General features: G+C 41.8%; 4 protein-coding genes across 13 annotated transcripts in view; 1 reads left to right on the top strand and 3 right to left on the bottom strand.

The window, feature by feature from the left end:
• The window catches only part of MKRN2 (makorin ring finger protein 2), a 14,702-nt gene extending 12,626 nt beyond the window's left edge, over positions 1-2,076 (bottom strand). Inside the window, exons 1-2 of the mRNA XM_028718937.2 lie at positions 1,904-2,076; positions 1-21 (exon numbers count right to left, since the gene is read on the bottom strand). The exon at positions 1-21 is cut by the window's left edge and continues 108 nt beyond it. Of these exons, the coding sequence (XP_028574770.2) occupies positions 1-21; positions 1,904-1,932 (50 nt within the window). The 5' untranslated portion in view covers positions 1,933-2,076. The remainder of the gene's footprint in view (positions 22-1,903) is intronic.
• A 169-nt stretch (positions 2,077-2,245) lies between these two features.
• Positions 2,246-9,736, top strand: MKRN2OS (MKRN2 opposite strand). Its single transcript, XM_028718939.2, has 4 exons — positions 2,246-4,096; positions 6,006-6,055; positions 6,725-6,887; positions 9,235-9,736. Exons 1-4 carry the CDS (start codon positions 3,786-3,788, stop codon positions 9,455-9,457), a joined length of 747 nt encoding a protein of 248 aa, XP_028574772.2. The 5' UTR covers positions 2,246-3,785; the 3' UTR covers positions 9,458-9,736.
• A 1,151-nt stretch (positions 9,737-10,887) lies between these two features.
• On the bottom strand, positions 10,888-24,789 carry TSEN2 (tRNA splicing endonuclease subunit 2). 8 transcript variants are annotated; one of them, XM_028718913.2, is made up of 13 exons: positions 24,384-24,515; positions 23,132-23,234; positions 22,615-22,836; positions 21,820-21,901; positions 21,079-21,115; positions 19,676-20,123; positions 19,140-19,217; positions 18,081-18,131; positions 16,573-16,711; positions 14,704-14,740; positions 14,104-14,215; positions 12,574-12,663; positions 10,888-10,998 (listed from the first exon to the last, which is right to left on the bottom strand). In XM_028718913.2, the coding sequence occupies exons 3-13, from the start codon at positions 22,801-22,803 to the stop codon at positions 10,939-10,941; spliced, it is 1,323 nt and encodes a 440-aa protein (XP_028574746.2). In that variant the 5' UTR covers positions 22,804-22,836; positions 23,132-23,234; positions 24,384-24,515; the 3' UTR covers positions 10,888-10,938. The 8 variants fall into 8 exon arrangements, with proteins under 8 accessions (XP_028574746.2, XP_028574749.2, XP_028574747.2 ...); XM_028718916.2 differs by lacking the exons at positions 23,132-23,234; positions 24,384-24,515 and adding an exon at positions 24,696-24,789; XM_028718914.2 differs by lacking the exon at positions 23,132-23,234 and having other exon boundaries at positions 24,384-24,518.
• A 34,237-nt stretch (positions 24,790-59,026) lies between these two features.
• PPARG (peroxisome proliferator activated receptor gamma) lies at positions 59,027-120,914 on the bottom strand. 3 transcript variants are annotated; one of them, XM_028718911.2, is made up of 8 exons: positions 120,617-120,779; positions 119,355-119,461; positions 82,777-83,007; positions 81,887-82,056; positions 80,747-80,885; positions 74,268-74,467; positions 67,488-67,938; positions 59,027-59,604 (listed from the first exon to the last, which is right to left on the bottom strand). In XM_028718911.2, the coding sequence occupies exons 3-8, from the start codon at positions 82,997-82,999 to the stop codon at positions 59,357-59,359; spliced, it is 1,431 nt and encodes a 476-aa protein (XP_028574744.1). In that variant the 5' UTR covers positions 83,000-83,007; positions 119,355-119,461; positions 120,617-120,779; the 3' UTR covers positions 59,027-59,356. The 3 variants fall into 3 exon arrangements, with proteins under 3 accessions (XP_028574744.1, XP_028574743.1, XP_028574745.1); XM_028718910.2 differs by lacking the exons at positions 119,355-119,461; positions 120,617-120,779 and adding an exon at positions 120,788-120,914; XM_028718912.2 differs by lacking the exon at positions 119,355-119,461 and having other exon boundaries at positions 120,617-120,745.
• Positions 120,915-144,179: the final 23,265 nt, after the last annotated feature.

Raw genomic sequence — 144,179 nt, 5'->3', positions numbered from 1 at the left:
CATACCCCTTGCATAAAATACCTGCAGCGACAAAGAGAAAATACCAACAGATGACAGGCATTTAAACTATTTCTTGATGTTGTTCAGACATGACCAAAAAATCAACCACCAAGCATTATGCATCAACTATTACATGCACCATAATGTGAAACCAGGAAAAGTGAGACAGAAATTAGAGCACAATTTCAAAAATGAAACGAACTTAGTAAAAGAGTAAGTGAACAAGAGACATAGGCAACCTCGGCCCTCCAGATGTTTTGGGACTACAACTCCCATGATCCCTAGCTAACAGGACCAGTGGTCAGGGATGATGGAAATTGGTAGTCCCAAAACATCTGGAGGGCCGAGGTTGCCTATGCCTAATTTAGGGCTTTTTAAGTTAGAAAAAAAGGCAAGAGGGCAGAACCTCGGATGTGTATTGATTTTTACTGATTTGGGGGGCAGCTGCTCCCCTGCCTCCCCCTTGGCTACACCCGTGGGGGGCCACAGGAAGGAAAGAAGGTCGGGAAGGGGGCCACGGTCAGAAAACGTTTGGGAAACACAGGACAAGAGCATATAACACCAATCCTGGCATAACTCTACTGGCTGCCAATTAGTTTCCAGGCCCAATTCAAAGCGCTGCTTTTGACATATAAAGCCTTAAATGACTCAAGACTGCAATACTTTGAGGACTGCCTCTCCCTATATGAACCAACCTAAGACCCTTCTTTGTGTGTCTCCTTCACAAGAGGTCTGGAAAATGGCAACAGGAGAACGGGCATCGTTTGTGGAGTGCTCTCTCCAGGGAGGTTCACCTGGCACCATCATTATATAGCTTTAGGCACCAGGCAAAAATTTTCTTCTGTAACAAGGCCTTTGACCTTTAACTATCTGTGGCCTATTAGAAGTCGGATGGGATGTTTTTAAAACACTTCTTTTTCCTCTTGGTTTTAATGTATCTTTGGATTGCCCTGGGCGATATAAAGCAACTGACTAAATAAATAGCAGAAAATGAACTTGACAGAATATGTTCTTTTAAAAGGATTACTTAAAAAAAATAATCACCAATAATTTTCTCTCTCTATTTGGGTAATACTAGAAACTGGGACATCCCATGAAGATGAATCATAGGAGATTCAGGACATACAAAATCTGGAAATGCTTCTTTTCAGAACATAGCTAAACTATGAAATGCCCTGCCACATAACATGGTGAGGACCAGCAATCAGGGTCATGAAGGTCAGCATCCCAGGCAGCATTCCTCTGAATATCAGTTGCCGGAATTCAAAGGTGAGGATTGCGCTGTTGTGCTCCTATTATGGCTACGTGTCCGCTTGCGCACTGTTGAGAACGAGATGCTGGACCAGAAAGGGCCACAGTTCTGATCCAACAGGGCTGCTCTTGGGTTCCTCCTCTCGCACAACTAAGTTTCTGTTTCTCTTCCCTACTGGGGCGAACTTCAAAAGCAAGCTAAACAAGGAGACACACACAGGCGCGTGCGGAGGCGAGCTAGGTAGGGATGGGGGGGGCAGGATCACAGAGGTTGCCTCGTCCTCTCCCCCCAAGGAGGCCAGATCCCAAAGGGCCTCCTATACACCTAGTGGCTTCTAGGCCCACGAGGGTCCCCTTGCAGGGCTTTGGGACCAACGGAGCTGCAGGCGGGAGGCGGGAGCGGGGTGTGTCCGCCTGTCACCAGGGAAATGGAACAAAGGTAGGAAGCAGAAGCAGCGGCGCCCGCCTCTCCTTCCCGTTCCGTTGGGTGGGGGAGGGGGCTCTCGGGAGTTTAACGGGCCAGAGGCGGGAGGGAGGAGGGCGGGAGCCCGGCCGCCTCTCGACCCCTCCCCGGCGAGGGGCGGGGCGTGCCCGCGCGCCGTAGGGCGGCGGGTGGGGGAGGGGAGAGGTCGCAGTGCTCGGCGGCTCTGACCTGCAGGTCACGTCCTTAGTGCTGCTCATGTCTCCTCCGGCTCAGCTCCCGCTTCGGCGTCCCCTCCCGGCGCAGCTCCTCGCATTTTGGTTCCGCTGAGCCCTGAGGAGCTTAAGGCGGCGGGCGAAGGGAGGAGGTGGAGGAGCTGTTTGGGAGCCCTGCCAAAGCTACCCGGCCTCTTCTTGCAGGAACTGGTTTCCGGTCGGAAGGCATTAGGGGAGGCACGCGCGGCCGGATGCTTTTGGCTGTGGCGGAAATGGAGGGCGGCGGCGGCGGCCATGGAGACTTGCCGTAACTCCTTGCCAGCCTGTGGGGCTAGAGCGGCCGCGCGCCTGAAGCGCCAACGCGAGAGCGAGGCGGCGCGCCCTCTAGCGGCGCCTCTGAACAAGACAGTCGTTCTCAATCTACGGTGGCGCCGAATCTTTTGGGAGCTGCACATCGCCCTATCTAGCAAGGAGGGCGGGAAGCGTCACAAACACCAGGAATCATAGAATCGTAGAATTCGCAGGGGTCACGAGGGTCATCTAGTCCAATCCCCTGCAATGCAGAAATATTTTGCCAACGTAGGACTCAAACCCATGACCCTTAGATTAAGAGTCTTATGCTCTGATAACTGAGAGACAATATATTTCCTTCTTTTGCTTTCTTGTCTCCCGAAATATAGATGCAATGTGCAAGGCTAAGTAGATTTAATCAGAAGTAAGTCCATTCTCTACTTAGTGTGCTTAGGGTTGCAGTCCTTCTTGGAAGTAATTTTCTAGACGCAATATTCAGAAAGAATTTAAGCGCTCTTCAGCAGAATGGCCAACTTGCCACGACACACCACCTTTGCAGCATCTGCACTACAGACTTTCAAACGTTGGTGTTGAAATATATACAACAAAAAATTAATCAGTTTGAGTCGTGTGATTCAATTTGAGTCTACTAGACCCCAAAATTTTAAGCTACATGGACTGAAGTCACTTATGGTGCCTGTCTGGGATTAGGGCCCCTGATATTTAACCTTTCTTAGTTTCATAGTAATCTGCTCCAGGGTTTCGTAGAGCAGAGTCCAATTCCTCACAAGAACTTTACACAGCAGGCAGGCAGATCACATGGAGAGAGAAACCTTGCTTCCTGCAGCTAGTAAGATGGATTCCTGGGTGGTCCTTTAGCTCTGATTACTGCCTTGGTTCTTGTTTGGAGCTGCTTTCAGTTATATTAGAATGTGGTCAGTAAGAACAGCTTTACAGTGGTACTTCAGGTTAAGAACTTAATTCATTCTGGAGGTCTGTTCTTAACCTGAAACTGTTCTTAACCTGAGACACCACTTTAGCTAATGGGGCTCCTGCTGCCACTGTGCCACTGCTGCGCAATTTCTGTTCTCACCCTGAAGCAAAGTTCTTAACCTGAGGTACTATTTCTGGGTTAGCGGAGTCTGTAACCTGAAGCGTCTGTAACCCAAGGTACCACTGTATTATGCTGCTGGGTTTGCCTGACAGCTATGCTAGCGGAGAAGCAGGTGCAAGCCCCAAACTTCCAAGTCACAGTTTTCTTTCTGTGCAAAAGAGAAATTACAGGGGCCTTTCTGTTTAACATCAGTTAACATAGCTTTGGGGTTTCGGTTTTATATGCAGAGAAACAGAAGGCTAGCCACTAGCAGGAACTGAGCCAATATTGACCACGTGAGTGGACAAATTACAGCTACCATACTGTGTGAATCTACAGCAGAATAACTTCATCATGATATGAAAAAACAAATACTGGCTCTTTAAGGGAATGTCCACCTGCAAACCCTCCCTCCCTCCCTGCCCCCTTCTCTGCTTCCTTCTCTTAGAGGAGTAATTGGCTCTCTGATCTGTCATTCTCACCTGCACAGCTAACAAATCCCACCCACTTTCCCATGCCCATTTCAGTGATTAAGCTCTGCCTTTCACCCATAAGCCTGTGCCAGGTAGAAGCCCAGCTGCATTTGCACAAGGAGGAGGCAGAAATCATGCAGCCTTTGGACTCGGAGAGAGGCTTAATCAAAATCAGCCACTGTAAGAGAGACATCTTTGGTTCCTTTGTGCCCAGGCATTGTCCCCTGTGTGGGCAGAGCCTGTTCTACAGGAAACTGGAAGAAGCACCTGTCACTATCCCCAGCCCATTTGTTAATGGGCACAGAGAAAGATGTTCTTTTTTACTTAAACCTACTACAGGAACCTTTCTGAGGTAGGATTTTCTGCTCAACAATGCTATGTTTAGTATTTATGTTCATTTTGCTTGATTGTGTGCTCAGAAAGAAGACATATGAAAGCTACCTTACGATGGATTAGATCAGTCCATCTGCCGCAGTCCACTGATGGGTAGCAATGTTTTCCCAAGATCGGGGGCTAAATTCTCTCTCATCCTTGCAATGTGGCAGCAGGATTAGAGGTGCCAAGGAATGAGCAGTGTGCAGTGCAGAATGCTGCAGCATGATGACTGATAGGAGTGAGATTTTGCCAGCATGATGGTACCATTGCTCAAAGATCTGTATTGGTTGTCAGTTTGTCACTGGGTTCTGCAATTCAAGGCCTTAAGAGCTTGGGACCAGTTTACTTAAGGGATTGGCTTGCCCTACATGTGCCAATTTGACTGCTTTGATCTGGGGAACTTGCACTTTTACAAGTGCCATATAATGTCTGCTCTGCCTTTGCGAGGAGTTGATCATTTAGTTTGGCAGCACCCTCACTATATTTCAGACATGCACTGAAAAAGTTTTTATTTTAGCAAGCCTACCCGGACCTATGATTTAGTTACCTGTATTTGTTTTAGAAGTTCTATGGTTTTCATCTGTGTCTTAATAATTATTATTTCGTGTATGTTTCTTCATAGTGGATTTCGGTACAATTTTATTATGTACACTGCTTAGAGAGTTCTTGGATTAAATGGTTTGTAAAACTTTAAAAATGAAATAAATATGGCACCTTCTGCAGACAAACCATGTGGTCTTATTCTAAGCTCTGGTGTAGAAATGAGTAAATTCTGCATAATTTACTAAAGTGAGTCAAAATCTGTTTTGAAACAAAATTGACAGGTCAGGAGGTCTAATTTAGTGATCAACTGTAAACGGCTTTGAGATTTTTTCTTATAAAGCGGTATAGAAATGAAAACAAACAAACAAACAACAACACCACCACACCACCTTTATAGAGTTACAAATCCCACGATCAGTTTAGAGCAGCGTTTCTCAGTCTTAGGTCTCCAGCTGTTTTTTAACTACAACTCCCATCATCTCTAGCTAGCAGGACCAGTGGTCTGGGATGATGGGAACTGTAGTCCCAAAACAGCTAGAGACCAGAGTTTGGGAAACACTGATTTAGAGCAAGGGTAGGGAACCTCTTGTGCTTCAGGGCAGATTTGGGCCAACGGGAGTCCTGCTTCAATATATGAGGCCATTCCTTGCAAACCACACCCAACTATCCCACATCTGTGGTCATATTTGGTGCCATGGGACAGGTACCCACATAGCTGCAAAGAAACAATGGGGAGCTTAAAGGTTCCCCATGCTTGGTTTAGAGGAATTATAAAATCTGCAGAACGTGGGGTACAACCTGATGAAAAGTATTGATCAATTACCGGTAATTGCATGAGTTTTAGCTAAGTAATGTGCAGCTTTGTCACACTGGCCACGTGACCCGGAAGTGTCTCCGGACAGCGCTGGCCCCTGGCCTCTTAAGTGAGATGGGTGCACAACCCCAGAGTCTGTCAAGACTGGCCCGTACGGGCAGGGGTACCTTTACCTTTACCTTTAATGTATCAATAGCATTTGCATCAGGATGAAAATAATTCCCGAAATAAACTCGTTATTGTTGTTGATACCTCTTCTAATATGATGCTAACCACCTGCAGTTTATATAAGTGCTTTTTTGTATGTATATCATGTATAATTTGCTGCCAGATTGAGGCAGCCTTTTACTCATTTAGAAGTTTAATTAATTAAATGGAACAGTAATTACATTTGATAAGATTGTAGTCAGTCTTTTCAGGGCAGAGAGAGGGAACAGGACATTTCTCTATATTGCAAAAATATAGCATTTCCCTCCCCAATAACTGGATTGTTTTCTAACATGAAAAGATATTAAATGTCTTCTTTCAGAGGGTATGATGGAAGTTCTGATCTCCATGTTGGAATAACCAATACTAGTGGTAAGAGACATTTGTAATTCACTTTCTAAATTAAGATTCTCTATGTGAAACATAAATGTCTTTGGACTCATTTCCTTCTCTCAGGTTGCTCATCCTTTGCCTATTGCCTACAATGTCTCCCCCTTCAACCTCCTGGCATTCTGGCCCTTGATTTCTCTTCCTTTTCCAAGATTTCAGGCTCCTTACAGTATGTGAACTGCAACCCTTCTACCCCCAATCCCCTTTTTGCTAAGTCTACATAACCATTTTTCCTGGGGAAAGTTTGCATATGTGATTGCCTGTAGCTAGAGCTCTTTTCAGTTGGGCCTAGGGATGTAAGAAGGCATAATTTTTTGTTCCACTTGTATTGGTTTTATGCGGCACTGCTTCCATTACACCACCATTTGTCTTCTGCCAAAAATGTTACTTGTCTTGCTTTCTGCTGTGGCAAAATTACACAATTTAGGTAATTAATTATGCCATTACATTGAGATTCATAGGACTACATACTCAGGGTTCATATAACCAACATTTTTAGAACTACTGTTCAGATGAGCCTGTAAAAGAAATGGGAATGATGTTGCAAGTAACAGCAATTAACAGAATGCAATGAATTATACTATTGGTCAACATGTCATAACTAATCCTTGCATTTTGCATTTCTGATTTGTCCGGTTGCTGTGTATTTAGGTTTAGTGTATAATTACAACGAAACTGGAGTTAACATAGCTGAGCATGGATGGGAACAATGTGTAAGTGTTCATCTAGTCCAGCCTGACATGTATGGCCTGCTTAACCAATGGGATACATACCTAGAACAATTCTCTGCAGCAGAAATCTGGCTTCCACACAGGTAAGAAGCTCAATAGACAAATGTGACTATGGCAGCTAAACTAGACATCCTTTGTTTTGGAACTCTGCCTAGGTGGTAACTCAGAGAAGGATCTGATATAGTCATTTGGAGAAATGGTTTTAGACAAAATTACTCTGAGGCCTCTTTCTTCATTAACCCTTTAACTATTTCTGTATATTTTGGGTTTAATTGAGAGATTCTGATAGTATGTATTGTATGAACAATACTAGAAGGGAGAGGTGACTCGAGACATTGCAAGCAGTTCCATGTAACTTTGTAGTGTTATGGTTTTGCAGAATAAATTATCACTGGACTCCATCCTATTCTCAGTTAACGCTCATCTGTGCAATCAAATATATTGTTGCTGGCTTTAACTTCTGTTCAAAGTTGTCAGATGTGTTTCATAAGGAACAGGAATTGATTGGAATGTATACGACCGTTTGATACACTGATCAAGAGGGAACGGGATGTAAGCATGTACAGAATTGCACTACTGTTGGAAGACGAACAAACAAAACCAAAATTGAATACAGGCAGGTTTTGCTGCTTTCATTATTTATGTCAGCCTCTCTCAATCAGGTGCTCTCCAGCTGCATTAACCACCACTCCCATCAGCCGCAGTCAGCATAGGCAATTGGCAGAAATGATAGGAGTTGTAGTCCAAAATTTCCAGAGAGTACCAGAAGGCTAATCTAAGCCTTAACAACATTTCAGTGTCCATATTCACTGATCCAATGATTATTAGGATTGATTTCTCCTGAAGTACATTCCAAATAGTCCCTCGAGTACAACCTATGGTTTCAGGGTGGAAAACAAAACATATTATGTTTGCTTTTCAAGTACTTCTAGCGATAGGAACGTCATTCCAATAAAGGCTTTAGTCAAGCTATTTTTCTGCGACCCAGCATAATATATACAGTGATGATTACAAGTACCAAAAAGGGCCAACAAATGTTAAAGACCTGATGATCACTTACAAGTTCTGGAATTTTGAAAAAATTAATGTAAACGTAGACTATATTCTCTCTTACTTTAATTGAACAAGAGCTGTGTGCAGGTTTCAAGTAATCCAAGAAGGGATTCATTGGCATCCCCAAGCTATGGAAAAGTTACAGGCAAAGACACTACTCTGAAAATTACAGCACTCTTTTTGCTAAGAGTGTGTGACATAAGAAATGCTGGTGGTGAGAGCATGTGTCTACCATGAGATTTGTAATTTTACTGCAGTTCGGTAAGGAAAGAAAGACATAAATCTTATTTTTTTTATTTTTAAAAAACCATTTTGTTCTGGATCTAAACAGGCAGTCATAAAATTTGCGGTTGAGGCCATCATCTGTTTTTGTTTTAAGCCAAGCCCACCCAGTAGTGTGTCGCCTAAGAATAGGCTGCAAAAGCACTCAGAGCCACTCCATCCTTTTAAGAAACCTAAACTTGTATCTCATAAAAATTAGCTCAATACATACTTTGAATTTTAGAGAAATAGGTTTTCAAAGTGAGAAACTTACAAAAAAAAAAAATCATACAAGGATGACATTCCCTGGCTTTTTTGTTTTTTTGTTTTTGTATTTTGACTAATTTTAATGAATCAGCACTGTTCTAATAATAATGAGGAACACATTGCAAAGTTAACCTGACTACAGAGTTCCTCAGTTACACTTCAGTTAGCATATGCAAACCACATCCTTACAGCTCCATATGCCATATATGCTTGTTTTGTTACCCACTGGAGACTCACAGGACAAGTAGAATCTCGGGCACACGGCAATATGCAAAAAGAGATTAAATGCTATTGCTAAATTCAGCTTTCCAAGAAGAGAAAAATGTAAAGGTGGTAAGAACTGCATCCAAGATAAATTTATGGGTGAACCAAATATAACTGAAGGAAAATTAAGCCTCATACTGAAAGTTAGAACTTTAAATAGAAGGCAGAAGTTTCCACTTGTGTAGTGTTTTTTTTAAAAATATGAGGGCAGTGTGATGTAACTCACATGGCACATATGACATTAAAGTTTTGTCTAGGTGGTGGTGGTGGTGGGGGGAGGAGGTGATATTAGCATCAGCATCTTTCCATCATTTCCATGTGTAACTTTGTATAGACAGAATGAATGTGACTAACCTCAGCAAACATAAGACACTAACCAATGGTGGCTTTGCTCCACCACATCCCCAAGTTCCACCGTTTAAAAAATCCTTCCATAAATGATGTTCTGCTGGTGCATGTTTCCATTGGTCAAGGATTGCTCTGGCATAATGGCCTGCCTGCACCATCATCATAAGCTAATAAAATGTTTAATAGTCATGTATCACATTGGTTTCTTATGCTCATTTCTTCTTCTCCCATTAATAGGTATGAAGAACATCTCCATAACTGTTACACCTATGCACTAACATTTATTAACTGTGTGCTTAGCGCCCAAAAGAAGCAGCAAATGAATAAAAGTGAATTTACAGAGAGATTTGTGATTCCACGAACAAAGAAAGCTTCCAAGTATATCACCATCTACAAGGAAATATGCAAAAATGGCTTCTATGCGGTTGACCTGCCTGCTCAGGAGGGCACTGCCATTTGAATTTAAATTGAGGGAACTGTATAGCAATGGAAGTAAAATCCTTATGTTAAGGCACTTCTATTTCTTGTTCCTTTCATCTCAGAAGAAAACATGAAGCTGGGACTGCAACACATGTATTAAATCATGCTGCACGTTTACTCAGAAGGCGGTCCCACAGAGATTGAGGATTAATCTCAAGTATCCATAAGACTATGGAACCTTGAGGCTGTTCCAATAAACTTCTACTTTTCTAAACAATGACATTTGGAAGAATGAAATAAAATAAAGACATTATCTGCATTCTTGCATGTTCTGATTTTTTTTTTAATTTTTTTTTTTTGCATATTGCAAGTAACCTTCAAAATCATTAACCTAACAGAAAAGGCTTCCTTTCATTTGCACATTTACTCTATAGCAATGTTAGTTTACAAAGAATGGTAGGTAGAAAACTGAAAACATCCTAGGTGTGTTTCTGATTCGAAACAAACACGGCTTTACTCGTGCTACAGTCCTATGTGGAGTAAGCCCCACTGAACTCACTGGGATTTACCTCTGAGTAAACAGGCATTTAATCTTTTTTTTTACCCACAGGGTGGTGCTGTGGGTAAAAGCCTCAGCGCCTAGGGCTTGCCGATCGAAAGGTCGGTGGTTCGAATCCCCGCGGCCGGGGTGCGCTCCCGTTGCTCGGTCCCAGCGCCTGCCAACCTAGCAGTTCGAAAGCACCCCCGGGTGCAAGTAGATAAATAGGGACCGCTTACTAGTGGGAAGGTAAACGGCGTTTCCGTGTGCAGCTCTGGCTCGCCAGAGCAGCGATGTCACGCTGGCCACGTGACCCGGAAGTGTCTCCGGACAGCGCTGGCCCCCGGCCTCTTGAGTGAGATGGGCGCACAACCCTAGAGACTGTCAAGACTGGCCCGTACGGGCAGGGGTACCTTTACCTTTACCTTTAAACAGGCATTCCTCTAAGCCGTTCTGAACATTATTGATCTGCATTCTACAAACACCTCTTGCTTCCAAAGTAATTATAACTATGTACCAGGAGTGGCAGGGGTGGAGCAGCTGTAGCTCTACAGATATTGCTGGTCCCCAACACCATGGCCAATAGTCAGCTGTAGTCCAGCAACCTCTGGAGAGCTATAACTTGCCCATCCCTGAGCTAAAGTTTGGTTCATTACCTGTAGCACAATGGCTAAAGTTCACAGAAATATCAAGGCAAGGTGGACCAAGAACACAAATTTCATGTTCTCCATGGACAAAATAGATGATGAAGAAGAAGAATCTTAATCTTAATCTTACATAAAATGTACTGAAGATAGAGGTAAAAACTTAACTACAGAAAATACATTTTGGGGGTTCAGAGAATATCTGTCAGTATCCATCTAGGTTTTAATTTAAAAACAAAAACTGTGTGTGTGTGTAATGCAACATGCACAGATAACGCTACAAGAGTAAACATTTGACATTTTATTTAGTTTGTCGTCATGTTGCCGCAGTCCATTTTATCACAGCTCTTCTTGTTCACTGCGCTCATGGGATGAGACCCAACGGTTTAGAATCAATTCCTAAAAAAAAGTCATTGATTATTGACAACTAGAAAGGTATAAATGGAAAAAAAAAAGTTTGATCTTGTCCCTAGTTAACCCAGTATGATTTAACTGTAGCAGAAGTGCCCTTTTGGCTTCCCACTGGGATAAGGCAGCAGCTCATCAACGTACAGTGGTGCCTCGCAAGACGAAATTAATCAATTCCGCGAGTCTCTTTGTCTTGCGGTTTTTTCGTCTTGCGAAGCACGGCTATTAGCGGCTTAGCGGCTATTAACGGCTTAGCGGCTATTAACGGCTTAGCGGCTTTAAGAAAAAGGAAACAAACTCGCAAGAACTCGCAAGACGTTTCATCTTGCGAAGCAAGCCCATAGGGAAATTCGTCTTGCGGAACGACTCAAAAAACGGAAAACCCTTTCGTCTAGCGAGTTTTTCATCTTGCGAGGCATTCGTCTTGTGGGGCACCACTGTACATGCATGTCCACCACAGTAGCACCCCCAGTCCCATTCACCTTGTTTGTCCTTATCCCTCAATCACTCACACACAACCAATGGAAAAACAAATAACTTTGGTCTCTATTGTTCTGACACATTTCTAACCCTAACTCAAGAAAGGAGATTCTGACTAAATACCAGGAAGACCTTGTGGCGGTAAGAGCTGTTCCATAGTGGAACTGACTCCCTCGGAAGGTGGTGGCCTCACGGGTGGTTGTTAAGCAGGGGCTGGATGGCTATCCGTCATGGAGATTCCTGCATTGCAGCTGTTTGGACTAGAGGACACTTGGGATCCCTCCTAAAGAGGTGTATTATGTGGCATAGCGGGCTGATGTTCAAGATTCAGGAGCTCGAAGTTCCCTTGAGAGTGTCGGATTAGAAACTTCAAATCTTAGGCATTATGTTGTACTGTTTTCTAGGATTTCTAGGACCACACTAGAGCATTACTTCTTATTACAGTGGTACCTCAGGTTACATACGCTTCAGGTTACAGACTCTGCTAACCCAGAAATAGTGCTTCAGGTTAAGAACTTTGCTTCAGGATGAGAACAGAAATTGTGCTCCGGCGGCACGGTGGCAGCAGGAGGCTCCATTAGCTAAAGTGGTGCTTCAGGTTAAGAACAGTTTCAGGTTAAGAATGGACCTCCGGAACGAATTAAGTACTTAACCCGAGGTACCACTGTACTACTTTTTCAAGAGTAATTCACCTGCTATTGAAATGGCATAGAAAGCATATCAATGTAACTAGATGCCTCATTGCTCCTGTAACATCTATAGGAAGGAGCCTCATAAGTTAGGCAAATGATGTATCTCATTCTGCTCTTTTGAGATATATAAATTAGCCTGAATTGCTCAACAATTACTCTAACAATTCAGGCACAAGCAAAAATATTTTTACTGCATTCCCAGCTATTAAGCCTAGGTTCTCAAATCAGATTGCCATGTGTAGTATACCCAGCTCTAGTTACTACTGAATTAGGAAAGGTTCAAATACTATTACAAAATAAATTATTAAAATATTATCTACATTCTATCCAGAGAACTGAATACCTTGAGGCAGTCAGTGCCTTCAGAGAACAAATCAGAGCAGGACTTGCATACCTGAACTTTAATTCTTTTGAGACATTCTGGTGACAACATTTCTTTTGCAGTCATATCAGATGGCTGAATCAAATAGCAGAACATGAGTTCCTGGTGGTTAAAAAAAAATCCATTAAAAAATGTACGAAATTCATGTAGTGTAAGATTTGCTCTTTACATCTGTAGTGGTAATAAGGCAAAAAGTGTGCTTTGATGAAAATAACACTGAATGTGGATCAAGGAGATCTGGGTTCAAATTGTTATCCAACCACAATCACATTGGGTGTGGTCTGCAATTGGATGGTTATGTACAGGTCACTTGCTTGCTCCCCGATTCTAAGACCAGGGTTCCTTTGTGGAAAGCTTCAGTGGTCACAATTTGTATTCCTACCTATGGCAATTCTTCTTGCTGTATTGGGGGAAGCTCCAAAGAGCCTCAAACTCAAGTTTGTGAAGTGAAATTTCACAAAAAATTGCAGCGATGAGAGACCTGTCTGTGTATGTATGTGCAACTCTAATCAGAAGTACTAGGCATAAGTACTTTATCTCCAGTTCTTATTACTCTGTTGCATGTTTCCAGAAAAGTACCCTTCCCAGTGTGTCTAATGGGGGTTATATCCATTTAAAGAATGCTGTGCAGGACAAAATAAAATAAGTGTGTTCTAGATAGGTTACTAAATGTGTAAGGTTTCAGATAAAAAGTTGAAAACTGATAAGCAAGTATTCCAACACATCCCAGCTACTAGATAAGTGTTAAAATGGAAATTTGAATGTGCTTGACTTGAAATATTTAAAGTACTCCCCCGTAAGCTAGAAATTTGAAATTGAGTATGTATGTACACTAACCCTGCAATCTTACTTCCACTCTCTACTTGGAAATGTCCCATTATGTTTTTTCGGCCTTACTTTGAGATAAGTGCACATAGGGCTTAAGACACCCTGATTACTGGAACTGGGCGTTTCTTCTCTCTTCCCTGAAACTTGGGAAGTTCCCTGAACTGTCTCTTATCAGTGGCTAGCACTGAATAAGAAAAGGAGCAGATGCCCAGAATGTAGGAGTTCCCCATACAAATACAGTCATACCTTGGTCTTGGAACAGCTTAGTTCTCGAATGTTTTGGCTCCCAAACGCTGCAAACCTGGAAGTGACTGTTCCGGTTTGCGAACTATTTTTGGAAACTGAACGTCTGACGGGGCTTCCGGGGCTTCTGATTGGCTGCAGGAGCTTCCTGCAGCCAATCAGAAGCTGCACTTTGGTTTCCAAACATTTTGGTAGTTGAACGGACTTCCAGAACCGATTCCTTTCGACTTCCAAGGTACGACTATACTTGAAGCGGCTTCAGTGACACTAAGAAACACAGCTGAACCCAGGATAGGTCACACACATGGAGGATCAATCAAATCAATTGATCAGTATCTCATTTATCTTATTTATGGCTATAATTGACAACTTCACATTATCTCTTTTTGTGCCCCCACTGTAGCACCTTTCCTTCGCTCCACAATGCTTTTCCTTGTAGCTTTGAAATGCTTAGTTGAGTCTATGTGTTACCTTGGAAACATTTGCTGTAGTCCTGTTCAGCCCAGACAAAGACTTCCAGCTGAAAGGTCTGTGTGGTGACCCTTCAAAGTCACTGTTAACTAATTCCACAATGACAGAGTAACTGGAAGACAAAGCAAAGTGAAACTTTTTTAGGATGATGGGGTGAAACTGGCATTTAAAAACTAGGTACAGTCCACTAGTCCTCAGCTAAAATTTACTTAAGAGCTGAAGCTTCACTTTAGCAGAGTGAACAAAAAGAGCAACAAGTGTGTTTCTCATACTTTTAAAGTGTACCATTTAGCAAAAGATACAGCCACCTTGCAGGCTATTTTGTCTAGCCCTCCATCCAGTTACCCAAACTCAAAGCTGCTTTCCAGAGTCACTCTGTTAGATATCTTATGAGTCCACTAAGGAAAACTTGTACTCAAACTTGCTTTGTACCCCAGAGTGCTTATTAAAAATGTCAATCTCCTGTCCCTTCCGAATGCAATCATGTTTCCTTCAGTACTAATGATGCAAGAATTAAGCATAACATTTAAGCATATATGTCTGTCTGTCTGTCTGTCTGTCTGTCTGTCTGTCTGTAATATCCAAATCTGAATGCTATACCTGGCATGGTAAAAAGGAGGACCTTTTCGATACAACACTGCAATGGGAAGAAAAGAAACAAAACAAGCGCTTACTAGAAATAATCATACTTTCTTCATTTTGAATCATATTAATGTAGGCTTTCCCATTACTCAGCTTTGAAAATCTAAACCATAATATAATAGGATCAGGGTGGTTTGTTTTTATTCTAACCGCAGTTGGGAGCTGAAGCTGCTCACAATAAACAAAAGTCCTAATCAGGTAACTGGGAATAAAGATATTTTAACTACTTGTACAGTGCCACCTTCAGGGGGAAAAACCCCACACATGTCACTCCAAGTCAACTAGCAAACATAACACATAAGGATCTAAAAACAGCCACAGAGTGATCTATTCCAAGAGAGATGGGTTAAATCCAGCCTCCGGCTGCTCCCTTGCTTGCCAATAATCTTACCAAGGTTGCACCTGCTCCTAGATGAGGTTCTCAGTCTAGGAAAACACATGCAGAGGAGGTCACAGCTGCATGCACAGCATTTGGGGACGTAATGTGCAGAGCTATTTACTCAAGAGAGCTGCCAATGGTCCTGGGAACCAAAGCAGACTGGCTCCACTCAGAAGACTGAATGGGGACCAAGAGGAATCTGGAGCAGTAACTAATGCAGCACAGTTGATGCTGCCAAGGGATTACCATAGTAATTAACAGCAAGTTGGTCCCCCAGACTAAAAGAGAAGTGAAACATTCTTTTATTGGGAAAACTAATTGCTTAAAATGTTGCATTCTTTTATCATCATTTGTGTTCAGAGAGGGACGGTGATGTCATTAATCTTCTTGCATGCTCAGACAAGCCAATACCTTGCTGGGTCTGTTCCTCTTAGAAAGGAGGGGGTGAGGGTAGGTTATGGGAGGTAAATCCCCACCAGGACTTGCCCAGGTAAATGGCTGGGGTCTCACTCCCCATGCTCATAGGCCTGAAGGGCAACTGGAAGAGATGAACTGAGGAAAGACTGTAAAGAGCTCTGTATATTAAATGTGCTCCACAAGCACAATAAACACCCCCAGGAGATTACCAGACTCTTTCTTGCCTATGGTAAAAAGCTTTTCCCTCCTACAGATGACAGCAGGCCATCAATTAAACATTTCTTTCAAAAAATACTGCTGTGTGCACATCTATTATTCAAACGAGGCAACAGAGAATGGGAACACCAAGACATTAGCGCTCAAGATTCAAGGAAGCTACAGTCAAATGAATGGGGAGCACATCTGCACAAACGAACCAGACAATGAGCAATAGCCTATTTCAGTTGGGGAGCAGGCTGACAAAAAATAACTTTCTGCACTGTGAGACGATTAGCTGAGCCAATCCCCCACCCCACAAAGCTCCACCAGCTTTCATCATTGCAATATCCATTTCATCACACAGTTCCAGTGTGTGGCCTCTCTTATGTTCTGCAATCTGCACTAACCATATTTGGTCCAGTGGTCTTTGTTCTCAAATAATGGGGGAAATGATATCACAAAGGCTATCTATGGGTCGGTCTGGGTGATAGCAATCTAGTGATCATGTGGAGGGGGAATGCAAAAGTACCTGCCCACCCCTCTTTCCAGCACACTTTCTTGCTTCTGCCCATCACTATGAGGATGGCACAGATGAATTATAGCCTGCATATCTAACATCAAACCATGCAGGTCAAAATTGGTCCCCAGGTCTTACCTGGGAATTGACTGCACCATCCCCTACTTAATGGCCTGTGCTTGCAGGCCATGCGTTGGAAAATCTGTCCTTGTGGAAATGGGAGGGGACAGTGCATCACCACATAAAAAGGACTGGATCCGCATTGTGTGCACCAGCCTCTACTGCAAACTATAATCAATGAAAGGAAAATACTCACAGAGGTCAGTCCCATATTTCAGACCAACTTTAGGGACCCATCCTTTACTACGGAAGTAGTGATATGCCATGTATGTAGCCTTAAATTTGGGTTGTGCTTCGCTAAAAACTTCCCATAGCTTCAGAATAGATAAAGGTGCCTAAAAACACAACCAGATGCTTTCCTATAATTACAGTGTACAAAAGCAACCTACTATTATTGGCAGCTAAGTCAACAATCTTAGCCACTTCTAGAGCAGCGTATTTTATCTTTTATTCAAGTTGGGAGAAGGCACAAAGAGGACAGAAGCCAAATGTGAAGTTTGTCATGCAAGTCTAAGCATAAATGCCATCTAGCTTTTGAACTGCGGTGTAGCTAAAGCTATTAAAAATAGGTTCCAGGGCATCTAGTCTAGGGAACTCAGCAGTCAGAAATGGAACACCAAATGGTATACTCAACTACACAACGCAGAAAAAGTTTAGGATAAAGCTTTATTCTCATCGCATTATACAAAATCCTGAGCTCTGTTATACCCATTTAAGCCCCCTAAAATGAATGGAACTTACAATCCAATGCTATGCATGTTCACTGGGAATTAAAACCCACAGAGTTCAAAGGCCATACGCAACTAATGCAGAATTGTAACCAAAGACTGTCTACGTTTATGCAGAGAACATAAGATTATATGAGAAGGAAAAATTACCCATGGTGCAAGTTGCCTTGGAAACTATTACAAAGTGTTTGTTGTTTTATGGTAACAAGCAACACACGCAACAGGTTAACTCACACACAGCTTACTACTACAGGCTAAAGGCACCCAATTGGATCTAGCCACCAATTGGATCTAGCCAGGACTCCCAACTTTTACTGCCAAGGAATCCACCAGGTACTTTGTCTCCCCTATGGCATATCTAACTAAACTTGAAGTCCCTAAACACTGAAGGGCTTTTACCCTGGCTCGATGTCATGCTGTCATTGAAGGTCGATACAGGAAGATTAACTACCTGGGAGACAATGTCCCTGTGACTCGGGACAAATAGAAACGGTGGAGCATGTCCTTCTCCAATAATGTCTCTATTACAGAGACATTCGTATTAGCCTGATTTCCCCACTACTTCATAAGTACCCAGGGTGCACAGGGCAATTCTATACCTCCCTGCTGCTCTCAGATACCAATCTTGCTACAACACACAGTGTTGCTAGATTCTGCACAGCAGTGCTCAAAATTCATCGGAGGATGACCTGTGCCACAAACCAGATTTAAGGAACGTATCAGAGTGCTCCATGAATTAATAGTTAAAGTCTTTTATAAATCAGCCTTTTACGCTCTTCCACACCCGTCCAATCCTCCTATCCCTTCTTTTAGCTTCTTTTAAATTCCTATAGACTTTTATATTAACCTTCTCTTTTAATACCTTTTAGCTTTCCAAAATGCTTTTCTGATTTCAAATGACTGTATCCCACCCTTTTATGCTGGTCTATGACCGTAATAAAGATTTGTATTGTATTGACTAAAGGCACCATCTTACCTCATTGTAATAAATACTTAAACATCCCAGAGCATAGACCAAGAAAAAGGCCTAAAAAACAAACAGTAGTTAGAATTATTTTGTGTATGTTATATACATTATTACAGAGTACTGGCACCGACATGTTTTGCATAGTAACGGTAGGGAAGTGGAAAGGGAAGTGGGAAAAGTCAAACAATGCATTTGCTCACACAACCATACTTTTCATCAAATAATAGGAGCTAAGTTCTCATCAGTACAAACAGGACTGCTGAATCCTCAAATAATAATAAAGCCCTCCCATTTACACCCAAGGTTGCAGTCATTTACATGCTTGCTTCTGAGCAAACAAACAAAAGATTTTGCTGCAATCCATCTACCCAATGAGCACAATCCTTCAAGAGTTTATCCTAAGTAAATTCCACTGAAAACAGAGGAACTGAGTAAGAGCAACAAGATTATTCAGGATCTTTTGAGAGAGGGAAAACCCTTCACTAGAATATGACTTTCATTCTTCGTGTTGTCAATTCTAGCAACAGAAGGGAAAAGAGCTTAGCCTTGGGATGGAAGCAGTCCTTAAAAGAAAGAAAAATCACCACCAGGAAGTGTGTACGTTAGTGCTAGGTAAGAGGAGTGGACTGCTGCAGAAAGGGGGGGGGGATATGGCAGGGAACAAGTTCCCCAAAATGAAAGAAGAGGTACAAATGATCATTTGTGCAGTGAGGAGGGACTTGGGCAGTGACGTCCTAAGGACCACAAAGGAATGCCTGGGACTCTGGAGGAGTCAAAAAGGAGCTGCAACAGCCATAGCAGCTATCACAGTTTATCAGAATTATGAGCCATATTCAATATGAATCCAACTGGAAGCAAGTGGTGGGCAGTATCATGTGGCTGCTCTAGTGACCAGTAGTACAAATGCACCTGGAAAGGCCAATCATGTCAGAATTCTGCAAGACTGAATTTATAATTTTTCCTCTTCCAAAATTTACCCACACTTTCTTAAAAACAAAAACCATGCAAATACCAAAGTTATATATTTACACTAGCAAATTACTAAGTATGACAGTCTTCCAAACTTACCTCTTCAAGACTGAGTTGCAAATATTCTAAGATCCTAAACGGATTCCTTCTGCACACTAACCTTTCTTTTTTGACTAACTGCAAGAAAAGTAGCAAACCAGTTACAAAGACGCAGCAATAACTCTAAGCTATTTATCTAGCTAAGAGCCTGCCAGCAAGATACTTCGTATTCCTTTTCTCCCATAAAATCTCCTTCTGACATGCCTAGTAATTTTCTCTCTCTGTGCCATGGGCAGGAGAACAATGTGCCATGGGCAGGAGAACCTTAGAACTGAAATTCCAAGATTCACAACTTGCTTGTTAAACTGACTTGCCTTTACTGCATAAATGCCATAATGGCTTTCAAATGACACTTTGCTGATGCAGATCAGCTGAGTGATTTCTTTCAGCAGAAAGGGATAAATGATTATGCCTAATGCCTTTGTCAGATATATGTTGCTGAAAAGGCAAAATGTTATTTTAATAATTTGTTAACAAAAGTTGCCCCTCCAAAAACAGCAATGGGCTAAATTGTGACCTTATGTGTGATTTCTTACCTCTTTTTTCAGACATAAATTTGATTCTTCTTCTTCTTCCTCTTCTTGAACTAACACAAACTCATTATTATAGTCTTGATTAATACAATCTTCTGGCTTGCAGCTGCGATGCACACTGACTGGACACAGTTTTGCCAAGTGTCTTTCAGCTAAAGCTTTAGATCCTGTTACATCTGATTCATTAGAGTCATTCTTGGCTAGTGGGTCCAAAAATGGATCACCTTCCAGGCCAGCTACTTTATCCCCATTTGTTTCAGAAGAAGTCACTACATGCTTTGACTCATCCTCAGCCGTCTCCATCTTGATGGTCTCCTCAGCCTCACTATTTTGCTCAACTTCTCTCAGATTAACGGGCTGCGTATAATTCAGAATGGCTGCATCAACTGTGAAGTCATCCAGTCCTTGCTCCCGCATGAGGCTTTTAGCCCATTCTACATGACGCTGGTACCTGGAATAAAAAAGGAAACACAGAAGATTTGAAGTAGCCAGCTTCTTAACTATATCTCAAATTTATTTGTTTGCTTTGCAGGCAAGATTATTTATTTATTTTTAACTTTGCCTCCCATTTCTCACTTTCGGAATACTAGTACTTAAATCAGGGGTTGCCAATCTTTCCAAGGCCTGCGGACACACTTGCAAATGGGAGAAACTGTTTTTAGCACCACATAAGACGTCCTGCAACCAAGCACACACCAAGACCTTTTCTGTTGGCTACACAATAATGATTCTTTTGTGCTTAATTTCAGCAGGGGGAGGGGCCCCTACATGTGCCAGAAAAGCCCCCTGCAGACCCATGTGCACCCTCAAGCACCACATTAGCCACCCCTAACAAACTTCAATTTCACTATTGATTATTATTATTATTATAATTATTAAGTTTGTATACTGCCCTATGGCCATAGATCCCAGGGCAGTTCACAGCACAAAGTTACAATATAGAAAACACAAAGTACAATGGTACCTCGGGTTACAGACGCTTCAGGTTACATACTCTGCTAACCCAGAAATAGTACCTCGGGTTAAGAACTTTGCTTCAGGATAAGAACAGAAATTGTGCGGCGGCGGCGGGAGGCCCCATTAGCTAAAGTGGTACCTCAGGTTAAGAACAGTTTCAGGTTAAGAACAGACCTCCAGAACAAATTAAGTTCTTAACCTGAGGTACCACTGTACATAACAAAAATAGGAACAAAAACAAACCAATAACGCCTCCTCCCTTCCACAACAGATTTAAAAAGGCACCGGATGTCAATCAGCCAAAGGCTTGGTTAAAGGGGAACATCTTCGCCTGGCACCCAAAGGTGTATAATGAAGGCGCTAGTTGAACCTCCCTGGTACCAAGGAACTGCAGTTCAAGATTCAGACACAGCAAAAAAAAAAAAAAAGGGGGGGGGAGCTGCACTTACTTTTTCGATGAGATTATCGGCATGTTTAACCCGACATCTGCAATAAAAGCAGAATTGTTAGCTATTGATTCTGCACAAATATTCAAAGTATTGGAAAGTTAACACACAGGGCAACCCAGACCCCGGCTGGGAGCAGCCAAGTGGAGTGGATCAGCAGATCTACCTCCACGTTCAAAGTCCTGCCACTTTCTGGGCAGAAGGCTGAAAGGAGACTTCCCCTTTTTTTGTGCGGCAGCTCCAGGCTGGCATAGACAAGGGAACAAAGAATGGGACGCCTCAGGGAATCCATGCAATTTTGGATCTAAAGCTGTTAGCCCTGGTAGCTTTCCATTCACTAGGGTGGAACTTGGGTAGCCGTTGTGGCACAGCCTCGCTCCCTGCCCCATCAGCAGCGCTTATCTCCACTAGTGGAAGTGATGGAGAGACATCTATGGGCCATTTTTTCTCCCCTGTTCCCCCTACCTCCCCAAGCTATCTATGTGGAAAGGGGGATAGCATTGTACTGACAGTTTGGATTTTGCTTCAAGTAATGCATTCATACTAAGATACCTGCAGAAAAATATATCTGTCTTCCTGGCCACCCTCTCTGCATAAGAGGAATCCAAACAACATTTGCTGCAATATTGTGTCTGCAAATGCTGTTTTCCAGGCCCTTAAGCGTTTAAGGACCAAAAATTGAGCCAATCAAGAGAGTTCATTATGCACACTTTATGCCTTTAATTCAGTTTCAGACTAGCTTACCTTGCCACTTAGCAACCAACATAGGATCTGAAATATTGTATTCCGGCCGACTTCTGGAAAGAATACCTTTCCCAAAAAATCCCTAGAAAAATGAAACATCTGTGTTACCAACAGTTCCACAGTTGTGCATTTGATATTCTTTGCGTTATTGATCACACACACTGTCGTATCTTTTTAAACTAGAAAGCTTCCAGCATGTATGAAAGTCAGTCAATAAACACAAGCTCTCAGAGAGCAGTTACTCTGGTGCTGAAGACAAGTTATCTTCTATGTAATGTGGAGAAAGTGGATTAGGAAAAGGTTTTCTCCTTCTCTCATAACACTTGTGGACTTCCAATGAAGCTGAGCGTTGGAAGATTCAGGACAGGCAAAATAAATATGCATATAGTGCTTAAAAGCTATTGAATTCATTCCCACAAAATGTATTGAGGGCCACCAGCAGGGATGGCTTTAAAAGAGAAGCACACACTAGCGAGTTTCTATGAAACACACAATCCACCACAGTATAGTGCTCATGAATATAAACCTTATTTTGCTGTTGATGCCTTCTCAACCATTCCATATAGAAATACAGGACCCATGTGATTATTTGACTGATTTGCCCCTCCCCACCTCACGCCTTCACACACACACACACACACACACACACACACACAGTATTTTAACTAGATTGACAATTATTTGGTTTGGAATATTAATTACATTTTTAAAAATCCATTGTGTTGGCAACCAAGGTGAATCTTTTCAATGTCAGAAGTGTCGTGCATTAGACAGATAAACAAAAGTCAAGAATACCATACTATATAGGTGTTCTATATCTTCAGGATTCTTCACAATTACATTGTTATTTATAATTTCAGCCTGGCATATTTGGAAATCTCTTCCGTGAATTCCCTCTCCGGTGGAAGAAATAGGAAACGGAGAGTTATATGATTCATATACTCTTCTCTTCCTTCTTGGGGGATGGAAAATTGCTTCTGCCATTTTGTATTATCCTTCTACTTTAACAACAGTCATCTAAGGACAAAGAACAGAAAGGGAAGAAAAACTTGTGAAATATTTTTTAAAGTCAGACACTTATTAGGTATGCTTGATGAACCATTAAAGTAACATTCTTTCCCTTGAATTGGTCAGAACAATTGATTTCAGTGGCATAAAAGCCGGACACCAACTCAAACTCTTTCTGGAAATATATATACTCGTGCCTTGATTCTCAAATATACACAGTAACTCATGGGATTCACGGTCTTAATATTCCTGCAGAAACAGCCTCTTCCCATCTGTTATTCCAGATTAACGCAAGACAACTTACTGGGGTTACTTCTTGGTGAGCAGTGAGGCCTTGTAAACTATTCACCTTGGGTTACACAGGCCAAAAAGGCTTAACACACTGGAAGACTCTAAGAGCTGGAATACTGAAAGGGTAGAATATGACGGTAGTATTTTATCAGGAACTCAAAGCTCTAAAACCAAACAAAATTACAACACACATATTCGGGAAAGACTCTGGGAGTGTTTGCACTCTCTTCTGTACCAAGTGTCTTAACTCATTTTCTTGAGCTTTCTTTATGTATTCATTTAGTTGTTTTTACACTGAAAAATATTTTTCGCCACGGGGTACCTTGATAGTTCTTCTCAACAGGGACTGGCAGTCCCCAAAAGTGGTGGTAGTTTAAGCTCCAACTCCTGCCTTGCCTTTACCCACACCCACAAAAAGATGTTATCATACAAAGAGAGCTTTTGCGTAAAGTACATTTTGGCATGCTGCATAAAGAATTACTGTCTTCCATTATTTTCCCTTCCCTGAATAATTAGCTGGAGACACACTTCTTTGGGTGCCAGTGCCTCCACCATCACCAATTGGGGCATGACCGACCTGCCTTTTTTGTGGTGGTGCCTTTATATCATTATTATTAATAATAAATTATATAATTCTCTCCCAATATAGACCCACTCCACTGAAATTTTTAGAGATGCTGAAGACTTATCTGGCTCTGCCATATTTCTGAGATTGGCCAACTCTGGGTTGTTATTGTGCTAATTTAGTTCCAAAACTGTGCAGAAATTTAAAATATGTTATTTGTTCTCTTGATGGTTTCAGTTACCTTGTAAGTCACCCAGAGAGGCTTTTTTAAAGTGGGAAAGTGGCAGGCATGCTGAGCACACGCTCTGCAAAATAATGCCTCCTCTAAAGTATACGATAAAAATTACAAGCAAAGAAAGCAGTGGCCCCTTTGGACTTGGGGTGGGGAGAGAGAGAAAAAGAGGACACAGAAGGATCCCAGGATGTTTGCGTGGACAAAAGGCAAAGAGGGACACTGTACACTAGGGACACCCTCCTCGGTACAAGCACACCCAACGAGAGGGCTCTGGAAGCGGGAGGGTTTGTGCAGAAGGGACCCTGTGGGTCATCTACTCCAACCCCCTGCAATGCACAGCCAAGCCCCAGTTCTGCCTAAGAGACACATGGGAGGGAGAAAAAGCTCTTGACAGCTCCCGGCACAAAGCTCGCAGTTAACTGGCTGGCTCTTCTTCCCTCTTGCAAAGAAGGTTAACCAAAGCACCTCTCTGGCCACTAGCAGCGAACTGAACCCGAGCAGCGGAAAGGATGCAAGCGGCTCTTCCCCCGCCGCACATGCAGAAAGGACTCCTCCGCCTCGGAAGGAGGAAAGGCCTCTTGCTTCCAAAGAGGGAAAAATAAAACGAAGCGTGTCATGTAACCATCACTTCCGGTTCTTACTCGCGTCCTCCATATGTGAAGCAAGAGTAGAAGAGGTGCAGCCTTAAATTCAGACTTTAAAGTAAAATGGCCATCAGCATGCTTATCTGCTCACTGAGTGAGTCTCTCTCTTTAGCTGTTTCTCCCAAAGTCCTACCCTAGCAAGGAAGCCTCTAACGTTCAGGGTGTCGTTCTTCGGTTCTTGCACTAATCCCCGCTATCGTTTCCCCGCATATGGCAGACTCTCCACGCTGCGATTGAGAACCGGAGGTCTATATGTAGGAACGTCGTAACGTTGGCTCGTTGCGCTGCGGCAATAGGACGAATCGAAAACTACGCAGCCAATCGGCAACGCGTAAAGAGGGCGGGGGTGGGGGAAAGAAAACGCATGCGCTCTGTAATCTTTCTACCTTGGTGCTGGGAATATTGTTAAGAAGTCGGAACTCCTCCCCCTGCCCCAGTCGGAAGTTGATTCCCAAGCGCTTGGGTGGGGGGCACCCTGGAAAGGGCCACCCGCTTGGTGCCTGAAGACTGTAGGCTGCAACCCCAGCGCCTATTCACCTGAGAATAAGCCCCCATTGAAGAGAGTGGGGTTTGCGCCTGAGAATTGTGGGATTCTGTTGCAGATTATTCCAAAGTGACCCAGACTGTGCCAATCCTGGACACGTCTGCTATGTGGGCTTTGCTCCCGCATGAATGTAGATAGGATAGCGCAGGGGTCAGCAAAGTTTTTCATCAGGGGGCCGGTCCACTGTTCCCCAGACCTTGTGGGGGGCCGGACTGTATTTTGGAAAAAATAATGAACAAATTCCCATGCCCCACAAATAACCCAGAGATGCATTTTAAATAAAAGCACACATTCTACTCATGTAAAAACACGCTGACTCCTGGACTGTCCGTGGGCTGGATTTTGAAGGCGATTGGGCTGGATCTGGCCCCTGGGCCTTAGGTTGCCTACCCATGGGGTAGCGTGTCTGCTCTTAAGTACTGGGTGTAAAAGAACGACAGCATCAGCGTTCATGCTCCTCTTCTCTCCCGGCTTCCTCTTGTTCCGTGGCAGAAGTGGCAGACCTTATTTTTGAAAGGTGGCAGCTAAGTTTAAGAATCCTCCATTTCCCAAAGGAGTTCCCTCTTCTTTCTCCACATCAACCTGTTCAACCATGTCGGTTAAGGAACGATGTGCAGTGTAGGGCAAAATGGGTGCTGGTTGAAAGGTATTTGAAAAACAAAACCAGCACTTCTTACATTTGCTTGTTGGAGGAATCTGCTTTTCGGCATAGGCCACTTTGTAGATTCTTGGGCAACTGACAAGCCTTATGAGGAGCGCTTGAAGGAGCTAGGTATGTTTAGCCTGGAGAAGAGGAGAGTGAGAGGAGATATGATAGCCACCTTCAAATATCTTAAGGGCTGTCAGACAGAAGAGGGAGCATGCTTGTTTTCTCCTGCTCTGGAGGGTAGGACTTGAACCAATGGCTTCAAGTTACAAGAAAGGAGAATCCAACTAAACATCCGGAAAAACTTTCTGAAACTAAGAGCTGTTCAGCAGTGGAACAGACTCCCACGAGACGTGGTGGACTCTCCTTCCTTGGAGATTTTAAAGCAGAGGTTGGATTGTCATCTGTCATGGATGCTTTAGCTGAGATTCCTGCATTGCAGGAGGTTGGACTAGATGACCATTGAGGTCCCTTCCAACTCTCAAGATTCTATGACAAGATAGGACTTTCCTACTGTATGTAGTATTACTGCTTGATAAACTTAATCTTATATATATATTTAAAGTAACATTTTATTGATTTTCCAAAAATAACAAAAATAAAAACAAGAACAATACAAAAGCAAAACAAATTGACTTCCCTCTAATCCCTTCCTTGGTTCTATTATTTATCAACATACTGCATGTCTGTTGTTAAATTTTAACCTATTAAAATCCCTGTTATCCATTCCTAACAAAATTACAAGTAATCTTAAAACCCTGCTAATGTGTACATTGCTTCTATAAATATGCAATAAACATCTTCCATTCTTCCTTAAATTAGTTGTCGTCTCTTTCTCTTAGTTTCATAGTCAATTCCGCTTGATAAACTTTCTTATCCCCCTGCTCCGACCATAGAGATCTAGATATTGTTGATGATATGTAACTCCACTATCCCTACCATTTTAAAGCTAATTTTTGAGGGGACCTTTATTTTTTATTTTTTAAATAGCATATCTGGTCACATCCACACCACATATTTAAAGCACCCAACTTCCCCAAAATAATCATGGGAACTGTATTGTTGGGATGGAATAGGCTGCATGCCCGAGGCCCTTCTAATTCCTGGATCCAACAAAGATTCAATCGCTCGAATAGTCTGACAAACTTCTTAGTAATGGCTCATGTGCTTAAGATAGCAAAGGAAGTGGCTATGTGCCAGAAAGCAAATGGTTGGATCCCACTCCCTTAACTGTCTGTTGGTTAGAAGTACAAAAACCAGAGTTGTGTGTGAGAGCTAGAAGCAGGCTGGGCAGCTGAGAGCCACAACCATGCCTGATTTCTGCTGTAATCCAAGATTTGGGTTTAGGAGAAACACAACCTTCTTGGAATGTTAATGTTGTGAGTCCCTCTACCATAGGCTCAGGTTGTATATAGGTGTAAATAAACCATATATCCTAAAGATCACAGTCTCCACTGTCCCTCATTCAAAGGAAACCGAACCCTGGATCATTGACTGGAACTCCTAGAATCTTGCACTGCTTGGAGATTGGGATGACATGCAACAGTAATTTACCGGTACCTCTCACAGAGCTTCAGTTCCTAGCATCTCTAATAAACTACAGTTCCCAGGATTATTTGGGAGGTAAGCCATGTGCTTTAAATGTGTGATGTGAATATGACCTGCATCACTCTAAAACCCTGAAAAAAAGCAGTTATACTTACCACTTTGGCAATTCATGAATCTGTGAAACTGAAAAAAGCAAAGGCTTTCAAAATGGGACATTTTCAGCATATATGTTTTTACCCCTTCCTCACAGGTGGGGGAGGAGAGGGGAAAAGAAACGAGGACATGGCTTTTCTCTCTCTAACCCTGAGGTATTTTTTTTCAGCTGTACTAATAACAACTAGCTATTTTCAGAGAATGGGATAATCATTCTGAATAGGTGTCAGGATTGCTGTCCTACAGGTCAGAGCTACCCTTCTCCCTATTGTTGAAATGCCTTGGGAAATGAAAAGCTGGAGTTGTTTTAGATACAGTAAGTTTAGCAATCTAATCTGATTTTGTAAGCGCTAAAATGTTAAGTGCCCATTTGTTGCTGGAAATAGACATGTGTCAACAAATTCAGTTTAGGCTGACAGCAGTTCACTGACCTCTATGCCATGAGTTTGCTTCCTTCCAAAGTAATAAAAGCCATTGTCAAGGGTAATTACATTCCCCTGCAGAACTGTCAATGGCAGAAGGCATAAAATATGAATTTACTTATCCAGGTCAGATTTGACAATAGTTTAACTTCCCTATAGTTTTATTGCAGTGGGCTATAGAAATATGTGCACTGAATTGGACTGAGAATGAGAATAGGTTGTTTTTAACTGAAACAGAGTGGACAAAACATGTCAACAACTACATGTCTAAATAGCTTATGGGAACGAAAATGTTTTAAGCAGGTGCCAAAAACAGTACAGCAAAGGAGCATGGCTAATGTCAATAGGCAGGGAGTTCCAAAGATTCTATACCTTATGTATAGTTTATATGCCAAAATATCTCACCCCATAACTCTACAGAGTCCTCAGGAAGGCTTATAACATTGCACAATAATTTCAACAGTCACAAAAACAAACTCTAAAAAATTAGAATAATAATTTGAGCAGCAAATAAAATGGCCTCAATTATTGAAATTTAATCTGGTTCACTGTCTCCTCCCCCAAAATTTCTGATGGAATAAAGAAGTTTTATCAGTTTCCTAAAAGCAGTGTTGGAGCTGGTCTACCAGGCATCCCTGGAACAGAGTTCCTACGATCACCTGGAGCAAAGTTGTCAAGGGCTTTAATGGTTAAAACCAGCACTTTAAATTATGCCTACAACTGAACCGGGAGCTGCTGTTGTTATTTCAGCACAGCCTTGTCCTGTGATTGGTTAGCTGCTGCTAATAAATGGGTGTCTGCATTTGGCATTGAATCTCTCTTTGCATATCTCTGAGATAAGTATTAAAAATAATAATTCTGCAGCATTAATCTGTTTCGCAGGCGGTTCTTAAATGGTACAGTACTTTCTGTCCTTCAAGCAATGCTATAATAACCACCACACCCTGCTTATCCACTGAGCCAATGAGGAAAATACGTTGTCAATACGTTGCATGTTGAAAGAAGACTGCAATAATAGGTGGAGCCACTAGATGTCCACATTTTAGCAAATTTTGTTAGAAGGCTCTGAATTAAGACTGCATTTTCCTGCAGAGCCGTTCCAACGTTTTATAGCCTGTTGAAAATGTCAACACAAGGTGAGGCACGCCAAGTTATTTATTAATGAATGGCATTAAATATCACACAAAACTCCAGGAATAGCCTCAATCTGATTACACTTGTAAAACCAGCAACATCAAAGGAATGTTTGATTCTTGGGACAGGTCCACACTAGACTTTAACTGCAGGCCAGTGTCATTTTGAAGTCATGTACCCAACCTGCTGTGTCTCAGTTGTGACACCCTTCTGCTGCCTGGTATAATCCTCACTTGGAACATATGGAAGGTGGTTAATAGCAGCGTAGCCCATTGTTATGATGCCACAAATTGCAGCACAGTGAGGAGGGGGAAAGGTCCTCGTTTGCACTTTCTCATTGCAGAAATATGGGAATCTGACATTGTCACTTTTGCCCTTGATCCTTTTCTTCTTTCCAACCTCTTGAAAAGGACAGGCGTTCAGAATTTATGACCAATTGATATGTAATTAAGGTACCCCTGCCCGTACGGGCCAGTCTTGCCAGACTCTAGGGTTGTGCGCCCATCTCACTCAAGAGGTCGGGGGCCAGCGCTGTCCGGAGACACTTCCGGGTCACGTGGCCAGCGTGACATCGCTGCTCTGGCGAGCCAGAGCCGCACACGGAAACGCCGTTTACCTTCCCGCTTGTAAGCGGTCCCTATTTATCTACTTGCACCCGGGGGTGCTTTCGAACTGCTAGGTTGGCAGGCGCTGGGACCGAGCAACGGGAGCGCACCCCGCCGCGGGGATTCGAACCACCGACCTTTCGATCGGCAAGCCATAGGCGCTGAGGCATTTACCCACAGTAGCCCCCAAAAGTTGTGTGCCTAACCATCTCCACTCATTTCATTAAAAAAAGGTGCAAGGAAGCCATTATTTGCGGCAATTTTAGACAAATGGACAGTAATGCAGTCCCCACTTGGTGATTGATACATGCCAGAATCTCCGACTGCATTACCGTTAGCTGCATGGGCTGGAGGTTGCAAATTTGGCAAGACTGAGAAACCTGAAATACATAGCACTGGGTTTTCTAAAAGGCTGCATGATATCTAAATATGCCCTTAGAGCTCACCCATTTGCAGAAGGTTGCCTCCAGACAGCCATTATTTTGTGAAAGGGATTCAATCACATACTGAAAAATGTAGGTTTATGCAATTAACGTGGATTAAAGGGTAGGAAAGCCATGGGAAAATGCACTAAAAAGTGTGGCTTAAATGACTGAAGACCTACAACCACCAAACAAGCAAATCAGGATAGCATACGTACCTCCCCATAAACAAATGAGAATGAATGTTCAATAAAGACTAGACATTGCCTAACTTCCATGCAATGTTTGAGCAAGAAAATCAGGGTGAATTCTCAGTAAGCAAGTCTGGAGGAGCCCTGACAGCTGTATTTGATAAATACCCTTGAGCAGATTTTTCACCAACTCTACGATTCTGTAAAATCTATGAAACTAGAAGAATGGTTCATTTGCTTTAGAACAGGCCCAAAACTTCACAGAAATATTTTCAGTAAGACGACGAGATTCCTGTTACCTTAGCTCTGAACCAAACCTGGTGAATGGGCTAGAACTGAAACATTTAGCAGTTAGGATGGAGACTTACGGTACTTGAGAGGCAATAAAGGATCAGAATAGAATAAAAGTTGATTTAAGAAATGGCAATATAAATTTCTGGCGTCAGTTCAGCATTGGCAGAAAAGCTCTTCAAGTTGCATTCCTTTTACCTCAGAATAAAACTGGCCTCTGGTCTTTTCTTTTCTGCAGGAATTTTAAAAACAATGCATGGACCTGATTCAGCAAGGTACAGCAATCAAATAAATGTTTTAATGGGCCTTTCTTTTAATAGATCCATTGTCTACAGTGTTATGAATCTGGCACATGCTTAAGATTCATGTTGACCTGGTGCCTGTTTATTGTCTGAAATGTACAAAAAATTAAGAGGCTTCCCAAATTATGATCCTTCACTCTCCCAAAGATGGGATAATGCCCTAAATCATCACATTCTTAAATGGAACGAAAGCAAAAAACCCCTAATTTTCTGCCAAACACATGTTGTCTTTACTTCAAACAAAAATAAACTAAAAAACATCCTCTTGAGAAACTTTAATATTTTCTTTCCGTTTTTTTTTCATAACAGGAAAAGGTTTGCTGTTCCTTTGTTAAATTTGACATACCAGCAGCTTAATATTCCCTTTTTTATTATTTTAACCGTAAAATGCTGCACGCCAAGGCCTATACTAGGAAGTGATCTGTTTATTTAAAATACATTTATGAGCAAGCAAATGCAAACAACTGTTTCTCATAAACTAGTAAGCCACTCGTCCCTTATTCCTGAGCACTCTGGTTTCACATTCTTCCCTGACAATTTTCATTTCTTGGTTCATCAATTATTTTTCTCTAGTCTGCTTCCTCTTCATTTCCAAACTGTAATCTCTCTAATTTCCAATTGTCTTTTTAAAGCCTCCCTAAAATGCAAATTCAAATACACCTCATTCACGTCAAGAAGGTTCAACATCTACTCAGATTTTAAGCTAACACTTCTTTGAAAGTTCACATAACTTGCCATTTAAATAAGCATCAAAGTCATTCCTAAGACACAAAAGCAAGTAGTTCTTCACAAGAATCATTTCGTGGTGGCGAAAAATATATTCAGTTTTAAGTGACTAAGTGTCCTTTACAATAGCAGTACTTCCTTATTTTCCTAGTAAGCCATAGAACGTTGCCTCCATGTTTTGCTTTCTAACTTTCTTTATAAATGTATGATTGACTAACATTTTTTAAAATGAAAGCTAAGAGCCTGGGCCTCCTGCTTAGGGGTGGGGAAGTGGAAGGAGAAGGGAATAAATGTGAAGATGAACTCATTCAGTATTCTACCCCCCAAATGAACTCAATTCAGCTTTAGTACATCTGGCAATTAATAATTGATTTCACATGTAGTTCAGAGGTTTTGAACTAGTTCAGTGAACTTTATTCAGTTAATTCCAAGAGCAGTGAGTGACTGGCTTCTCATCATTACTTATGGGGCGAGATGTTTTTCCTGTGGATGGAGAAGCCTTAAAACTGGGAAACTCCTGCTACATTATTTCCAATGCAATCCCTTCAATGGCAACCACATGTTCTGTGGGAATGATACAAACCCAGGAACTTTGTGCCTTTATTCCTGGGAAGGAAGCTCTGATTCTGGAGAACTCACAAACGTTGGAATTAAGTTAGCAGTATAATGACTATGTATAAAGGAAAATGTTATAGTAGCAGAAGGGACTCTCTGGAGTCAATGGGAAGATGTGATACCAATGCTGTTTTTCTGGGGGTACTCAAGGGTACCAGTTCTGGCACCTCCCCCCCGTTAATAGTGTGGCACTTACAGTAACAACTTTGTGGTACGGGCACCTTTTTTTTCTATATATAAAAAAGCACTAAATAGGACCTATAGAAATAAAAAGAAATTTCTTTCAGGCCAAAGTCTCATGATAAAAGAAAGCATTAAGCTTATTTTTACCCCTCTTCGGATTGATGGCTGGCAAAGAAATTCCTTCTACAAATGCAGGAAAGCAAAATAAAGACAGACAGGGAGTGTAGGTGGCAGAAACTGAATGTTGCCACTCTTGCCAGAGCAGTTCATCATATTAAGACACATATTGTGCTACTGAATTGATTAACTGCCTGATTAGTCATGAGGTATCGTTAAGATCTCTATTCTGAATTAGCCGCATTGTTCCTGTGGGTGTTCCTTTTTGTATTGATACAAATACAGTTTGACAAACTGGGAATAGATGTAGAAGAGGTGGAACCTATTTCTGTTTTGGATGCTCCATCCCCACTTCCACCTGACTGAATGACCCTGAGATCTTCTGAGGAAGAGTGGTATATAAATCTAATAAAAAAATATTATTATTTTTTAAAAAAACCATCTTAAAATTAGTTGAAAGCAAATGACAACCAAGAGAACAGGGTGGATCCTAAACATATATATTTCAGGTGCCAAAGGGCAGGGTGAATAGGTTTGTTTTCAATGTATGACATAAACTGCATAATGATACCTCTGTGGGGAGGGAGTTCATTATCAACACCATAATCACCACTATTTAAACTCCACCCTTCATCTCATGAGTGCCGAGGATGGCTGACAATAAAAATACAGGATTAAAAACAAAAGTAGAACATACAACATACAATGATAATCAATATGACATTGTATAAACCGTGATACTCCTGCTGTGCTCCACAGACAAGCCGAAACAAATAGGTCTTAAGACGCTGTCTGAATGAATGTTGTTACAGGCCACCCCAATCACTGCCAAGCGGTGGCAATATTTACCAGGGGTCCTGGCACTTAACCAGGGTTTGTGTTTCTTTGGGAAAAATAAGGCCTAGCAGACACGAGTACCTTCAAGAAATACAGTCCATCTGCACATATTTACACCTGAGTTTTATGAAAGGAGAGTTCACAGTATTTGCATCTCAAGAAGTGCAGGAATGGATTCAGAGGCATCTTCTCTCTGTTGCAGCCTGCTCCAGCCAGTCAATATGTCTGCTGCCTTCCAATCCCTGCATGGACTTTTGCCTACCTCCTTCTCCTCTTCCTTCCTAGCAGCCTTTGCAGAAAAACAACTCCTTCCTTTCTGCTTCCCCACCACCCTGTAACCTCCATTTCAAAAGCCTCCTGCACCCCCTTTTCCTATTACCCTGGCAACTTCTCCCTCTGTGCCTGGCAGAGCCTTCTTCCTGGTTGATGACTTTCACTGAGGGGCTAATGGCTGGCCATCAATGCCATTGCTTCTTCAACAATCCACCCCCAGCGAGTCATCACCAGGGCTGGCTCCATGAGGAAGTTAGCTAATTCATGCATGTATGGAGGTCTGCCTCTCAGAAAAAAACTCATAACAATATTGTGTGGTGGGGGGGACAATCTGATATCTGCAGAGAGGGAGTTTCAAACCTGGGGGTAGCCACTGAGGAGGCCCTGTCTATATTACAAACTGGGTCTCCTCTGCAGATGGCAAAACATGGGTTGGGTGGTGCCTAACAACAACAACAACAACAACAACATTATTATTATTATTTATACCCCGCCCATCTGGCTGGGTTTCTCCACCCACTCTGGGCGGCTTACAGCATATATTAAAGCATTAAAAGAAAGAAGAAGAAGAAGCCATGAAGGGTCAGTGGCTATATCATGTAATGTATGTATTGTGTAAACACCCTTCTTGAGTTTTGGATGCAACTTCATCCCTCGTTGGCCCTGCTTGCTGGCTTTCTCTGGCCTTTTGCCTGGCAGGAATGTGTTTTTGAATGGTGATAGTTTCTTGCTTGCCTAAGTGGAGGTGGATGTGTAGAAATCTCTGGCTTTTGCCTAGCAGGAATATTGCCTATTATACAATGGTAAGAGTCACATCCATTGCTGTGCCTCACTTATACTTCTCCCCCTGCCTGCCATGGGCATGAAGTGCACAGAAGGGTATCAGGTCGTTGTGCTGAAAAAGGCTCCACACCCCTGCTTTAGAGTGCTGCTGAAAGCAGGTAATGTCCACAACAGCATTAAGAAGTGAGGAGGAGGAGGAGATAGGATTTTCTTTGCCCAAAAAGCTTGACCTGAAAGTATCACTCTGAAATCTCAGGTTTTGGTGAAGTTATCGTCCAGCTCTTTAGCCAGCAATACTTTGGGAATACAGTAATCCGATAACTGACCAAGTAAGGATGGGGGGTGGAATCCCATTATACAGAAGATTGCAAAGTTCATGTCTGTTAATATTTGGTTAGAGAGGGCAACCTTAAATAGCCCCTTACCTAACCATCTGACTGTGATGTTTGTCAAATGCCCTGTTGCAACACGTGCGAATGGCATGGCTATCACATGATAACCTGATGTCAACAATGCATATTAGTAGGCAAAAGAAGGACTGGCAGCTAATAAAACTTCTTGCTGTAAGTTTTGAGACAGATTGAATCAGCTTTTGCAATTAGGCGCGTGATTCCCTTGAGTCAACATTATATAGTGAATCAATTACTGCCCTCCGTCTGAGTTCTGGTTGGATTTCTCAGAATACCAAAGAGCTTGGGGGTGTTATGTAAGGTCACTAGCCTCTCGCTGATATCTTTTCATAAGGCCACTACATGTCTGACACCCTCTCAGTTTGCTATTTATAGGCAGCCTGGCAGAGCAGCAGACAGAGACTGGGGCAAGTTTAATGGCACCTGGAACACAAGCCACTCAGATGTCCTCATTTTTTGGCTTAGCTGCCATCCATCTCAATGGGGCTGCTTCAGGGGAAGCTCTTACAGTGGATTCTCTGCTTGGATACTTTCCTGTAGTCTGCCACTGATTCACTGTGTGACTTTGGCCAAAGTCACTACACTTCAGCAACTTAGGGGCTCAACTGCACATAACAGATGCAAATAGGCCTGGCCGACTTATGAGGCAGGGTGAGGCGCCTGTCTTGGGCTTCTGCTGCCCATCCTGCGTCCTTCCCCACCAGCAGAGAAGCAGTGCCAGCAGTGGCATTGGTTTCCGGCGAGTTCTTGCAAGATCTCACTGGAAGTCAGTACTGCTGCCGGTGCTTTGCGGGCAGTAACACGCAACACAGGTAAGAGAGGTACAACGCTACTGTTGGGGCAGCAGCTAGGGGGCAGCAGTGGGGTGGGGAGCGGCATGCTGCTATTTCACTTTGAGTGGTGAAATGGAACATGCCACCCCTGGATGTGAATATGAACACAGGAAGAGCCATCTGGTACAATATACCATTGTGGCTATCCAAATGCCCAGAGGAAGCCCACAACCAGGATAGTTGTGCATGTTTTTATGTTTTTCTAATGTATATATGAAATAGAGAATAAAGGTTATTATGTTACACACACAGACACACACACACACATACATGCACTTATTTTAAATCTTACAGTAACATCTTAACTTTGTTTAGGGAATGTATTCAATTTTCTAGTGAGCTATGGTTGATTTAAAAAACGACCAACTGGAGTAGAAAAAGCTAAGGAGCAAGCGTAGGCTTGCCATATGTCCTCTTTTTTCAGGACATGTCTTTCATGGGTATGTAAAATGAGTCTCATCATAGCAACCCAAAGTTAAAAGTAAGGTAAAGGTAAAGGGACCCCTGACCATTAGGTCCAGTCGTGGCCAACTCTGGGGTTGTGGCGCTCATCTCGCTTTACTGGCCAAGGGAGCCAGCGTACAGCTTCTGGGTCATGTGGCCAGCATGACTAAGCCGCTTCTGGCGAACCAGAGCAGCACATGAAAATGCCGTTTACTTTCCCGCCGGAGTGGTACCTATTTATCTACTTGCACTTTGACATGCTTTTGAACTGCTAGGTTGGCAGGAGCAGGGACCGAGCAACGGGAGCTCACCCCATTGCGGGGATTCGAACTGCCGACCTTCTGATCGGCAAGTCCTAGGCTCTGTGGTCTAACCCACAGCGCCACCCGCGTCCCTTAAAAAGTTAAAAGTAGAACTTGGCAAATGTGTCCTCTGTTTTGCTCTTCAAAATATGGCAGCCCTAAAGAGGGGTTCTTGAAACACCTTTCTACTCAGAAAGCACTGAGGATGCTGAACGTGTTGCTCCTACTATAGATGATATAAAGTGTAAGACAGAAGTTTCACAAACTGGAGATATTTGTGGAAAACACACAGAGGAAAAAGAGGATGTCAAGAACTCAATAGAAGACACTCAATAGAAGACACTCAATAGAAGACACTCAATAGAAGACACTCCTTGCCACCCAGGCCACCTGATCCTAGAGTGACAGCAATGGATCAAGAAGTACACCCAAAGTACATGTAACCCCATCAAGAGCAGGCAGCCTTCCATCCATCCCATAGAGGGAACTGCCCACTAACAGTACCTCAGCCTTATCTGGATGGAGCTTCAGTTTGTTGGCTCTCACCCAGTCCCTTACTGAGGCAAGACACCAGTCCAGCACATCCACTGCCTCACCTGCAGATGTGAAGGAGAAGTAGAGCGGTGTGCCATCAGTAGACTGCTGACAAGACACTCCATGATCCCACTTAATGGTTTCATGGGGGAGTACAATTGAACCTTGAGGAATCTCGCATTGAAGGCTCCACAGAGCCTTCACCCTCTGCTCCACAGAGCATCCCCGTTTGGAAATGGCCATGCAAGTAGGGCTGGAATCGTCACAAAGCAGTGCCACCCACCCACAACTCAGCGAGCCGCTCTAGAAGGATACCATGGACGGTGGTATCAAAAGCCACTGAGAGGTCAAGGTAAATTAACAGGGACACATTTCGCCTCTCTCTCTTCCAACAGAGGCCATCCTATAGGGTGACTAAAATAGTTTCTATGCCAAAAGCGTGCCTTTTATAGGGAGAAACACGGGGGCTGAGAAAGAAGCAATTCGCACAAGGCCAGTCTACAATTTTTTAAAAACGTAGTTAATGTTAAACTATTGGGCATATGGATGGGGAAAATTTCTATTCAGTTCCTTTTAAAAGGCAAACCTACTGAACTCATACTTTCTGAAACAATATGCAGGCTGAAACAGCCATCTTTTTGCACTTTTCAGAATTTTGCAATGCAGTTCTCCAACCAAGTCATGTTTACAAAAATCCATATGCTTAGTTAAGCTATGCATAAAAATGAGTGAAAATAACATAAAAATGCATTATATTAGGCAAATTGCTTTGCAGAAATGTGTATTTTAGAAGACATTCACAGTAAAATGCTGAATGAGGATTTTTTTGGGGGGAAATCCACAAACTGATGTGGAAATCTTGCATACTAAATTTAAGATTGGAAAAAATGAGAAACTAAGAGAAACTGAAATTGACGGATAGACCCATCCTTGGTTGGGGGACAGAAGGACATATGATGCAGCTATATTTTTGAAGCTAAGCAGGCATATGCAGGCAATCTCCTACCGAGTAGATCCCAATGCACCTTTTGCCCTCCCGTTTCATTGTATATGGCGTCCCCAAGATATCTTCTCATTAGAATTAATTTGCCCATACATTGTGGTCACATCATGGCATTGAAAGTACAAATATTTTTATGGATTTTACAACCTTCTTTTGCCCCATGGGCAATCTTTGGATTTCATTGGCATTTGGAAAAATGTCATAATCATGTGGTCTCTTGGAAAAACAACATGCTTCTTGGTACGTGATGAGCATTATCGGAATGTTCTTGGAAAATTTCTCCCCACCCACCCCCAACGTCCATGTTTTTTTACTTTAAATACCCACCCACAGGGAAACAAAATGATCATTAGCCCACACATTGGAATGCACAGGGTGCAACAATTTGGAACGAAGCCTTTGGAAATAACAGGAGAGGGAATTAAGCAGCGAACCAGCCTTCATGAATCATATGCTAACAACAATGAGAGACACCGCATACAGAGGACATGAAAAAGTCACGTTGTGACTGGCAGTAAGGCAGATGGCTTTATTTGTTCAAAAATAAATGCATCTGCTAACATTAGCCATAGATGGCTACTGACCTCTACATGTCTTGGCTAAACATCGTGGCAATGAAAACTTGGCAGATGCTCATTGAAGAAAATGCCACACAGACGCCATTTAACACCTCATGACTTTGGGTGGCAGGCAAAATAAATACATCCATGGTATTAATTCAAATGTAATATATTTAACAGTGTGATCCCATATGTATCTGCTCAGAAGTAAGCCCCATTTACTTACTCCCAGTGGGACTTACTCCCAGGTAAGCAAACTCTACCAGCTCTGTTTCCCCACTGTTAAACGCTAAAGATACAGTCATATAGAGACATACACAATCCAACACAGTTTTAGTTGTTTTTATTACCATTGGGTTTTATAAACAGGATTAATGTTATACAAATAAGTATACCAAGTTTTCTCATGAATAAGAAAATCCAACACAGTTAATTGTTCTTAAGCCTATTAAAACAAGTGGATGAAAATTCCCGGGGAGTTGGGACTCCTTATCTTCTGCACACTTGCTTTAAAGAGATACCTGCATAATCTGTCACTGGTGGGCCAAGGCCAGTATACTCACTGGCCCACAAGTTGACAGACCAAGTGGAAAAGACCACTGTTCATACTGATTACAGCTGTGTCACTGTTTCAAGGTGAATGTCAATACCAGCTAGAACCCAGAACTAGTCAAGGCAATTTAGACTCCAGCTCAAAATTTCCTTCTAGATAATGCCACAAGTGTTTATTCTGAACCACAAAAATTCAAGGAAAGGGCAGTTGTTTAGTCTTTTCTTTGCTATCTCACACCAATGTATAATAACTTCCCTAACAGTACTCCACTAACCAAGGATAGAAAATAACTTGGACAACTGAATATGATATAAGGGAATCCATCATTTATCACTTCAGCAATGTACGCATGAAATAGTATTTGCAGAAGTAGCTCAAGGGAAGGTAGTTGATGAAGGCATAACAAACCAAGTCTGTGGCCGTGTTGTATCACTCCAAATGCCAAAACAAGAGGAGCTACTAATCTCACGCTACTAAAAACACGCATGTAACTCTATGCTATTGTTGATCTTTATTTGCTATAATTTTAAAACACTTTGCCTACTTTATGAGATTTTTTTTGTTGCAGCTGTTGGACAACACTTGCACCCCTGACACATATCTCAACAAAGCCAAGGTGATGCATTGCCCACTTTGAACAAATGGAAATAACAAATTGAGTGAAAATGGCCCCCCACCTACCCAGGAAACTGGGGTGGTTGTTTTTTTGCAGAGGAACAATTTTCAGCAATTTTTTGTGGGGAAGTGAAATTCTTCAAGCGATTCACGGGTGGTAGCAGCTTTTCTTGTTGAACGTTTCTGTGTGTGTACCACTGTAGGCATTGCTCTTCTTAAGCTTCCATTGAGTTTAACTGAGCTGGCACAGGACCTTTGCTCCTAAGATTCTGTACTAAACTAAAAAAACAAGAGCATTCATAGCGGAATCAATCTTCCCCAACAGTAAGCTCCCAAGGGGGACATGTAGGCATTCCTATCACAAGAAAAGAGGCAGCCTCAGTCATGTGCTTATTTATTTCCTTAAAATCTGAAAAGCACCCAGACATGTGATAAATTATGAAGCGTGATGTTGCCACAACACCCGATTTCAAAACATAGGGATACTGACTTGGCACTTGGATGAAGCTCTGTTGCTGACTGCATTTAAGATGGTGAGGTTGTTTGCTGCAAAAGAGTCCAAAACATCTGCCATAATCTTGTTTAATTGGGATTGGCACAAAGGGAACAATCCTTTTGGTGATAGCTCAGAAGTCTCCTGCATTGTATATGTGAAGTTACATCTGTTCGGTTGTGAAATGGGAGGCTATCATACCCCAGATGGAGTAAGACAGGCATGGCCAAACTTGGCCCTCCAGATGTTTTGGGACTACAATTCCCATCATCCCTGACCACTGGTTCTGTTAGCTAGGGATGATGAGAGTTGTAGTCCCAAAACATCTGGAGGGCCAAGTTTGGCCATGCCTGGAGTAAGAGCTAAATACCTGAGGGTACTTTCTCTAGGGATAATATCGTCCATTGTGTGCGAAAAGTAGGCACACATGGGGGCAGCCAGATTTCCTGCCAGCACATACACTTCCCCATTTCTAGACTGGTGTTTTAAAATTTCCCAGACCTATGACAAGCTGATGAGGCAACACCAAACAAAGTGGAAAAGGATTATTCACCCGGACTTGCCTTTTTAGAGACACCCTGTGTTGCACCAGGTTGGCTAGACTAGGTTGTGAACTTCTGATGAAAACAGTTTTCTCTAGCGGTTGCGCTTCTTTTCCTGCTCTACAGTATTCTAAATTGATGGTGCCTGACGGGCATTAAATCTCATTGCATAGATATTGAAACAAGAGCTTCGTGATACATATTTAATCCAGTAGATGAGTGAGATGAGAGAAGTGACTATCTATTGCATCCTCCCCCAGCCTGATGCCCTCCAAGTGATTTGGACTATAACTCTCATCAGCCCCAGTCTGGTTGGGGAAAGCTGATCTTCTGTGTACTGTGTGTTTGTCTCTGACAGGCGCATCCTATTAATTTATTTCTGCTTTTGATCTGATATACAGAGGGCATCAAGTATCCAGTCTTTCTCACTTCTTTACACATCTTCCATTCACTCTGACTGCCGCACAGCTAGAACTGGAGTTATATTAAATGATTTGGCTGCAACATTGTTCTTCAGATAGTTGCACTCAGATGGGCATTGTTTGCTCAAACAGCAGATTATTCATTTTCCCCTATTGTGAAAGGTTTTTTGAAAGGTGCCAAAAACGACCTCCTCAGTATAATGATGCAATAAATCACGCACAACATGATTGTGAACTATTGCTTCTACTTATGTCTCCTTTGTGAAACCACAAGGGAGCTAATTTAGCAATGGTATAAAATAGGCACAGATCCCACTGGCTTCAGTATAATACAGACCTATCCCTTGTACCAGTTTCTATTTTGCCCTAAAATGGATTCATCTCTTGCTGGGCTGTGAGGTATCAGTATTTTAAATGAAGCTGCAACTAATGCAGTATGTACAAATTTATACCAGTTAAGTACTGTAGGTGTGACTTCCTGATCTATATATTAATGCCCAAACTGACATTTGCATCCGTCAATTCAGACATGATGGTGTGAATGTTTTCTTTTCCTATATGGAGATGGACTTTGCATAGGAAAAGTGTCATGTGTGAAGCAGCCTTCAGAGGACACCAGACCATTCACTATAATTTAAATATTGTGCTCACTAACATTTCCAATCCAGCGCTAAACAGCCTCCTAAGAGCTGACTTCAGAGTTTACATTTTCTGAATTCCCCTTTCTTTTGTCTGAACTAGAGTACTAATCAGATATTGCTGTACTGTACATATGAAGTTCTTTTGCTGACATGACTTCCATTTTGTTATGGTCTTGTGGCGAAGTGGTATTTTCATCACTCTGGCAGGGTCTGAAGTGTCCTCATTCTGCTTACTGTTAGTCCCTCTGGTGTTTTGTCTAGATGACCAATCCTGCACAAGGAAGGAAGCCAAAGAATGTTGCTAATTCAGCTGCTGCTCTTAAGTTTTGCCATATCCTAAAAATTAGTTCCTGCAGAACATCTGAGAGCTGCTTGGGGCAAGTGAGGAAATGTGTTTTAAGAATTTAGCAAGAGCTACTTACAACACCTCATCATTCAAGTAATGGAATAACATCAATTGCTGGGTACAAAATCTATGGCAGAATAGCGAAGTAATCAACAAGATTCAATGTCTGAGCTGACTCAAGCTTTTAGATAGAGATGAAGAGACAAAATGGATGGATTCAAACAACTTTAGTCTCAAAGAAAAATAACAAAACCAACAAATATCTTTGTGGCACCTTGAAGACTAACTAACATGATGACATTAGCTTTTGTAGAGTAGAGTCCGATGAAGTCTCTGGTCCGCAAGACCAAATTGGTTAGTTCTGAAGGTGCCACAAGGTTACTTGTTTTTGTTGCTGCAGACTACCACAACTACTACTTGGTAAATAGAAAGACAGAAAGATAAAAGAGAAGAGACAGTCACGTGTTTGGATTATGAGTCTCATACACCATTCAGACGTGTTGTCTTATTAGATAAGCAGCTGAAATTCCTTGGCTTCATACTCTGAACAAGATCCATTTCCCCCCTGTAAGATCCCTGTAATTCCTGCCTCGTATCACGTTAAAAGTACATATTGTCACACACAAAAGCAGGCAAAGAACACAAGAAATCCCAAAGTAAAAACATTTCTGATTTGGTTGGGGCTTTTGAAGAAGGTTCAGAATATTAAGAACGACTATTTTGCTTGAGAATGTTCCTTTCAGAGGGGACTGTAGTGTATCCTCTACTGATGTGAGTATGGAGGAGACCTTTCTGTTTGAAGTGACCTTTCAGCTTGCTTGCCCTAAGACTAAGAAGCAGCAGGACCAAGGTAACTTCAAGAACCTTCTTGATTCTGGAACAGCAGAAACACACAGAGAGAAACCTATCAGGTTGAATTATACAAAGTAACAACTAGGTACGGTGGATAAATTCAGTTTGGTTCACATTTTAATACAAACAAACTGAATACACACTTACGGGTGCAACATGAACAAAAAGACAGTTATCCCTCAAAATTCACACTTCAACCAGAAAATGTGCATGAAGTGCAAGGCTTCCCAAACTGAGGTCCGGGGTCCATCAGTTGCCCGTGAGCTTCATTCAAATGGTACGTGGCCTGTTTGTAAAAACTACATTTAGCATTCATGCAGCAACTAGTATAGCACATGCCAATTGCTACAATGGGCAGGTAAGTTATTAAGTGGCCCCAGTGGCGTAGCGTGGGGGGTGCAGGGGGGGCGGCCACACCGGGCGCAACATCTGGGGGTTAGGGTTAGGGGGCACAAATCCACGGGTTAGGGGGCGCAAATCCACGGGTTAGGGGGCACAAATTACTTGCCTTGCCCCGGGTGCTGACAACCCACGCTACGCCACTGAGTGGCCCACCAAGACCCTGAGCAATTTTCAAGTGGCGAGGGTGTGTGTGCTTTAGGAACCTTGAGCACCTTGGAAGAACGATGGGATATAAATATAAGATGTAAATAATAAAAAATAAAAATAGCTTGCCTGATCCAGCCAGTCATTCCTCACCTAGCAGCGACCATTAGTCACCTCACATTTGTACGTATATAGGAAGAAAGGCAGGTTCTAACTGGAGTAAATGAAAGAATGAAGAAGCAAGCAGTTTTTTCTGTGCAGACGTTCATTCCTTTTAAGCCATTTTGAGAGATTGAGATCATTAACAACAGCCCTGAAAACAGGATGCAGAAATTAAACCTCTATAGTAAAGCTGAACCACTCCATAAGTAAGTTTTCTTTCCTGTTATACTTCTATTTTTCCTCTGTGCTGCACATTCACCCATTGCATCTGGACTGCTTTAATTCTGACATTAATTCCTGAAATACCTAAAGGATGTGTCGTATGGAATATACATTGTGGGAAATGTTACTAATACATATTTTTTTTAAAAATCATTTTCTCTCCCCCCCCCCTTAATTTCTCCTGCTGTACAACAACAGATAGAGAACAACATGTCCTCAGTAATTCTTGGGAACAGAGGACCCTCTGCAGTGGAGTTGTATTTGTGTTTCAGCCTACCAAGAAAGATAGACAAAATTATACAATCATCTGGTTTCAAAAATGCTTTCGAAACACTGCAGATATTTCTGTGGTATTCACTGGATTCAGACTATACCAGCCACTGTTGAGCTGCTCTGCTCATCACAGGGATGCAACAATTTAAGAGGAAAAAAATCAAAATAATTTCTGTGAGTGCAGCAAGGGAAATATTTAAATCAGACCTTGCGGCAGCAGAGGCTGATCTGTTAGGGCAAATGGAGCCATGCCCCAACAACCACAGCCTGTCCTCGGCCAGCTTCTACCTACCCACCTTCTTGCTAAGAACGAAGCCCTTGTAAAACTCACCATTGCCTCTGGCTCCCTCTACTGTTGGTCTTCCTGCCCTACCAGTCCCAATTGGTACCAGCTGCCACTGCTATGGGGGGTGGTGGTGGCTGGGGGGCGGGGAAGAAGTAGAGCACCTGAAAGTGAAGTCGCTTCCTGTTCTAAATCTGCAATCTAGCATCGATTTGGCTGCTACTGCCCTTCATTGATTAAGCAGCAATGAATTAACACACATTTAAATAATCTTTTTGTGTGGGTGGTGGAGGTTTTGCTGAAGTGGAGCACCTTCTTGCATTTGCATATTGAATCAGGCTACTGATTTTTACTGATCCCCGCTACCCACTAAGCCCCAACCAATAGGCATCTTCACTGAGTTGCTACTGTTTGTGCATCGGTGGTGGGGTCCCCGCTTTGCGTGAACAGAAGTAATCCTCACTTGTGCAAAAGCATTTTTGGATACAAGCCAATGTGGTAGCAGTATGGATAGGAGCGTTCCAAATAATTCAGGTAGCCAACCCTGGTACCTCCTTTGCTAAATGTGTAATTAAAACCTGTTCTCTTTCCCTCGCAGAAATCACAGCAGAAAGCATGTTAACACGTCCCTTAAAACACAATGGAATGTTAAGCTGTTTTGAGGTTTGCTGGTTTAAATTATAGCGTTCCAGCTGGTGAAGTGTGGGGAAAAAGAGGACTCCAGCAACACAATATACTTTCTTCAGACTGGGTGTGTAAAATACAGTGTTTACCCGAAATTTGGATGGCAACTAATATTGAACAGGGCATGTTGTTATCATGATTTAAGACAATGATAGCCATATGTCCTAAATGCGAAGAATCCGCACACAGATTGCATCTGTTTAGCGACAAGCACTGACCATTTGACTCATTTGTAACCTGGGACCGATTATATTTCTTTCTCTTGGCGTTTTATTGAAAAGGGAAACAAATGGCTATGAGATAATTTCCCCAGAAAATCTGCAGGGCACTTTGGAACTTTGCTGTTCTGTTCTCAGGCATCTTTCGATGTGAATGGTTTCATTTCTTTAAAAGCTCACTTTAGCATGCCCGCCGGGTGGCATGCAGAAAGTTCATTTGGGTGAGCATGTTGTTACTGTGTGGAAAAAATACCTTGCTATTAGCAGTCCTCTTAAAGTTCATAATTACAAGGAGCCCAATTAGTTTAAACATTCTTAGAAGGAGGAGAGTCATGGACACCAATCGCAACTTAGCAAATGCCATAAGGGTGATTTGTAAGCCTGTAGTAGAGGAACTGTAGGCAAGCCTAGGTGGATCTGAAGCCTTGAGGGAAAAGGAATTATACAGCCCTTGTACTTTCCATGACAAAGCACAGGGAAGCTTCCCAAATCAATAAAGTCTGTAAAGGGCCTTTTTAGCTTACGACGAGGCCAAAAATCCTTCTTCCCCAAAACCCCAGTGTTAAATGCAAGTAAGATATGCTGTTACAACTGTAAAAGAAGCATATAATTTACATTTAATACTGATGCTTTGGGGAGGGAAATTTAGAGAATTAGGACTTGCATCACACACACACACACAGACACACACACCATTGTTTTCAACACAAAATTCTAACCCTCCACCACACTACAAAGATGGTGTGAGGAGATGGGGCTTTTTCTAATAGGAAAAACCAGGAACAGTAGATTATCTAGAGTATTTAAAACATGTTTAATGCTTCAGTTCTGAAAACTGAGCACAAGCATATGGGAGTTCCGTTCTTTGTTGTTGTACAAGGAAAGCAAACACAACATACTTGACACTCAGATTCAGCTACATTAGGAAAGAAACAATGCTTTGAATGTGCTATAAACATGCAGCACCAGATGGCGCCAGAGAGCAGAAAAAAAATAATACACAATTTTCCATAGGGTTCTTTTTCTTTTGTTCTAACGATCCTATTTCTGACTTATTTATAGTGTTTTCTCCCCTGTGTGTAGATCCATCCCAGGAGTGGGCAAACCAGAGGCCTGTAGGGACCGTATTCAAAGCATGGGACCTCCCAACCTGGCCTGCAACATCCCCGTCTTCTCCTGCCGTACTGCGCTGGAGTCAAAAACAATAACATTTTTTTAAAAAATGAGTCAAGTTATGCTAGAATAAAATGAAAGGCTACAATTAGTCATATTTTTTAAAATAGCAGATAATTTGCAGCCTTGATACACAGTGTTAAATCCAAGTGGGGTCCTAATTTAGAGGACTTTTCCTGAGTTTCCCCCACCTTAAACTCTAAATATATGTACAATCAACCACATGCCTAATCCAGTGGATAAAATGGGTATGCATAGGCAAAGGGTGGTAGGTGAGTGCTGGAGCAAATGCTTTGCCCGCAAAAGGTACCAGACATTTTGCTAATGGCTGCTTAACCCTTCTATAGTGAGCAGCAGTTGTGGCCCTCTGCAACTCCTCCTCAGCCCTGTGGAGCCTCACCATTTTTCCGCGACCGCAGTTTGAATCGGCCAATCTGCGGTGGCGGGGGGGGGGGGAGGAGGGGCTTGAGGAGCAGACCTGAGGGGCGCAGTCTTCCCTCAGGTCCACTCCCTGGGCATAAAAGTAGGCCGGGGCTGCCCTAAGCAGATGACATTTTGCTAATGTAGCTGAGCAGAAGGAAACTGTTCAAGTAAAGGGACTTTCATGGTGGGGGCTTTCCCATTGTGACGGGCCAGAACTGAGCCTGAGCTGTTAGCATCTTTGCTAAGTAGATGTTTTAGGGGAAGAAATAACATTTGGAAGATTAGTTCTTGAATGCCCCCTCCCCCCGCCAAATCAGAGACAGATTCAAAACAGCAAAGCAGACATTTTCCAGTTCAATTTCTGCAGACCAGATTTTATATGGTTGCGGTCCCACACTGAAAATATATGACACTCTTGCTGTTGGGGACTGGATGGAACTCCCTAGTTCATGTTAGCAGAGTCAAGCAGTTGGAGTCCAGAGACAAATCCTGATAACACTTTACTGAGAAAAACTCGACAGGACACAGCGTATAATTTGAAGAGAATGGCCTTCTAAATAGCAGGGAGAGACATACGAACAAACATACTTACCCTCAGAACTACACAGGCAACCAGAGCATGTGAGCATCATACTACTCTGCCTGGTTGGTAAGCAACACCTCCACACACTCCTTGGCAGTGGCAGACTTTGGGCTCTCAAATTATAGTGCCGCCCTATACAACACTAAAATTCAGTGTCCCTCCTGCTTCTCGTGCTCCGTCCTACAGCATTGTTGTGGTGCCCCCTGCAGCATGGCACCCAGTACAGGTGAACCGGTTGTGCTTCCCGAAAACCCCTCTGCTCTTGGGTAGTTAACACTGGGAGCAGAATTAACCCTTAAAATACACACACAATGCAAGAGCCCTTTGCTGCTCCATATAACACAACAGGGACAAGAAGGTTAGAGAAAGCCTGAGGGATTGGTATTCAGATCTTTGCCTGGTCTGCTTCCCTTGGTTCAGCAGTTCTGGTTTCTCTCTTGCCGTATAGCAGAAAACCGAGCAGAGAGTTGGCTGCCAGCCAGCAGATGTATATTCAAGACTGATAGCAGAACTATTCCCAAGTACTACTTGCTGAGAAATAAATATAGGATTCTGAAAAAGAATAATGAATCTGCATTTCTTAAAACATTGGTTTAAAAGCCAACCAAACTGTTTCATAGTCACTGAAGTAAGATAAAATACTGTGCGTTTAGTGTCCTCCACGGTAAAATGATTCGAAATCCTGTGGAACTCATATTATCCAAGCCTCATAAATCTAAGGATCGATTCACCTCACCCTTGCAACATGTTAGAAAGTGGACTGAAGCAATCACAGTAGTCCTTCTTCTCAGGCTGGATGAGTGCAAGTGTCCATACTCTTGCAAACGCATGGAATTAATGTTCATGAGATGCACTTCTGGTGGGCTAGACCTGGCCTTCTGGCTTGGCTAGATTTCACCTATGGCCTTTTCTGAAGGCCCACTCCAGTGTAATTCCTGCATAAACAGCATTTCTGTTTATCTTATCCTTTATCTGAATCATGCGGAATGCAAAAATTGTACCTGGAGGATTAGAAGAGAAGAAGAAGAATTTGGATTTGATATCCCGCTTTATCACTACCCGAAGGAGCCTCAAAGCGGCTAACAATCTCCTTTCCCTTCCTCCCCCACAACAAACACTCTGTGAGGTGAGTAGGGCTGAGAAACTTCGAAGAAGTGTGACTAGCCCAAGGTCACCCAGCAGCTGCATGTGGAGGAGCGGGGAAGCAAACTCAGTTCACCAGATTACAAGTCTACTGCTCTTAACCACTACACCATGCTGGTGTAGTGGCACCTTCTCTCCTGAACTTCTTCTCCAACCATGAATAAAAGTGAACTGAAGAGATCCCTGCCTGTCCATGTCTATATCTGAATTTTTGGTGGTGTCTTAGAGAGTGTAGGTGTAAATTATTGGATTATGTAAGGATTCTCAGTGGTGTTCAAACTTGCCCATTATATGGATGTGACATTTTAAAGTGGTAACAGCACTGTTACATGGTTATATTTGGCACATGAAGCTAAGAGACTAGGTTTACTTCATCCATACATATCTGTTTGGACTTGTGTTCAATTCTCTTAAACCACCAAAGAAGAAAATTGTTTGGCTCTTTTCTATTATACACTGGTGTTTATCATATATAAGCATTTGTTTGTTAGTGACTTTCTTTCATTTTCATGCCTCTAGGTATTTGTTTTGAGTTTTACATGGTTGTAAAAATTTATTTAGTTGTACAGTATTTGAGATGTCTTTTCTCTATCCATATTTTATTTCCCAACTTGTTTGCTGTTGTTTTGGCTTTTGAGGTTGGATTACATCCATCTCTCTCTGTTTCTTCACAGGATCCTCTTGATCTTGTAAATTCAATGCCACATTCTAGAGGAGAATTGGGGAGAACCAGGGGACGGATCAAGGAGGACAGGCAGAAGCCTGGGAGACCCAATTCCAAACTCCCTGTGGTACAATCTGGCATGGGTGGAATGCCATATTTTTTGAACTGGCCGTTGGATGAATGAAGCTACACTGTCAATTTGCCTGCAAAGACTTTCTGTAACCTTCCCACCATCTCTTGCTCCCCACCCCCCAAGTGCATGGCGTTTTTGGCCTGCATATATGTGATTTCCGACCCACCCCTTCTCAAAACATTTCCACAGCAAAATGCAGATTCATTTGTTATAGTTAAGGCTGCATTTTTGTTCGGCCTGTTTGGCAGGCTTCCTCTGCGCTTTCTGGCAGGCAATGGCCAGCTGAGATTTAGCACTAACAAATGGAGGATCTGCTGACACAACAGAATGGCTTTAATAATCTCTGCAGCGAGCGGGACAAGATACTCCGAAGTGCTGCCAGCTCTTCCCATCGCAAGAGCCAATGGGGCTGCGGCTTCCCCTTTCCCTCCCCTGCCTCTGGAGAATGCTGCTCTCTCGCTCTCTTGAAGTTTCCACTGACCAGAGAGCTCTCTTGGGTAGCTGGGTTTAATGCAATGAGCTAGAGATGGCCAAGCATGGTAGGAAAAAGTACCCAACGCCATTCAAGGAAGACAGCGTCAATGTAAACGGAACTCCAAAGAAAGTTCTATAAAATATGGATCCACAGTACACAACATACATTTAAATCACGTTTCTTCTGCTCACCCAAGAATCCTGGGAACTGTAGATTTGCTCTGGGAGGGGTAGACTACAGTTCCCAGCACTGTCTGGGGGGAAGAGTTGTGTTATAAATGTATGGTGTGTATGCAGCCAAAGACTGTGCTCTTTATCCTTACAGCTCTCTCTCTCTCATTATATATAACTGGGCTGGAAATGTTCCACATGTCTTTCTTAAATGTTGACACTGAAGGCATCGGCTGACAATTTAAACTAATATAATCTACACCATACATTTAAAGCATCTTTTTGCTACTTTAACAGCCACAACTTTCCATAAGGAATTCTGGAAACAGTAGAATGCTGAGCGACGCCTCATAGAGCTATAATTCCCAGCACCTTTAACAAACTACAGTCCTCACAATTCTTTGAGAGTAGCCCTGACAGTTAAAGTAGCATAATGCTGTTTTAAATTTATGGCATCAATGATTTAAGACTCCTTATGTTGTCTTGGACCAACAAGGCTAAAAGACCCTCAACATTCAGTCTTCAGTTACCATTTCCTGTCAGAGCAAGGAATTCTGCTTGCACAATGGGGACTAGCTGAATGTTGGAAGCAAAAGAAAGGATTTATACACTCCTACAAGATGTAGTGATGGCCACCAACGTGGATGACTGTAAAAGAGGTTTAGACAAATCCACAAAGGGTATGGCTATCAATGACGACTAGCCATGATGACTGCATACTACGGGACTTCCAGAAAAGGGGTATCCAGCAATGAGGCTGCAAGAAAACTAAACGGGGAACCAGGTCTGGGTTAGGGCAGCACTCTGCAATCCTTTGTCACAGGTGTTACATTGTGCCAGCAGAACAGACCCCATGCCTGATCCTACCATTGTTGCTGGTTAAGCACTACGTAAGAGAATGAGGTAAAACAGCCCCCAGCTTTGCAAATCTGTCCCCGGGAAACATGGCAGCGGCAGCCTCAGCAGCCCAGAGCCATTCTGGTAGTGCAGTTGGCTCTGGCTGGCTTCAGGAGCTGCTCGCTGCCCGCTGCCGTGGCGCCCGCCATTTTTCCTGCACCACGGCAGCGAGCAGCCCTCCTGAAGCCAGCCAGAGGCAACTTCACCACCAGGCTGGCCCCTCCTGGGCAATGACCGCTTGCCCATGACTCCTGAGCCTCCCCTGATCTGTCAAAACACAGCAGGAAGGGGGAAGGAGATTGGGGAAGGCTCGGGAGTCACAGGCATGAGGTGCGCCGTTGCCCAAAAACTGCCCATTTATGTTTCACAGGGTGCGAAAGAAGGGTTTTGCACCTTTATACAATAGCATTTGTGCTTGGGCCCAGGGTCTTTTGCCTCACTATCCCCACTACTCACTCCCTGTTGCTACCCAGCTTCAAGAAAAAGAAAAGTGTCCCCGGATTCATTGAAAAAAAATCTGGTAACCATTCTTTAAAACCCTCAAGCATCAAATAAAGCAATGAATAAGTGTCCATGTCACTGATCCTGCCCTCTCCACAACCCCACACAAACCCTACACAATGTAAATTACACAAATCATTATCCAAACTTTTTAATTAAAATAATAATTGCTTGGAAGTTCCTCAGAGGAATAGACTTCCTTTATATAATTTCATACTGAAATGAATTACTTCAGGCACCCCCTTTGGTCTTATGACAAGAGTCATTTTTAGTTCAATTTTCCATTGTTTTAAACCAAAGGCCTCCCACCATTTTGCCTGTAGCTTCATGGTTTCCTCACTCAACCTTCCTGCTTCTCTTAACTTTCCTTATTAGTTGGGGAGGGGAACACTTGGCCTGCTCTACAGAGGACATTCTTCTATTTGAAAGGCTGTCCATCTCTTCCAAGTGCTCTGTCAGATTAATGAGTCACAAGGAAGGAGAGTGTGAGAGGGCCTTGAAGCTGGACAACAGACTGAGGAGGCTTTCAGACTTCCTCACCACAGCGAGAAGAACTCTATTTCTATTATATTATAGTTCCATTCAAATTATGGTAATTATTTCTAAATGTGGATCTATTCACATAAATTAGCATGTGCACATTTTAAGAAAAAGCACATTTGTTACAGTTATGTTCTCATGCCTTGTAACAGGCAAATTGTCTTGTCTTCTCACAGGTTTGTTGTTTAGGTATGAGCTGAGTTAATGGCAAATGAAGCTTTGTCCTGCCCTCCTTTTTCTTTTCTTTTTTGGGAGCATACATAGAGTAGAAGCTAACTTCTCCAGCCAGGCCATATCTTTGAGACAGTTCTCCAAGAGCTGGCCTCCTGGGTCAAAGCTGTTTCTCTTTAAGGGACCCCGTACTAGATATTGAATTGGGAATGAATAGATACTTTACACTCATGACGATGAATCGCACGAGGTCTCCCTGCACTCTCTGAATGGTGCTTGGATGCCCTCCCTGCACATTCCCTGTGCTCCCTCTTCAGCAAGGCTTTTCTTTTAAACTCTTCCCACTGTGACTTCACTTCAGAAGTTGCATCTAATCTATGTTGACATATGAATATGCATTGACTTATTACTATCGGGACTGGATGTTCTCTGTCTCCTCTTGCAAAAGCTGGCTCTTGTGCCAGGGAATTCCCAGTGCTTTATGTTATAATTACTTACAGTATATTTATATTCATCTGCTTTGATAATACTCCTTCGCTAAGGCTGGGTTGCAGAGGGGAATGGCAACCATGGCACTGGCCTTGGGCGGCCAGGATGGCCACGCTACAGCAATCATCATGGGCAGCTAGACTGGTGACTGGCAGTGGCCGCCGAGACCATATAACACCAGTCTTGAAAGACCTACATTGGCTCCCAGTATGTTTCCGAGCACAATTCAAAGTGTTGGTGCTGACCTTGAAAGCCCTAAATGGCCCCGGCCCAGTATACCTGAAGGTGCGTCTCCACCCCCATCGTTCAACCCAAACACTGAGGACCAGTGAGAACTGAGGTTACAGGGAACGAGGCAGAGGGTCTTCTCGGTAGTGATGTCTGCCCTGTGAAATGCCCTCCCATCAGATGTCAAGGAAATAAACAACTATCTGACTTTTAGAAGACATCTGAAGGCAGCCCGGTTTAAGGAAGTTTTTAATGTTTGATGTTTTATTGTGTTTTAAATATTCTGTTGGGAGCCGCCCAGAGTGGGTGGGGAAACCCAGCCAGATGGGCGTGGTATAAATAAATAAATATTTATTATTATTATTATTATTATTATTAAAGCTCCAGACAGCTGCCAGTTCCTTCCTACTGCCCTTAAAAATCAAATGCAAATGGTGACGTTTCAGAGTGCTCTTACTTTAAGGAGTAAGGAGAAGGGCCTTAACGAAATGACTGATCATCTGCTTTGCATGCAGAAGGACCCAGGTTCTCTCTCCAGAATCTTCAGGTAGGACCAGGAGGGAACCCTGCCTGAACTCAGTGTAGTCAGTACTGCAGGAGATGGACCATTGGTCGGACTCAGTGTATGGCAGTTTTCTCTGTCCCTATGTTATTTATCTTTTTTCTTCTTCCAACTTCCCTTTGCTACCTCGTTCCCCCTCCTTTGTGTTGTTTACCCCTTTAAACATCTGTTGTTAATTGTGTGCAGGGTAGGTGCCAGACGTCTTAAAGCACAAACTGTTATGCCAGGGAGCTGCACAATACCCCAGGGGCTTATACCCAACATGCTGGTGGCTCTTCCAGTTGAGGGGGAAAGGCTACAGACGATTTCCCTCCAGGGGCGATGACAATGGTGACTCTGCTATGGTAGCTACGGCATTTTCCAATCCATATTTCAGCCACACCTCATATAATCCTATCCCATCGCGCCACACCTGTCGTATGTCCAGAAAACCACTTACAAAATGAGAGGCATGTTATCCTGCGGGCATAGTGAAGTCCTGCTCACGAAGAATTGGCTCCATGATTTTCTGTTCACATGTAAGACAAGTTCTCCTGAAAAATGTAGGACCCAGACAAGCAGCTATTTACGAACGCTCACCTAAGTAGTTATTAACATGGAAAGCAGCCATGATTTTGCAACAGTGTTTTGGAACACCTAGCATTTGCACAGTATAATGTAAAGCTATAAAATTTCCATGTGCGTGGTCTGAATCCATTGCCACATCTTGATTTCATGCATCTTAGGACAACATATGCACCACATGTATTTGGCTCTGTCTTGCAAGGCATTTCATTTTCAGAAAAGCTTTCTTGTTGTTCAGCTCCCTATCAGAAGTACTCTCTCTGATCACTGTTTTTATAGAGAACCAGGGAAATCAAGGACGTATATATTATATATTCTGCTGTCCTGCAAGTCAGAGTGTGAAGAACAAATTCCACGCTGAATGGTTGTTTTGGTCTATTTTACAGATAATTGATATGTAATAACAAGCAAGAGGTTATATAGAACGGCAAAAAGAGACAGATGTGCATGACCCTCCAGGAAGCCAAAACAAAATGTGATGGATTTCCATGTTAATGAGGTCACTGTTAACTTTGGGTTGTGCTATTATGACTTTGCTCAATTTAATCTGATCCTTTTAACATCTTGTCTTGTTCCAATGTTATGACTTACGTCAAACAAATACGTTTCAGTTAAATTCTGTTTATATCACTAGTGAAGTGAACTTGCTAATAGGGATAGGAAAATCATTCCATCTCTGTTGCTCTTCGTTGCTCATTTTTGCAGTCTTTAATTCGGTCCTTCACATTTCCACATCAGGTTGCATTTTTTTTAAAAAAAAAAGTCATGAAAATGCACCAGCATTTTATTGTGCATTTCCCAGTATATAAATGTTGCCATGCAATTTTGCTTAACACAATGCATTTTTGTATGACATTTTCACCCTTTTCATGCACGCTTTACCCTGGTATATGCTTTTTTTTTTTTTTACACATTACCTACCTCGTAGGTTTGCCTTTAAATGTGAACTGAATTGAATTTCTTCTCCTTCCCTATCAGCTGCTGCCTGTCAGAATCAGTGCTAATGTGAACTGAATGGTGGTTTAGACAAAACCCACAGTGATGAACTGACTCAAACATTAGGGAAAGGGCTGTAACTCCGCGGCAGAGCAAATGATTTGCTTGCACAAGATCCCTGGTTCAGGCTCCAACATCTCTAGGGGAAAGCTTTGGGTTTCCCTTGCCTGAAACCAAGGAGAGCGGATGGTCTGAGTATAAGTTCCTACGCCAACTCAAAATCATGGGATAAGTTCAAAAATTCTGGAATCGCCAAGATAAAATATATCTTTGGTTTTTGATGTTTTGAGACATGCTGTCAGTCACCATCTTTTTAGCAGACTAGATGGTTCTTTTAAACATGGGTTGCCAACATGGGGAAGAGGCGACACTGATTTGTATCTCTCTGAAGGGAGCCTATGGGCCTACTTCTGATATGGGCCTTAGTATGGTGTGCTGTGCTTCATACCACCCACCTCAGAAAATTAGAGGCAAAACCAAAGTTAGAGGCTTTTGGAGTTGCTAATTTTCACACCCTTTGTGTGTGTGTGTGGGGGGGGAACTAGGGAGTAAAATAAATACATTGTGCTAACTTGGTTTATGGCAGATTTGCCAAAAAGGGTGACTGTCATGCACAGATAGATTGCCAAGCCTTCCTTCCGCAACAGGCTGAGGGAAGGGGCATTACCCCATAATGTCATTCATATAAAAACACACAAGGCAATAAATAACACCATGTGAAATAATTTTAGAGGAAAATAAAAAGTGTACAGTACTTTCCCTCAATGTATGTTCTGGGTTTACTATTGCAACATGGTGGGCACAAGCTAAAGTTCTTTTTAAACACACACACACACACACACACACACACACACACACACACACGTACGCCAATTAATTGCAAGTTATAAAATGTTTTTGGTTGTGCTCATGATCAAAAAGCAGCCTGTGATTTACGACTTGGAACATTTTCACCAAAGCCCGAGAGGTTATGAAAATAACACAACCCGCTTATAAATTGACATGAACAAGATTTCTCATATATTTATACTCAAACCAAAATTATGATAATAATTCACATGGAAAACATTAAGAGCTTCAGAAAAATGCTTTCAGTTCCCTGCTGTGGTTATTGGGTCCAATGAAGTACGCAGCAATGGTCTACTGTCAAACTCTTCTGTTTTTCCCATTCAAACATTGATAGATCTCTTAAAACCTCGTATTGTTTTGTAGTCATTAGTCCACAGATTTGATGACATGTTGAGGTAGTTCAAGGGCATGTCAAAGATGAACCCCAAAATGGATTGGACCCAAAGGACTGAAAGCCACCTAGGTGTTCTGAAATGTGCAGTTCCCAGTGGGGAAGGGAAAAACGTCTTCTTTTTAAAAAAATCTAACCTCCCTGCAAAACGGACAGAAAACCACAAAGGTAACCCTTGGACCCTGCTTCCCAGCAGGTCATGATATGGGTGGTTAAACAGCTCTTGATTCCACCACCACAAGACCCAGTTTGCATTGCACCCTCAATATGGCAAATTGGTGTGTTTTTAACGCATGAAGCTGTCTCAGATCCAGCATACCCTTTCCCACCATATACTTTGCATATATGTATTAGAACTTTTCTAATTTATACAAAGCCTGTAACATCCTCAAATTGTGGCCACCTGTTGAGATAAGGATATTCCCCAGCAAACCTAATAATGGTATTATGCTTTCACATTGGAGGGTCACCCTTCACTGATCCTCTCACTTGTGTTACGTTGAAATTTCTCCTGCATCTCCCCTCCCAGGATTGTTCATCAATTAATGAGAAAGGTAATTGCACTCAAAAATTATCAGAGGGAGAAAATCCTTTTTTTGGTGAGAAGAATCTCAGGAGGCGTGTGCAGGGTATTTGTTGCACTCACCTTATTTTGAGGCGGCCAAGGGGTGTTTATGAGAAGAAGTGTCCTTCCTTTCATTCTACAAATCATCTCACTAGTGGTCTGCGTTCTGCAGCCTTCCTGACTGTCTGTGCTTCAGTAAAAACCCACGGGGCCTCTTGGAAGACCAGGAAGCACAGGCAACCAGGAAAGAAAACTGGGAAACTTTACTGGAAAGGAAAGCAGACACACCACCCTCAGCAACCTTGTCACAATAAGGTGAGCTCAAAACTCAGCGCTCACTGAAATTGTACAAAAATTGTAAGGTGTTCTGTGAATGCAGCAGAAAAAAGAAGCCTCTTTTGCAAGGGAAGAAAACTCTTCAAAAATTGGAAGACAGATTTTAGCACAGCACTACCTCCGACTCTTTTCATCATTCATAACAAGCAGAGACAAGAAATAGATAAATATCAGTGCGATCTGATGATGATGTTGATGACCATGGAATACTAGGCAAGTTGTGTGAACCGCCCTGAGACCTCCAGGTATAGGGCAGTATATACATTCAATAAATAATAAAAATAATAATAGGCAATTCCACCACTTTTTGCCATGCATAATTCGTAACCACAAGAATCATGCTGCCAAACCCAACTCATTGCTAGTGCAAACAGGCTCATCCCCATGCTTGCAGATGTCCAAGAGACAGGAGCCAAAAACATTTCTTAAGATTTCAAGCATTGCATCTTGGTGAAATCAATATCACAGGGATATGGTGAGGCATTCTGGTTCGTTCACATATATAGCTAGATCAGTTTCCTGACATGGGCTGCACATTGTAGCAAATTTCCAGTGTACATCTTCCCCAATCCGGATTGGGATTGCAGTGGTGTGTGCCCCAGTCCAGACCAACCCCCGTATGCTACTGGGAAAAGCTTGTATTTAAGGGCATGCTACATGATCCATCAACATCATTTTTAGTTTGGAGCCATAGTGTTCAGCTATAGGAGTTGCTATAGTGGCTCATGCGTTTGATGGAAACAGTTATACAAAACATACCCCTGAAGGATTATTCCAAAACATGTTGCTCCCCCCACAGAAAATCCTTTCTTCAGGAACCTGGATCTCCTTCCTCCCCCCACTTCCATCTACCTCCCTGCATTGTACATGGGATCTACTGGGACACAGAGAGGGTACAGCCTGCAGTCCTGCAAAATGCAAGGCTGGTAGGGAAATCTTCCAAACCAAATCATTTCTAATCAGGAGAAGGGCAGGTGAACGGGAAGAGAGGGAACACTGTTACTTCCAATATTTCAGGGTTAGTTCGGCTCTCTAAACTCCTAGTTGCCTGTTCTCTCTTACAAAGCAGAATAAAGAGCATTTGGAGTTGGAAATGTCACAACCTATTTCCACTGCAGAACTACCCCTCTGCTTTAACAGTCAGAAAGTATTGAGCATTCTCCTGTCCCAACTTGCTGCTCAGTAAATACTGTGTGTGCCTGGCCTGAATTGTGTAGCCGGGAATGTATATAATCTGCTCTTGTAAAAATCAGTTCACTTGAGGGCAAGCACATGAAGTAATCCCACTGCCAGTTTTGCCAAGATCAAAAGGACTATGCATGCTGATGCTACCATCCCACACAGTGTTTTGGAAGCTCAGGAGCAATTTGGGGAGCAAATATAATAATGCGGTCTGCTGGTCCTGTGCAAACTTCTGCAGAGTTCAGGAGTGGGCTGATTGCCTTGCAAGTCAATGGCTGGAATCTGCATACAATAATCAACAGCATTCATCTGAGGATAAAGGGATGTAACACCCAGGGATGTACTGTGAGTCCTCAGTTCCTGGATCTTCATGTATTATTATATGCAGATATATTAATGCCTAGTATAATTGCAGTGAAACAAGATTGGCTTTGGGCTTCCTTTAAAACCTGCTAATGTCAAAGGCATGTTTGACAAAACTGTATCTGGGTCCCTTGCACCTCCTTTCAGTGAATTTAAAAACTGATAAAAAAAAAAGAAACCAGGCCTGAGAAATCAAATTTGAGGCTTCTGGGACAATGCTGTAACCCATAACTGTTGTTTGCATATCACTTCATAAAATATGCAGAGAGCTTTCCCTAGCAAAATTATATATATATATATGGGAAATGTGAAAATTGCACTGCACAGCTAACCAACTTCAATGATATTTTTTTAATCAGATTGAACAAGCAATTATGGTTTATAAAATAAGACAGATAAAAAAATTAATCTGGAAAATACTGCCAACAATTTAATGATATAATATATATATATATATATACATTTTAATATTAAAAGTAAATTGTAAATGTGTCTTTATAAACAATAGGCATAAAATAGATCTATAATAGTAAAAGCTCTGCCTCTCTTTTTAAAATGCTTTTTCTTCACAGTAATTTCTTAAGTATGTAATATTTTCCCCTCTCAAAGAAGTAGTGCAATTTGAACAACGTACATCATGTCAATGGATTAGAAATTCTGCATCCCTTAATACAAGTCTTTGTAAATCTCTTGTAGGAGTGGATGAAGGCTCATATCTGTCTCCGTTTTCTTTATAATTTGCAACAGCTGCACATGTTCTGTTACAATCTGTCTGAGGTCTGTCATTTTCTGCAGCAATTTTGCAAACAGCTGTGATGACTCTGGGTGATTCAGCTTCAACTGGAGTTCTAAAGCTTGCAGCAAATTGTCTTGGATATCTTCAATGGGCTTCACATTTATTAATCCAGGGCGATCTAAGAGGGGAACAAAACAGCAGGGGGGGGGCGTTAATCAGAAAAACAGACAAAACCCCACATATTTGTACAGCATTTCAAGCACATTATCACTGAAGTATTCAGATTTCTATTACATCTCAGCTGGGATTTTTGTAGGTTTTGATTTTCACAGGAAATAGCATGAGGCTGAACGAGGAGATATCCTCCATCTGAGAAATGTTACTGAAATCTGCTCTGAAGGTCGGTGGTTAAAAAATCTCCTAGCACTGAGATGAAGAGTCCTGGGGATGCTTCCCCCTGTTACTTTATCTGGAAGTGACATAGTTCATATACTCAGGTGATGTTGCTGCCAAACTGTTGCCTTCTGGCGTTTTTCCTGTCTTTCCCAAGACTTAGGCTTGTGGTGGCTTTCAGTACAATTGCAATACTAGGCTTGCATGTGTGGCTTGGCAATGTCCTATTAAGGCAGCTGGTTGCAGGAATCATTTATGACGCACTTCGCAACATGGTTGGCACACTTCTTGCACTGACTTGCCTGACTGCGCTCATGGAGACCTTTCAAAATAATAATAATAATAATAATAATAATAATAATAATAATAATAATAATTTTATTATTTATATCCTGCCCATCTAGCTGGGTTTACTCTGGGCGGCTTACAGCACATATAAAAAAACCATAAAACACCAGACATAAAAAATTTCCCGATGCAGGGCTGCCTTCACACAGGTCAGCTGTTTGAAAGATGGGCACCTCCACCTACCTGCCAAACAGCTTTTAGGCAGGGATTTAACCTGCCTTTGCTCTTAGCACAGTCACCACATTCTGTGCCCCAATTTGGTGCCTCCCAATTAATTTTTTCAACAGGTAGCACTTGCCATTTTCTTTTTTAATATTCTCATGTCAGTTATCTATCTATCTGTCATCTACCTATCTATCTATCTATCTCAAACATTTTGTACAAAATAAAAATCTCCATCAAATGTTCATAGAAAATTTCATAGAAAGTTCTACACATTGCCAGAGGTTTAGTTGACTCACTTTAGGAAATATGGTTATTGCCTATTTCCTTCCATTGTGGAGCAATGAAAACATGTTCACATTCCTTTGCTCACATTTTTCACTTCTCATGTGATTATTTCACTATCTTTTGTCACCAGCAATTTACTTCTAAATTGGTATAAAGCTTTTGACAAAAACAGCAGTCCTTAAACTAATATCTCATTTGCCCCCAATCCGCCTTACATTCTTAGGGGAGGGAACTTCAGGCGTTGTTCAACACAATTTCTGGCTTTGTGTTGCGCTTCATTTTAAGGGACGCACGCAAACTATAATTTTAGAAGCTTGTGAGCTGAAAAGATGGTCAAACGTTGATGAATAATTGTGGGAAATATTTGTGTTCGAGACCAATTGCCAATAACTTACTGCTGCCTCTTTTGCTAATGTATAACCTGTTAAACTCACTTAGCCACAGGAAATGACAACTTGATAACCCAAACTTATAGTGTGCACACTGCAAAGCAAAAGTTAATAAGTAAATCAATTACTGAACCATCCAGCTAAATGGAGAAGAGGGGCGTAGCCTGTTTAGGGCTCTTTAATCAACCTATGCATTGGGCACAAACAGGGGAGTGTGCACAGCTTTGTCTGAACGGGCTGTACTGATATGGCTTAATATGATCTGTGGCTTTCCAGGGTTCACAGTAAATGCTATGCCGTCACCACAAGTAACCACACCAGTTAGTTGCCCTCAAGGTTTAGAGTGAAGGGAGCGGATATTAGAGAAGTATAATTTTCAGGGTAGCTTGAACCTTTTGAGACCAAAAGAAGACCATTTCCCATTTCTCTGGCTATGTAAACCTGGTTGTGAAGAAAGAGGCCATTTCTGTAGCATTTACTTATAAAAATCCAGAGAAATGGGGAAATAAAGGGCTAGATGAATTCATCTGTATCATTGCTGCTTACTTGAAATTTGTTGCTATAAGTAATGTGGATCAAGCAATTTTACCACATTCAGGTTTTCCCCCCAAAGTTATGCATTTTTTCTCGCTAAAATGACAACAAATATGATTTTTACCAAAGCTATACCATGCACCATAGATGGAGGAAATAAAACAGAACCAGGAAGGAAGGAAGGAAGGAAGGAAGGAAGGAAGGAAGGAAGGAAGGAAGGAAGGAAGGAAATAGATCATAGTTATTTCTTTTTATTTAAAAGAGGATTTGCAGTCTAATCCAAAATGACTGAGGTAACAAAAGGGTGAATTGGCAGTGGATATGGCAGCTGGCTTCTATCTTATTAAGTTTTATATATATAATCAATAGTGACTGTCCAAAAAATAGGAAAATCTGTAACAAAAATTATTTTAAGGATTTTTGCCCCGTAAATCATTATTTCACTATCAGCAATTTAGAACTATAAACCATACACCCTGGATTAGCTATCAATTTGTGTTTTTTACCTGAGGAGGTAAGCAATATCATATATGTTTGTGTGTGTGTACACACACATACACTGAGAGAATGAAAAAGTGTAAGCAGAAAGCCACTGAAAAGGAATATTGCACACATAAAAAAGAACTCAACATTTCCAAAATTGACTATCAATAATAATTTATTCAATCCTTTCTAGATATATCTTTATGTATGAAAGGTCACAAAGTATGCATTTCTTCATAGTTAAATGATGTGGCAGTTCTTAATATTTACAGATGTTACTATTTTGGCTTTTCAGGGATAGTGTAGCTTTAAACATCTGGTTGCCAATCTACAGTATTACCCTGAAACATCTGGATTCCGGATGTGCAGCAATATAAAACTCAAACAAGCATGAAGTCTATAGCCTATTTCCAGTGTTTTTGAAAAGCTAGAAAATTCTCATTTGTTTGCCTCACTTAAGAATTAGTATTTTAATGAGGCAAGTTCTTTCTAAAATAAGACTGAATGAAGGGAATCGTGATGATTTTCAACCTATTGGGTGGAATCCAGCTAGTGTCAATCTGCTGAAAGGAGGCATCTGTCAGCAGAACGGGGATGGGGGCAATTTCTCCTTCCCACTGCAGAACCCTGAGCAATGCCTGCCCCCATTGATTCAAAGAGTTATGGGAACCTTCAAGGAGGAGACGTTGCCAAAAATTGGCCCCTTTTCTGTTCTGATGATGGATGCCGTCTGTCAGCAGGGTAGTGCCATTTAGATCCCATCCTCCCTAATGAAACATAGTTGGAATTTGAATAGCGACGTTGGAGTATTATGAAAGGAAAATAGGAAGCTGCCTTCTACTAAGCCAGACCATTGTTGTCACTGACTGGTGGTGGTTGTGGCTCTCCAGGGCTCCAATCGGGGGTCTTCCTATATATTTATCAATACAGTTATCAAAATATTTCAGGGCAAATTGAACAGTGGTAACAAAGCATGAAGACTGAGGGCTAAAACTACTGACAGTGCTAACGCTCTCAAAATTAAAGTGACATCTGAACCACTACAAATTATCTACAAGTTTTAACTATACAGCTCAAAATGGTGGGGCTGAAAAGGACGAAAATGGTTAGAAGAATGTCTTTTCTAAATGTGGAAGCATCTTTTGTTCCTCAGCATTTTCTCAGAGTTAATTGTACTTTCTGTTAATCATTGACTTCTGAAATGTTCATAAGAATGATTTTATGTTCCATGTACACATGCAAAATTACTGTGCATTTCTTATCTCCAAGAGAAATTGCTACTGAAAGTCAATAGGTATTTGGCTGAGAACCCTTATCATAGTGCTGGTATGAATCAGGCATGACTCAGCAGTTGCGTGCTTAACCATAATGAGTACAGCACAAATCAGGTTTCGGGCTTAAAGAAATTATCCTCAGATGTACATATGATTAAATGTGTTTCATTTTTCTATGAGATCAAAAGAACAAATTCTGAAAAGGTAGGAAGGGATGGTGGTAGCTGGTGGTTAGGTTCTCATCTCCTCCCTTCCAGCTTGTGAGCAATCTTTAACCATTTCATGTACTGGCAGAATGACAAAATAGGGATTAAGAAACTACAGTTTAAAATAGGTTAAGCATATAAATACTTTACACATTTATGTGTACAACACACACATAGATTCTGCATAAAACCTCTGTTTTAAAACTGCAGTCTTTAAGCCATTTGTTCTCTCGGATTTTAAAGTGGTTTGTTAATGTGTTACATTATTCAAGTGATTACTGCAATTTTCACTTGCAAACTTGAACGTGTACTACTTCACAAGAAACCGCCACTGCTATTCATGTCCTAGTGATGTCCAGACTAGAGTACTGTAATGTGCATTATATCTGAAAGACAGTCTGGAATACAGTTAGTACTGTAGAGAAGATTTCTGTTACTGGGTGTGGACTGGCAAAAATAAAGCTTTGAAACTGGCATATTATACCTACACTGTTTACAACTTTGCTTACAAGATAAATCAAGGTGCTATTTTTCATAACTGCAATACTAAATGCAGGGAGAATCCTTGCCCCATATGGACTCATAGGAATCTTAAGGGCAGTCACTGAGAATTTGCTATCAATTCCTTCTTCATAGAAGGCAAAATTGTCACCCTCCAGGAATACAACCTTTTTTGTGGAGGCATTGGAATAGTGGAATGCATTTCCTTGGAAGTTTCATCTATCTTCTTCTTACGTTTTCTTACCAAAGGTAGGTAAACACACACATTTTTAATTGTGACCTTAGGAATGTGATGATGCTTGCTTTCCCGATGTTATTATTTGGTTTTCAAAAAGTTTTTATTAATTGGTGTTAGCCCCACTCTGCGAACCACTTGGTGAACTTTTTGAAACTTGGGACAGAAATACTGCAGATTTAAAAAAATTACATAGTCAGCCATAATGATTCATGGCATTTGGGAAGTGACAAGCTTTCTGGTGACCTTAGAGGTGGGGCACGCACATTGGGTGGCTTGGGTGGAAGGAAAGATGTAACCTCATTCTCCCGCACTCTGAATGCCGCTATCCCCATCCACAAAACCTTAGAAGCTTCAAATGAAATAGATGGGATTCCACATAATCTCATTTCAAAAAGAGGGGATTTCAAAATGTTTTATACTCTAGCAGAAAGTGTTGCCTTCAGCCTCTTCCCTCACCTTTTCATTCTGTTAAAGACCTTATTTATTTTTTCCAGTAAGCTTGTTGATGTTTAAGTGGGTGAGTATAAGCCTAAGGATTTCGTTATCTGCTGCCAATGGGCAGAATTCAACTAAGTTGTGTGCATGGAACAAGGCACACATGCAGGGCACTATGTGGAATTCCACCCAATGTACCCTTGATATCATTAGAATAGATGATAAAAGGTAAAGGTACCCCTGCCCGTACGGGCCAATCGTGTCCGACTCTAGGGTTGTGCGCCCATCTCACTTAAGAGGCCGAGGGCCAGCGCTGTCTGGAAACACTTCCGGGTCACGTGGCCAGCGTGACGAAGCTGCTCTGGCGAGCCAGCACCAGCGCAGCACACGGAAACGCCGTTTACCTTCCCGCTATAAAGCGGTCCCTATTTATCTACTTGCACCTGGGGGTGCTTTCGAACTGCTAGGTGGGCAGGAGAGAATAGATGATAAACAATATTAATTAAACTGGTAGTCTATTGACTTCAGTGGGTCTACTCTGACTCAAGTAGATCTAACTCACTGAAAATAAAAATTGCCAAATGAGATACCACATAAAATATTTGGTATTTTGAGGAAGGTGCAGACTGTTAATAAGTGCTAAATACCTTTGACAGTTAAATAAACTTTTGTAGGCAAAGGAAGGATATGTCTTGGGATATACAAATCAGAAATTTGTACAACTGGACATACTTTATATTTGTAGCTACTAGATCAGCTTCAGAGGCACCGATGACTGAAGTATTAACCGTTTTGTAATTCAGTACTAATATTTATAATTAACTATATTTGTCAAATTAATATTACTTGTAGTTGGGGAATGAGGCTCACATTAATCAAAAGACTTTAGCGTTATATTATACTGCTAGGAGGCAACATTTAAAATAACTTTATCTAATAGAAAACAAAACATTTCTGAAGTTGTACAAATCCCAGTTTGCAGTCAAATACTGAATTCTATTAAAGCAAATAAGGGAGTTAGCAGTATGTTTCTCATTTGTAGACTTTTCATTAATATGGGGAAAACACTCCCAAGACCATTGGCTCATATTATAAAAGGCCCTTTTGGGCTTCAAAATTTCATTGTAGCTATCCAAGAAATATAGCAGGGATCCCACTTGCCTTTAGTCAGTTAATTCAGAGTGCTTGGGGACCAATTTATTCCAAAACCTTTCTCAAGTAAAGATATTCTGACGGCATATGTACTTGATAAATGTGATTTTAGTTAGTCTAATGAAAACACGTCACAGGACTGGAGTTTCAAGTGAACATGAGAGAAGTGCCAACGAGTGATTAAGCCCTTTAAAACCTGGCCATGTCAAACCATGAAAATAGCGAATGCAGCTGGGAAGCAGGAAAGGAGACAGAAGAATGCAGATAGGATTTGCTGGATGGGCTGTGCTTAGCAATGCTAATGCAACTCAGGGGGACAACAGCGGCACTTGGAGGGTGTGGGACGAGTGCCCTCACTCTGGGGACGCTGGTGCTCCTTGTGGCAAGGGACTGCCATTCAGTTGTCGAAAATCCCAGGTTCAATCTCTGGTATCAGCAGTTTAAAGGATGAGTAACAGGTGATATGAAATGGCTTCTGCCAGAGGCCCTGGAGAATTATTGCCAGAGTAGGCAACAAATGAGCATATAGTTTTGCCTGGTGTGTACGGTAGCTTCCTATGCTATATTTTGTGATGAGGCCGTCAAGGTGAGGGCCATGCGCAACAATCTGAGGTAAACCAGGTGCCATGGAATGAAACTAGTACAGTAGTTAGAACGAACCAGGAGGCAAGATTGAGGAACCAGCTTGGTGTCAGGGCTGAAGGGCAGCCAAAGGACACAGAAACACGACAGAGCTCAGGAATACTTGTTGTTCAAGCAAGGGTTAACTTGGACAGATAGACCTCTTATACTACTTCCTGTCCAACGGCCAGCTTGGCTAGGCAGTCAGTACAAGGCCTGAGGATACCAAGATGCTTAGGCATATGGGCAACATGCAGTTCAGGAGCTCACCACATGGGGCAGTAGCTGCATACAGACCAGAGCAGCTGCTGACAGAAATCCCTAGAAATCTTGGAAGATACTTTTAACCTCTCAGGAAGGGCAATTTCATCTTTCATAAAGGCAGATGCTTTATTGGCCTTCATTTATTTCCCCACCCTTTCATATTAAGCACAGTGATCAAAGCAGGAGTGGTGATGGAAGATTGCTCCAAGTGAGACTGCAGTACCTGGTGGATCACTCCTTCCCATTACCCACATCAACACATATCATGCCAGCAGTTGCATCATGTGTGCCATAGGGTTTAGAGGGCTGTTTTGCTTCCAGTGGCTTCTGTTTCAAATCAAAGGAATATGCAGGTCAATTTAACCGCATACATTCAAAGCACATTTGAAGTACACAGCTACCCACAAAGAATCCTGAGAACTGTAGTTGAACCCTCAGAGAACTACTGCTCCCAGCCTCCTTAACAGACTCAAGTCCCCAGGACACTTTGGGGGCAGCCATGTGCTTTCAACGTATGGTGTGGAAGTGACCATAGTGTGAACTGGACCTTCAAAGGCAAGAACCTACTTATCAAATAGTTTCAGAGTTAACCATGAGGATCTCAAGGCAGCTTACCAGGACTCAGTAAACCCAGCCACCATTTCCTTTCCTGCAGAAACAGGTAAGGCATCAGGCCCTTTGCAGGGCAAACTATACAGCTAGTGTGCTGAGATATGCATGGTGGCTCAAGGTTCACTCCAGCCCAAGGATAACTATGGTTGTGTCACACTTACCTCCACTAAGAATGATGACAGCTATAAATATTGCCAGGTCGCTGTCGTCTAATTCCAGTGCGTTGAATTTGACAGCGAATTCAAACTTGGGCTCCATAAAGTCACAAAAGGGTTTCCGGAGGCTCTTCAGGAACTCCCGAGTCATGAACCCTTGACCATTGGAAATGAGAACACCATCTTTATTCATCATGGAGGCAAGGAGTGTGTAGATGATCTCATGAACCCCATATTTCAGGAGAGTTACTTGGTCGTTCAGGTCTAGATTTACAAAACCTGGAATGTTTTTGGCAAATTCTGTGATCTCTTGAACAGCCTCGACGGAACGGAACTGGCAGCGCTGGAAGATACGGATGGCAACCTCTTTATTCTGCTCTTGCATGGGGGTCAGATGTTTGCACTTGATCTGGTCTTCTCCCATCTTTAAGGAATTCATGTCATAAATGACAAATGGCTGAAAAAGGAAAACACAGCTGACTGTCAGGCCTCCTTCCTACATAAAGCACACTGTGCTACTGAAACTAGACACACGGAAATTAGGAAGGATGAATCATGGTTCAAGAACAGAAAGAAGTTGACAGGGAATGCGTATGTATTCCACTGGCATACTTAGGGGAGTAATTTTAGGAGTCAAAAGCCTCAGAGAGCAATGAAAGCAAAGAGGGCTAGGATGCTTAAACCATCTGCAAGTGAGCAAATCAGGCCATGACATTTTCCCATGCTTGCAATGAAACTAGGTTTTTGGAGGTAGGCTGCTTTACAAATTGCTCCATGCAAACAAATTGATTTTTGTTCCCCTAAACAAAGTCATAGTTTCCTTTAAGGTAAACTTCAATTTGAAAAAAGAAGTAAACAGACTAAGAACAATGGTTTTTTTAATCATTTTCGAAACACATTATTGTCGTTGATTTTTATTTTTTTTACTTTAGCCTGAAAAAATAATCTTTTTGCAAGAATCCAGAATGATCATTAAGAAACTAACACTCTTTAAAGCCAGGATTTAAATTGCAGTACAAGTGCTTTCCCTAGAAACACACATTACAAAGCATAGAAACTGCAAATTCACAGTGGTGTCATAGTCTAGCAACAACAGCTAGGAAACTACTACGGATGAGACTGGACCCAATTATCTCAGTTGAAAATGTATGACAGCTACCTCAAAATAGTTCATTTCAACCCAAATGCAACAATTGCAAGGTTACAGAAATAATTTCATTTTAGATAACTGAGGATAAATGTGATCAGTTATGCAGTACATAACTGTCCTAAATGTACTTAAAATGTCCATCATGTATAGCCAAGATATTGCTCCTCAGATGTGGTTGGATGACAACGCTCAACAGTCCCAATGGCCAGGGACTTTTTGTAGGACAGTTACACTGATATTTATATATTTCATTTTTGGATCTGAGAAATACTATACCTCATTTCCTTGGTTAAGGGACATTTTTAAAATTCAGTTCCCTGTAAATAAATTTTCCCTATACCTTGGGAAGTATGAAGATTCTGCAAGTAGAGACATCTCATTGATTTTCTAAATATCCCCTTCAGCTCTCTAAAGCACTTCAAGACTTATTCTTATCCATCATGCCAGCAGTATAATGAATATTCTGCTGATGTTGAGGGTCTTTCACAAATTCATACAGCCCCTGTAGCTTGTGGATCTTCCGTATAGGGTTACACCCTAAACCACTGATCCTAAATGCACAGAGGAATTTAGTATTCTGAAGTATTGATATGTTTGAAACATTAGGCATGGGAAACATTTAATCTGGGTTTCCATAGACTTACTGAACACTGCAGTACAATGTAATTACAGTATTCTGAATATATTCTTTAAGAATAATTGTGGTTTTTCAACCACTGCTGAAAAATTATTGTGCCTGAGGTTAAAACAGGTACACTCTGTGGTATCTGATCAAAGATGGATATTTTACATTATGTTTGTGATAATCAAATAAAGAACATGGATATGTAGAACTCATTTGTTCCATTATAATATACTGGGCTTACAGTTACAAATGGTAAAGAGAAGGCACAGCTGCAATACCCACAGCACATTAATTAAACTGGACTGCCAAGTAACTATTTAAAAACCAAGGCTTTCTTATTCACAATTATTCTCATTTATAGACAGCAAGTTGAGTTGCTATTCCAGCAAACTCGAGCAACGTATCATTAATGACATCTGTTCCTATTCACTGCTCTGTTATTTGGATGAAGATATAGCTATAAATGTTAGCAACCTATTAAATAAGATGCTCTGTTCTAAGCAGCATGGAAGAAAGATATTTCACAACAGCCAAGAAAATGTTAAATGAATGTTTCAATTCAGTAAGGAAACATGCAGTGCTGGTGTGCTGGTGTAGCAGGAAGATGCAAACTGGTGCAAATTGGAGAGGCTGAAATGGACTCGGTAACTTGCAAGTTTATTTTGCCATAGCCAGTGAGAGCAGTACATTCCAGAGAAAGGCTGGTTACTTAGTAATTTTAGACTGCACAAACTACTAGAGCATTACCAATCATTGACATGTGACGCAGATGTGGGCACAATTAAAACGAGGAACATAACTTTAAATTGTGTCCATAGTAAACATTTTGACGTTTTCAGAACACAAAGTCCATTACAGTACAAATAATAATAAAAGTTTTACTCATTATTTACTGAATGAGCGCATTTATTCTTACTATAGTGCTTTTAAAGTGTGCTTGAGAAAGACCATTTTACAGGGGGTTGTCTTTTCATTTATAGTTTTATGCTGGTAAATTCTACCCTGGTGGCAGGTTCTTCAATGTTCAGAGACAAACAAGATCACATGAGCACACCCCATATAAATTGCATGAGCAGTGCATTAGCATGATGTTCAAACACCACAAAGTCACTTACATGGTCCAAATTAACTAGCTCACCTTAGCTCACCAAACACAAGATCACTTGGGCAAACTGAACCCTGAAAGCTTTTGCAAATGTTGCAAAAATAAGTAGGGCTATTAGGGATGTAACAACAGTTCTTCAAAACTGACTACTGTACTTGGGCTCCAGTTGTCAAACTATTTCCTTAGGAACAGTGTGGAAAGGGTTTCTGAGCTGAAAATAAATAATCTTTAAGATGGGGAATAAAGGAGAGTATCAACTAATATTCGAGGTATGCACCACTAACTGTGATGCTCCTTTGAGGTAACGCCAAGTACCCATGGGAGTAGCCAGTATTGATGTTGGGCGGGTGCAGAAACGAGCCCCAAAAGGGCTTTGTCCCCAGGAGCTGGTGCTCCTGGTCTGGTGTCTGCCACAATCAGATTATATGGGGCATAGATTGAATTGCTATGCAAGGGGCAGAATGCAGACACTGTTAGGCACCAATAAATCCCAACGATTTCAACCAGGAAGATTTAATCTCATGCTAATTTTCCCATTGATTCGGAGGTACAAATAAGCCGAGTTTGGGGTTCTCTCAGTTTGTCATTTTCCCAGTCTTAAATTTGGTGTGCTACATATATATATATCAGTTGTTTTTTATTATTATTATTATTATTATTATTATTATTATTAGTCCCAACAAAAAAATCTTTAGCATTTTTGTGTGCATTTTGCACAATATACATAATTTTGCCCAATATATATGCTTTTGGAATGAATTTCACTTTCTTATGTTATTTTCACTAATGCATACATTTTGATGTACAATTTCCACCAGTGTCCACTTTTTTGTACAAATCATTTGTGTACAACATGCCTTCTGGAAGTGTGAATTAGGTACTCTAAGCCCTCAACTTACAAAGGGGTTATGTTCCAGGGATCAAGCCTAAACCCAAAATTTTGGGTGGGATTTTTCCTGAATGCCTGGGGCGGTGGTTGTTGTTGTTTTACCAAGCATGTAAAGCTGAAAGTGCGCAAATTAAATGTATGTAAATTGTGGGTATATTAAAATGTGAACCAAACAGAATTTCTTCCCCGTCCCTATTCCATGGTACATGGATTGTGCCAACCCTATCTAAAGAATCAGATGCAATTCAGATGCAATCTAGATAAGAAGAACCTACCACTCATGCTGATTTACAATCCCTTACATCTGAGTACTCCAAAGTTGCAATGGAGTCTGCAGTGTCTGCTGTTGTCCAATAGACAACAGCACAATAAAATGTAATGGCATGATCAAACATGTTTAGGGCCAATTCTGTGCATAAATTAACATAACTGACTCTGTAAAACAAAGGAAGAGGGCAATGAAATCCACAATATTCTATATAAGCCTAAAATAGTTTTATGGTGTCATAATGTGGATTGTAATGCTGCCATGTTTTATAATACAGTAAAGTCACACACAGCAATAGATGTTATATACAAAAATGTTTCGTTATGTGCTTTGATTCTGATTTCTTTAATCCTTCCCATTGCCCATTTAGAATCATTTAATACTTTACATTGGCTCTAGAATCATATTTCTGGTGGTCAGTTTGTTAGTACCACTGCTTGTATAGCCAAACAGCAACACCCATGCAGAACAGGGAGGTATCACAAGGCACTACAAAAAAAATCTGTATTGCTTGTTTTTGATAATGAGTAAAAGGGTGATGAAAACGAGTTTCCTCACCTTTTTGTGGCAGGAATGTTCAAAAGGGAAACAGTCAAGTTCAGCGCAGTGTCCCCATTCAGCAGCTTTTACGGTCATTGGTGGGCACAGAGCTTTGCTGCTTCAGACTATGGGATGCAGGGACAAAATTGGGATTGCTTTCAAGGTGAATCTGTATCATCTACCTGGAGTTACAGGGTCCCGGGTGGTGGCAATGCTGGAAGGCCTCCTTACTCGCATTTTGGGTGTGGCCAGGGCAAGGGAGTAGGCCAACTATTTTCTGTTGGCAGGTTGTCAACCTGTTGGCTGCAGGCTTGGATTGGCCTGCTAAAATTCATTCTTTCTCTAATGGTTTTTCCCTCTGCAGGTGGTTTGTTCTTAAATAAAGGGGTCTGTAGTTTAACTCACACTCTGTATAGTGGGGTAGGAAAGCTGAAAAATATAAACACCCGGCAACCAATGCATCTTTTTCGTTTCAGATAGTATGTGGGTCTAAAAAGCCCAGGACACAGATTTCCACAGCCTTCTAGCAGCTATGGTGGTAACGTATTTAGTGTTTACTCTGGAAGTATATACAGTCATACCTTGGTTTTTGAACAGCTTAGTTCACAAACAAATCAGAACTCGAACGTCGCATACCTGGAAGTAGGTGTTCCGGTTTGAGAACTTTGCCTTGGAAGCCGAACGTCCGGTGCAGCTTCTGATTGGCTGCAGGACACTCCTGCAGCCAATCGGAAGCCATGCCTTGGTTTCCAAACATTTCGGAGGTCAACCGGACATCTGGAACACATTCTGTTCAAAAACCAAGGTACGACTGTACTCAATTCTGACCAAACTAAGCCTCCCGATTTATATTTTCACAAACCCAAGCCTCAATCCTAATTCCTAAAGATACAACTAGGACTGCCCCAACAAAATAGTTTTTGAAACCTGATGAAACCCAAGCCATTTGTCTTGATACTGCAGTTCTTTGTGGTAAAAGTACTTTGATATTGCTCAAGAAGAGTTTTCTTGCCAGCAAGGGCTTTCCTATACTGAGCTGCAAGCCAATTAAGTACATCTTAAATCAATTAATCACGAGTTTTAATTGCGTCATTGATTGTATTGGTTATACTTGCATAAATCCAAAGCTCAGTTGGGGTGAATGTTCCTTAAGCAATATACTTCATTTGATTTTAGACCAGGCATAGGCAAACTCAGCCCTCCAGATGTTTTGGTACTACAACTCCCATCATCCCTAGCTAACAGGACCAGTGGTCAGGGATGATGGGAGTTGTAGTCCCAAAACATCTGGAGGGCCAAGTTTGCCTATGCCTGTTTTAGACAATGCACCTATGCAGAGCAGTGAGTATTATCTTAGAAAAGGTGTGTGTGAGAGAGAGAGAAGGGGGAAGATGCATTTAGTTTTAAGACAGTGCTTGGCACCTGCAGTTTTACAAAGCACTTGCAGTGAGAAATAACAAGAGCTCCATGAGAGGATAATTTTAATGATGGGTGAAGCTCCAGAGGTAGAAATGCCTGTGCTCTTCTTTTACGTTGAGACAAGAGTGAAGCCTGTTGCAGGCCGGAGCCTTGAGTACCCCACTGGAACAAACACAGCACCTCAGATCGCAAATGGAGCAGTCCTTTTACAGATTTTCCTCAGTAAAATAAAACCTCTCTTGTGAGGAAAAAGACATGAGCTGACTCAAGGTGCACAATTTGAAGAAAGAATAAATGTTGGATTTTAGTGTAAAGTGTTACACTTTGCAAAAGTCTGGCGGCAGTACCAGTATGAATCACAAGGAAGGAAGGCCAGAAGCGACATCTGCCTAGGAATGGATCTTTAGGGACCTGGTCTGCATAGGCAGCATACGATGCTCAGGATGTTTGAAATAAGTATTACAGCATCTTCTCTACTGGATAGCCCTGCTGGATTAATGTGGGAGATAACCTATGGAAAACAGGGTGACGGAACAGGAAGAAGTGGGGCTCAGCAAGTCCAAAAAGGTTATGCTGACCTTCGCATTCTTGTACTGCATTCAAATATTTTATTAGGTTATTCAAATAATGTTTACTTATCCTATCTAAAAACATTTCCTGTGTTTCCTAGCTTGAAAGATGTAATTGCCAAATGCAGGAGGCTTTAAAAACAAACTAACATAAAATACTGATCCGTTAGTATGGTAAATCATTTGCCCGAAAAAGAGAATAGGAAGCAGAGAGAACTAACCGATTTGTCTGTTGCCTTTCCTGTCAAGATCGCCCTCGCCTTGGCTTTGGTTAGCGGGAAGGACTTTATGTATGAATCATACAGGAGCTTGGCAAGGGCCCGCAGGTCAGCAGACTCGGGATTTAGCTGGTCGATATCACTCGAAATCTCTGCCAAGAGCTTCTCCTTCTCAGCCTGTGGCATTCGCCCAAACCGGATAGCTGAAGAAAGGAGAGCAGGGAAAGGAAAATGTTACAACAGGAATGAAGCGCAGCTAACATGCAATTGTAAAACTCTTTGCAAATGCTATTTGTATAGGCAAAGTCTCCTTCTACAGCTTTTCAAGATGGATTCTTAAATAAAAAATGGGGAAAGTGTATTAAAAAGAATGGAAACATATTGATAAACCCATAAAATGTGCAGGCCGTGATAGAGCTTCATAGACCAGTTCCTGAGAGCATCTGGGCTTGGCAACCTGAGATCACAAGCCTGCAACAAGTTGTGTGGTTAATTAGGAAAATTTAGAGGTATTTTGTTCATTCGACTAGGAGCCTGAAGAGAAAGGCTCCAATTCATTTCAAGGGCATGTGTATTTGGCAGTTGGGTGTCCAGGTGACTGGTGTTGCCAGCGCCTCATGATTAGGCTGGCCTTCATCAGAGCCGTCAAACATCAATACATCAGTACCAATAAACAAGCCTCTCTGAATCTTAAGCGTCTCTGAAAATAAGTCTCTTGAAATAAAGGAGGGAAAAGTGGGAGGATGAATTGTGGTCAGGCTGTGGGAGTATGCTAGATTAGACATTTGATAAATGAGGTGTCCAACATTATCTCCCTATACACTGCACAGCAACTTTGCACAGTTTCCAAGGGCCATTTTTATTTATATATTTATTTTTAGTATGTGAGCACTCAACACACCCTTGGTTACATCATGTTGCTGGGTCAGAAGCAGCATTTTCCTCACACCTGGAAAGAGCCTCCGATGGCCCCAAACACAAGGAAAACTTTGATCAGCGGCTTGCTTCAGTGCTTGTCACCGGGGATGGACACTGATTTATTTCCATCATAGTTGGCTTTCAGTGAACCCTGTTCCCAAGAAGGAGCACCTCCTGGATCTCCAGCCATTTCAGTCTGGGTACTGGGTACTCTCCTGGCATGTCCCACAGAGGAACTTACGGTCTTCAAACAAAAACATCCTGAAGACCCCAGGCCACAGAGAGGTTAGGCTGGCCTCAACTAGAGCCAGGGCTTTTTCGGCTGTGGCTCCAATCTGGTGGAACGCTCTGCCACAAGAGACTAGGGCCCTGCGGGACTTGACATCTTTCCGCAGGGCCTGCAAGACAGAGCTGTTCCACCAGGCCTTTGGTCAGGGCACAGCCTGACTCCCTCCTTTGGCAATCTTCACAGAACTCTAGCCCAATGGTTGCCATCAATTTGATTTGAATTAATTTTAGAATGGAATGATTTTAGAATGTTGTACAATTTTATTGTTGTTAGCCGCCCTGAGCCCGGCTTTGGCTGGGGAGGGCGGGATATAAATAAAATTAATTATTATTATTACTTTGGGGATCAATTCTTCACACCACCATTAGAACTGAATGGGGCCTAGCAGCTCCACAGGGAGCAGAGGCTCTCTTAGTATGGTGTAAATTTAGACATCTTTCTGAAAATATCCCCTCCCTACGATTTCTTCCAATAGAAACCTTTGAATAAATGGCCTACTGATATTTGCTTTGGACTCCAGCATGCAGTATCCTTTTCCCCCTGCACAGACAGCCTATACATTTCATCAGTTGCCAACAACAGTTGCCAGTGAGAAATCATTGTCAAGCTGCCTGACGCTTTGCTGTTGGGAGGAATGGTTTACTGCGTATCCTCAAACCTCATACATTGCGCCAAAGCCTGCATGTGGAAAATCTCAGCATCCAAATAGGTTGATTTTGTTCTTGCTGGGTGAAATTGTACATGCATTATGTCTGTGATCAAAGTGTTGGATTAAAAGACATAGGAAACCAAAATGTAGCCCTTAGTCTATAGACTAGGGGTGGCTAACCCATGGTCTGTTGGCTATGTCTGGACCCAATAGGGTTTTTGTGGTCACCAAGATCTCTAATATTCTGGCTGAATTGTCCCTCAATGTAGTGCTGCAGAGTGCCCACTGTGGTGTTGTGGGTCATTCACCAGCACTCCAAACCCTGAGCACCTCTGCCTTCTCCCTCTGAAGCACCACCATTGCAAGGAGGTCTTAGTGCTCCAGAAACAGTGAGGAATTGTCAACATGGTGCTACTGTGGAATGTTTTGCAGTTTCAGCTGTATGTATTCTATGTATCTTGAAGAGCTGTGTGCTTCCCTTTCTAAAAGTGGCTACGGTGTTATTTACAGTCTTCATTTCTACCACACATTTCCATGTACTTAGGCTTTATAGCCCTTAATAGAGCAGGCAACTGACAATCCCTGTGTTCCTAAGCTGCCCTGCTGTGTTTGCCTGCAATAAACTCACAGTAAAGCACATTACACCTTTAACAATCTGAGAATTTCCTAGGTAAGTGCTGTAAACCTCAGGTGCTGGAGGTCAGCTTAAGTTGCATTGTGTCATGTGGCTTCCCTTCTCAAGTCATAGAAAGCAACTGTAGATGATGGACAGGATGTGATAGCTAATGGAAAATCCAGACAATCAGGCTATCACCCTAAAATGGCAAGTTCTCGTATGGAAAAATATGGTCAGGTTAAAATTATGTTGTATTCAACAATATATTCAGGTTCGTTAGGAATATGAATAAGAGTTTTGGCACAGCTGAGTTGAAAATTTGTTAGAACTTTCCCGTTGTTTATAAATAGTAATGAATATCATTTATTTTAGTCAATAACTAGTAGTTTCAATGCTACGCTATTTCTGAACACCCAGTGGAATTGATACGTTAATCCAGGCTTCCTCAACCTCGGCCCTCCAGAAGTTTTGAGACTACAATTCCCATCATCCCTAACCACTGGTCCTGCTAGCTAGGGATCATGGGAGTTGTGGGCCAAAAACATCTGGAGGGCCGAGGTTGAGGAAGCCTGCGTTAATCCATACAAATGTAGGAAAGTCTGATCTTTTATGATTTTATCATTTTATTAACAGTGTGATGTTGTGGTCAGATCTTGCACTGAAAATCTGAGGTAGCGCATTTATCAGTATCCTTGTAACTCCGAATAGTGAAGTCACAAACCATTTACACTGTGTTTGCTCTTCCTAGCAAAAACATACAATAAATGGGAAGCCTGTGAGGAGAAAGTTAACCTGTTGGATAACTAGCTAGCATGAAATGGGAGGCGTATTTATCAGTGAGGGTGGCATTTGGTATTACAAAAGGCACAGGCCTGTAGCTGAAAATGGCAATCCATTGTCAAGTACTATACTTTCCCTTTTCATGTAACATAAAACTTACTCCAGTATTATTATACTGTGTTTCTTCTTGTCCTTTGACAGCAGCAGCTAAAGTTCTGGTTTAGGGACAAGGATAAGAAAGTTGTACGACAGTGTTTGCATGTCACAGTAATAGTACTTAAAATTTTACTATGAATGCACAGAAGGCTCCCGCTTTGTTCTTGCCCTCTAGCAAACAAGGGAAACACATCATAATCCCTGTTATATACAAACAAGAGATCACAGTTTCTTGTACTGATAATAAACTACCATGCTGAGCCAAGGTTTGCTCTTGGCTTTTCCGTCACAGCCTGCTTGGAGTGAAACAAACCACAATCCCTGGCTCGGACATAACACTAAACCAGGGATTGTGGTTTGTTTTCTTTGCTGGCTAGAGAGGAGGAGGAGGAACATTGGAGTGATCTCTCCATGCAAAGTGGGCCACTACAGGGGAGTGGAGACGGGGTAACTTGAAACAGGGTTGCAGATCCTCACAGCAGCCACATGACTTGCTTAACAGCTAGCTTTTTCTGGAGTAATATTATACGCCATGGGTTGTAGTCAACTAATGTTTATTAAGAGTAGACTCGTTAAAAATAATTGACCTAAGTTAGAAATGGCCCCTGTTGTCAGTGGGTCTGCCCTGATTAATAGTTAGCTGACTAGTTAAAGGTAAAGGACCCCTGGGCAGTTAGGTCCAGTCGAATTCGACTGTTGGATGCAGTACTCATCTCCGCTTTCAGGCTGAAGGACCTGGCATTTGTCCATAGACAGCTTTTCCGGGTCATGTGGCCAGCATGACAAAACCACTTCTGGCGGAACGGGACACTGTGACGGAAACCAGAGCACATAGAAACTCTGTTTGCCTTTCTGCCACAGTGGTACCTATTTATCTACTCACGCTGGTATGCTTTTGTACTGCTGACTACCGCCCTTAAGCTCTAGTCTATCCTGACAGTTAATATACTGATCAGGATGGGCTTGTGTTGGCAGTTGTGGTGAGCTGTGAATTCAGCAGCTACATGTCCGATACATGGGTGTAGACAGCAGAAGGAGGGCAGGCATCAGACTAAACTTCACCTGATGGTAGAACATTGACAATGACAATACTCTGGATGATGCAGAAACTTATCCTATATTCAAGGGAAACATCAGCACCTAGTTCCCACTCACAATGATGAAGAAACAGCCTAGATCTCCAGTCCACACTGAAAGACAGGGAGCTATAAGACAGCTGCAAGAATTGGTGGATCATACCAAGGAGACGGAGATATAAAACTACTGCCAGATCTTTTAAAGAATTGCTACATTTTCCATTCTGATTCCTAGTATGAAGCATAGGTTTCAGCGGGAGTCACTGTAATTTGGTTTTATCTTTTAAAAGCTTTTCTTAACAAGAGTGGAAGTCTAAGAAGTTCTACAAAAATATTTGTGAAGGTTTTTGTCCTTAAAAAAACAAAACATAAAATCATATTTGAGAGAATATTTATCATAACAATTTGTTTGTTGGTATTAGCATACCAAATTAAGATTTCCTTTTGGCGTCAGCAAACTGCATTTTATTATGAGAATAACAAAAACCACACTGACTATATTTTCCCAGTCATGCCTGCAATTTTTTTCTCTTTGAATTACATAAGTCTTTATGTTTTGACATTCTATTCCTGTTTTCATCTGGCTTTGCCAAGGAAAGTCTCCAGAATCTTCATTATAATTTCTTCTCTCAAGGATTCTGATGTTAGGTATTTTCACATGAATTTATAAAGATAACCTTAAAGGACAGAGAGGATGTATTTTAAACTGTCCTGCGTCAGCACACTAAGTCTTGGCTTGGACCTCACACAACAATAAAGACTAAGCTATCTAAAACTGTGGTCATTAAGGGTGGGAGTAGAAGACCACCATCTTTCCAGATGTTGTCAGTCTCCAACGCCCATCAACTTTAGCTAACTAGGCCAATGGTCAGGGATGATGAGAGTTGTAGTTCAGCAGTATCTGGAAGACCACATGTTGCTCACTGTGGGAACGGAAGATTTTCAACACATAATAGTGGGGGTGGAGGCAGAGAAGATGCTCAAGTCCTTTCCTACCCACCACTTTTCTACAACTCCCCAAATCAATTTTTCCCCACAGACTTCCACACTCAAATTTACAGCTATATGTAATAGAATTTGAGGCACCGATGACAAATAGTCCACTGCTCATGTAGCATATTTTCTTTTATCCAAATGTGTGGTACCTGTGCTGTCCATTTTTTTTTTTTAGTAACCTCTATATTCCATGTATTAGATTGGAAACAGAAGGATACAGCTTATTTCTAAATGTATGCCTGAGATACCATGATGCAATAACAACAGAAAACAGCAGTAGTGATGGGAACTTAAAGAATGATAAATATTGCTTGTGTACAACAGGCACAGCACATAAATAACAGCATATCGCTGACAAATGCAGATCTCAACCAGCTGTTTGGCTTGGTGAGCATGTTTCTTCTTCTTTCTGGAAGGAACTTTGCGCTTGGGCTGCTATGTGAAGTAGCACTTAATGGTCCTGCTTCAGTTTTTGTGATTGCTGGGTTTCAAACAGAGCTCCAGTAACCACAGTGGGAGTGTATCCTAGGAGCAACACTTCACATCATACTCTTCCCTACTCAAAGCTCTATCTGTGGGGTCACATAGAAACTATTCGCCTGTGTGAGCTGGCCCTTGGGCTCTCTTTATTTACAGCCATACACCTAAGTTTGTACACGTAGCTTGTGGGTACTTCAGGATTCATTACTGTTGCTTGAGGCTCAAATGTCTTCAATGGTGTGTGAAGTGCCTTCCATCAGCTTCAGCTGTGGGCCCAGCTATACCCTTATCTGGACAGGGATAACCTAACTTGTGCTGTCTATGTTCTGGCAACCTCAAGGTTAGATTACTGCAATGTGTTTTACATGGGGCTGCCTTTGAAGATGGTTTGGAAACCGCAGGTGACACAACTTGTTTATACATCAAAATATGTCATAATGCCAAACTACTGGAAGAAGAAGAAGAAGAAGAAGAAGAAGAAGAAGAAGAAGAAGAAGAAGACAACGAAAGCAATATTCTCACCATTATGTGACATTCCAACTGCAAGGCATTTCTGGAATCTGCAGTACTGACATTTATTTCTGCTTTTCTTATGAATGCGACAGTTGAGATCACACCGATCATAGATTAACTTTAGCCGGATTGTTCTGCGAAAGAAACCCTTCAATGGGCATGAAGGAATGGGGAGAAAATATTAGTTATAAGGAGTCTTCCATTGCTTCCTGCCTTATCTGTAAAAATGAACATCTATCCATTTATTCCGGAGATACCTGTGCCACAATATGTAAGGGGAAATTATTCACATTACAAACAACAACCCATTGCTCAGAAGTTCAAACAGAAGAGCGAAGTATTTTATAAAATATATTTACTTAAAATAAGGTTGTCTTGGTTTCAATGGATGTTTCCATCAGTGTTTTTTTCCTGGGGGGATGCAGGGGGATACATACCCCTAAACATTTTGTGAATCTAAGTTTGGCCTCATTGAGGGGCAGTATTTCAATATGAGTAGGAAAGTGAGAGTACCCCTAAACAGTTTTTTTAAAGCACTGATTACCATCACAAGCATGCAGGCTTGGAGGTAGCTATGATTTACACAACTACAAGTTACGAACTTGTTACATGTAGGATAGTAGAAAAATATTGACTTTAGGTATAACAATTGTTTATTTTATTGATTGTAACTTTGCAAAAATAATATCCTAAATAGTAATTTGGAGAAACCTATTGTTTAAAAAATATTTACAGCGCCGTTTTAAAGAAATGCATTTCTGTAATTTGAAAGACTATGTATGACCAAAAAAAAAGTTATAGCTTGAACAGCTTTGGACGTCTTGTGAGAAGTGTGATTTCTGTTTATTTGGCGGCCCTTGACTGTATGAGAGACACTCTCCTATTTCTGTTGAACTCCTACCTGAAGATGCATTTTGTCTCCTTAGAATATTATGATTCAGCTTCCATTTCAACTAGAAATGGAAGGCATTTCTAGTTGAAATCAGCTTAGAAATCAGCTTAGAACAGATAAAACATGTGAAAGTTCCATGTCCTGTTCACTCATCAGAAGCTGTGTGATCTCGCATCTCAGATCATGGCAAAGGAATAAATGTTTTGAAATGATAGAAAACTTTTTAAAAGGGACAAATTTTACTGAAGACTGCCTACCTTGCAGCCTTCACATGCATGCACTCCGTAATGGAATCCAGACGCTTTGTCTCCGCAAACCCTGCATTCAATAGCCATTAGAGAATTGGAGGTCTCTTCATGAGGTTTATTGTACATCTGCACTTTTTCTGAGAAGTATGGTGGAGAAGGAGGCTCGATCTTGATTTCATCTGAACAAGAGAAAGAGTTTTAAAGGGGAATTAAGTGTAATCTTGAAATGCTTGTCAACATAGGTAAAACTGGCAACAGATCTATCTAGTTACAATTAGCAATCAATAAATTAAATGTGCCTATGAATAAATGTACCACATCTAGCAAAGGACTATGGAGAAGGTATTAGGTCAACAGCCTGAACTATGAGCTGGGAATGTTAGGGGCAAATATCATTTCAGTCATTAACTCAGTGGCATGTCTTGAACAAACCACTGGCCAGGTCAGATGTCATAACCAAATCATGGTTTCGCCCTCAGACTCACACACCCATTTCTTCCTCTATCTTCTCCTCTCCACTCCGATCGTAAACATCTTGGCCGACAATTTGTACAGCCTAGATGTTACAGCAAAGTACAGCTGCAGTAATCATAGTTTGCTGTGACATGCAACCTGGAAAATTTTTAATTGCCACAAATCATAGTTGGCCTCTAAACCAGAACTGGATATCTCATTCAAACAGTGGTTTCAACTGAGGTAAACATACAGGGTTGTAGGCCTGATCAGAATAAAGACATCCTAGTTATATACATTTATATAAAAATGTAAATAGACTATATACTATGTTTAGTTTAAACAAAAGGGGAGAGCTTTATGTTTCAGATACACTATTGAAAATGAAAGATCCATAAACCCTTCCCAATGGCTAAAAACAACCAAACATTTGAAATCTGACATACTTTGGCATTCTTGAAACTTCAAGTCGTATTTATAGTCAACAGTCATCTGGTCAGTTCTTGTGAGAGGAGGAAGGTCCTCATAATGTTGTGAAGAAAGGCTTGAAAAATCAACTGTAGTGAAAGGCTTTATATCAAAGGAATGCGAGTGTTCATCCATCCCAGAGAAGTCCACTGGGCTAATTCCAAAGTTCATGGGCCAAAACGGCATTTCTGTATCAACCATTGTAAAGCCTGAAACAAAAGAGAGATGAATGAGAGATTTTTTGGGGTGGGACTACATGAATATAGTTCCTTAATTAAACATGGCCAACATAAAATCAATGTAGTGGGAAAACAGTAGTAGTAAAAAGAAGATGAGCAAAATGGATGCACAGAAAGTAGGGATGGATGGATATATCAATTTCAGCTTCTAATGTTTTCAGTTTTAAAGTCCAGGTCTCTGCATTTGCATATCAGAAGTACTCATGAAAATTCATCAGTGAATTTCTACTAATATACACATATTGGTACGCAGGTTTGCCTAACATACACATTTCTGCAAAGCAATTTCCTCTAATATAGTACGTTAGAATAATAGAATCATAGAGTTGGAAGGGATCCTGAGGATCATCTAGTCCAACCCGCTTGTTATTACTTTCAGTAATATATAGCTTTTGACGCATACTTTACTCTAGCATATGCGTTTTTGTTGACGTTACTTGGTAGGCGATCTGCATTGCAAAATTTGAAGCCATGCAAATTTCAAAGGATGGCTGTTTTTCAGTTTGCATATTGCTTCAGAAAGTGTGGATTAATTAGGTTCCCTTTTAAATGCAAACATAATTAAATTTCTTCCCCACCCCAACAGAAAAATAGATGAAATCAAAATAGAAAGTCCATGTTCCAAAGTGAGATACTTTGGCGCGCACACAAACAAACAACCAACAGATGACCATGCCAGATGTGTAATGGCTTTTGAAACAACCCACATTTGCAAAGGCAAGTTTACCATGCTGCTTGGGTAAGAGAGCACTGTTTAAGAAACGAGTCAAAAGCATACATAGGACATAATAAGCAGTTGTTCTTTGGATCCCAGCCAACATTTGTGCCCTGAAAATTGCCAATCCACAGCTAACCAAAAACAGAGAACATAGCAAGGCCTGTTCCTGAGGGAAACTTGCTGCATCATTCCATTGAATAAAATGTGAGGATCTGAGTGATATATTGCTGTTCTTTAAAAACAAAATGTACTTTTGCAAAAAGCCCATGCCTCAAAATAGGACTGGTTAGGAGAACTTATTTTTATTATCTCTGGTTTTTATTCTGACTTGGATGGTTTTAATTTATCTGCTGTATAATCTCTTTTTTTTCCTCTGGTAGCAGGGCTAGAAATCCCCCTTCCCCTGCCTGCCTGAGACAGTGATGAGGCACCTCATCACAGAATACTGTACCATGCTGGGCTAGATGAGCCAATACTCTGACTCAGTATAAGACTGCCTCATATGTTTCACTACTGGCATGAGAAAAGACACATAATTTTTCTAGCCACCTAGCAAAAGAATCTCCAAATTGACACAGTAAATCTGGAACAATACCAAACCTTGATGAAAAATAAAATAAAATAAAATAATCAGGGAATTGCAAAAGGAAATGGTTACACTGCGCCCTACTTAACAATAATTAAAGCAAGCATTTATATAGTGAATGTGTGGAGAAACTTTGGTCCTCCAGAATCTTCTGAACTACAGTCATACCTCAGGTTGCGAACATGATCCATGCGGGAGGCACGTTCGCAACTCACAGCGCCGCGTCTGCGCACATGCGTGACGCGATTCTGCGCATGATGTCATTTTGTGTTTCTGCGCATGTGCGAGTGCTGAAACCCGGAAGTAACCTGTTCCAGTACTTCCGGGTTTGGCGTGGTCTGCAACCCGAAAACGCGCAACCCAAGGTATGACTGTATTGCAATTCAGATACCTCAGGAGGCTCAACAGTTCCCCACACCTGATATGTGTGCATTTCAAGCACATTTACCACACAATCCTTACTATCCCTACTTAGACATAAGTCCTACTGAATTCACTGGGGCTTACTTCCACATCAGTGGGGTTAGAATGGCAGCTTAAGTACTTCTCAGGAACGCTTACAAGAAGTCTGCAACGTAGTCCAGAATAAATATATAACATTGAAAAGGGTACAGGCTGAGACCACCTAGATGGTCTTCTGAAAATACAAACTTTACCACTGTAACACCATCATCATTATTAAATGTATATACATCCCTTCATCAAAAGATCTCCGGGCGGTTTACAGAATAAATTGCAAGACAAAACACAAGTAAATAATTAAACCAAAACAACAAAACAATAACACCCCACTCCCCACAGACACATTTAAAAGGCTGCAGAATATTAATCAGCCTAGTTGAAGAGAAACGTTTTTGCCTGGTGCCTAAAAATATGAAGACCCCAGGCAAGCCCCACCTCTCATAATCGATCACATATATCAATTGAATCAACATCAACATCGGGGGCCCGTCCCCTCAAATATTTTATGGGGGGGGGGCAAAGGGACCTCAAGGAGGTCCCTTGGGAGTTGAATTAGAACCACAAAATACCCAAGATTAGAACTAATCTTGTAAAAAAAGAGTAAAAGAAGTAAAAAAGAGAGGCTTACTTAGCTTGGGTATTTCATTTGAACTTGGGACCTGTTGGCATGTGTGGACTTTACACCTTTATGTAATAAAAACCTGTCTGACTCTGTTTACTTTGAACCAGCTAACACCACTATGTCTTTTCCTAAGCAGCTTTTGGCGAGAAAGACAGCAATATTTTATCACGTATAACGTTATAAGAATAAGGAGGAGAGGCTTGTGTCAACTTTTAACTTCCTCTGTGACATATGCAAACATTTCACAGTAGCTGGTGCCACTGCTAAGGCAGCAGATGTCCTCTGTGACCTGGGTGAGTCTGGGCATGCCTTTAAGTTTGCAATCCTAAGCATACGACTTTGGAAATAAACTCCCCTGAAACCAATGGGATTTTCTTCTGAGTAAACATGTCTAGGAGAAAGTTGGAAAAATACTGTTGTTTTGCTTTTAAAAAGCAATTACAACACACTTTATTCGGGTAAAAGTCCTGAACATATAGGTCAGGCAAACTTGGCCCTCCAGATGTTTTGGGACTACAACTCCCATCATCCCTAGCTAACAGGACCAGTGGTCAAGGATGATGGGAACTGTAGTCTCAAAACATCTGGAGGGAAGAGTTTGCCTGTGCCTGGTATAGGGTATACTTTTGAGTCAAAAGTTTTGACTGGTGGTACTCTTGTTCAGCAAAGATAGCTTGACTAATTCTAGAACATTCTAAAGCAAAACTGGAGTAGGAGCTCAAAGAAGCAGGAGGGGTGAAAGGATTCCTTGCAAAGCAGTAACTTAAAGCGATTTTACAGCCACTCCCCATCTCTTTAGAGCCTAGAAATTATGCAGTTCTGTGAAGCGGACTTCTTTCGCTGAGAATTTTCAATATCTTCACAAAACTCTTTGAGGAAAAGCCATGAAATAAAGTCAGTTTAACTTTGTGGGAAGATGGGGATGGAAGCCTGTGAGCTGCACTGCCACCTTGTCCACAAACATCAAAGCACTACTATTTGATTTACTGCATCCTGGAAGCCATCCATGTTGGGATCCATCATCTGCTGCTCCATCACAACCACACTTTTCTTCTCAGCCATTGCAAGAGTCCCATATTGATGCAACACAGCTTGTCCAAATGTCACAGAGATTTGCCATTGTGGTCAGGTGTTTGCTTGAAGTAGGACATTTATGGAATCTTAAGGTAAGACATTCACTCACTCACTCACTCACTCACTCACTCACTCACTCACCCATAAGCATTTCTAAACTGCTTAATCACAGAAAGGAGGAATCAGTTCAAGAGCCCTTCTTTGCCTGTAACTCTACTTCACTAGGAGCACGTTGGTGGGTGGAACCATTGCTGCTGGCCCCCCAGACCTCAAACAGTTCAAAATATAGCTACTGTCTAAAATTAATTGTTGACTGGGACTTTAAGCTATAGGTTTAACATTCTCAGACCACAATCTGAGAAACAAACAATTATCTGTGATGATGGATGGAAAGCAATCTGGACCACCACATCCTTTTGGCCAAGTTTCAAGTATTCAGTGAGAAAATTTTGTCCGATACCAAAATTATGGCCAAAGGTTTGCAGCCTCCTTGTGCCAGAAAATGCAATGAACGAGAAATGAGTACAGCTAGTCAAGCAGTCCGGTGTCATTAAACATGATGGCATTGTGGCGCAGCAGGTAGCTGCAATGGTGCAAACGAACTAGGGTGTCAATAATACAGACGCATATCAGGAAAAAAATCTGGAAATTATTTAGAAATAAAATTAGAATGTGTATTTATTTAAAATGCATAAAATACTTGGAACGTGGACGGTATCATAATGGGATCATCTAGGTGCCTGCAGCAATTATATGACTAGAAATTACTGCAAGTAATTTACTGAGCACAGCATTATATCAAAATAAAAAGGAACACCTTGTTCTTTAAAAACACTGCAGGCTTTATTCAGCAATGCACTAAAGCAACAGTTATTATGCTTGCTAATCATCCAGAAGCCTATACGGAAATAGATGAAGGAACATCAAAACTAGTAGCTGGCTAGATAAAATGTAACAAATGATTAACACAATGTAGAAATGGAGACTTAACTGGAGATATAGATAATGGGTGTGAAAAACTAATTTCCCTGGAAATGTTTCAGGCACCTGGTTCTCTAAAAATTAGATGCCACCCAATATTTTTAAACAATTATTTGGCTCCATGCAGGATTAGAACTTAAATAAACAATAATAATAATACTGGCTCCTGAAATTGGAGTCCTGGTTTCTAATAATCTGAAGGGTCTTTTCTCCCTCCAACTGCCAAAGGGTAATAGAAATTGTCTTGCAAAAGTATTCCGCCACTGAATGTACAGAGACAGTTTAAGATGAGCACACACCCTAAAATTGCCATAAACCACTTAGAGGTTTTATAAACAGCTTACAATCAATTTTCCTGCATTCAGGCGGTATATAAATATTGTTAAATAAGTGAAGAATGAAGAAAAACAGATACGTACTAAACAACAAAATTCTTAGCGGTTTATAGGGATGAGCATTGTAACAGAGAAGCAGTTAAAAGTGTTCTATAGGAACAACTAATATTTGCACACATACACAAAAACCTAATGAAGATATTTGACATTTGCTTGGATGAGTTGTCAGCTTTCATCCCCAGTGTTGTTTCTAATATTATAGTTTACACAGAATTTCTAGTGTCCTGAATAGTAGGATTAGGATCAGAGCATATTGGCCATGAACTTTTAAAGTTCTCTCACAAGGAGCTTTAGGAGGGGGAAAAGACACACTTTCTCCTTCGCAACAGTTTGCATTGTGATGTCTATATATTTCTTGTGAATTAGCCTGATCTAATTCATTTGTTGTGAATTAGCCTGGGGAAAGGGTGATTTATAAATATTTTAAATAAATAAAAGAATCATGCCTAAGAGATCACCATGGTACCAACCTCTCCCCCCCCCCAATCCCTGTTCACAAATTACCGGTACCCTATAAACCATGCTTACTCTCTGTTAACCTGAATGGCTTGCTGCACTGCATTCTAGACATTTCCTCCCTACAAACAGATGAAAATACTGTACAGAATGTTGTCCCTAGACCTGTTACAAAGAAGCAGACACAACATCGTGATTTAATACTTGTTTTTACAAAACCAGTAAAGGAAAAGTTACAAAAAAAGGAAATTCCTAGAGATACAACTAGGCAAAAAGGGAGAGAATATAATAAGGACGGGTATATGGTTTTATGTTGATTTTTATTATGACAATGACATACAAACTGTTTTGTTTTTTTTTAAACCATTTGATCAGCACCAGGAAGGCCATGGTGACATAAGGGATAGCCCTGGGGATGGTGAATCGGGAGAGAGGCTGAGGCTGGCTTTCCGCTTCACATCTGTGCTAGCTGCAGGCCAGTACTGTGCTAGTTTCCATTTTGCAGTGCTAGTACCAGACAGCCTATGTACATATCTGCCCTTACACACAGCAGGCCAATAGCATGCTGCAAATATATTTACTATCTTCATAGACTCAAAATTCATATAGTAAAGATAATACCATGTTATAGTAATGTAAATATCATGTAATTGTCATTTGGTAAGAATACAGAATGTATGTATGTATGTATTTAAAATCAGCCTGGAAAACAGGGCATTGCATACTCCTTTCAGTTCCACCCAGCTAGCATGGACCATTATGTATGCATAGTCTGCCTTGTGCCGTGTTGTTGTTTAAGTCTGGTCAACCGCTATGCTCCTGTTTTGCACCGTTTCTTCCTGACTTTCTTCCTATCCATTGCTGTTTTGCTGTGCTGCTGCGGAGTCAGCAGAGGGAGCATAACCAGTGAACTCAGAACACATCTGACCCCATTCAGTTATGCCCTTAAACAGGAAAAGGAGTTCACCGTCAAAGTTCACTGAAGATCAAATTGCAGGTAGTAATCAAAATTAACAGTGTAAAGGAGACAAGTGAGTTTTAATGGGATTTTGCAGTACTTCCTTCATCTTAATTATAATAGATTCATATGACACAACTCATGTGTGTGTTTATAGTTCTGCAGATCCTCACCATGTTTACCTGGAAGAAAGTCCCATTGATTGACTTATGCTTCACTCTGAGACCTTGACATTAAAAGCATAGCCTATATTAATCTGTAGGCTTAGCATTCCACTGCAAGTCCCCGACTGCAATCTTCAGCCATCCTCTTACCTGTTGTACTTTTGAAGTACAAGTAGCGATGAGCCATATGTAGCAAAGTGCCTTTTCTGCGTTAGTTGGCTAAATATTTTTTCCCCCTCTGTCAACTTGACATTGCCTTCTGAAAACCTTGTCCTGGAACTGGGTGTTAGTGAGTGCATGTTTATCTATTTTGGACTAAATAATTGTTCTGTTTCTCCAACAGCCCTGGGCCTGTACAGGACTGGTGGGTTGTGTTTGACTTGATGGATCACACTCACAAATTAAGGATGCTTGACCTAAAGGACTGGCAAAACACTATTTACTAAAAATATTTTGGGGGGAAGAAACAGCACATGGGTTTTTAACCTGCCCGTTTCATTAATAGCTTATTAACAGCGTGGGAAGGACCATCATGCAGTAGTACAGCACATAGTTTAACTGCATATAGTAGTGGCCGGCAGAGTACGGCTTCGTAATGTGGAAGTCGCTGCTGATAACCAAGAGGGGTGTAGTGGCAGGGAGGTTGGTGTGGTGTGGTGTGGGCACAGTGGCGGAGCCAATCCAATGCGCCTACACTGAGCCAACCTCCCTGCCACCTCTCCCTTTCCCCTCCCCTCTGTCTTGGTTGCTGGCATCATATGTAAAAAAGAAACACCACTTTCTTGGGTTGATAACCTACTGAACTTTATCTTGTCTGACCACAACTTCAGTTTCTTAGCCATAATTCAGCCCATGACCAACTCCAAGTACCTTTTCAGCACCTTGAAAGTTACATGTGCCCCCCAATAGAAAGAAGAGAGGGAGAGGGCATCTTTTACAGATCAAAATATCCAGCTCATCCTGTCCATTACTTGGCATAGATCATTCACCACAGGAACCAAACAGAAGGGAGGTTGAAATGTGTCTACCAGATTGTCCGAAAACATTTGGAGAACAGTCTCCACCAGTTTGATCACATTGTCCACAAGATAGAGATTTGCCACTGAGCATAAACTGGAAAGATGCTGGGTCCTGGAAAGCCCTTTTAAGAAGAGGCCTCACAATAGCCTCCTTTCACCACCGGAAGATACAGGTTGAAGCCATGAAAAGCTATTTTGCCCAGCAAAGTGGAGAAACAAATCAGAGACTACTGATGCTCCTTTAAAGTCTAATTTGTTTTGGGACAGCCTAGGATTAGAGTTCCTTACTTTTGAAATTTTGATCAGGCCCCAGGCTGGACTAGATCAGATGACCAACTATGGGAATATTGCAGCAATCGACCCTAAACTGACTGCATACCATCCAAATGATAACGTCCTGTTTTTCAGCTCTTCAGCAACCTCACAGACAGTTTAAGAGGAAAATTTGTCCCAGAATTTACATATTGCAAAGATAAGCGCAAGATTTGCCAGATAAGCGCAAGATTTGCCAGTCAGGTCATTCAAGTCCTAACTAGTACTCCCTACACACAGCCAACACATTCGTTTGCTTTTGAAATAGATGGAGGTCTTTCTTTTCTTTGCAGTCAACATGGAAATCTCTTTTCAGCCAAGGTATGTTTTATATATATATATATATGCTTTAAAAGGAAACATGCGTAAGAACATATCATTTTGATCTGACCAGCTGCATTATCACGAAAGTTAATCACGTGTGAGACAGAACTGAATCAGTAAAAGAAGATTCTTTGTCAGAGAAACAAGCACACATTTGAAGGGAGACAAAATGCTCACTTAATAATTTTATAAAGCAATTCCAAACATTACATGCAGCTGAACACATTTTTTTTTAAAGAAACACATTAACTTCATCTGTTCATTTACTTTATTGGTATCCTGCTCTTCTTTCAAGAAGTTCAGGGGCAGCATATACAGGGGAATCCCAGTTTATATCCCCATAAGCACCTTTGAAGCAAATTAGGCTCAAATCTACCCAATGGACTTCACTAGTGTAAATTTTATAGTAACTCGTGATGTTATCCTAGTCATTATTGCTTGGGTAGGTAAGTCTCACTGAACCTTGTGGATTTTCCTATGGGTGTACATTATACAGTGATTTGGCATTCTGCTCCTTACTTTAGAATTCTTTGATATCAAAACAATTCTTGCATTTTCTACAAGTTTACAGGGGCTCAAAAAGTTCAAATAATGCACAATGGTCTAAATTCTGTATTTTGGAGTGAGGAGGTTAAGAGAAAATACATACTTCAACTCAGAGGTAGGCAGCTTGAAATCCTATGTATTTTGCTATGACTGAACTCCTATAACACTTACCTTAAGCTCAATGGAACTTACTTCTGAGCGGACATGTATGGGATTGCACTATCATGCTGCTTTAAAATATGTGGAATTTGAATGCTTTGAGCATGTACTGGATGGGTGGTCAGAGATGTAAAAATCTGCTTATCACTCACCTAAGATCAGTTTGTTTTCAAGAAATAAAATGCTATTACTTACAGTTCAGCATCTGGAATAACAAGGTGATAAAAGGAAAACAACCCCACTGCCAAAAGCTACTTACAGTGCAATCCTATCCTTATCTACTCAGAAGTAAGTCCCACAGAATTCAATAAGTCCTTCTCCCAAGTGACTCTGCAATCCTTACTCCATTTTCCCATTAGTATGCATAGGATTACAGCCTTAAAGATATGTTCCATTTGAATGTTCTGTTTAAATACAACTGCTAATTAGTAAATCTTAAAACTGGCCTACACTTTTTAAAAACATAGTTAATTCCAAGCATGTGTTACTAAATATAAGATTTCCATAGCACTAAAGTATCTGTGTTCAATCACACGATCTCCACACTACGGTATAAATGTTGTTAAACCATGCTTGCAAATAGTCACCACTTAGTTGCCTCAAGCAAACAAGAGTTGCCTTGAGGTAACTAGCGCGGCAATTTTTGTAAACCTCAAAAGAGGGAAGCTCTTTTATTGCCTTTTAGGCTGGCTGACTATTTATATTATGTTTTACAGCAAATTTGCTTATTTTGATTTTGTCATAGCATTTAAATGATCATTACCCACTTTGGGAACATGAATGATGAAGAGTTGTAAATAAACATAATAAACAAACAAACAAACAAACAAACAAACAAACACTTAGATTGCAGCCCTATACTCATTTACACAGGAGTAAGTACTATTGATCAAACCTCTCCATTCTTAAGGAAATCAGCCCTGAGTGCTCACTGGAAGGACAGATCGTGAAGCTGAGGCTCCAATACTTTGGCCACCTCATGAGAAGAGAAGACTCCCTGGAAAAGACCCTGATGTTGGGAAAGATGGAGGGCACAAGGAGAGGGGGACGACAGAGGACAAGATGGTTGGACAGTGTTCTCGAAGCTACAAACATGAGTCTGACCAAACTGCGGGAGGCAGTGGAAGACAGGAGTGCCTGGCGTGCTCTGGTCCATGGGGTCACGAAGAGTCGGACACGACTAAACGACTAAACAACAAGTACTATTGAACTCAACAGGGCTTATTTCCATGCAAACAGGATTGTATTGGACAGTATGTGTGGGCAGGCAGACAAGTAAAAGTGTTTGTTTTACTGATTTTGTAATTCTGTGTTAAACTTTTTTTTTACAATGGACATGTTTTGGCCTGCAGGTCTCTTATAAGTACAGCACAGATGTCAAAGTATCCTACAGCCATTGTAATACTTTTGTTAGCTACTCAGTCTACATGCAAGGGAAATAATTTGACATAATTAATATTAAGTACTACTTCACCAGTTCTAAACACACCAGCTGAACTCCTGATGAAACACGCTTAGGGTTGCGCTGCAAATCATTTCAATATCCTTATCTTTATTTGAAGATTGGCCCCATTCAGTTTTAAGAGAACTGGCTTCCACATAAGTAGCTCAGGAATTTGGTGTGGTAAACTCAACTCAATAATTAACAAGCTTAAAGATTTTATTTGTTTATGATGGCACAACAGCAGCCTTTATGACTTTACTTTTGGCTATAATTGGCTTGTGGCTACTCAGGAAGATCACAAGTTACCCAACATGCCTACTTAGGGCTGAACTAAATGAGGTAATACAGATCTATGACCAGATCTCCCAGGTCTATTAAATTTTGGCTAATAGCAGGTGTCCAAGTTAGATCTGGAAAAATGCTATGGCTATGCTAGTGTTATAGTTCCAGGTGCCTGCATCTCCAGACATACAGAATTTTTTTTTAATCCCCAGGAAATAGTTGTTTCACACATTACATATCAGCAAACATTTGTCTGACACTGAACGTACGCTTCCAAGGAAGCTCTGGCTAACCCTAGCTCCCTGAAGATTGTACAAGTATAATGCATATATTTTCACAATGCCTGTTTTGTCACATTCACCATTTGACATATTAGATACATTGAAAACATTTTTGTGTGTATGCCTAAAAACATAATGTGTAAAGAAGCCAAAAGTCAAATTTCAAGTCCTAATATGTACTCTTTGGAGCAAAGCCATACTATGATCAGCTAAATTTTAATGTACGCCCAAACTTGTGGCAGCCATATTTGTTTTCTGTGTGCTGCCCACACACGTGGAGTGCCTAATTCTAACATCAGTGAGACTGCACAGGTGGGGAGAGGTGATCTTGCATCTCAAGCATCTCTCACTCAGCTTGGCTTAGTGCCAATGTCAAAGGGGAAGGGGAAGAGTGGAGTTTAACAGTATGTCTTACTTATTTTTTTTTAAAAAAGTATTTCCCTTGAAATTGTGCCATTAAGGTGTCATTAATGTGCCAGAAGGAGACCTAGTTCCATATTTAGTAGCTTGACACAATTAGTTCCTGATCTTTGCCAGCTGGAGCAAAGGTTTTCGCTAAGAGGTCAGTTTTTATGATTACAAAACTCATACCAGCTAGCCGAATCATGGCAGAGTGGGAAGGATCAAATGTGTGGGCTCTCACAGAAGAGATCACAACCACTCTGCTCTTCTGCTGACCTAAGTCATGCTTTGGCTTAGCATGACTTTCAAACCTGGGCTCATGTTTTAGCTCTCCTAGATAAACCACAAGCTGGAAGCCATATGACAAGCCTTAGTTGCATCTTGTGGGTTGTCTGGAGAGAGCTAAACCACAAACACAGGCTTGGATTGCATGCTAAACCAAACCATGGCTTAACACAGCACAGCAGCAGAACAACCAGGAAGGAGCAATGCTGCCTCAGCTTCCTCTCTGGGAGCCTGCAGGTGTTCTCGTTTGTACTAAACAATGGTTTAGCTTAGCATTACATGCAAATACATTTGCAAATACATTAGTTGCCTGAAGGACGTGGGTGATGTTGTGGGTTAAACCACAGAACCTAGGACTTGCCGATCAGAAGGTCGGCGGTTCCAGTGGCGTAGTGTGGGTTTTCAGCACCTGGGGCAAGGCAAGTAATTTGCGCCCCCTAACCCGTGGATTTGCGCCCCCTAACCCGTGGATTTGCGCCCCCTAACCTGTGGATTTGCCCTAACCCCAGATGTTGCGCCCGGTGCAGCCGGGCCCCCCTGCACCCCCCACGCTACGCCACTGGGCGGTTCAAATCCCCGTGACAGGGTGAGCTTCCGTTACTTGGTTCCTGCTCCTGCCAACCTAGCAGTTCGAAAGCACGTCAAAGTGCAAGTAGATAAATAGGTGCGCTGCTTTCCGTGCGCTGCTCTGGTTCGCCAGAAGCGGCTTAGTCATGCTGGCCACATGACCTGGAAGCTGTACGCCGGCTCCCTCGGCCAATAAAGCGAGATGAGCGCCACAACCCCAGAGTCGGCCACGACTGGACCTAATGGTCAGGGGTCCCTTTACCTTTACATTAGTTGCCTACCAGTATTTAATGAGATGAAACAGAGAGCAGTACCTATTATTTTAATCAATTTCACTTGTCATTTCAAGCTCATTTGATTGAACATGAAGGAAATTGTGGACAAGTACCGTGTTCTTTGTGGAACAAAACTATGTACGATGCTGTTCTGTGTATGTTTACTCAGAAGTTCATCCTACTATGTTTCATAAGATTTATTCTCTAGTAAATAGATTAGGATTTCACCTGAAGTATACTTTTGGGAAGTCATCTATTTTTCTTTATTCATTTTTCCATAAACTGAAGATCTGCTTTTCTAATGAGTATACCTTTACCTTAGAAGAACTCAGATAAATGGGTTTATTTCACAGGTAAGAGTTCTAAAGCAGAATCAATAAATTTTCATTTCTATTATTTAAATATGCCAATTGCATATTAGAGATGTCCAAACTGAAAATATTGCTGCACCATGGAACAGTATTTCAGGGTTCCTAACACTGTTTCAGAAATATCTATGATGCTAAGTTTATGTGGTTAGCTTGTATACATTAGTTTAATGTCTGCTAAAGCTAAAGCTACAGTACTGCAAAGCAACTGAGAAAGAGCAAAAAAGGACAAAAAAGAGAAAGGGCAAAAAAGAGAGCCAGTGTGGTGTAGTGGTTAAGAGTGATAGACTCGTAATCTGGGGAACCGGGTTCGCGTCTCCGCTCCTCCACATCCAGCTGCTGGGTAACCTTGGGCCAGTCACACTTCTCTGAAGTCTCTCAGCCCCACTCACCTCACAGAGTGTTTGTTGTGGGAGGAGGAAGGGAAAGGAGAATGTTAGCTGCTTTGAGACTCCTTCGGGTAGTGATAAAGTGGGATATCAAATCTAAACTCTTCATTAATTTTCACTGAGGAGCTGGGTTTCTGATAATATGAGCAATATTTCCTATGTCACCTTCATCTTTTTTATTGACTCTTCTTAATTTCTGTGTGTCTAATTCCAGCTTCTCCCCTTTTGTGGCACCATCCCTGAATGTATCATTCTGAACTGGCATCTTCCCAATACCTGTCAGCTTTCACCCAGAAGTCCATGAGGAACCTGTACAACTGACATGAAAGCTTGTGCTAGCAGAGTGCACAGAAGGATAAGACTTCCCCTTAACAAGCCTTTATTTTCTCACCTGCACAATCTCAAGAAAAACAAACTAGCCACTTTTTGTTGATGAACCAAAGCCATTTCATGCAACTGCACTTTTGAACCAAACAAATCCCTTGTAACAAATGCCAACTTGTATTAACATGCACATGGGCAGAAATCACCTTGTGTTTATTGTACCTTGTTTGCATATGTGGGAGAGGGAGAGAGATTCATCTACTTCCACTGCGGTGAGTCTAAACTAAAATGATGTTGCTTTGTGTAAGAGAGTGAAAATGAGAAATAGTTCCAAGACATTCAGTATAGCACAAACTTCCATGGACAAACTTCATCAAATGAATAGTTTTAACCTCAGTTGGTAGCTATATGCATAAATGTGTGTAGATAAAGCACTCTACTAACTGTGAATGCATAAGCACTGGGGATCATAGAATCACAGAATTGTTGGAAGGGATCACAAAGGTCATTTAGCTGAATCCCTGCCTGCAATGCAAGAATCTTTTCCCCCAAATGTGAGATTTGAACTCACAACCCTGAGATTAAGAGTCTTTTGTTCTACCGTCTCAGCTTAAAATGGGAACTCTCGAAGCTTTGCAAATTCTATACTAATGTCGAATCAGGTGTAATTTAGCTCCTATTCTAAATAGAAGTATTACAATATTTCCCTCTTTCTTCAATTCAGGGCATGCAATTAAGCTCAGTTTTGCATTATATATGCAGGTTTTAACATCATGATTAAATCAGGGGGAGATCAATGTTTCCACTTGTAGAAGAACTAACTACTTGTGACACAGATCACTCTGCCTGCAACAACATTGTCATCACCTGCCATTCAAACAGTCTTACATTTTTATCTTACCCTTCCTCCAAAGATCTCAGAATGGCACACAGAACCTTCCACCCTCACAGCATCCTTGTGAAGCTGGTCAGGCTGAGAGATGATGACTAGCCCAAGGTCACAGGTGAATTTCATGTCTCATTGAGGATGTAAACCCAGGCTTCTCTGAATTCGACACACTACTGAGTAAATCAGCACCCACTCACCCCCAATTTGGTTTACATGTTATGAATTCTTTTTAGTCATTTGGTTTATTTTCTCTATTGGAAATTATAGGCTTGAAGTTGTTACTGTGTTATATATCTTGTTGTTTTATGACTGTGCTTTAACTGCATTTTATCATCTTATGTTTGTGAGCCACCCCCAAAGCCATGTTATTGGGGTGGTCCTGTATAAATTTAGTAAGTGAAGCCTGAAACAGATTATGAAGCTGTTCCTGAGACACTTATTTGTAGGTTTGCAAAAATGTAGAAAGGGTATAGTGCAAGCCACTATGCAGTTTATAGTGTACAATCATGCAGGTTTTCTGCTTGTGGACTATAGACACCTGGTTGGTCACTGTGGTAAACAGGAAACCAGACTAGATGGAGCTATGGCATGATCCAGCCAATAGGGATCTTCTTATGCTCTTAATGTGTTAATAAGTATTATAACAAATTGTGGTGTGTGTCCCCCAATGTGGTGTTGTATTTTACTAACAAGATGATGTTTCTTGTGAACTGCTTTGCACACAGCCTACTGTGGAAAAAGTGGCGCATATTATTTATTTATTCTTAATTCATTATCAATAATTTTAAATTCATGATTAACAGCAGAAAGATTTAGGTTTTGATCAACAGCGCCACTGACTTCTCAAGAGGCAGAGCTGGTCGTACCTAAACATCCTTTGCTTTCTAAAGGTTCATTTTGGCTGCAAATCCTGTTCTTCCTTAATGGTAATTCTGTATTTGTAATTGTAGCACAACTGGATGAAGCCTTGGATGAAAATCCAAGTTGATTGGCCATGTGAGCTTGTTCTTCAGCCACGCTAAAAGATATAACAGTGAGGTAGATATTTCTGTTAGGAATTATTTAATGAAATCTATACACTGGAAATTTAACGTTGGGTAATGGGATTTCAAAATATTGTCATGTACAGGGGAAATCTTCTTAAAGGATGATATAATAAAGAGACTTGAAGATTTCAACCTATGCATATTTCAGGATGTAAACGCATGGCTTTTGAACTTAAAGGTTATATGTTCTGCTACCAAGACACTGAGTCATCTCCTTGCCCAGAATTCTTACAAAATATGCAAAGGGCAAAAGTCCATGTATTTTCTTTGAAAAGCACAAAAGGAGGAAGTCTCTGTTTCTGTGCCCTTTTTGTCTAACATGCCGAAAGTCAAGGCTTTGGAGGAGTAGGATCAGTAATTTGAATGGAGCTTGGTTTTTTTAACATAAATTATACTGCAACACCTGCTTAGTATAAGTAAGGAAGGAAGGAAGGAAGAAAAAGGGTAGAATTTAGTTCCCTTCCATTGCATGTACATATTATTTTGTGGTTTTCCACTTAAAGCTGAAACATCTCATTTTGACACGTGTCAGTTTTGTTTAATGAGTTTCGTAGTGTATATTTTACGCAGCACAGACACAGAGTATTTTGAGAATGCCACAAGGCACACTTCTGTAAGGCATTTATTCCATATGAACTTTTACACTGGGACAGGTGCACTGCTTCTGTGTGAAACTCAAAATTGTTCACCTCAGCCTGCTTTGGGAAGCATACAAAGTAAGCTGCTCATGGAGGGGAGGTGGTGATGTAGTATTTGCTTGGCTGTCATTTTACCAGAACATTGTGTGGCCCTATACCATATAGGCAGAAGATCTGGAAGATGTAAAGTCTATTTTCACTTATGGGGCAGGATTTCTGCAATCTAAAAATACACTGCCATCATTTTTTCCCCTGAAGGAAGAATTACATGAGGAACTATGAAACTCTCACTCTGACTTTTTGTTACCCCTGAAGCATGCCTGGTACTGCTGCTAATTGTCATGTGGTTCTAGTGGGGGCGTATTACGTAACGGAGTGACTGTGCTGTTTGGCTCCTCAACAGACTAAAAAAATTACAACCCCTGAATCAGCACCTGACATCCTAAAGAGCAATGACAAAGAGCATAGGAAGCAGGGGAATAGCTTAGGCAGTTATTGAAAGCCCCACTCAAAACTCTTTGTTTGAAAAGCTTGTAGGATATGCTATCTACACTTGAGAAGATGCCCTAAAATAAACTCTGGATGGATCCATGAGTGATCCCCGCTGCAACTGGAAAGTAAAAGCAGAAGACCAGGAATAGTACACTTCCTGCATTCCTTCCATATACAACTCTCCAACTGGAACCATTTTATATCCAAGATGGGTCCTTAGAGGCAGCAGCATCCCACATCCTGTCGTTCCTGTCCTTTGTGAAATAAGGCAAATGTAAGAGCTCTCACATGATTTCCATGAAGCATATGGTTTTCAGCAAGGACAGTCCTTTTTTGGAACTTTTCAGTTGACCTTGAAATAGGAAATTCAGACAATCACTATGTCTTGGCCCTTCACACAGCGAAGTCCAGCTTTTAAATGATAAGGTGGACTTTGCAATGTGTCCAGTGTGACTTACCCTCAGGTAATCGTGTACAAGGAACTTGAGGCCAAGGGAAGAAGGGATCAGTAAAATAAGCACACAAATCCTGGAATCTAGCTAGCTAACACTTCCAATATAATTAAGAAAAAAATTATGCCTTTCTGGACAGCAACCAGGCTAAAAGCTTACCATTTTATATTTTGTAATAAATGTGCATCAATGAACCAGCTCTTGGATATAACCCACTGTTTTAAATACGTGAATGCTCTTGTACAATGCAAATTTGTTTATTGAGATAACACCAGAAAGGAAGATGTTCATATGAATCAATAAACTAATGAATCATAAGTGACTGGCTATCGGATGTTAAAAAAATTGATTCAAGCTACACCAGTAATGAAGTCAGAACACTATGTATGATCTGATATTTCTCCAGGATTGCTACACCCGTAGCATTCACTGCCTTCAAATGTTGTTAGTATATCTGTTCATATTTAGGAGGAATTATTCTTGAAGTTAATCCATAGGATAGGAACTGCCTCATTACTTGGAAGAGCTGGCGGGGGGGGGGGGGAGTCAGATTACTAACAAAATTTTAAAATTAAAATTGCTCACGAACAAAGAGCATAAAAAATTCATTGGCTGATCAGATGATGTCTGTAATAATATTGAAACAATAGACCAAGGAAGATAAATGGCAAGAAATCTTCCTGCTCTTATGATACATACAAGCCCATGAAAGGATTTAATTATGTTAAAATAAACTTTTTAAACATAGCTAAGAGGAAATGTACCACTCCACTAGACAGCGACATGCATTCCTTTTGATCATGCTCAAGCAAAGTAGGTAGGCGTGCAAGTGGAAAAAGACATGCATTTCATTACCACATCCAAAAAGCAAAGCACAGCATGGGCAAGGGAATAGATTATGTCATGAGCACATGAAGACAGTATGGTATGTATTGGAAGAATGTTACAAAACTGTCTGCGGTGGGTGTCAAGACATGACACACGACAAGGCATGAATTGAGACCTGGACAACGAGACGACTCTGAAAGACTTGAGCAGACTTGAGCTTATGGTTTAACAAGTACCTTCAAGCATGGTTGATTATGGTTTAATAAGTAGCTCAGAGAACTAGTGTAGCATAGTAGCACTGAGACAAAGCCATGAAATGGGAGCCTTCAGTTCAAATTTCTCCTCTTCTATCAAGCCACTAGGTGACTTGAGGCAAGGCACTTTCCCTTCATCTGCCTCGTGGGGATAATGCTGACCTAGCTTACAGGGCTGCTAAGGATTACGGCAATAACATATGTGACGCTCTTAAAATACTCACATACTTTGCACAAGGCAAGCATTATTATAATTATTATTATTACTCCAAAACATAAATCATAAGAATGTAAATCATAAGACTAAATTATGTAGTACAGATGTAAATTGATAATATAGCCAGAGCATGACTTAAATATTAAAAGTGGGCAACTTATAATTTGAATGTGCATCTATTATCATATCATCAATATGATTATTCAAAGTGTCTATCTAGGAAGCTAATGACTCCACCATTAATGACTTTGCAACCTAAAGGCTTCTGCATGAGGCTGCTGACTAATAATAATAATAATAATAATAATAATAATAATAATACTTATTTCATATCATAGCTATCTTTAAATCGAAACAGAACATTTTTTCTGAATACTACAGCTGAGTGCTATTTTTTATATTTGTACCCAACCTTTCTCCAAGGAGCTTAGCATCCTAATTTAGCATCAGCACAACCCTATGCAGTAGATTAGGCTGAGAGGCAGTAATTTCCCCAGTGCCACCCAGGAGCTGCACGACTGGGTGAAGATTCGCACATAATTCTTACTGTTACTTGTTACATTTGTTAGTCACTTGATACAAAAAAAAAAAGTCCCAAGATGACTTAACAAGATAAATTGCAGACAGATAAAATTAATTAAAAGCAAGGTAATTTTAAAGCAACAAACAACAGAAGGGTGTTTCTCATCATACGCTGCAACCCAGCTATTGACATTGTAGTCAATGGCAATGAAGTTTAATGGAAGCGTTCTGCAGGATTGGATAAGTTGTAGATACCTAGTTACCTTGACACCTGCAAGTTTTATGCAGTCAAATTGATGGCCACTGCTCACAAATCTAATGCAGGTTCTAGGGAAACGGAGTGTGATTCTTTCATGTTTAAGTACTGCTGACGTCAATGGATCAAGTTGTTTTTAGCAGGACCTATTTGTGACTACTAGATTTACTTGAACTCGGACTACTCTGTATCTACAGGTTTTTTTAAAAAGTTATTTCAAGCCATGGGCAACCATTCCATAATTTTTCTGAATCTGTAGTCTGCTTGAAGGAGTGACAGCTTTGACAGTTCCTGGTTTAGTTAATTAATAACTTTATTATGAGGAGATCATTTCCTAGAATGGAGGAAAAGGAGACCATTCCACTATTGGTGCTAGGTTGCCCTTACTTAACCAATTTCATTTCCCACTAGTTTTACACCCAACTCTTGAGGCAAGTCACCAGGAGTGCTGGGGAAAATCATTGCCAGAAGAAGAAAGGTGCTCTAAAGACAAATGGGAGGCATGTATGTCAACCCAAGAACAAACTGAACCATTATGTGCTGACGTTCGTGTCCTTATTCCACTAATTTTGCCTGAATGCAAAGAACTTTCCCTGGCAGCATTTCAACAACTTATTACTGGAAAGTTGTCAGTGCAGTAGTCATGTAGCATCATTCCTGAAGCTCCCTGGGAATTTAGATTGTCACAGTTATTAGGAAGTGACCTTTCCCTCAGATTTTTTTTTTAAACTTTATTTTAAGACCAAGCCAGCATGAAATTTCTCCATTGGGAGTAGTTGTGCTTCCTTCACAGATAAGGAAAACAACGGTGGCAAGATTCTGGAGCAAGGAGTTCCATTTGACAGTACATGGCACTGAGGTCTTGATAGATGCCTAAAGCAGTATGCCTAGAAATCAAAAGGAAAGAAAGAAGTGTGCTAAGGAAAACAGATACAGTGGTACCTCGGGTTACATACGCTTCAGGTTACACACTCCACTAACCCAGAAATAGTGCTTCAGGTTAAGAACTTTGCTTCAGGATGAGAACAGAAATCGTGCAGTAGCGGTGCAGCAGCAGCGGGAGGCCCCATTAGCTAAAGTGGTGCTTCAGGTTAAGAACAGTTTCAGGTTAAGAACGGACCTCCGGAACGAATTAAGTACTTTACCCAAGGTACCACTGTACATAACCAAAAAGTATTTCTCCAAGTCTTTTCTTCTAGCAGTCCCAGGCTTAGGAAGGTGCCCCTAAGTGTTTGGGTTTTTTTAAACTTTTACTCCTAAAACAATATTCCTTTGGATATAGTTTTGTTATTTAACTGAAGGGCTTCAATTCAGAGAATATAATTAATCTCACTTTCCAATGAAATCAATGAGACATGTTAAGACGTGGCTCATTTAAGTTCCATTAATTTCAAAATACCATAGGCATTATTTTTCTTTGGATTGGGACCTGTGTCTGGAATTTCAGATAAGCCCTTTAACTTTTATAACAACTGTTCTATACATGCCATCTCCTACCCCTAACTCTCTTCGGTTCAGCTGCATAAGATTCCCCACTACTTCCCTAATAATCTAAAACCACCTCAAACAGAAGGGAAACACACACTTAACCAACCAAACCTTTCATCATAATTTCAAACTACAACAGCACTCCTAACATAGATGATCCGTGATCTTGACCCTCTATACACCTACTAAAAGGGCCGATTGCAAAAAAGAAAAGAAAAGGAAGTTGACCACATCAGATATGCTAGACCCATTTCCCAAGACAGACACTGCGCTTTGCAGGCCATGTTAGGCACAGGTTCGGTGCATGTGAGCAACAAAATGACTGCGTGCAGTTAGGAATATGGATCTCCAAATACACCATGCACCTTGTCTATGCTAAATGATCTTGTATAAATAGTTTTGGACTTATACTCTCTCTCCTTAAAAGCTTTCACTTCTACTTTTTAGTTAACCACAGTTTGCTATGTTGTCTGGATCCAGAATTGTGGTTAACACTAACTATGGTTCACTTCAATAAGCCCACTTCATAAACCTTGGCTGGAAGTTGGTTTCTTTGATATTAACCACAGTTAGTGTTAATAGCATTTGCCACACCTGATAACACAAGCAACCCTGGTTAAGGGGGAAAGGAGGAAACAGTTCCAAACTCTTCCTCCGGGCTGTGCAGGAGAAGGGCCGTCTGCAGTTCATTCCTGCTTGCGCATATCATACTAAAGTAAGGCTTAGCACAATGTGCAAATGTGGTGAAAGAAATGTGGTCTGTTTCTTTCACTACATGGAAAATACGAGTATAATTGCCCCATTTCAGGGAACTGTGACCTGTATATCCTCTCCCCAATTTTCAAATGTGAAACTTAAATTCATTTATGCATTTGAAGTGTCTGTAACACAAGATCAACCCCAACTAGAATGGCAATCTTTCACTTTCTCTCCTGCATTAACAGCAGTCACCACACACGGAGTTATTCAAGTTTAGATGTGTAATAAAGCAATCCAGAGTAATGAGAGCGCCATGCCTGACATCTCCTTAATGAGAGCACCGTGCCCAACATATCCTTAATTACATCACATTACATGCCCACTAAATTTCAAGGGAAAAGCTCTTCCTCTTTCAAGGCTGCAATCTGATATCTGGGAATCAGACCTATTGAAGAAGAAGAAGAAGAAGAAGAAGAAGAAGAAGAAGAAGAAGAAGTGGAGGAGGAGGAGGAGGAGGAGGAGTTTGGATTTGATATCCCACCTTTCACTCCCTTTAAGGAGTCTCAAAGCGGCTAACATTCTCCTTTCCCTTCCTCCCCCACAACAAACACTCTGTGAGGTGAGTGGGGCTGAGAGACTTCAAAGAAGTGTGACTGGCCCAAGGTCACCCAGCAGCTGCATGTGGAGGAGCGGAGACGCGAACCCGGTTCCCCAGATTACGAGACTACCACTCTTAACCACTACACCACACTGGCTCTCACTGGCTCACTGAACTCAGTGGAGCTTGCTTCTGAGGAGACATGCATAGGATAATGCTGTAAATGACTGGAAAGTGGTGCTGATTAATTCTTATGAGAAGACAGGCGTAGGCATTTTTAAGAACAAAAATCTATATAGATTACATCACGGAATTTAATTTGCAATTAATCTGAAGCTAATCTCTTTACTTTATGTAAGAAGAAAGGCATTACCCACATTAGATAAAGCCACCTGGAGAGAAGACAGACCATAGGCACCACATACATTTGAGTAGGTGCAATTTATCTGAACACATCGCTACCATACTTTGAATCCTCTGCCTTATTTAATACCAAGGTTTGTGACATCTGTAGAAGAAAAAAAATGCTGCTAGTGTAAAGTAAAACGCTTCCCAGAAGGAAAAACCAATTGATTTTGCTAATCTTGTTTAACATAGTATTTCATATCAGTGTGCGTGTTTGGAAAATGATTCAGTCAGTGCTGTATCTGCACTTCTGTTGCTTTGGCATTCAGTTTCAGCAGAGGTATACAGCGTGGCTCCGAAGAGTTTATTTACGGAAGGCAGGATTGAACTTTGCAGCATGTGAACACACACAGAATTTGATAAAGATATTTGTGTCCCATTAATTTACAGAATTGTGATTTGCTACTCCCAGCACACCTATAATTGAATTCCAAAGCCATAAAATCACTGGGATCAAACTGGTTCAGATAGCCCTTATCAGGGCCTCCTTTTTCTTGGCATATTTCTTATGTAACCGTTCTTCTTTTTATAGATTCATTTGCTTTAGTTACAAATTAACTCTGGAATGGACTCTCCCATAGACTAAATACTACAATCATCTTTTTGAATACTACATAAAAGAACCCAAACTTTAGGACACTGACGTATAAATTTAAAGGAAACGGAGAACTCTACACTTATCTGCATACAGGCTTAGACGCTTTTAGAGGTGTTGTCGAGGTTAGAAACTGAAAATGGTGAAATAAAAAGCGCTCTTTTTCATAAATGCTGTAAAAATATGAAATTGGACTGCAGCCCTTGCCCAAGTCTGAGATTTACTAAATGCAAAATCTTTATTGATTTAAATGATATTCTAGTCCTGCTCAAATACATAAGCCTAGGAACACATCTGGACAAGATAAATCCTCCTTCTCAATAAGGCCAATATACCCTCTCAAAATATATGAGGGCATCTCTGCTCTGCCCTTGTTGCTCCTTGCACAGTGCAGGTACACATCTGCCCAAGTAAAGCCAAAGCCCAATTGACAGCTGGGTCCTAATGCTTCTGTGTATGAGAAAGTTTCATGAGATGCACAGGTATACAAAATCAGAGGCACTTTCTCTAATTTTATTTTTAAAAAATTGTATTGATTTTCAGATAAGCAAGAAATTTGACAAATATTAAAGCTGTACAATATGCTTATGACCTCTCTCTTTGCTATATTGTTATATTTTGTATTTTACTTTGGGGGTGGGGATTTGTTCCTTTTCTAAACTTTTCCTTTTAAGCTTCTTGCCTTACACAGTATATCAGTCCAAAGCAGACTTTGATTTGCTGGACATTAGGGCCAAACTAAAGGTGAGGTCACTGCATTTGGGGAACTTCCCGACCACCAACACACTGCTGCAACCCTTATGCTGACGGTCCCCTCTTCTAAAAGCTGCTATTAATCGTATACGATATTTGTGGGGTTAAAATTCTAAGCCTACACATGTTCTACTCCGCAACTAAAAACAGCTCTGGGTTGCAGCCAGGTCTCATTCAGCCTTACTTTTTGCAACAACAGCGAAGCGTCAAGACCCCACACACAACAAATAGTTTGGACCCAAGATATCTGAACACTGTTCAAATACATTTTCTCCCAAGGTAACGATGCAGAAATATATCCAAACTATATCAATCTTATTGAAAACTATTACTTTGCTCAGTATGTGCCATGACATCTCTCAGTCTTCCTCTCTCTGCTCTTTCCCCAACCGTTTGCAAAACCCAGCTTTGTTCCCTCACCCTAATTTATAGCTCCCAACTCAAGCTGCTTATTGTTTGACATTGTGCTACTGGTTTATCAATCTGCTCTTACAGTTTTTGGAGAATTTTATACTTGATAAGTAGCTTGTTGTTTCTATCTGCACTATTATCTTCTATATGAGGCCACCCAGCCTTCTTTGTTTTGTCTTTGCAAAATAATGGTATTTTAGCAGGATAAGCAAAGGGAAAGAGGCTTCAGCCGTCAAAGCAAGCCATCATTATGAACACGAGCAGAAGCTGCAGGATTTCGTCACTAAAGCAACATATTACTTACATTAGCAACATGCCTAAGATTTTAAATTTAAGTTATTAGTTTGTCATCTTGAATTCTTATTGCCTTTAATGCCAAACTTTGCTGATCCTGTCTCTTACCAGTTCGGAACTACTACAGGATAAGGTATAAATATAAGGTGCAGATTTCTAAATACACAGAGAGGCTCGCTCAGAATGCAAATACCTATTGTACATTTTCTTTAAGAATCCAGAAAATAGAACTGTTGGGCCACAAATCATTCATAGAGTCAGCTAGGTTGGGGGAGGGAGTTACTATCCCTATACTATATACCGCATTTTTCGCCCTATAGGACGCACTTTTCCCCCTCCAAAAATGAAGGGGAAATCTGAGTGCGTCCTATGGGGCGAATGCAGGCTTTCGCTGAAGCTTGGAGAGCGAGAGGGGTCGGTGCGCACCAACCCCTCTCGCTCTCCAAGCTTCAGGAACACATCCGCAGCATGCTGGAGCCCTGGGGAGTTCCCCGCAGGGCTCCCCACACTGCGGATAGCAGCCTGCCGCCCAGCACGAGGGGCGCCCTGAAGCAGAGCGCCCCACCTGCCGGACAGACATCGGCCAGCCCCACAAGCTCGGGGGACAGCAAGGAGGCGCAGCGCCGCCATCCCGTTGTTCCTCGACCTGGTTTGGTTTCCCCGACCTGGTTTTGGGGGGGGAATAAAGGAAAAAAAAAATTCCTTTATTTCTCCCCCAAAAAACTAGGTGCGTCCTATGGGACGGAGCATCCTATGGGACGAAAAATACGGAAGAATCATAGAGTTGGAAGGAACTATGAGGACCATCTAGTCCAACTCCCTGAAATGCAGGAGCTCAAACTCACAACCCTGAGATTAAGAGTCTCATGCTCTAATAACTGAACTATCATTGGCCTAATAATATGAGGATGTTTAAGCTGGGAGGAAAGCACAAGAGACACATTTTCCCTTCCCCACTCTCCAAATCGCATTATACTCAGGACCTTGTGTTTTACTTTTTTTAAAAAAAGTCCAATATCATGCACAAAGCAGCCCTGAAATACATTTTTACATTAAGGCCATGGTTAAATGAAATAAATCACAGCTAGGCATTATGTCTGCACAAACCCATTGCCTTTGCATGCAATCCCTTTCCTCCTCACTTCCCAGCTTGCCAAAATTAAACCAGGAAATCTTTATTAAAAAAACAATCATGTGGTTGTGTGAAAACTGGGAAGCAACAGACACGAGCTTTGGAACAAACCAGCATTTTCAACCAACTTCAAACCCTCAGGAAGGGAGAAGGAAAGAAGCTGCAGACATGAGCACAAAGCTTCCTAACACCTCAGTTTATTAAGTCATGATATGACCATCCAAACACAGCCTCCGTCTCTCTGCAAGTCTTCACCTTCAGCTGCTATAAGACTAGCAAAATGGTATAAAATTATGTAGCTGATTTGGCACCCTGGGATGCCACTGAGCAAACTGGTGCACATGAAACAGACACACACACACACACACACACACACACACACCCCTCACTGATAAATGAGCTATAATATCCAGCTGATAGCAGGGATGGAGCATGTAATCTATTACTCCGCATCTCATCTTGACCCCTGTTATATTATCTTCTGCCCAGTACCACTGGAAAATAATGGAAGTTATACATATTGCAGGAAGAGCAACAGCCTTCCCAAAGACTAATATTCTGTTGCTTTCACAACATGTACTAAAAATTCCAGACATTGCCAGATGTGGGCATATTTCAAGAGCAGACTGGTTTTGGGGGGAATGGTTCCAAGGCAACCTCTGAGATTTCCCCCCTCTTTCATATTAATATATGCTCTAAAAATACTAACACAATTAACTTTTAAAACCTCACCACCACACACTTCCAAATTCTTCCCCTCAGCTCCTGTGCGAACCCTTCTCCCTATAGCCATCTAGAAACACTTTCAGTTTCTGCTTCTTCCAGAAAATTCGGCCAGCATCCCAGAACTCCTGTCTTAACACAGTTAATCCCATCTTATTTTGCTTTCTGAAAAATAATGTATACAAAATATGCCGAAAACAATATGCCTCCTATGTCTCAGAGCAAAGATAACGCAAATATTCCAAAATACTGCGAACACAGAACATATTATAGGCTTTGCAAATTCCTGCCAGCCATCCCATGCATTTTTCTGCATGGAGAAGCGCTTCTTGTTTGGAAAACAACGTTTTTTAAAAAAACGTTAAACAAAGATAAGGCACTTGGAAAGACTTTCTAAATCATCACTTGAACTTTCGCCTACATAGAACCAGCATCCTGTCAGTCAGAATGAATGGAAAGATGTGCACATGACTTTCACAACCACAACATTACATCACATTATACGGTGGGTGCAACAGTGAATGATGCACGGGATCAGCTGTTTAATGCGGCGTCTGCAACTCTCTGCCGCTATAGAAAAACTGTATTCGTGAATAAAATGAGACAGAAATAAATGTAGGAACAATGCTTCTGCAGAAGCTAATTCAGGAATTAGCACTTTTAAAGTGATGACACACAGAACACTGAACATAGTGCTTATTGCATTTATGTCTCACTTTATTGCATTCATGTCCCACTTTTTTTGTCCATGTTTCACTCCCCTTCTCAGTTAATCCATACAACAACCCATTGAGGTACGATAAGAGGCTGTGGCTGGTCCAAGGTCACCCACTGAGCTTCCTGACTTGAGCGGGGATTTGAACCCTGATCTTCCAGGTCCCAGTCTGACACTCTAACCACTACACCACATCTTAGCTGTCAACTTTTCCCTTTTCTTGCGAGGAATCCCATTCGGAATAAGGGAATTTCCCTTTTAAAAAGGGAAACGTTGATGGCTATGCACCACATTGGCTTCCTAGATTATTTTTGTTATGCTATGAGCTAAATTAAGTAGGTAAATAAATATGGGGAAAGCAAAATGTTACTTGGAGAAGGATCTGAAATATTTTCCTTGAAGATATTATTATTATTATTATTATTATTATTATTATTATTATTATTATTATTATTTTATTTGTACCCCGCCCATCTGCTTCCACAAAGACCAAAAATACACTAATATATCATACATTAAAAATCCATTATTCTGGATAGTTTTATTTGATGTTTTCATGTGTTGTAAACCACTTTAAGATTTTTTCTTTAAAATATAAAGTGGTATAGAAATGAAATTAATAATAATAATAATAGTGATCAAAAAGAGATTTAAAAAAGATCAGGATGATGGGTTTCAAAGAGAAAGTATTGGCAGCACAGCATAATAAAATGGATGTGAATTATAGAACACAAATACATAGATCATTATACATTTATGAGTATATCTTCCATGCGTTTTATTTCACTTATATACTGTTTTTCAGGTGTAAGCAATATTTCAAAGTAGTTATGATTATATTAAGCTAGAACATCATCACCAACAAAAAGAGTTACTGCCAGACAGGAATTCAACAACCAGGTTGGACTGAACTAACAGAAAGAACTGAATATTGGGAGAATATTTTAAATTCATTGTGAGGATCGCTAGCTTTCTTTCTTTCCAAGCTGGTGATATAAAATAGTAGAGGAACATGGTGCCTAACCTAACCCAAAAAAAGTAAAGGATAATGGAAGATAGCCCAGCTCTAATACACTTACTTGGAAGTAAACCCCACTGAACTCAGTGAGATTGATATCCAAGAAGACATGCATAGTATTGCACAGCAAATCAAAGTGATGAAGGTGTATTCATTTTAGTTATAAAGGTTTGAATGTACTCAGGTTTTCCCAGATGCCTCACAAAAGGTTAAGGTGGGGAGAAAGATTAGCAACCAGAGGTAATTTCATGAAATATGTGGTTGATATATTGACTACCAGCACTATCAAGCAGTCAGTTATCGCATTACGTAGTACACAACCCACTCAGCATCATATAGCCATCAGCAGCTGAAATCTCTGGGCTCACTCAAGACTGATAGATAATAATTAGCCCATGGCCAGCATGGAAGGCAGCTGTTACTATATTTTGGAACTTAAGTGTTTTTTGTTCTTGGTGTTTTTACTGCATATTTTCTCATGTACTTTAAAATGCGGAAGGCGATTCATAACAATAAATAAATAAATAAATTTTGTTATCTGTGTGGATTTCTGAGTTATGAAAGACCGGTGTTCTGGCCAGAATAATTATTTCAAAATATGTCAGGTCTTGTCTCAGTTTTCATCCTCAATCCATACAGGAACAGCAGGATCATACTGAAGAATGAATAATAAAGTTTTATCTTAAGAGATTCTTGGAAGGACGGAACTCTGCTTTTAAAAACACAGTATGAACTTCTGGTCTTATGCTTATTTTACTCATGAGTAAGGCTCACTAATTGTTCTGGGACTCACTGGTTGTTATTGGAAAAAGGATATCAACTTTTACTGTTGATGGGTTCAGAATCTACATGCATGTGTTTGATGTTTCATAAGATACAGCCTTAGAAACCCTTCACTGGTTGTACCCACACTAAGAGAAACTAACAATCAAACACGGAACCCAGGACCTCATAGTTGGTAGAGTGACCCGTGTTACCTTTTAGTCCTACAAATATGGTCCACAGTATCTGGCCGCACTGCTGGTGTAATATGCAGGTTTGTGTCATCCAATAACTGTAGCAGTTAAGTACTAAGTCCTTATTTTGCTGGAGTAGCAAGCCCGGCAATCAATCAAAAACTTAAGTTCTGTTCATAGAATCATAGTATATAAAGTTGGAAGGGACCCTGGGGGTCATTTCAATAAGGTTTGAGCTTAGCTAGCTCCCTCTCACTGTAGACTTCCAAAAAGAAATAACTGCCACGGGGAGGGAGGGTCTTGTGCAAATAAATATTAGAAAATGTGTGTCACCTTTTCCTTAAGCTCCTAATAGAGATAATCAAACTGCTTGTGCTGTAAAACCTGTTCTTCTGACCATCACTGCTTCAATTATCAGCCAGTTACAAAAGCCTGTAATTAACATTTTTCTTTTCATATCACCTGGCTTGAAGTCACAAACAGCCTTGTGTTATTAAGATCCGAATCTCTTTCACAATTTTGATTCAAAAATTTTGACCCAAAAAGCATTATTTGAAATGATAATTTAGCATATATATGGAATATTCAAGAAGCTACAGAATATCATATGTTAAAAAAAAACAAACCCCACATCTCACTGCCAAGGTGCTTAAAGAAGTCCTACCCTTCCCAACATTTATATACCCTATAGCAGGGGTAATCTACATTTTGGGAGAGTATGCAGCATTGTGACATAAGAAAGCCTTTCCCTGGGGAAAAAATGAAGTGCAGTGCATTGACAAAAGGACATATTTTGCATAAGGCTCCAAAGCATGTATTTCAAGGACCAGAGCTGGGAATGATCTCTGCCTGAGTCCCTGAAGAGCACCTGTCAGAATACTGAGGTCAACTAATAAATACTCTGATTCAGTATGCAAGTCAGCTCCTGATAGCATTGGTGTGGTGCTCACTTCAAAGCCAAGCAGGAAGTGCATTCACTCCAAAATCCTACAATTTTGTTCAGTAGTTCAGTATGTCTCTACTGTATCTGCTTTCTAGATACAGTAGCTAGAAGAGAAGTGTTACCACTTTGGAAGAAGAAGAGTTTGGATTTGATATCCCGCTTTATCACTACCTAAGGAGTCTCAAAGCGGCTAACATTCTCCTTTCCCTTCCTCCCCCACAACAAACACTCTGTGAGATGAGTGGGGCTGAGAGACTTCAGAGAAGTGTGACTAGCCCAAGGTCACCCAGCAGCTGCATGTGGAAGAGCAGGGAATCAAACCCAGTTCACCAGATTACGAGTCCACCACTCTTAACCACTACACCACACTGACTCTCAGTGCCCTCAATCTTTCCCAGCATCAGGGTCTTTTCCAGGGAGTCTTCTCTTCTCATGATGTGGCCTCCTGTGAGCACTCAGGGCTGATTTCCTTCAGAATGGATAGGTTTGATCTTCTTGCAGTCCATGGGACTCTCAAGAGTCTCCTCCAGCACCAATCAATCAATCAAAAGCATCAATTCTTTGGCGATCAGCCTTCTTTATGGTCCAGCTCTCACTGGACCATCTATTATTATTTTTAAAATCACCCCACCTCCCTGCATATAAAAAAAATGCTGTATCTGGGTGAAGCCCCGAGAGGTTCCTTTTGTATGTGCAGTGAGGTTTAAAACAAACAAACAAACAAACACAGTAGCATTCAACTTGTATGTGAACTGACCTGAAGTGACATAGTTTAGGAAAAGCTTCATTACTTGATTCTCCAGTTATTTAGGAACAGGTTTTTATTCTCAAAAGTTTCTAATGGGTTTTAAAAGATGCATTCAGAGAAATATAGCTGGAAGAACCATGGCTGAATATTTTCCTGTTCAACAGGAATGAAGATCAAGAGAAACCTACAGTTATCCCACTCAGACATGAGAAAGAATAAAGGAATCCCAGATCCTCAGGCAATTTGTTATCATCACTGCTGAGCTGTAAAACAGCATGAGAAAACTTATTTTACAATCCTCCACACCTATGAATATATTTGACCACTCTGCTACAAAAAGACAGTGGTTTGATGACCAACAGACAGCAGAAACTATTCTAACCTGCAAACATGTTACATACATTAATCTAAATATTACTCACTCTCCAAAGCTGTATTCCTGTCTAGAATCGCCGCCACCCCCGCCAAACGCCAAATAATACAACATGAAAACATAGATTCCTCACTGAAAATATTTCAGAGAATCTAAATATTAAGAATATTGCTTAATTCAATCAGAATAATTTAAATAGATACTCTGGAGGGATTTAAAACAAAACAAAAGAAAAGAAAAACAACTTTTGGTTTGGGTCATAGTAAGGAAGGAAGGACAGAAGGGGTGCATAGAATACTCGGGAACAGCAACAGATATACAGTGGTACCTTAGTTTACATATGCTTCAGGTTGCATAAGCTTCAGGTTACATACGCTTCAGGTTATATACGCTTCAGGTTATATACGCTTCAGGTTACAGACTCCGCTAACCCAGAAATAGTACCTTGGGTTAAGAACTTTGCTTCAGGATGAGAACAGAAATCATGCTCCAGCAGCAGCAGGAGGCCCCATTAGCTAAAGTGGTGCTTCAGGTTGAGAACTGTTTCAGGTTAAGAACGGACCTCCAGAACGAATTAAGTACTTAACCCGAGGTACCACTGTATAAAGCAGCAGGACGGGGCCATGATAAGAGACTGGCACCTTTGATGGATGCACATTAAAAAGCATTACTTTCCTGTGATTTTTGAACTTTCCCAGAACCAGAATGCACACAGACTTCTGTCTCCAACTATGCATCAAACTACATAAGACAGCAACTTATATGATATCCCCATTTAAAAACAAATAAATACAAATTAAAAAACAACAACAAAACAAAACACAGTCATAGGAGGTTGGAACGGGGGGACGGGGGACCCTTCACTTCTTCACTTCTCCAAATTCTACAACCCCTACCCACAAGCTGCTTTGTTACCACCTGGAAGGAGGGGTCCTCAGAAACCTTTTCCCCATGAGTGGAAAAGTGGTTGAAGGGGCATATGAAGCGGTCAAACTGCAGAGAGTGAAAGGGTTAAGCCACCCCTCCCCACCTCATTTGTTCCTCAGTGCAGCTTCCAGCAGTTGCTCTGTGGCTAGAAAACTGCATTTGGTCTGGAGGAAGAATCTCAGGGCTGGTCATATCAGCGGCCCTATGAAATTCGGACACGCCACATCAGGGACGTGCGTGTGCTGTGAGGTGTGGCACGGGGGGGGGGGGGGGAGCCTGCATCCAATCCTATTCTTGAAACCCCTATTACAGCAATGGACAACCGAGTTCATCTCTGAGGGCTAGATCAGAAGATACAATAAGCCGCAGGCCATGGCTAATCTGAATTTCTTTCCCCCCTGAAATTAACATAACTCACATACCACTGTCACCATGGATGCCAAAGTAGAGTACAAATGTATTTATTCAAAATATATTTATTTCGGCAGAAAAACAAAACCTGGTGCGAGACAGCTTATTGCAGATTTAAAAACCACAGTCAGAATATTCACATCACCTCAGACACAAGTCCTTTCAATGGAAACTGCTCATATGCTGGCCTGCAGCAGTGTGTGTTTGTGTGATAGGCACACCAGTGTGAATCATTCCTTAGTTTCGACTCAGATTTATCTTTCTATCTGTGGTAGTTTTGCTATGCTAAAAAAACCAAACCCCAATACTGTTACAATAATGAATAGATGGACCAAAGCTTTCTTCTCCTTTTTGTTTTATAAAAAAAACACATTGCTAATTATCAACCAGCAATGTAGCAAGTAAATGACTTGTTGTTCAGTAAGATGGGACTTTGGGATTCGTAGTATTGGATTCATAGACTTTGTCCTGGCTCTGTAAAGACTGCCTGGTATGCAGATGATATGCTTAGTCATGAGGAAAAGAGGTGGCTTCGGCATGTCTGTGGACCATCACCAGTCCATCGATTGATTTTAGGAGTTCATGAGTCGAATGAGTCAGGTAGCTCAGCTGGTAGAGCCTTAGACTCTTAATCACTGGGTTGTGAGTTCAAGCCCCCACGCTGGGAAAAAGATTCCTGCATTGGACTAGAATGAAATCTCGGGGTCCTTTCCAATTCTGTGATTCTATGAGCCAGATGTTTTTTCTAGCTGAAAAAGACTGATGGGGTGTTAACCCTTCAAAAGGCTCTTACACACTGCCACACACTATTGCTTCTCACAAAGCAGTGCAGGCTTGCTGGCAAAGCTGTATGCTGCGGTGCAGCTTCACACTGTACATTCTCTAATAGCATCTACACATAGCAGTTCCTGTAAGGCTATAAAATTGTTCAGTCACAGACATCTTCATTAATAATAATAATAATAACAACAACTACTACTATTTCCTATTTCCTGTGTCTTCATGGTACTGCAAAGGGTTCAAGTATGTGTGGGGCAGTAGATAAGCATAGTATTCTAACCTTAGGGAACATAGGTTCAGAATATTGGAAGCCATTATTCCTTTGCATCAATGTGAAATTGCCCATACCAAATTTGCTATTTGCCCTTACTACTCGGCGTGCATACAGGCACAATTGTCATTTACAAATATCAGCCTTTTTTTGCAGCAGATGATTTCTATGTATATTATAAGAAATAAATGTTTGTGGCCACTGACCCATATGTCTGTTGAGGGAAAGCCCCTAATAACATTGACTTTGGCATATTAAATGACTGTGCAAATCTCCCCTAGATTTCTGATTGTTGTGAAACTATTATCTTCTATTCCAAAGGTTTTTTTTAATGTATGTGGAGGAGATAAATACTTCACTCCTGTCAGTCCCTTTGCATGTGTCCAAAGGATTACAAGCATGCGCTGCAGATTTTATTTCCTTTCTCCTAAGAGAAAGCCTTCAAGATCACACCAGAAGCTGCTTTTTAATGCTACACAGAAAAAAAGAAAGAAACAAAATAAGGTTTTGATGATGGTGGTGGGATGGAAGTCTCTGTTTCAACACAAAACATATATCTTCCCCTGTGCATTTCTGGGCTGTGGCCACTTTTTAATAATAATAATAATAATAATAATAATAATAATAATAATAATAATAATTGGGGTACTTTGTGAGACTATATTAGCTGATTACTTCCTAATTCCTGCAGTAGGAATTAATTCCAATGGTAATTCATTTTTGAAACCTTGTCTACATATCTCAAGGTGCAGAAGTAAAAGTTGCAGTAACATCTCTTTAACTCAATCTGTGATGGAAACTTTGTGACTTGAGAAAGTGCAAAGAAGTTTCAAGGAAGCAATACTAGCCCTTGACACGAGTAGCTTAGGTAATGGGTCCACTCAGTTCATTCTGATAAACCACTTCAGTTACCATCTTAAAACAGTTTGTACAATGAAAACTGCTATTGAAACAACAGCAAAACCAATTATTGTACTTTCAGAGTGTATGTGTGAACCAGTCGTGTGTACTTTGCTGAATTAGTGCAAAAGGTGTAGATGCTTGCAGGAGTGAGCTTGTCAAATCATAGAATCATAGAACTGGAAAGAAAGCAGGCATGCATCAGCAGAGAAGCAAATGTTATCATTTGGCCAGGGCACACCCACATATCAGTCAATGGGATTGATCAATTTTTGCAAGTCAGAAAGTGTAGAGTCTCACAGATTGAGCCTCTGAAATCAACGGAATGAATGCTGGTCCACAGGTCACTTTAAACCACAGTTAAATTATGGTTTAACGGTGAATGTACAATGTACTGGTACATGGAGCAAAATATTGTGAGTGCTTCACTCCTCTCCTACTCCTGCTGCCACACTGCTGAGAGTTAAAGCCATGGTTTGATTTAGTTCTATGTGTGTACAGTTTGTTTCTTTCCAAACTAAACAGGCTGCTAAACTTTGTTCTTTGCTTACTGCTTATGGTTTGTTTGGAGGAAACAAACTGTAAGCCTGGGCTCCAGTGTAATGCCAAGCCAAACCATGACTTAGCCCTCTGCAGCTAAGCTTAACTGTTGTAGGTAAAAAGATCGGATAATTCTGAGTTAGTTATCTAGAATGGTGATCTTCAGCAAACTTACTGAGAAATTCAATTTGAAAGTCAATATACTTATCCCAGAACTGCCATCCTATGCACACTTAGCTCAGGGTACTTCTGACTAAACATGAACCAAACTGAGCTATAAGTGGATTTTGGATTAAAGTGTTTGAATCAAATTTACTGCAAAATATGTATTTCTGTGGCTCAGTTTGCACACAGCATTTTTCATGTGCACAGATAATCTTATACATGTCTACTCAGAAATAAGTCGCATTAAGTGAGATGGGACTTGCTTCCATGTAAGTATAGGATTGCAGCCTAAGTATAGAAAAAATGCAAAAAAAAACCCCACCCCTCTGCTTTCATGTATAAAAAAGGGTACAAATGTTTATTATGCCACAGCTTACATAGGAACCAAGTGATTGCCTTAACTTTGTAATTAAATTGATTTCAGTGTGGACACGTGTTCCCATTTTCACAAACAACTTTGTGGATATAATGGAACATACATTTGTGTAGAGTATCTATACCCTAACTATGCATCAGAGCTGCTATGGAACTTTTTGAAAAGTCTTGAAAAGCCAACATGAGACATACCTTAAGAATAATGCTCCAGCGTGGGAACAAACAGTAGGATATGCTGGCTATCAACAATAAACCCATTTTCACTCACTTGTCAATAACATGGCGATAACATTGGCTGCAATTTTATGTTCAATTTCCTTTTCATGCTCTCGCTCACATTAAGAACTTTCACACATGGCACAACTGGTGGGAGAGTTTTTCAACTGTGCCTTTTTAGCTTCACAAAGGGAAACAGTCTCAGCCCAAGACAGCCAGTCTCTGGTGTAATGATCACTTTGACAGCTCACATTAAATAGGTGATTCACAAATCAACGTGAGCATAGCTCTGTTGATATCACTGCACCCTAAACCTTCTCCCCCAGAATGCTGCGTTGCACGTATCTTCTTTTTTTAAAAAGACTTTGTAAAATTCCAAATTTATTGTTGGAAAAGGTGTTCAGATGGTATCCAACCTAGGAAATTTCAGAGTAGAAGTTACCAACAGAAATGAATAGACCCATCTTTGTCATGTTTGTTAATTTAAGTAGGTCTTCTCTAACACCAGTTGCAAGCCATATGTTTCTGAACAGCAGTTGTTATGTCATCCATTGTCATAACTCTTGTAGGGATAAGGACAGGAAATTTCAAGAGTATAATTTTTCATTAACAACCCTATATGTGAAGCTATCTGATTTTTCAGAAGCTGCCATCAAGAGCAATTACAGTTTTTACATGAGGGGCTCCAGGCTCCAGGAAAAGAACAGTTTCCTCACCATATCACAACAATGCAAGGAGAAGACACTGGTCCTCTGCCACAGCGGTATTAAATCATGACCTTGTTACCACGGTGGATCATAACTCACACATATTGCCTCAAAGTTACAACACTAACAGGAACTTGCAGTCTATAGTGTATACTGCCCTAGGGAGAAATGACAGTGGGAAACTTACAAAACACGCCTGCAGATTTGGGATATGACACCAAGGCATCATCTATTTCACAATGTATAATCTCTGTTGTGGCAGGATTATACTTGGAACTTCGCTCATGCTCCTTGCTGTGGTTTGGAAGGCAAAGAGAAAAATTATGATTTTTTTTTTTAAAAAACAACCCACCAGAAGTTTCAGCTAAATGAGGAAACAAACTTTCTCCCTTTCTCATCATCTTGACTAAACACATTCATTAGCACCACAGGTAGAAGAGGTGCCCTCTGAGTTTTTAGCATCCCAGATGTAGCAACGGTGGACAGGTTTCTGCAAACAAACTGTCCTGCATTATGGGCATATCCACCTGCGGCATAGACAAACGAAAGCCCACTTAATTCATCACCTCCAAAGAGCACTTATATGTAAATATATAGCCCTTTCTTCCACATGATGAACGTAAACCACAGAGTTCTATAAGGATCACAGACAGAATTCCTATCAAGAATGCGTTCTCATTCCCATTACAGCGTGAGGAAGATACAGGGTTCAGACCTGATGCAAAGGCAGGCCACATGTGCCCATCACCAATAGAGGTCTGGGAGATTTTATTCCCCCCATTTTCCGAAGGCAGTACTTGCCAGAAAATCTTTTGCCATCACCTCTCCCTTTTTTATCTGTATCTAGATTCTATCCCATTGGATTTCTTTAACCTGTAATTAACAATTATTTAATAGGTGGTAGCATGGGCGTAGCCAGGATATGTTGGGGGGCAGGCTTCATCTTAGGGGGTGGCAGAACCTCAGTTCGTTAAGCATTTTTATTAATTTACTTGATTTGGAGGGTAGCTTCCCCCTACCTCCCCTTGGCTATGCCCATGGGTGGTAGATGTGCGCATGGCACAGGTAAAAACACACTCAACACTCTGCCTGGAAACACTGAGACTTCTTCACACTAAATGAGTTCAGGGTCTACTTCTGGACGTCATGTAAGCGATTCCCCAAGCCCTAGTGGCCCCCGACCCCAACCATACCTGCTCCTTTCAACCCCCCAGCCCACCCCTAGGAAACCTCAGTCTCTGTCTCATTCCCTACAAAACTTTCTGAGAGCAAGTGAGTTCTGCTCTCCCAGACGACCATTCAGTATATAGACAGCCTTCCCATTCCCCGCTCTCGCATCCCACAAGCCTAGTGTCCTGGAGCCCCACAGGGATGCCGCTGTCCCCTCGTGCCCGTCTCAGCCCCACAAGCCCTTCCCGACGCGCAGCCTCCCTCCGTCCCTCTACAGACCCCAGGCACGCGCCCCCACGGATCGGGCGGGAATTCCCTGCAGCGTCACGCCGCCGCCAGACGCAGCCCCTCGGCAGGCAGGCAGGCGGGCAACGCCGCCCTCCCGTCCATCCACCCGCTTCCCGCCGCGCCGCCAGAGGCTCTGGCTGCCTCTCCGCCGCACACACTGACCTGGCGCTGTCAACTCGGCAGCAGGAGAAACTCTTCCCGTCTAGTGGCATGAACTCCCCCGCCCGGCCCGTCTAGGGACAGGCGCCGCCTCCCAGGGCTCACGGCGCCGCTGCCCCGCCCGCCGGCCAGCCCCGCGTCCCACCCACCCTCGGCGGCGCCCATGTGGAGCTGGCCGGAGCGAGGCAGTTTGCGCCTGTCGGGCCAGGAGGCGGAGGAGGCGGCGCGGGGGGCGGAATGCCCACGGGGCCACGCGAGGCCCTTGTGTGGGAGAGAGGGCGCGCGCGCGTGTTTGGCGCGCCGCGTGCCGTGCAGGGCGCTGAGGGGCGAGGTGGCGCGGGCATCTGCTCTGCAAATGGACTGGGGCTGGGGGAAGTGAGGGGCCGTCGAGGCTGTCCCATGGCTCTTCTGTGGCCAAGCCCGAGAGGAGTGGACGCAGCGTGGCCCAAGGGAATAATGCGCGTGGCCGAGGTGCTGCCGCATGGTCAGGCCATTGGCCTACCTGGCGCTGTGCTACCTGCACTGGCTGGCAGCGGGTCTGCAATGGTTCCTGCGAAAGGTTCTCCCAGCCCTACCTGGAGATCGAACCGGGGCCTTTTTTGCATCCATCCCTAATCTGCCCGCCTCTGTCCTGACTCGCTCAGTTCTCCACCAGGGGCAGGGGAACCATCGCTTGCTTGCTGGACCAAGAGGAATGGTGACTACTGCTCATCAGGCCCAGGGGTCCGAGGTGGGGGGGGGGCTCCCCAACCTGCTGTGGCCAGAATTAGGGGGACAGTGAGTGGGGGCCAAAGAGCAGGTCCATTGGCTTGTCTTTTGCAGGAAGCTCTGCAGTGACAGCAGCTCCCCAGGGTTTCAGATAGGCACTTCTCCCTGACACACCTGGAAATGCCGGAAATTGAACCAAATGGAAGCACCCATGCACAAAAGAAGGCACAGCCGTGTTACCTGTCCCTGGATGGTGCAACAGTTGGGACTGGACACGCCAAACCAGAAAGAATGGCTGTGGTTGCTCACTGTCTTGCTATTTGTCCACCCCCCACTCCCCACCAGTGGCATTTCAATTGGGACTGGACCCAGCAGATCCAACATTCCACTGCAACACCCAGAGTTCCTGCCAGTGTTGCTCACTCGCATGACAGAGGAGCCCACATTTGCTCACTTGCCCACTCCCTGCCTGGGTGGCAGTGCTGGGCCCTGCCTTATTGCTGCCCAGACAAGAGGAGGACAGACAAGTGAGTGGAGGGGGCAGCTACTTTGTAGTGGCACTTGCTTGTCTGGTTTTTTTGAAGAGAAGGTGATGCTGTGTAGGTAACAGCAGCGCATCCCAGAGGAGGCCAAAAAGACCCTGGGTGTGCTCCACTGGCAGTGACATCACCTGCTCTTCAGTGGCAGCTAGTCAGGGGCTGGCACCAATGAGATCCTGAAGAGGCCTTTGTAGTTGGCTGATAGTGCCCACCTCTGATGCCAGCCCTGACTTGAACCAGGAGGCATTGCTAAGGAACGGTAATTTCATTCTTTAGAAAAAGAAATGGAATGGTAAGGCACAAAGCCAGCCTGGAAATTCTGCAATCTAATTATTTTAACAAAACCTGTGTGGTGGTGAAGAAACAATAGTCTGTATGCATTCAAAAGTGATGTTGCAAAGCCTTTGCCAACCTGGTGCCCGCCAGATGTTGCAGATTACAGCTCCCATCAGCACAGCTATTCTGTTACTGTTGTGTCCCAAAACATATTGGGAGGGGGCCCTAGGTTGACAAAGGCTGGGTGCGTTCTCGGGGTGGAATTCTTTCTGATTACCGTATTTTTCGCACCATAGGACGCACTTTTTCCCTCCTAAAAAGCAAGGGAAAATGTGTGTGCGTCCTATGGAGCGAATGCAGGCTTTCGCTGAAGCCTGGAGAGTGAGAGGGGTCGGTGCGCACCGACCCCTCTCGCTCTCCAGGCTTCAGGAAGCTATCCGCTAGCTGCGGCTAGCGGAGCGCTGCATTAATCCCGAAGCTTGGGGCGCGCGGAGCTCAGCGCGCCCCAAGCTTCTGGGTGCCGGCAAGGTCTCGCTAGCCCTGGGAGAGCCCCGCGACGTTGCGGGGCTCTCCCAGGGCTAGCGAAGCGCCGCGCTAATCCCGAAGCTTGGGGCGCGCGGAGCTCAGCGCGCCCCAAGTTTCTGGGTGCCGGCAAGGTCTCGCTAGCCCTGGGAGAGCCCCGCAACGTCGCGGGGCTCTCCCAGGGCTAGCGAAGCGCCGCGCTAATCCCGAAGCTTGGGGCGCGCGGAGCTCAGCGCGCCCCAAGCTTCTGGGTGCCGGCAAGGTCTCGCTAGCCCTGGGAGAGCCCCGCAACGTCGCGTGGCTCTCCCAGGGCTAGCGAAGCGCCGCGCTAATCCCGAAGCTTGGGGCGCGCGGAGCTCAGCGCGCCCCAAGCTTCTGGGTGCCGGCAAGGTCTCGCTAGCCCTGGGAGAGCCCCGCGACGTTGCGGGGCTCTCCCAGGGCTAGCGAAGCGCCGCGCTAATCCCGAAGCTTGGGGCGCGTGGAGCTCAGCGCGCCCCAAGCTTCTGGGTGCCGGCAAGGTCTCGCTAGCCCTGGGAGAGCCCCGCGACGTTGCGTGGCTCTCCCAGGGCTAGCGAAGCGCCGCGCTAATCCCGAAGCTTGGGGCGCGTGGAGCTCAGCGCGCCCCAAGCTTCTGGGTGCCGGCAAGGTCTCGCTAGCCCTGGGAGAGCCCCGCGACGTTGCGGGGCTCTCCCAGGGCTAGCGAAGCGCCGCGCTAATCCCGAAGCTTGGGGCTTCGGGATTAGCGCTCCGCTAGCCGTGTCTAGGCTGCGGATAGCAGCCTGCTTCCCGGAGCGCCGGGCGCCCTGAAAGCAGAGCTCCAGGCGCTTCGGGAACACATCCGCAGCGTGGGGAGCCTTACAGGAATTCCCCACAGGGCTCCCCACGCTGCGGATAGCAGCCTGCTGCCTGGCGGGTGGAGCGCCCTGAAGCAGAGCGCCCCTCGCGCCAGGCATACATCCGCAGAGTGGGGAGCGTTGCAGGAGTTCCCCACAGGGCTCCCCACGCTGCGGATAGCAGCCTGCTGCCTGGCGGGTGGGGCGCCCTGAAGCAGAGCTCCCCGCCCGCCGGACAGACATCGGCCAGCCCCACAAGCTTGGGGGACAGCAGGGAGGCGCAGCGCCACTATCCCGCTGTTCCTCGACCTGGTTCGGTTTCCCTGACCTGCTTTTGGGGGGGAAATAAAGGGGAAATTTTTTTCCTTTATTTCCCCCCCAAAAAACTAGGTGCGTCCTATGGTCCGGTGCGTCCAATCGTGCGAAAAATACGGTAGTTCTCTCTCCCATTAAGCTCTGTCCATATGAACCTGTGACCAGGAAGTGAGTGCTGCCATTGGCAGAGTCAGGAAGGTGACAAATTCTCCCTACATAGCAGAATCTTTCCAATATTATTGTGGGGGTGGGGAGGTGCTATTATGGGAAAGTTGGTAAGGTAGTAGCAAAAGCTCAAGTGACTGTCATTGGATAAGATGCCAACAGGAAACAAAGTGGTTTTCCCCCCTTCCAGGGTTTACGGGTTTTGCATGATGTTGTTGCAGAATTGTTGCAAATTTCTTGTCAGGGATCCAGGTGCATTCCCTAGAAGCACTTCTGATGCAAGGGGCACTCAATTCCTCAACGTGCAAGGATCTGATCCAGACTGCAGGCCTTGATGTACTAAGGGGCAATATTTTGTGGTAGGGAAAACTTTGCACTTCTATAAGCACATATAAAAATTGCAGATAGCTAGCACCATCTTTAAAGGAAATCATCCCATCTTTTCGCTCAGGTAGGGCAGATGCCTCTCCGAAGATGATGCTTGCTAGGAAAGAGTTTCATCATTTGAAAAACAAAGAATGTTTCTTGTTCCGTTACTGTTGGTTTTACCTAATTTTTGCAAATTTAATTAAGAGCTGATTAAGTCCATGTCTATACATGTTTGTGAATTGTTTGAAGTGAGAACTCTTTTTAATTAAACAAAAAGCTTTGTTAGACTCTAATGCTCCCACATTGTATAACTCAAATATGAAGCTTGAAAACAGGTGTGGGAAAGACTTGGCCCTCCAGATGTTGCCATATTAACAAAGTGTGCCCCTTGCCCTGAGCCCATTTCAAGCAAAACAATAGAAATACTAAACTAACTGACCAATCAGGTCGGTTCTGTCCCTCCACCCACCAACAAAAGTCCTGCTCCCCCTAACAAAAATCCTGGCTATGGCCATGGCCCAGTGGCTTGCCTATGTTGGGCTGAGTGAGCATAGCATTTACCTTCTGCTTAGATCGGTATTGAATCAAATGTGGACCTAGTTCAGCCCCACCAACTTGGGCCATATCTGCACACATTTGTGAATTGTGGTATTCTTTTTTAATATCTTTACCTATTCTGTTTACAAAAAGGTTTACAGGAACAATATTGTTTTTCATTTAACTGGTAAAAAGAAAATATCCATTTAATGGTTGTAATTCTCATAACTGAGTAAAGTGCATCCCAGAGAAGATATTAATGCTTTTATTAGTAAACAATTCCGGATTCCAAATACGCGTGCACACACACACACACACACACACACACACGTAACATCTAGCCCAAAGAGAAAATAAATTCTTGTGAGACAATTTTTCTTATTACATTAAAATTGCTGACACAAAACCACGGTAATGCTTTAACTAATAAATCATTGAACCAAACATAATTTTTCTTTGTAGGTTTTTGGTTAATTTTGGTAAACAAGACTCGCACATTAGCAAATTTTTAAAACTTAGTGTTTAAGCATTGATTTTTATTGACAATTTTAATGCATAGTTTATATTCTTTGTAAATAGCTTAGGTCTTTTATTTACAATTAACTGATATACAGATTTAGTTCAATAAATAAATAATTTACTTGGATTAAATACTTAATCTCATTTTATTTGTGAAACACATTTCATTGGTGATTGCTTATGTTGGCTTCATAATCAGCCTTAGTATTTTGGGGTGAAAACTCATCATAGCATAACTTGCGACTACTTTCTTCCCAAACCCAGATGGGTTGTGTTGTCTGTCCTATTTATAGATATGCATGTTTCTTCATTACTTTCATCTTAGGTTATTTACATCACAATTGTATTTATGTCACACAAAACCCCACTTAGTTCAATTGGACTTCCTTCCATTTAAGTGTGCATAGGATTGCATCCTTAGGTGACCTAGAACTCAATGCTCTGTAAGTTTATATCCGTTCAGTTTCTCAGGTACTTCTCTGCAGGAAGTGAATATATGATAACTGGGTTAAATAAGGGTCTGCACTGTGATTTTAGAAACCGGAGCCATATGCGGCATAAAGCTAAAAGGGCATGGAGGGTATATATATCTCTTGAAAACCAGCATAAATTACTGATGACACCAGATTCCTAACAGGTTGATGTTAGACAGCATGGAAGACAATATTGAACTTGAGGAGCTCATGGGAAATTGCATTCATGGGAGAGGCATCTTCTGCCACCTGGGAAATAATAGAACCATTGCAAAGTGATGCCTCCAGCCCCCCAAGGATGTCAGGGCCCATGATATGGAATATTCACTGAGCAGTTGAGAAGAATCAACAGATTCTTCCCCTCCCTTTTGCTCAGTGAAGGTCATCAACCAAAGTAGTCTCAGTCTCAAAGGCAGGCCAGAAAGCAAACCGAAATGGAGCCAGAAAATCAGTTCAATCCAAAAGCTTGAATTAAGGTCTATGGAGGATTGCAGAGGCTGCTAGAATGTCCACATACTTAATCTCTCCAGGACTGTCTCTCTCCAGCCCTGTACTTTTGAAATCTGCAGTGCAACGATACATGATTGCATTTTAATAAAATTGTTGTAGTTTATCAGTGTCCAACTGCAGATATTTTATCTTAGACAATGTGGAAACAATCAACATTCCCTTCTCCATCAGCGCACAGTCGGACAGGATACTATGGAACAACAAGCTGGCAATCCAAGCAGTACTAGCCAGTAAGATAACAGTAAAGACAGCTGGTTTTGCATGATCAGAGTTTATGGTTCCTCAGCAGGCTTGTAGCCACAGCACAGCCCCTCCTTTCTTTACACAAAGCTCATTATCAAGAATGGTATCAAGCACTTGCACTGCAAGTTTAAAACTGGCTCTCAGGAACCAGGGTACACAGCAGAAAATGGAGTTGCTAACGAGATATTTATAGTATGCTAAGCTATGATTTATGTTTTTAAATAAAGAAACAAATAAACAAGGGGGGGGGGGACACACACGCAACCCATAACCAAATCCAGTTCAGACATGTTGCAGAAAGGCATCTCATCCAAGCTCTGCAGACTATCCATTTTACAAGCATGACATCATTTGAGCAAGCTCTTATCGCTGAAACTCCGCTTTAAAAATCTAAGCTCTTCTACGTGGGCTGGTTTTCACTGCTTTGTTGTGTCCTGAAGGCACAGCGCTGCCATCTCGGAGCTCCTAGGATCTTTTGCTGCTTTTAAAAATCATTTCAAAAAGCAATTCTCTGCTTCTGTTGATGTTATTTCTTAGCCTTTTTTGTTATAACGTTCTGTGTTACTGGAATTTTAAAAATGTCTTATAGATTTTTCTATGTAAACTGATTAGGGATTTCACATATTAAATAGTATATAAATATCACAAAGAAATTAATAAATAAAAAGGCTTAGGCATTTTGGGTGGAAATAGTTATTTCTTGTACAGACATTTCAGAAATAATAAGACCGACTAATTAAACATTCTTTTTTCATATAAAATGACATGTAACAATTAACGGAAGACATCTGTCTGGAAAGGGAGCTAAAAGACACAAACATATTTGTTGGGTAGAATTGCATCGTCGTATCATGTAAAACTGCAGGACCCCAAGCAAAGAACACGTTAATGGGCTCAATTCCTCTGTGAAAGTCTTCTGTAGCAGCTCGATGTTGTTCAAGAACAGCTCCACACTCAGATAGGACCATAGAGATACTGTAAAACCATGCAGAATCTTTACAGAAATCAGCTTTCAATATGTCTTCACAATCAGAAGGTTTCTGTTTTTGTACAAGGAGTTTTCTAATGCTCAAAGTTTAGAGAAAAGAAAATCCAGAAATCTATGACCCTGGACAGAAGCATATATGTATTGGTGGGGTGGGTGTTCAGATAGCCACTATTTAATTTCTATTAGGTTTGTTGATACTTCCATCTTAATCTCCAACCAAGTTCAGAGTGGCATTCACAGTTCTTTTACCCCTTCATCCTCACAGCAGTCCTATGAGGGAGGTTAGGAGGAGAGATGGTGGTTGGCTCAGAGTCCCCCGGTGAGTTTCATACATGAGTAAGGACTTGACCCTGGATTTGCAGCCCTCTTTCTCATGCCTTCTGCTCTCCATTCCTCGGTCTTTTTGGTGTATTGCTCGCTAACCAAAATTTGCATTGGGGAAGATATCCAAATGTTGATTATTTCAGCAAAGTACAGCTGAGTTTTGCGCACATTTACTTAGAGTTGCTGGGCAAACCCAGCCAGATGGGCGGCGTATAAATAAATTATTATTATAAAATTATTATTAGAAGTAAACCATATTTCCCCCTTTGCAACTCACTTCCAATTAAATGTGCAGAGGCTGCAATCTTACACACACTTAGCTGCAAGTAGGGCTGGGAGGATATGTCAATTTTGGTTTCTAATTTTTCCAATCTAAAATCCATCCATTTGCATTTTTTTTTAAAAAAACAACAACAACATGAAATTTACTCAGCATTTTGGTGCAAATTTTTCCTAATTAAACACATTTGTGATTTTGCCTAGTATACACATTTTTGCAGGCAATTTATCCTAATATGCAATCTTGTATGTTATCTTCGTAAATATATTCATTTTTTATGGACATTTCCCCTTAGTATGTGCATTTTTGTAAACATTGCAAAATTAAGATAAATGGAGATTTTGAAGGATGGCTGTGGTTGAGTGGAGCAATTTGAAAAATGGATGAAGAAATCCGTGCTGCAAGGCTTTGATGATCTGTCTAGACGGTGTTCACGTGGAGGACTTCCCTCCATTAGAGCAGCTCCTAGGAAGGAGCAGGAACAGGTCTCATTCGGAGTAAAGAGGAACGGCTGGGGGGAAAGCTGCCTTCTTCCTCCAGTTTCTGTCCCACTGTCATGGATTGGCTGGATGCAGATGAGTGGTGGGAGGCACCAGCAAGGGGACCCCCCAAGGGAAGAAGGTTCAAAGCCAAGGGACTGGTGGTGGGATGATGATGAGTGTTCAGAGGGAGAAGAAGCAGACTGGGAGGAGCAGCTGTCGGAAGCTGAAGAAGTAACAGTGTTCAGTGAGCAAGAAGAGGTAGTGGCAGAGAGCAGTCCAGAATCAGAGGTAGAAGTGGAGACTGGAGAGGAGGTGGACCAAAAGGTGGGAGGCAGGGTGCTGAAGAATCCAGGGGCTCTTCCCCTCCTGCTGAGACCAGCTCTCCTTCCCATTGGTCTCCCAGAACCCACAGAGGTATGAAGAGGGCAGAGAAAAGACAGGCAAGATGAAGGACCCTGGGACAGGAGGAGACTTAGATAATGGGGGGAAGGTGGGGACTGGGAGTTCTCGCAATTGCCTCATTAGGGCAAGATCTACTGGGGAGAATTGCTGTGCTGTTTTATTTGAATAAATAGTTGAGTTCACTGACACCTTGTGAGTTATTGCTGACCTGCCCCCGGCACCTGCCCGGACACCCACCCACCCACAAGGCAGACAGGCAGAGCATACAAGCCTGTGGAACGCTCCCAATTGCCACCCATGGTTTGGTGACAGCCTGTCTTGACAGGTTGTAAACCAGTGATGGGGAACCTGTGGCCCTTTAGATATTGCTGGACCACCATGCCCATAATCCCTGACCATTTATCATGCCGGCTGGAGCAGCTGGCCGCTGGGAGTCAAACAACATCTGGAAGAACACAGGTTCCTCATTGCTCTTACAACAGTGAAAGATGTCAGTGATTGCAGAAGGGTCACACTTAGTGGACAGAAGCAATATTCGTAATCATATTATGCCAAGTTCATCCCAAAATTGCTCAAGCAGCATTTCCCCACTCCCAGATGCCAGTTTAGGTAAGAAGCCACATTGCAGATTTATAAGAACAACAGAACCTCCTTACCACCCTCTGTTGCTGATGATAATTACTCCTAAAATTGGACATGTAGGAAATGGGTGTTAAAGACTGATATAGCTCTCTCTATTTTACCTAACCTGCCTCCAGTTCATTTTTAATCATTTTGATATTTCCCATTGTGTCTTCCTATAAATGTTCTTCATACATTCCCCAGTTTTAATAGGCATAAATCACTGAGCATATCGACCTCTGTGTTCTGGAAGGAATGGGAAATTATCTAGCCAAACTTCAAGCATCTAGAGGACAATCTTACACTCTAGTAGGCTAACAGTAAATCAAATAAAATCATTCCGGCTGTGGAATACGTGCTGTTCTTAAAGTGAAAAGGTTTACTTTAAAGAACATTGAACAAATCGTTGCTGGTTTTACTCTCTATATTGGCACTGCTGGAATATCTGCCTTACCTCTTTCTGTTCCTGGGAGTAGTAGATTTGTTTGTGTACTTTTCACACATCACAAAATAGGTGCAAGATAAGGGCTCGCAGGGTTACTAGTAAAAGAACAGAAATTAGGCAACAGTATTTCCTGCTAAAGTTTCAGGTAGAACCATAAGTCACACTGACACTTCACATGGCTGGACTACCTTTCTTGAGCAGTTGATTTTGACAAGTTCTCCTCTTCTTCAAGATAAAGGGATTGCATAGGTTGTTGTTTGGGTTTATAACACGTGAGGCAATATTATTAGCAAAAGGAGAGCTATTTTCTCTGAGAAAAATATTGCAGTAATTTGCAGGAAGTTCCAAAACAGCTGTTGTCACTGAACACCATTATATCTACAACAATTCTAATTATCTTTGGTAACTTTCAGTATTTGGCACCACTCCATTATTGTTCATTTTAACGGCTTTTTAAGTGCACTAGGACATTTGCCCACGAAGTGCTTGCAACCCCACCTTTGACCTTGGCACTCAGCTTTGTGACATTACAAATTCTGCAGTAGTTAATGTGCAAGGTCTTTTAAAAAACTGTATTAGAAGCAACCTATGAATTACTAATAAAACAATTCACAGATTCGGCTTTGCCTGAACATGTTTTTGTGAATATCAAAATCACAGAACCATTGTGCACTTCTGCACTGTACTAGGAAATGTGTGCAGATATACTGATGCATGTTAATATTCAATGGATCAGGGTGTGTGTGTTTAAAATAATACTGAGACAAGACAAAAACAACACACAGCCCCAGGGATGTAAGAAGGCAATGATTTCCCTTCTGCCTTGAGTTTGTCACAATCAGCCATGTTTCCGTTCTGTCACAGTTCAGTTTCCATCGAATACTAAGCTATTTGTTTCACAGTCTAACACTAAGTAAATTTATTTATTGTTATGTATTGATTTCATAAAATTTATACACCACTTGATTGTAAAAAAACACCCTCAAAGCAGTTTACAAAAAGGATAAAACAATATATTATCAATAAGAAGAATTAACCGTTCAAGTTACAAAATTTGCATTTTTTTCAATTTACAGGAAACATCAAAGCAATGTGAAAACCATGTCATTAATTATGTATCATTTGCATGCTTCAGCACAACAACAGTGTGAACAAATACTGATCATATTCATTAACTGATTTTCATCCCTGGCCAAAGACGAACACATCAACTGCAACAATTTCCACTTCTGTTTTTGTCAGAATTCTCTGATATCTCTATGAAGCCCTAATGTAACAGGACTGGGGGTCTTCTAGAATCAGTTGCAAAATAAGGAATAGTTTTCATTACACACCAGAAATCAGTATCCTTTTGGGAAATTTGGTCTGGCTTCCTTATATTGTGTTGCTTTCCTTTGTGTGTGTGTGTGTGTGGGGGGGCATTGTGGGAATGACCAGATGAGAAGGAGAGGGAGTTTGCAAAGCAGAGAAGAGAGAGGATTGTCTGTTTGGTCATAATGAATCGGATACTCTTTTTAAAAAAAGATAGAATAGTCCTGTTTAAATTTGAAGAAAAAAGAAAAGAAAATGATAAGCCAATACCAATTATCCTAAATATCTTTAGACGTTATGGGCTTGCAAATGAGGTATTATGGCACTACAGCTCTAAAAACTGGAAAATAAATTGAATCACAGTGTCATCTCAGAAAATCTGGTGCTTCAAGGACACCTGATACTTTTAAACAGTGCTGTAAAGCAGTGAGAATGAACTGGCTTGTCAAATCAGCCATGGATCAGGTTAAAGGTTTGGGAACAGAACTAACCAACAGAGGTTGAAAATTGTAGACTGAAAGCCTATTGTCCACGCCGCCATCAGAATATTGGAAAAGAATTCTGTGCTGCTGCAGCACAAATAAGAAACTAGAGTAAAATATATACATAGGTAGCAGCTGATGCCTTTTTTGCCCCCTCCGTTTTATAGCAGATCTGCAAAATATGTGACGGACTGTGCTAAACAAAGCCCATCAACAATACATTGTGGCCTGCCAAGTGCTTGACACCCCCCCCAATTTTGCAGTCTTGGGCAGTCAGCAAAGCCAAAAGGTCCACTGAGTCTAGTGGTGGTCTGTCTTGGCTTAGATGCCTCAGATGCAGGTTTGGAATGACAGACATTGACCGAAGCAACAAAGAGTGCTGTGGCACTTTAAAGGTGAACACAGTTACTGTAGCGTAAGCTTCCATGGATCACAGTCCACTTCATCCATTCAAATATTTGGCATCTGCCCCACAAACCTCCTGCTACTCCAGATTTCTCTTTGCTTACAGTTAGCCAGCACTCCCCCCTCCTTCCCATGCCATGCAACTCTGCATTTCACAAAGTTCTGTGGGAGGAAGAAAATGAGCTGCACAAGAGTTTGCCAGAACAACACAAAATGTTTGCTAGTGCAGCTACAATTCTAACAAACAGCCTGATTGACTTACCAGGGGGGTGGGGTGGGGGAATCTTAGCAGTTTCCATATGACATTTTCTCTCCTATCTTGTAATTCTATAACCATGTTACAATAACTACTGAACTAGCATGGAAGCTGTCCCATGTGTCCCTTTACAGTGTACTAAAAAAAGCCCAACCAGAACACTTTTCCCATAATTAATTTCCCAATGAAATATGTCCCTCGGCCCATATTTAAAGCAGAGTTACACTGGATAGCTTCCAGTCCTCAGGAATTTTTTCAAAAGCGAAACAAAACCCTTTACTGTGCTAGCGCTGTTGCTTCAGTTGTGCCATTTTGGAATGTGTGTGCGCTTCATCGCTAAGGTTCTTCCAGCCATCACTGAACCTAAGATTACTTCAAATTTCTACCCTCATCGCAAGGGAGACCTGCAGCCAGAACTCAAGTACTGTACAGAGTCAAAACAAAACAAAAAAATCCCTCCAGTAGCACCTTAAAGACCAACTAAGTTAGTTCTTGGTATGAGCTTTCGTGTGCATGCACACTTCTTCAGATACACTGAAACAGAAGTTGCCAGATCCTTCTATATAGTGAGAAGGTGGGGAGGGGTATTACTCAGAAGGGTGGTGGGAATGGGGAGGGGTATTACTCAGAAGGGTGGTGGGAAGGATCTGGCAACTTCTGTTTCAGTGTATCTGAAGAAGTGTGCATGCACACGAAAGCTCATACCAAGAACTAACTTAGTTGGTCTTTAAGGTGCTACTGGAAGGAATTTTTTTTGTTTTGACTATGGCAGACCAACACGGCTACCTATCTGTATCAAGTACAGAGTGTTTGCTCTTTAGAATTCCAGACACTCAAGCGGAAGCCGCGTCAGAAAAACGTTCGCAAACCGGAACACTTGCTTCTGGGTTTGCGGCATTTGGGACCCGATTTGTTTGGCAACAAAGCCGTTCGATAACCAAGGTTCAACTGTATACATATTGGTAGCTGGAGAACTGATACAGTCGTACCTTGGTTCTTGAATGGATTAGTTGCCAAACAAATCAGTTCCTGAATGCCAAAAACCTGGAAGTGTTCCGGTTTGCAAACGTTTTTCGGAAGCCGAACTTCCGACGCGGCTTCCGCTTGAGTTCAGGAAGCTCCTGCAGCCAATCGGAATCCATGCCTTGGTTTTTGAACGGTTTTGTGAGTCGAACAGACTCTCGGAATGGATTAAGTTTGATAACCAAGGTACGACTGTATTTCTAATAGTCAATATAGGGAGTTGGATGCAACAAAATGTTGTGATATGTGTGTTGGGGGGGGATAACCTTCTAAGGTCTCCCATTTTAGTCTTAGTCTTAGTCTTAGTTAGGATGCTGCTCAGAGCAAGTGAATGGGTAGGCACCAGCTGACAAACAACTGTGTGAAAACAGAGCAAATGAACAGCCAGAGACCTTTACTTTGACATGTCTTTTCCTCCACCCTCCTTTTCTAGCTGTTCCATTCCATTATTCCTCCACCCTATTTTCATCTCAACAATTAGTTCTCATTGGGCTATCATTGCGGCTGGCACTCAGAGAACTGAATGGTAATTAGAATATAGAATGAAGATAAATGATGTTTCTATCCAGGCCTCCTTCCAAGGAGTCCTCCTTTTACCCTCTCAAGCTACTGAGGTACATTATGCCAAGGAATAGCAGTTGGCCCAAGTCTTTTCTAGTTCCCGCTCTTCTTTCAAGGCTCACACAACAAGCCTTCTGAGTTAGATTAGCCAGAGAGATAGTGCTTGGCCCAAGGTCACCAAGGAAGCCTTGAGGCTGTGCAGGAAATACAATGTGACCCAAATGCTACAGCAAGCTGGCTCTCTCAGCAAGTGGCAGGTTATTGTCAGTAATTTGATGCAATTCTGGGAAAGCTAAGCTATGTATGTTTTCCACTCAGGACATGTTTGCACTAACCTGGTTCTGCAAAATAATGGTGCTTTGGATCTAGTCTTGTGGTAATTTTTGTGAGAATGGCTTTCCCTGTGCTGTTCTTGTCGAAGCAAGAGGACATCACCAACTTTCTCAGGAAGGAGAAAAGAGGTACTGGTTACTGGTAAGATGTTAGGTATACGTATTGACTATCAGATGCATTTCAGTAGGAAAATAGGGAAACTGAGAGGGACAAATCATGGTACTCTTTCATGAAACGTGAGACAATATTTCCTGAGGGGAAATTGCTTAACCCCAGCATTGCAACCCTCTTAAATATACTTCTGGAGGAACTAAAGGAGTACATAGTGACAAGCTACACCTGCAGACATCAATTTATTTATAAAAAATATCAGCCACAATTTCATTAAAAATATCAAAGCATTTTACAACAAAAATACATAGAGTAAAACCCATATATATATATATATATATATATATATATATATATATATATATAAAACAGACATCAACTAACCATTGTGAGAAGATGTATTCTTAATTACCTGCATAGGGCTACTATAATTTTCAGTGAGCATTTAAAAGTTGGCACAGAAGGCCCCTGCTGAATCTCTGTTGGCAGAATATTCCAGAGAACTGGGCCAATGACACTTAAAGCTTGGCTTCTTGTTTACATCAAATGAGCCTCACCAATTTGGGCAACGGCCAATGATGCTCCTGTAGATGATCTCCTCAATAATCAAGTTGGTATATTAGGGTTCAAGCGATCCCTGAGATATCCTGGACCTAAATTGTTCAGGACTTTGTAAATCAGAACAAGGACCTTGAACTTGGATGGGCAGCCAATGCAGCTTTTAAAAACAATGGTAATCTGGCAGCTGCCTTCTGCACCATCTGAAGCTTTCGAACCAAAACCCAAGGGCAGCCCCACATGACAGTAATCCAGCCTCGAGGTTAGCAATACATGGACTACAGTAGTCAGGCTTTTCCTGTTCAGGAATGTGGGACTTGTAACATTTCCTTCTGTTAATGGCTAGCTTGAGCTGGCATATGCCTTGAAAAGCAGGACACACACACAAAAAGGTTACAAATAAATAAATGGGCTACCTCACACTCCTCTGCAATAGTCTGCATTATGTGAGAACAATCTAGGCCAGGGTTCTTCAGGCTTGGGTCCCCAGATGTTGTTGGAATATGGATCCCAGTTTAGCCGGTGGTCAAGGAAGATGAGAGTTATAATCTAGCAACAGCTGGAGAGCCAAGGTTGAAGAACACAGTTTAGGCCAAACCACTGACTATCTGCACTCTCAGCATGAATTTCTTTGGCATGCTTGAAATTAAAGCCAAAAATTGCTGCAGTGGTCATCATATATATATATATATATATATATATATATATATATATATATGCAGGTTTTGGTGTCCTCGGGTGTCTTCCCGTGTAAAAGTTGGGGTGTCTGGGCGACGTTTCGACGAGGTCTCACTCGTCATCTTCAGGCTGGTGCTTTCGGCTTCTTGTTACTGGAACAGAGCAGGATCTCAGTGTTTGAGTTCCTATAAATACTGTTGAGGAGGTGTGGTGTATAGCCTCCAATGTTCTGGGCCGAGAGGAAGTTCCCAGGCTAGTGTGCCTTTTCTTCTTTTGTTCCTTAATTGCTTGAGGGATATCTTGAGTGATTTCTTGAGTGATATCCTGAGTACCACTTAGGTGGGTCATTAGGTGTGGATTAGTTGCTAAAGCCTTTGTGTCTTGACCTGGAAATTAGCCCTCCCCACAAAAACTGACACCAGATCCAGAGGCACACAGAACGCCATCACCAATCAACCACACCAGACCCAAACCCAGACCCTCTCCACAGATAAATTACAGACACCATCCAGTAGCCAAACCATGGTGGCACCTCCGGATGCTGCACCCCCCTGCAATCCCTACACAGATCTGGCTGGCACAGGCCACAAAACCACAGCTCGCCCCTATACACGAAGCCAAGCCAGAGCACAACTAAGTGCAGTACAGCCATCTTCTCAGAAAAACTCTTCACAAAGTTCAAGAGGTCAAGACACAAAGGCTTTAGCAACTAATCCACACCTAATGACCCACCTAAGTGGTACTCAGGATATCACTCAAGAAATCACTCAAGATATCCCTCAAGCAATTAAGGAACAAAAGAAGAAAAGGCACACTAGCCTGGGAACTTCCTCTCGGCCCAGAACATTGGAGGCTATACACCACACCTCCTCAACAGTATTTATAGGAACTCAAACACTGAGATCCTGCTCTGTTCCAGTAACAAGAAGCCGAAAGCACCAGCCTGAAGATGACGAGTGAGACCTCGTCGAAACGTCGCCCAGACACCCCAACTTTTACACGGGAAGACACCCGAGGACACCAAAACCTGCATTCCTATACCCGTGAAAATCTACGAAAGCATATATATATATAACTTTGAGTATACCATAGTAGAAAATAAAAGTGATTACAATGGGATGCAAAGGAGCCTTGTGAAATGAACATTCTTCTGCAGGTGAATGAGTTTAGGAACTTGGCCACTGTGTTCATCAACTGAGGGACTTTTCCTTTCTTTGCAATTAAGATTTTACACAGAAGTCCTAGAGGGGAAATTAGAAACTCGTCAGTTCATGGCCTAGAGAGATACTTTTCTGGAATATTCAGCTCCAGTGTGCTTCCAAAGCTGGTGTTTGAAGCTGAGTACGTGTGATGTTAGCCACAATTCATATGTATGCTGTCATTTCTTGAGAAAACTGCTGTTTTCTCGTCAAATCAGCTTTCATCCCGTCAAATCAGCTTTCATCCAATTTGAAAACGAAAGTCGCAGTTAAGTTGAGGTGTGTACAGGCCTGTGCAGAGCTTGTCTGAAGCTCGGGGCGGGAATCTTGTCCATGAGACGCATCACTGTGGCGCCGCTGCCTAATCTGATCTGATGCTACATGCTAGTACGCAGTAACACAGGTCCAAATTTTACCGTTGAAGCCTTCCAGTGAATATGGATAGGTGTGGCCGTTTTGCCCATTGAGTCTGCGGTCGGCTGGGAGACACGGGGCATTCTTGGCATGACAGTGTAAGTCCAGCAGGCCCCTAGTGCCCTCCCGCCCCACACCAGCTGGCTTAGCCTTCCAAGGCCCGGGGCAAGTGTACCTGGCCGCCCACTGCACGGGTCTGGGTGTGTAGATTTGAGACAGCTGTTGCGTATATGCATAGGACAGCTTCATTGGAGAGGAGTTTGATGCGGGGAAACAATCAGATAATGTACATCAGGTGAAGACATCCCTGCCCCCTCTTTGGTGTGTACAGCGACATAAAAAACAACTTGAAACAGCGGGGAGAAGCAATCTTGCATTTTAAGCCACTAATGTTCACACAGAGTTTCATGGCTATGATGTCCTTACAAGCCTGTAAGGAACAGGCTTGCCCTTATGATGTTTCTATGATTTTCAGATTTTCCAGTACCAACTGTAGTTTTTCTTTGTAAAAATTTGCACTTTTTGTAAGGTAGTTTTGCTTTTTAAATTTGCTTTTCTGCTTTGATGTATTCCCTCCCTCCCTCCCTCCTGTCCTTGGGAATACCCCCCCCCCCAAATAATCCTGCGATATCTCAAGTTCATGACAGTTTTTTTGGTTCATGTGTTGTGTGAAGGGAGGGTGCAGAGTATGTCTAAGACAATGTATATCAATGACATTGTTTTTAAAGTACAAAGTGAACTTTAAGTTTCCCCATTATATTTTTCATCTTGCAAGCGTAGTTTACATGTGAGAACAATACTGATGCTACCAAAAAGAAACAAGAGCAAAATCTAATTCAATGAATATATATAAGCATATAATATTTGAAAACCAATGCAAAATTATGTTTTTATTATTATGCTCCATAAAATATGTTCATAATGTGCACAGCCCTGGGATCTTTTGATAAAGGGCAGTATATGAATTGAATAAATAACTAACTAAATAATCATTAGTAGCATGAGAAAACTCTTAAGATAACAAGCACAGAATAAACAACGTTGTTCAATCAGGAAACAGTGGCTGCAAGGCGGGAAAGGTAGGGAGAATAAGAGCTTCATGCTGTAGCAACAGAACTAGGTGTGGAGCAACAGCAACCACAGACTATTCCAGCATAAGCCACGTGTCAACAGTATTTAGCATCACTTATCCTTGATTTAACAAGTAGGAAAACATCCCCATGTTTTTCCATTCTGTCATTGTAAATGCATCATCTCTACCTTCTGTGATACCCAAAGAAAGTGCAATCTCTATGATTCCAGATCAATATATATTCTCTTTGTTTACTTTCTTTTTGCAAGACTCTTTTGGAAGGAAAGCACAAAAACACTAGTCCAGGTCAGAATGGTTAGAAACCCATTTAGTAAAGATGCAGAAGAGTTTACTCAAGTCTGATTTCGTTTCTTAATGGGAGATTTTTATTTAATGTATCCTAGAACCAACATCAGCATGTAGGGGATCTGTTCAGCATTGATTCAGTCCATTGAAATATACATTTTCAAAAGACTTTTTAATTTGTGAAAGGCAGTTTCCATGAATAGAGTGATTTTAGAATAGTGGTGACTGGTGCCTCCAAAGTTTATAATCCTGAGGCTGGATTTTTTCAAAATTACTATCACCATGATCATAAATAAGAGATCCTAGAGAGAGAGAAATAACCTATTAGCTATTATGGGTTGTATTCAACAAAATTGTACTCTGAGTGGACCCATGAAATTAATGAACTTAAGTTAGTCATGTCCATTAACATCCATGGGCCAACTCAGAGTAGGTCTAGCACTGAATGCAATCTCACGACTGCATGTATGACTGAGTTATGGATGAGGACAAGGAACAACTTAAGGAAATTAGAGTTTATTTAAGGCAGGAGTTCATTATAAGTAGATAAATGCTTCTCAACTTGCAAAATGACTGTTATTCTTCAGCTCAAATGTTTCTGATGCAACACGTTCTTAGGCTGCAATCCTACATACTTACCTGGAATGTAGCTCCATTGAAAGCAATGAGATGTCTAAGGATTTAGCATTAACAGATGCTAAAAGGCAGCTAGAGACTTGGTTAACATATGCATCTGTTGGTTTGTATAAAATTCCTGATTCTTTGAAGGGGGAAATGAAGGCTGTGATGAAAATGTCAACTAGCTCAGCTACGGTGATGACTGTGATATTTATGTTGCTTTGAAACCTTCTACAGCATCTTTCTTTAGTTCAGTTGGATGCTGATGAATATGTTAACTTCAAGGGGACCTGCATGTCCTTATTTACATATACCATTAACATTTCTTTCTTTCTTGTCTATTAATACCTTTTTATACCACCTCTGACCTCCTTCTCCAGGGTACAAAGGTTAAAGATGTAATACATCAATAGAAACACAAGTGCAATATTAAACATTTGAAGCACATTTAGCAGTGTGGACGTTGACAAGCATTTACTTAAAATTTCACCAGTATGTGTGAATCCCGGAAGCTTGACTCACTTGTACTTCCTCTCTTTCTGTATACGCGTGACGTATAAAATCTCTTATAGTAGTTCCCTTATTCAGAGACCGTATGCAAGGTCACAGATGTTGTCATCTGAAACTGCTTCCTCTGATATTGACTGAGCTTGACTAACTTGTATAAACTGAGCGGAAAAATCAACGTAGGAACTTAACTTTCTCAAGATTCCCCACCCGCCCCCGGAATAAAGTTATTACCCAAGCCCTACTAAACCCTTTATTTCCTCTTTACAGAGTGTGCTGTATCTAGTGACTAAGAACAACACGGTTGTACCATCGGTGGCTGAATGGGGTCAGTGGTCACATCCATACTTGGCATGCAACTTTAAATTCTTGGACCCCGTTCCTTGCATCCTGATGCTAAGAATTCTATTTATTGCTGTTTTCACAATAGCCTTTGGAGACTGCCTGCTCTGAGAACACAATAGTGTACCCCCACAAAAGTTGCCAAGATTGCAGAACTGGACTTCCTCTCTTGGCACCAAGGTGAGCCTGAGCAAAGGTCCTTTGCCAAGCAGGCTGCAGCATGCAGTTGTAGGACACCCTCAGTTCTTAGTGAGGGATAAGGGGATTTCTCTTCCTTGACTGAAAAAGAGTGACTTGGGGTGGGGGGGACAGGAACTCAGGTATTTTATTTGCTGCGCCAAGAAATAATGCAATAGTCATTTCTTAAGTTTGATTACAGTTAGGATGACTTAGCAAATGAATTTACTTAGAGTATAATGAAGGCAGTGCCTGGCAGAAGAAAAAATATTCCAGCCTACCCATAAATATTTGGGAGCATCTTTATGTCCATGTTGATTTAGACATAAAGGGATTAAAAGAAACTGAAGTGCTGATATCACAGGAACCTGGAGAAACAATTCTAGGAATTGTAAGGGAGGAAGGGAGAAGTGGGATGAGCTCACTGTTACTCCCGTGTAAGCTATTATTCTCCACTTGTTCCTCTTGACTTATTGTTTGTGGGTATTTTTAGACTGCAAGCCTATAGGCAAAGTTTGTTGATTCTAAGTCCGCCTTGTACAGTGCATGAACTGCTAAGATGCTTAACAAATGGTTGTATATCTATCTCTGTAGCTAATGTATATCACCATATAGAAGTGTGTGTGTGTGTGTGTGTGTGTGTGTGTGTGTGTGTGTGTGTGACTTCATGGTAGTGTGACATTTTATTTTATGCTGTTTTATTATGTCTTGTGTGCTTTTTATTCCTTTTTTTCTTTTACGCTGCTTTGGGATTTTAAAATACGAAAGCATTTTAAATGAAATGAAATGATAATTTAATATGCTGCCTACTATCCAGAGTTCTCTTGGCAGCTTCCAAGAAAACATTAAAATGTGAAAAACCTGGCAACAACGATTTATTATTTGCACCCTGCCCATCTGATTGGGTTGCCCCAGCCACTCTGGGAGGCTTCCAACAGAATATAAAAGAACAGATGATACATCAGACATTAAAAGCTTCCCAATAAAGGGCGGTTTATGCAAAAAGTCATATCATTGCTTATCTCTTCGGCATCTGATGGGAGTAGGGTTACCATGGTTCAAAAAGTAAAAACCAGGACACCCCGAAAGTTTTTATAAAAACACCAATAAACTCCGGGATTTTTCTTTGGACTTGCCTAAGATCCAGGACAAAGTGCCACCTTTCGGAATTCCCCTCCAGACCTCAGTTCTGCCTTTGGAATCACGTGAATTTTCAGGAAAATCTGGATCTACGGCAGGCCTAGATGGGAGGGCATTCCACAAACCTCCTTTAAGGCCATCCAAGTTGGTGGTCATCACGGCCTCCTTAGGGACCAAGTTCCATAGTTTGACTACAGAAGAAGTACTTCCTTTTATCTGTCCTAAACTTCCAGCTTCATTCTTCATGCGGAAGTCGCTCCAATCCCTTGATCATTTTGGCAGCCCTTTTCTGAAACTTTTCCAACTCGACAACATCCTTTCTGAGGTGAGGCAACCAGAACAGTTCACAGTACTCCAGATATGGTCACATCATAGATTTGTATAACGACATTATGATATTGGCAGTTTTATTTTCAGTTCCTTTCCTATTGATCCCTAGCATGGAATTTGCCTTTTTATAGACCGCTGCCACACTGGGTCAACATCTTCATTGAGCTATCTACTATGGTCCCCAAGGTCTCACCCCTTGAAGTAACCAATGCATGAATTACTGTGTCCAAGCTTTCCTGGCCCAGGAACTCTCAAAGCTGCAGCTGGTCAGGCTGTACTTACTTTCCTAGGGGAAAGCCCTATCGACATGGGGCTGACTTCTGAGTAAACATGCCTAGGATGGAACTTAAGCTAGGACACTGAAAACCAAAGTCCAACAGGTCCTTTTTGCATACTAGCCTCAGCAAAGGGATTGGCAAACATGCAAAGCTTTCAACATCCATTACACGAACAATAATTTTCGTGTAGTGTAATTTTATTGTTTATGAAAAATAAAATTGGTGCCTGCTTAATCATATCTCTACAGAGCTGCTGCTTGTTTTGTCTGTGCAATCACACATTTTTGCAATGTTGACCCTGGCTCCTGGGAGCCTCATTTTAGACTGCACAATGTGCCAATACAGTGTGCAATGTTGGCACGATTTTGATGAAAACTCTTGGAGATACGCTGCATTTTGCAACTCTGGTGCAGATTTATTTTTCTGGTTTGTGTATCTTGAATAGAAATCGTTCCGGGCTTTTTTTAAGATTACGTTTTGCTTGGAGTATCACAATTATAAGGGAGAAAAGAGCTTTGTTAAATACGAAAATGTTTAGTAAAATCCAAATTTCTGCAAAATCTCAAAAAAGCCTTTCTTTTTTCTTCCTTAATATTAAGTATGGAATTTGATATTCAATATTCCTGCCTCAGGTCAAGTCCCCATTCCTTGTAACACTTAGGTAGACTTCTCTGTTTTGTGAAATGGCCACATCAAGCCATTTCATCACCCGCCCTCCACTTCACTGGCTGCTGAATGTTTAGGGAAACCTACTTGAGTGGTGGCGCTGTGGGTTAAAGCCTCAGCGCCTAGGACTTGCCGATCGAAAGGTCGGCGGTTCGAATCCCTGCGGCGGGGTACGCTCCTGTCATTCGGTCCCAGCGCCTGCCAACCTAGCAGTTTGAAAGCACCTTTGGGTGCAAGTAGATAAATAGGGACCACTTACCAGTGGGAAGGTAAATGGCCTTCCGTGTGCTGTGCTGGCTCGCCAGATGCAGCTTGTCACGCTGGCCACGTGACCCGGAAGTGTCTGCAGACAGCGCTGGCTCCCGGCCTATAGAGTGAGATGAGCGCACAACCCTAGAGTCTGGCAAGACTGGCCCGTACGGGCAGGGGTACCTTTACCTTTACCTTTACCTTTACTTGAGTGCCATTGAATGGAAAAGCATGCAGAAACAGCATAGGTAAGACTTCCTAAACCTTTGACAAGGGATAAACAAAGGAAATGTGCATAGGAACCAACTCCCCCCAAGTTGATGTGCATTGCCATTCAAATGGCATGCATACACTGAGTCTAGTGATCAGTTATGTGGGGCACCCCCTGGAAATGTGGCTGTTGATTCTCTTGGACTTCTTAGGCGCTCTTGCTACACTTGGCCATCGTATTCTTCTGGATAGCTTTGTAGGACTGGGGTCTGGGGCATGGTTTTTCAGTACTTCAGTCCTGTCTCTTAGGCACGTTTCAGAAAGGAGTCCTGAGTGGTCACTTAAGGGGCCTCACAGTAATCTATTCTGCCCTCCAGTGCTTTTCAATGCCTATATGAACCCACTTGGGGTGGTTGCCCAGAGTTTTGGAATGGGTTATGATCAATATTCTGGTGATAACCCATCTGAACCAAGCATTAGTTTTGATGTTCAATGGTGCTCTGACATAATGGAAGGGATTAAGGTGAATAAATTAAGCTCAAACTAGAAAATCTCATGGTGGGTAATGCCACAATTCGCTGAGCGCCATTGGGACAGTCCTTCTCTTCCAACCTGATC

This window comes from Podarcis muralis, chromosome 2, assembly GCF_964188315.1.
Source record: "Podarcis muralis chromosome 2, rPodMur119.hap1.1, whole genome shotgun sequence".
In the NCBI taxonomy this organism is placed as follows: domain Eukaryota; kingdom Metazoa; phylum Chordata; class Lepidosauria; order Squamata; family Lacertidae; genus Podarcis; species Podarcis muralis.
This window is presented reverse-complemented; position numbering and strand designations above follow the sequence as displayed.

Excerpts from the sequence above, each read along its gene's own strand:
- MKRN2OS (XM_028718939.2), top strand. The coding sequence starts at position 3,786 with ATGCCCATTTCAGTGATTAAGCTCTGCCTTTCACCCATAAGCCTGTGC. Across the intron at positions 6,056-6,724 it reads TGGAATAACCAATACTAGTG|GTTTAGTGTATAATTACAAC; the intron begins GTAAGAGACATT and ends CTGTGTATTTAG. Across the intron at positions 6,888-9,234 it reads GAAATCTGGCTTCCACACAG|GTATGAAGAACATCTCCATA; the intron begins GTAAGAAGCTCA and ends TCCCATTAATAG.
- PPARG (XM_028718910.2), bottom strand. The coding sequence starts at position 82,999 with ATGGTTGATACAGAAATGCCGTTTTGGCCCATGAACTTTGGAATTAGC. Across the intron at positions 82,057-82,776 it reads GAAGTTTCAAGAATGCCAAA|ATGAAATCAAGATCGAGCCT; the intron begins GTATGTCAGATT and ends TCTCTTGTTCAG. Across the intron at positions 74,468-80,746 it reads AGTTGGAATGTCACATAATG|CTATCCGGTTTGGGCGAATG; the intron begins GTGAGAATATTG and ends TCCTTTCTTCAG.
- TSEN2 (XM_028718916.2), bottom strand. The coding sequence starts at position 22,803 with ATGGCAGAAGCAATTTTCCATCCCCCAAGAAGGAAGAGAAGAGTATAT. Across the intron at positions 21,902-22,614 it reads TAGAACACCTATATAGTATG|GGATTTTTTGGGAAAGGTAT; the intron begins GTATTCTTGACT and ends TCATTTTTCTAG. Across the intron at positions 12,664-14,103 it reads CTACAGCAAATGTTTCCAAG|GAACTCATGTTCTGCTATTT; the intron begins GTAACACATAGA and ends TTTAACCACCAG.